At 39.7% G+C, this 107661-nt stretch overlaps 3 protein-coding genes and 1 pseudogene across 4 annotated transcripts; all 4 read left to right on the top strand.

Moving 5' to 3' along the window:
• Window positions 1-7645: 7645 nt before the first annotated feature.
• LOC146361640 (protein NLRC3-like) lies at window positions 7646-37170 on the top strand. Its single transcript, XM_084921426.1, has 9 exons — window positions 7646-8068; window positions 8153-8254; window positions 17239-17317; window positions 17482-17686; window positions 17818-19615; window positions 29580-29753; window positions 32839-33012; window positions 36008-36054; window positions 36229-37170. The coding sequence occupies exons 1-9, from the start codon at window positions 7980-7982 to the stop codon at window positions 36750-36752; spliced, it is 3192 nt and encodes a 1063-aa protein (XP_084777552.1). The 5' UTR covers window positions 7646-7979; the 3' UTR covers window positions 36753-37170.
• An 87-nt stretch (window positions 37171-37257) lies between these two features.
• On the top strand, window positions 37258-60148 carry LOC146361639 (NLR family CARD domain-containing protein 3-like). 2 transcript variants are annotated; one of them, XM_084921422.1, is made up of 10 exons: window positions 37258-39953; window positions 43537-43592; window positions 43716-44000; window positions 45840-47631; window positions 50191-50364; window positions 50649-50735; window positions 50887-51060; window positions 54374-54547; window positions 55624-55670; window positions 57856-60148. In XM_084921422.1, the coding sequence occupies exons 2-10, from the start codon at window positions 43541-43543 to the stop codon at window positions 58398-58400; spliced, it is 3330 nt and encodes a 1109-aa protein (XP_084777548.1). In that variant the 5' UTR covers window positions 37258-39953; window positions 43537-43540; the 3' UTR covers window positions 58401-60148. The 2 variants fall into 2 exon arrangements, with proteins under 2 accessions (XP_084777548.1, XP_084777547.1); XM_084921421.1 differs by lacking the exon at window positions 37258-39953 and having other exon boundaries at window positions 43327-43592.
• A 22318-nt stretch (window positions 60149-82466) lies between these two features.
• On the top strand, window positions 82467-84766 carry LOC146361638 (protein NLRC3-like). The gene is made up of 2 exons (XM_084921436.1): window positions 82467-82560; window positions 82965-84766. The coding sequence occupies exons 1-2, from the start codon at window positions 82482-82484 to the stop codon at window positions 84764-84766; spliced, it is 1881 nt and encodes a 626-aa protein (XP_084777562.1). The 5' UTR covers window positions 82467-82481.
• A 5447-nt stretch (window positions 84767-90213) lies between these two features.
• LOC146361637 (stonustoxin subunit beta-like) lies at window positions 90214-97834 on the top strand (annotated as a pseudogene).
• Window positions 97835-107661: the final 9827 nt, after the last annotated feature.

The raw sequence follows: 107661 nt of genomic DNA, 5'->3' as shown, positions 1-107661 counted from the left end.
TAGAAATAGGTTATAGAGATAAAAATTTATGGCTGGATTGGATAGCTGATACAGCCAAGTCTAAGACATGATAGAGTGTGTGGCCTTCGCTACAATGCGCACCACACTGTTCACTGTGCTTGTCCCTTTATTGTTCTGGGAGAACAGGCCGGGATTTGATTGCATGCTACAGCACCACATGAAGGAAGGGGTGGATCATGATTGCACTATATTGAATACACTCTTCCAAGTAGTTAAGAAGAGCATTACTCCCACTGTATTTTCTCTGAGGGCTGGAAATTACACCTGCCTAACCAGGGTAAGTGTCACCCCCATAGGTACTCCAGGTGATTCATGGTGTGATAAAGTGATAGATGTAACTGAATGGACAAATATGAGCACCGTTAATGTTGATCGGGAACTTAATATTACTATTGTAAGATTGGCATTCCCTATAGTGTTAGCAGGATCTCATACCACTGCAGAGACCCGTGTGGGTAGGATCCGTAGAACCACGTTGGAGGATTTTTATTTAACTAAAAACTCCCCAACTTACATAGATGCTATAGGGGTTCATAATGAGTATAAACTGGCCAACCAGGTCGTGGGAGGGTTTGAGTCCATCTTCTTATGGATTACCCCAAACAAGAATGTAGACAAGATAAATTATGTTCATTATAATGTTCAGCAACTGGCCAATTTGATACATGATGCAGTCACGGGCCTATAACCCTAACCCCTTGAAGGACTGGTTTAAAGCCATGGTAGTGTCTTTGCTAATGCCCATAGCCACATTTGCTGCTATACTTAGATGCTGTGGCTGTTGTTTCATCCTGTGCCGCCGCATCCTACTGAATAGATTAATCACAACCGCATTGACAGGAGAAGATGAACCTCCTAAAATTTCACTTGTAACACAGCCCTCGTTACAGGCAGAAAATATGGATAGTGATGATGAGAGTGAGGATGAAATTTAAAGTACGAAATTGTTTTGTTATATTTCTTTTCCTTCTTTTTCTGACATTGTAGAATGATGCACACTGTATAAAAGAGTTCAGGGTGGTGTCCCTCATCAGAAATCATTTTGGTGTTTGACCTGAATGTTTTCTCCACTGCAGTGTATTTAATAAATTCCATTTCAGAGACATGCTCACCAGGTGTTTGCAGTTTATTTAAAGAAAAAGAAGCAGTGTAACTAAGAAGACCGACAGAGACAGAGAGAAGAGCCAGGATGAAGATGAGGGAGAGGAGACGTGTCTTGATGGCGTCCCTTCTTGGCTCGGTACATTTCTTCTAGAGAAAAGGTTGCATTTGCCGTGTACAATACCATACGGTGTACCATATACTTTACTTGTATAACTACAGTTTCACTCTGCAATCAGTATTATAACTAGTTTTTCAAATTAATTAGAAATTAGGTGACAGACTAATAACTTTGCAAGCTAATGGTCAGAAAGACACATTATATCCACTTAATGTGGAATGCATGTCCTCTGTTCCTACAGAGTTTGGACTCTTGTGGAGACCTTCAAATCCTTCTGTCTGCGAAATGTGCTATGTGAATAAACTTTTACGTACTTACTAACGTTGCCATCAACATTGCTCTTTAAAGATGGTTTCCATGGTTTCTGTGTTCAAACTTGTCCACAGTAATAAAACTCTTTCATGAAGTGTTGAATTACACCTGTGGAGAGCTTTGATCAGCTGCCTCACAGCAGGTCAACACTCAGTGCTAAAAGTCTCGAGTCCCCCTCAGTTCTTACCATTTTGGTAGGAAAGTGTGAAATGAGTGCAGACATACATGTAAATACAGAGTATAAGACACAAAGCTTTATTCTGCAGCACAGTCTGAACTCTCTGAAGCAGCTTCCTATCAGCTCTTTAAGGATTTTCAAAAAACAAGTTCTCCAGGCAAAGACATTCCAACATTATGGAATAAAGATGAGTTCCACACATACTGACAGCTCTGCACTGACATGTTCAACACAAATAACATGATCCAGGTATGAAGCTGACTTTTGATCTCAAACCCATAAACAAACATCACTGATGTGTCAGTTATGGGGCTGATGACATCACTGCCCTGTCACTGTGCAGGGACTGTGATCATAAATGTGTGTTCATCATATTAATATCACCTCAGATGTGTTCTTGTAGAACAGCTTAATCCTTTTATTTTAGCTGGTGGCTCAAACAGAGCTGGGAGCTCATAAAAATATAAAATCAGAATTCAAAGAGCTTTTAATAACTCATAAAGGCTAAAGCAGCTGGATTGATGCTCACAGAAATCAAAAGCTTGAAATAAACATTATATGTTTTTTAAAGGTCACAAGAGGTCAAAGGTCCGACCTCCTGTGGGTCTAAGTGCGGCCTCATGTTGAAGGGGCCTGACCTGAGCCAGTGTTTGAGATGAACACATCTGCACTGCTATCAGTGTGCCTAACGGAAGCCGTTAGCATTTTTCAGTGTTTCAGTCATTTAAAAACACTTTCTGTTCCTGTGGTGGTTACAGTGACATCATGCAGTTTGTGGTTCGACCTCCAGAGGGCGACAGATCAGCACAGACAGAGAGCTCCATTCAAACTTCGCTGCTATCAGCAATAATTCTTGAAATATAATCATCAATGTTTGAGCAGTTATGATATCAGGGACAATCTAGACATGTGTGATAAGACTGAACATGTCAAATGACACACCTTAAAAATCATGTGATCCACTCTCAGTCTGCACTTTCATTCATGACTTCAACATGTTGAAATGAGCTTTGAAGAAACATCAGTTTAATGCTAAAATATTCTAATGCTGCCAGAAGAAGAAGAATAAAGTGATGACAGATGTTTATGTTTCAAACAGGAAAATCAGCAGAAATAAATCCCAACCTGCAAGAGATTTGGGAGTTTCCAAGGGCACCTGAATAGAGCACACAGTGTTTCGATGCTCCTGATTGTGAACGTGCCCTTCAGTGAAGGTGCCTCTCTGCGTGTTTCCTTCCTGCTTAAAGTTTTTTTTATTCAAAATATTTGTGAGTATTTGTGAATATAGTTTACAAAGAAAAAAGAAAGACGGAGAACACAAACTGTTTACAATGAATACAAAACAGAACTTCTCATGTTGGAACATTGTTTTCCTCTCTTATTATTTACCAAACAAGCAACGAGGAAAAAAAAAACAGAAAAAAAAAACAAAACAAAAAGAGACAAAAAAAAAAAATGAAAACAACCCCCCCCCAACAAAATAACAAAAGCCACAACCCGGAGGGATTATGATATTAACTAGCCCTTTCCATAAGAACCACACAGAAGTTAGCTACAACATCACTGAGCTTCACGTTCCCGTTAACACAGACGGACATCAGACCACTATGGAGAAGCAAATCCATTAGTCAGCTGGAACATCCTTAAGTTGAAGTTTAGAGAAGTTTTCCAGAAAGAGACCCCAAATTTTATCAAATGTATCCTTTTGGTTCTGGATGGAGCAGTGGATCTTTTCCAGACTGAGGCATGACATGAGATCAGCAAGCCACTGAACATGGGAGGGCGGGGCAGCAGCCTTCCACCTTATCAAAATGGCACGCCTAGCTAGGAGGGCTTCCTGCTTAAAGTTTACTTTCACTTCCTGAACTTCGTGTTTCTGACATCTCCATGTGAAGCTTCATGTGAAGGTAATGGAAGCAATCCTTAATGTTTTCCTGGCTAACAACAGCAGACTGTTAAACTTCTTCTTCCTTTTTGTTATTGTGTGCATTGGATTAAACATTTCTTTCTACTGTGCCTCTATCTATAGCCTGTATACAAAAGATTGCTGCAGACACCAGGTTCATAGTTTAGTTTGTATGTAAGTATTAAGTTGAGTGTTTTGTCTTCAGTTTATGCTGTTGTTTAGACATTGTTATTGTTTCTGGGTTTTAAGGAAAAAATACTTCACAGAGAGTCAGTTTAAATATTTTGAATGATGATCTGAAGAAAAATAACAGTGAAGACGTTTCAGTTCTCAGCACAGGGTGGAGTTTGTAGTTTAGCATGCATTTTAGATTGAGTTAGCAGCTCTGTAGGCTGACAGTTTTATTTCTGGATTTCTGGATTTTTGCTGATGGTTTCTGTTGTCTAAAAGCTGATACTGCTCACAGATAAATAAAATGTTTAGAGATACAGGGGCACATTCACCCCTCCTCCTGGGGGAGCCCCTGGATCTGGGAAAGTACAAGAATACAAAGAGAAGAAAATAAGTCTTTTCTGGAGCTCAGAAGGAATCTACTTCAGTTTTTTCTTTCAACTCAAGCAAAAGTTCCAGTAAAGTCAATATTTGAAAGATCAGAAATGAAAATATCTAAACTGCCATGTGTCAAATGGACAGAATTAAGACCTCTGAACAAAGCAGGAAGAAGAGAATGGCCTGAAGTTTCTCTGGTCTATAATTCACCTCATCCTGGTCTGTGTGACATAAACGCTAAACCGCTAACAGAAACATAGCTGTGATGATGAGACATGCTAGAGTTTGATGAAACCACTTCCTCTTCTAACACACTCAGCCGTGCAGAGACAGCTTTGCTCTCAGTTTGTGGGTCTGCAGGTTTAGATCTGATTCAGACTTCCTGTCCAACATGTTTAGACCTGAATAAAAGAAGTTACTTTCTACAACACACAATAAAGAAAAAGCTCCTATGAAACTGATTATTGAAAAATGTTCCTTCAATTTACACTTGGATGCTTAGTCAATAAAATTGTGGCATTATTATTATACTTTTATCATATCCCATACGCGCCACCATGGGTTTACAATGTGCAGCCTGGAAAATCCCTTCCCTTTGACTTTTAGGCACCATCTACTAGGTAGGTTCCAGGTTTAGCAGCACAATGCTATATTTGTATATGTTCACATATAGACACGTAACCTCCACCCACTCTGCCTCCGCCAATGCCCCTGGCCAAATAAGGGTTTGGTGGACAACACTCTGCGTACAGCCTGAGTTCACACAGCCTTACGCATACCCCCTTAGCACCTTAGCAGTATGTTGTACATCCCTCTCAAAGCAAGGGTCAGCAACATGGAACACTTGTCCCATGTCCATTAGCTGGCAGTGATGAAGGATGTGTCTTGGTCACCAGTCCCTCGACAGTCCTGCCCCTGCACTCCCGTTGAGTCGGGAGCAGCATCTGTAGTCACCCAGACCTGCGGAGAAAGAAGAGGGAAACAACAGTGGCCTGTGGCAGCTGGCCGAACTACAGCCTTGACGTGGAGCCATCTCCTCATGGTAAGGACTGGCCGACTCTCCACTGTCAGCGGTGGCTTTCACCATGATTGCCTGACATTGGCAAAGCAGTAACATGCTGCTGCAGGGAGGCTAAGGGATGCTACCTGGGCATCTCCTGTCAGCAGCAGCAGCCACAGCACTCACTCCTTTTCAGGCCAATGGCATGCCTCTGTTGCTACATGAAAAACCTCAAGGAAGTCCTGGTCATCATCTGCCTTGTCCGTTTGGTGGAGTATCACTGCTGGGCCATGGTGAGAGGCAGCGGCCAGGGCTTCTTGGGCTTTCATCTGGACCTTTGCTTTGTCATGCAACCAGTGAAGTTGATGCTCTGCCACCTGCTTTTGATGCATATTGTCCAATCCTTCAAGTATTTCCACTGACTTTGTCAGTCATAGGTCCTTCCAGTACCCGATGCACATGGTGTTGCAAGATGCAGAATGTTTATTTGCATGGTTTCCTTGCACTTTTTGTCTGCACAGCTTTCCACCTGCCTTATGCTGCTAAGCACACTACACACACTGCTCTCCTCTGGCCCAGGCAGCTGAAATAGGAAAGGCATAGTCGGTGGATAACTGCTGTGTCAGCCAGACTTTCCTGAACCCATTTCTACACTTCTCCCCTGTATGGGCTCAAATTGTGGTCATAAATATTTTGCACTTGTAAATCAAATGTGTAGTTTTGAACTGAGTTTTATAACCTTTTAAACCAAAATGTCTGAAATTTTTATGTTTGTGCTTCTATAGATGAGAATTTGTGTGTGTGTAAAAAAAAGATTTGTGTTCATAAAAAATATTTACACAAGTTATAAAAAATTTTTTAATGTCTTGTTACAGATACAAAGCAAAAAACTATGTGTAAAACTCTGCGCTCAAGTTCCCTGGCTGTGTGTGAGTTTCAACTTTTGACCCAATTTTTCTTCCTTTCAGCTGATTGGTCAATGTCATGTCAATCATAAATTTAACAATCCAATCAGAGAACAGATGGGTTTGGCTGTCGGAGGGGTGTTTTACTGAGCTGCAGGTCCTGGAAGGGTGCCAGCGTTTTCCTTCATCACCATGAAGAAAAACATTCTGTGCGTGTCTGAAAAATCCCAAATACGTTGCGGCCAGCGCAACATATTTGGGATACTTCGCTTTTACTTAGCGGTTAGTGCAGCGTATGCCGGGTCTGTTGTGAAAGGGTCTTTATTCTACACAGTGTGACTCACAGCAATTGTCACACAGGGAGAAGAGGGGCGGGGTGGTGGGGGATTCTCTGGCTGGCTGGAGCGGCATCTAATAACCAGCTCGCAAAATAAAACAAAATAAAAACAAACCAACAAACAAAAATTATTCTAACATATCTGACCTGTTTTTATTCAATACACATGTACTATTTTTTATTAAGAGAGTTGAAGTTTGTGTTTCAGTCATTCAGTCATGTAGTGACTGTAAGTACTTAGCTGCATGAAAGTTATTACACATGATGAAACAGATCATTTAAATCTCTGGAAGTTTAAAAGACAGCTTATAATGGTCATTAAGACTAAAGGTAGGTGTGTGTTCTTTAGACCTAAAAACAAGTTTAATATAATAGTCAGCTCTGGAGTTTACCTGCCTACATGGTGTTCACCTGTTTAACATCTGGCTGCTCACCAACATTGTCTCAAACATTGAAACAAAGAACACATTTATTTCTGAGGTAGCTGTCGTGGAGTCATCAGTTTATTTCTCAATTACTAAAATAACTCATTTATCGAGGATACTTTTTAAAATTAAACTTACACAACACTGATGATGCTTGTGTATTCTCTGTAACACCTGGCACTGATTATTTAAAAATTATTTTAATTTTCACAATAACCACTGAATGTCTCAGACTATCACCATTTAATGTGAGTGTGTTTACTGAATCATGATTGCGTTTGATGTCCAGTTATATTTGAGCAGATCGGTGTCAGAAACAAATTATTCAGGTACACACGTGCTAATATGATCAACCAGTTTTACTCAATTCAGTTTTATTTATGTAGTGTCAAATCACAAAAACAGATCCCTGATGTATATATATATATATATATATGTATGTATATATCTATATCTATCTATCTATCTATCTATCTATCTATCTATCTATATATATATATATATATATATATATATAATAAAGACCCTACAATAATACAAGCGAAACAAAGAAAATCCAACAATCATTTCACTGAATCAATTTATTTTCATCAGAACATTTATTTGTAGTGTTGCCTGCAGACATGCATTTACTATGATCTGGGAATTTGGAGGGTGAAATCATCTCTCTGTGACATTCTTGTAGTAAACTGATGAAATCTGTTTGTGACAGAGCTAACTGTCTGGCTGTGGACTCTCAGTTATGACAGAAAACAGTGTACAGTGAACATTTATACTGTGAAATTTACTTTTTTTTCCTAATAACATGTTACTGTCATAAATATATTTGTTTGATATATTCATTTATTTATTTTATAATTGATAACATAATGTTGATTAACTCTGATCGAAGAGGCCCCGACGGACTCGAGGGTCAACACTGCATGTTGCTGTTAGTATCCACTTATTGATATGTGACAGCAGATATTTCATATTATCTTGACTCAGATGGAGTGGATGTTAGTCCAACACATCAGACATGACCTCAGCAGCTCTCAGTTGATGTGCACATGAATGATTTGTGTTTCCTCTGCAGGTGAAGGTAGAAAGTGTGCGTGAGCTGATGTGGATGTGAATTCAGCAGCATGGATCAGTGTGAGGACAGAGAGGAGGGAGTCCCTCCCTCTAAAACCACTCTGTGTGGGGAACATGAGAACCAGACCAAAGCTCAGAGGTGAGATGATCATCTCTAACTGTCCATGACTCTTCTGCATGTCACAGCTCAGCACTCACATCACTGCACCATCATTATTCACAGGAACCAACCTGGACCTGAACCCAGCTGTGTGTCATTAAAGAGTGACCAGTCTAAAGCTGACATGATTGGTTTTAAAGTCCAGCCTCTGTCTGCTGCAGAGAGGTGAGCTGTTAGTAACATGAACTCTTTGATTTAACTGCTTGATGTTGTTGGATATAAACTGCAGTGCAAACACATCATTCCCTCAATCCCATTTAAACTGTCTCTTAAAAACAAGCCATTGGTTTTTAAACAACTGAAAATCCACTAATGTAGGGGAGAGCAGTGTGTCATGGCATTTGAGATGAATCATCATCAATTTGCAAATTCTTATCACATTTTAATGACCACTACATCACTGCTATTTTTGCTTTCCACAAAAGTTAACAGAACAAAATTTACATTTACAGTTTTCATGTATTCTGAAACTTGGTTTTTTTTGGACCTGGAATGTAAATGTAGGCCTACTTGTCTATAAATGCCTTTTACTTAACTTTGGTTGTTTAAATGTACTCTGGGCAATATGTAACACGACAGAAACAAAACATCAATCCTGTCACACTAGTATAAACCTAATACCAATTCCAGGGTTGGTATCAATATTATTTATATTTGGATTGATCCACCAACTTCTATCATGCTCATGTTTTCTTCCATCAGTCATGTTGTGCTTTATGTTGTGGGAAGTTAGAGGAGGTAACACCAACTTTGCTGCACAAATTTCACTTTCACTCATAAAACTCATAGCATCAAAAATAACTCAAACACTGGTTATTATTTTTAACTTAAAAAAAAACACTATTCTCCACTTTTATGAAAACCCATCACATAAAAATCAAAATGTAATCTGCTAAAATGTAGAAAACAAAGTTTCTTCTCTGACTTTGTGCCTGTTGGAGATCAGTTCATCTTCTGCTCACTGAACTGCTGTCAGAAAGAGTAATTTTTAGTTTTTCCAAGTAAATGTAAGCTTCAAGCATCCATCTGTCCACACAGGCTGTGCTGTTTGACTTGCTGAGTTGAGTTACCTGGTGGGTGCAGCAGAGACCGGCATCACTCTGACTCTCACTCGGTTTGTGTGCTGTCCCTGGTTTGGCCCTTGTTGTGATGATGAAGTCCACTGCAGATAAACAGGTCAAAGTTTGCCAAACTTTTAAGGTGGGCAGGAAACTGAGAAAGTTCTAGAGTAAGATGGCCGACGTTTCAAACAGCTGTCAAAGCCACCATGTGGTAGTCATGACGACCTCTGTAAAGCTGCTTTGTGTATGTGAACTTTAGACAAAAGTCATGTTCACTTGTTGACCCTTGTAACTCTGAGTGAGGCTAGCCAATAACTAATGTACCTCATGCTCACTGTTGTTGGTGTGAGTCTGTAACTGTGCAGCTCGGCAGCCTGCAGCCTGTAGGTTATGGGCTACTTGAAGGGTTCAGTTGTGCTGATTGCGTTTTGGTTTTTTGCCAGTTTTGAATTCTAGTTGGTGTTGTTTGCTGTAGTTGTTTTGAGCCCTACTGACCTATTGATACCATCTCTTGTTGGCGCAGTGTATTGTCTTGGTTTTTGGCTGGTATGTTTTTATGCCACTTGATTAAGGAGTCTTTGTTTTAAGTTGTTGTCCAGGTGATTGATTTGGACAGGTTTGTGAAAGATGCTGATACCAGTCAGGGCTCAAGAGTGCGACCAATTTGGTCGCAAGTGAGCCCAAATTTTTTAATGGTGTGACTAAAAAAAATCCTAGCTCACACCAATGTGACCAACTTTTTGAGTACAAATTTTTTTTTAAAAAAATCTGCAACTCTGAAAGTCTCCGTGTGGTCAACAACTGACACACATTATGCCCCTATTGTGGTCTAAACCAATCAGAGATAGTCAGAGGCTGGACCCCTTCATGTGTACGTTTGAAAGTGCAGGTGGATAGAGGGAGGTGAGTAGCTTGAATAAAGCGATATCAATTCACGAAAACCTGAATCAACTTTTAAATATAACTGTGTATTTTGCCAGAAATGCCAGAATCTCAGGTTAAAGCTCACAAAACTATTTGAACAACCACCAAACAGTAAATGAGAGCAGGTAAATGAATTCCACGTAAACACAGAGCGTGGACCCGACGCATCAGAATCAGCTTTCTCTTTCTCGGCCCGTACACGGACACGCCGTCAGGGCTGAAAGCCGACAGCTTGCTGATTCTGATGCGTCTGGTCCGCGCTTTTGTTTACGTCTTTTTTGCGCTAGATTCTGAGCTGCAGGTTTTGTCTCTCACCAACCAAAATTCACTGACCAGCAGCAAAAGAAGATCCAAACTATGCTTCACATTTGATAAATATTGTCATGAATTCCCTCTGACTTCTGCTGTTTTGCTTCCACCACGATAAAATCACAGTTCATGCACAGTTCTCTCTCTCTCTGTACTTCAAGAACAGTTTCCCATCTCAAATCTCTGTTTTCTGCATTATTCATTCGCTTATTACCCACCAGTCTACCGTTGTTTACAGCCCTGTTGGCTGCTCTTTTTTCTTTTTTTTGTTTTTACTTAAATGACCTTGGAAAAGAGAGGCTAATTTTTGTTGTTCAGTACTGAAGAAATTTAAACTTTTTAAAATTATGTAAAATTGGAGAATATGTTTAAGTTTATCTGCTATAAAAAGCATGCAGGCCAGGAAAATCTCCTTTTTCTGTGTTTTATCCTTAGTTACTTTGACACAAAGGCATCTGCTGTGATGCTCACACCTCTGATGAAGTCTCACATGTATCAGTACTGATAAATGACCAGAATTATAATATTTCTGACTATCTGAGGAAAAATTTAATCGAATCGGGACCTTGTGAATCGGAATTGAATGGATTATAGAAATCAGTGATGATACCCAGTCCTAGTGAATAGCCTAGGCCCGACAGAAGTGGGTGTAGCTGTGGGTAATAAGAAAAGAGGAAAAGAACTATTGATAAATTTTGTTAAGGCCTGATCCATCTGAAATTCATAGCCAGTGCTCTGACACGGAACCATCAATCTGTTTGCTGCTGCCTGCTGCAGCAGTAATTTATCTTATTTACAAATTAATAGTGTCTATATAGACAGCAACCCCCCCCCCAAAAAAAGTGCACATGTAAAACTGCGGTTTTAAGCGATGCGGTTGAAAAATTTGGGTGCGCCTAAGACAAAAAGTTAGGCGCACCAGTGCAACCGTGGCAAAAAGTTAGTCTAGAGCCCTGCCAGTATGGTGTTAGTTTTCAGACAAATTTAAGAAAAGAAGAACTGTGTGCTAAAGTCATGTCTGATTGAACAGGAAATACTGACTGAAGAGTTTGGCTTTGCCTGTTGATAAGATGACTCAAACACTGAAGGAGAAAAAAGAGGAACTGAAGAAAGTAAATGGAGCAGTGAAGGCAGCGCGGTGAGAAATCATATACAAATAGTGTTGTCTCTCTGCACAATAAAGCAACGCAACTAATTTATTGAACCAACTGAACATACATCCCAATCTGCAGAATCGTTCATGCATAATGCGGATCAAGGGCGTAGATTTGGTTTTGGCATTGGTGGGGCTGGATGATTCAACCACCGAACCCTGCCCTGTTTCTTTTTCCTTTTTGTCTTTGCTTCTTGATAAAAAAAAGGAGAAATATACTTTCCTACATATGCTATTCTACATGCTTTAAACCATTTAAAATTACAATTCATAGTTTTATATGTGAATTATATAATGTTAAATTACTATTAAACAAATGACTGACTAAGTATTTTAGGCTTCAGTTTACTTCAGCCATATTCCATATAAATCAGGTATCATACAAAAATAAAAATAGCTTCAAATACAGTCATGACAATAAAAGAATATGACTTTAAGGACTTAACAACATTAGTTCAGTCACAGTACACCAACATCTGTTATATTTTGGCACTAAGGGAACACTGAATGACCTGGTGAATTTTTGTCCATAGAACTACTCATCTAAGACTACCACAAAGTAAAAGATCTCTCAGAAAAATTATGCAACATTTTGGGCACACTATTGCCCCGATCAAATCAATGAGCTGGGATTTTTTATTCTAAACATGAACTACTGTTACAGCAACAGACATGGACTACTGATGTCCCACAACAACTCAGTGTCCAAACACATGCTTTCTCCTCTTGTTAATCTATAGCACCAAATCATCAGTCAGTCACCTGTGACCTTGCCTCTTCACCTCTGTCTACAACATGGCAGAGCTGCCTCTGTCACCTGATAAATAACAGTGAGACATTTGAAATGCATGCAGTCACACATGTGCTTCAAATGCAGTAATGAACCAACAAGTCATCATCCAATTTCACCTGTGATCTTGTATCACCATTACTCTCTGAGCTTTGTGTTGGTTCTTCTGTCACCTGACAAATAGGACATACATGACAATAAGAATAAAATGGGTAGCTGCTTCAGTGTTTCTGTCATTTAAAAAAAAAAAAAAAAGTGCAAACTGCACTACAAGGTGGAATATTTGCAAAATCATGACTACCTCATTATATTTTGTCTCAAAAATTAACCCTATGAAAATATCAGTACCATTAGGATGAAATTATTGTGTCACCAACATTTTAACGTTAGACATAATTTTAACAGCCTGTGTAAACTAATATCCTGGCTTGCTTGAGGCTGCCGTTTTCTCTGACAGTTTCAATCAAAATTAGAAATGCTACTCTGAGACTGAGATAACTAATAGTGCTGCCTGTTGTGCAGTTAGTTTCCAAAACACGTACAACTTTAGACTGATGTGGGCCAAAGCCTAGCATAGCCTGTAACGTTATTATGACGGACATATTATGAGTTAACTTGGCTTTAAGTGACTTACAGGTTTCTTTGAAAAATGCTTTCTTATATCCAGGTTCTTCCTTTTTGCTGCCATCCTCCTCTCCTCCTTGCTGTTCCTGGCAGCGCAGGCTTGCCAGGTGTTGTGCAAAAAATTGATTGCCGGCCAAAAACTGATTTCCAATGTTTCCGTGTATTTTTTACATGTAATATCTTTACGTATGTAAATAGACTTTGGTGAACAGCGTTTATAAAGGGGTTATATATAGAATTTAAAAATTATCTGTTCTTTCAAGTATCTTTACAACTCTGTGTTATTGTACTGACATTATAACCAATCCGGTCCTTATCCCCACTTAAAATAATTTTACAGAACTATTGTAATATTTGCTGCCATTTCTGCTGTCCTCTTGGCCAACTTACTCTTACAAAAGGCATTTTTAATATTAATGAGATTTTTTGTAATTGCATAAAAGTTATATAAAAGTCACTGCCAAAAACTGATTGCAGCTTCTACCTTGTTACACGAATGTTGTTTGTGGCTCCAGATGACTTTATGTCATCCATGAGGGATGCATTTGACATATGTTTCACATATTATAGCCCAAGAAGTTACTTATAGCAGTTTAAATACGAGCAATCAGTTTTTGGTAAATACCGGAAATCAGACAATCACTTTCTGGCACAACACTGGCCGCTGCTAAAACTAAACAGAGCTCCCTGAAAGGCCCAGCCAATCACATTGGCCATATTTGGCACATGAGGTAGGACTCCAGTAGAAAATGTAATTTAACTCTTTCTGCACCGCTAGGTGAATGAGACATTGACAGATCGTTTTTTTTTCTTCTTTCTATCGGGTTTGTTTTTATTAACATTAACATTAACATTAACAGAAATGTATCACTACGTTTAGATAAAGACAGAGTTGCTGACCCCACACAGCTGTAAACTAGTTTCCAGTTTCTAAAAGTTCCAATTTAGTGTGTCACCTATCGTCACAAAAACTTGACTTCTACAATTTCAAAGTCAGCTTAATCAGACATGTGTTATTATTATTATTATTATTATTATTATTATTAATAATACATTTTATTTAAAAGTGCCTTTCAAAACACCCAAGGACACTGTACAGCAAATAAAACAGGCATAAAAAAAACATGAAATATAAACAATAATGAGAGTAGCATATAGAAAGTTTAAGATCAGGGATAGGTTATAAGTAGTAGGCAATTTTAAACAGGTGGGTTTTGAGGTTGGACTTAAAAAGATGGGATGAAGTGATATTTCTTAGGTCTGTGGTTAAGGAATTTCAAAGTCGGGGTGCAGAGCAGCTAAAAGCCCTGCCCCCCATAGAAACAAGACAAGAGGAAGGAACAGAAAGAGAAAGGGAGGAGGATGATCTGAGGCACCAGGATGGGGTGGCGATCTGAACCAAGTCAGAAAGTAATGGTGGGGAGAGAGAATGAATAGCCTTAAATGTATGGGGTAGTATTTTAAAATTAATGTGAGATTTGACCGGGAGCCAGTGAAGCTGCTTCAGAATAGGGGTGATGGGTAGAGGGAGTCCTAGTAATAATACGGGCAGCAGAGTTCTGGACACGTTGAGGCTTATTGATGGATTTTTGTGTAAGGCCAAATAAGAGTGAGTTACAGTAGTCGATCTGAGAGGTAACGAGGTAATGATAGCAGTAGCATGTGGAGTGAGGAAGGGGCCGAGGCGATTGATGTTACAGAGGTGGAAATATGCTGAGCGAGTAACATTATTGATGGTATTGAAAACCATAAATTAAGTTCAGCTAAGCAGAGGGTGAGGGAGGGTGGAGGGAGAGTAGAGTCGGGTTTGGTGGATAGGTAAAGCTGGGTGTTGTCGGCATAACAGTGAAACTGAATATTATATTCATGGAAAATATGCCCAAGTGGGAGGAGGTAAATAATGAAACGGAGGGGACAGATCCCTGGGGCACCCAAGTAGACAGAGGAAAAGGCTGAGAGGTGAAGGATTTTAATCGAATGAACTGAGTGCAGTCAGACAGGTATTATTTGAACCAAGCTAGCCTGGTATGAGAAAAGCCAATAGAAGCCAATCTGCTGAGAAGGATGGAGTGAGAGATGGTGTCAAAGGCTGCACTCAGATCGAGGAGAATAAGGATGGAGAGGAGACCGGAGACAGCTGCCATAAGAAGGTCATTCGTTATTTTTATAAGAGCAGTTTTGGTGCTATGAGAGGGACGGAAACCAGACTGGAACTGTTCATAAAGGTTATTGTTGGTTAGGTGTAGAAGAACTTGTGAAGCAACTATGTTTTTCAAGAATTTTTTAGAGAAATTGTAGATTGGAGATAGGACGAAAGTTATTAAGGTTGTTGGGATCTAGACCTGTTTTTTTTTTTCCAGAATTGGGGTGATAGTGGCAACTTTGAAAGAATTCAATTCAATTCAATTTTATTTATACAGTGCCAAATCACAACAAGAGTCGCCTCAAGGCGCTTTATATTGCACAGTAGATTGTACAATGATAGAAACAGAGAAAAACCCAACAATCATATGACCCCCTATGAGCAAGCACTTTGGCGACAGTGGGAAGGAAAAACTCCCTTTTAACAGGAAGAAACCTCTGGCAGAACCAAGCTCAGGGAGGGGCGGCCATCTCCTGCGACCAGTTGGGGTGAGAGAAGTAAAACAGGATAAAGACACACTGTAAAAAAAAGTGCTGTTTTTACAGGAAAATGCTGGCAGCTGGGGTTACCAGGGACTTCCTGTAAAAAATACAGTAGATAGCTTTACATACAAAATATGTAAACTGATTTACAGTGAATGAAACTCACAACTGTTAAATCTACAAAAAAAAAGTTAATTTCACACAACAATTGTTGTATATTCATAGAATATTTATATATATATATATATATATATATATCTATATATATATATATATATATATATATATATATATATATATATATATTATAATAGTAGTTTTTTACATGTAATAATTACTTATTGTGGATCCATTAATTTTAAAATTAACAGGGAAATATCAAACAAAAAACTAATTTGAACTGGTAAAACAACTGTGAAACTGTGCATTTTAAAAGGAGCTGCTCTGTATATTATGGTAAATTTACCATTTACAATAGTCTGATCTAATTCACAGTGTGCGTTCTACTCTGATCTGATGAAACCTTTGTCAGTGGTAAGCTTTCATACAGGGACCTCTCCCTGGTTCTTTTGTGACCAAACACTGAGATTTCAACCTCTTAGATATGTATATGGTTGACTACCAGGAAGTGGGTGAGTAGGAGACAGTTATCAACTCTGTAGTCATGGCCAAAACATATCAGATGATTAAGTTTGGGAGCCAAAATTATCTTTTTTTAAACTAAGGTTGTTGAGCTGAAGGAGGAATTATTCATATATTAAACGGGTGATTGTTATATAGCAAATTGTTTGTTTTTCCAAAAGAGGATTTGTTAGCAACTGATTTTGGGTTTTAGTTAGAATAGAGAATAGAATAGAATAATCCTTTAATTGTCCCACAAGGGGAAATTTGGTTGTAACAGCAGCCAAAAAGACAAATATACAAACAAACAGTACACAGGACACGGAACAGAAACATACACAATTTTTCTTACATATTTACATTAAGGACAATGGTTACTATAAACAGAGAGTACTGTACAGTTATTAAATTAAATAAAAATAATTACAGGTAAGAGGCAAACCAGGTTGTAGTGCGAATTGGTTAATTAACTAACTTATTGCAGTTACAGCATTGATGTAAACATCTATGTTTGTTGGGAGCAGATCAGATTGTACAGTCTGACAGCTGCAGGGAGGAAGGACCTGCGGAAACGCTCCTTCATGCATCTAGGATGCAGCAGTCTGTCACTGAAGGAGCTCTGCAGTTCAGCAACATCTACACGCATGGGGTGGGAGACTCTGTCCATCAGAGATGTTATTTTGGCCAGAGTCCTTCTGTCTCCCACCACCTGCACTGGGTCCAGGGTGCATCCCAGAACAGAGCTGGCCTTCCTGATGAGTTTATCCAACCTCTTCCTCTCTTCCTCAACATACAACACTGAGGACTCAGTCAGGTCAGAGCTGCCGATACTGGCTGCCAGCTCGGAGCGGCGCCAGAAGCTGAAAAAAAAAAGTTGGAAGACTGAAATTACAACACTAAGCAGAGCTGTGGATTTTTAGTGCAGCTGAAGTAGTAGACATTTAGAAATATGGGGAGCTATCTAAATCATGGTCTTTGTCAACATTTCTATGGCTGAATAGTGACTCTGTACTTAATCTAATTTTTTGTGATTCCCCCACAGAGTGGACCAGGAGAGCTCAGAGGTTCCCAGTAGTCAGTCTGCCCAGCAGCATCAAACAGACCTGGACTCCATATTTATGGTCTGTACATCAACAACAACTACTTTTACATCTATTCTGTTCAGGGTCATCTCCATGCTGCTCTTTGTAGACAAGTGTCGGTAGTCAGTGTGTCCAACATGGATCTGATATTTGGCTCCATGATTTCAGTCTGATTGGGTCATTCATAAAGTATTCTGTTCCAGCTGCTGGAGGACAACATCATCATTTTCATAAAGAATGAGCTGAAGAAGATACAGAAGGTTCTGAGTCCAGATTACCCAACTGCTCATCATTCTCAGATGGAGGATGATGAGCGGAAGAGGAGCAGCAGTGAGGCATTTCTGAAGATCACACTAGACTTCTTGAGGAGAATGAAGCAGGTGGAGCTGGCTAACCGTCTGCTGAGCAGTAAGAAATAGATAAAAATTTAAGCTGCCTCATGAATGAGACATTTACCAGTGTCTCAAAGATGGAATAAAATGCATGCATGTGCACATAATAAATTCTAAATGTAGACTTTCATTCATTTGTTCCTTTAGGAATTCCCATGGGAGGTTTAGAACTAAATCTTAAGTCGTTCTTGAAGAAGAAGTTTCAGTGTGTCTCTGAGGGGATTGCTAAATCAGGAAAAACAACCCTTCTGAATCAGATCTACACAGAGCTCTACATCACAGAGGGAGGGACTGCAGAGGTCAATGATGAACATGAGGTCAGACAAATTGAGACAGCATCCAGGAAAATAGACAGTCTAGAAACAACAATCGGACAAGAAGACATCTTTAAAGCCTCACCTGGAAGAGATAAACCAATCAGAACAGTCCTGACAAAGGGAGTGGCTGGCATTGGGAAAACATTCTTAACACAGAAATACACCCTTGACTGGGCTGAAGACAAAGCCAACAAGGACATCCAGTTCATATTTCCATTCACTTTCAGAGAGCTGAATGTGCTGAAAGAGGAAAAGTTCAGCTTGGTAGAACTTGTTCATCACCTTTTTACTGAAACCAAAGAAGCAGGAATCTGCAGCTTTGAAGACTTCCAGGTTGTGTTCATCTTTGATGGTCTGGATGAGTGTCGACTTCCTCTGAACTTCCACAAAACTAAAATCCTGACTGACCCTCGAAAGTCCACCTCAGTGGATGTGCTGCTGATAAACCTCATCAGGGGGAAACTGCTTCCCTCTGCCCACCTCTGGATAACCACACGACCTGCAGCAGCCAATCAGATCCCTCATGACTGTGTTGACATAGTGACAGAGGTCCGAGGGTTCACTAACCCACAGAAGGAGGAGTACTTCAGGAAGAGATTCAGAGATAAGAAGGCCAGCATGATCATCTCCCACATCAAGACATCACGAAGCCTCCACATCATGTGCCACATCCCAGTCTTCTGCTGGATCACTGCTACAGTTCTGGAGGATGTGCTGAGAACCAGAGAGGGAGGACAGCTGCCCAAGACCTTGACTGAGATGTACATCCACTTCCTGGTGGTTCAGGCCAAAGTGAAGAAGGTCAAGTATGATGGAGGAACTGAGACAGATCCACACTGGACTCCAGAGAGCAGAAAGATGATTGAGTCTCTGGGAAAACTGGCTTTTGATCAGCTGCAGAAAGGAAACCTGATCTTCTATGAATCAGACCTGACAGAGTGTGGCATCAATATCAAAGCAGCCTCAGTGTACTCAGGAGTGTTCACACAGATCTTTAAAGAGGAGAGAGGACTGTACCAGGACAGGGTGTACTGCTTCATCCATCTGAGTGTTCAGGAGTTTCTGGCTGCTCTTCATGTCCATCTGACCTTCATCAACTCTGCAGTCAATCTGCTGGAAGAACAACAAACAATCACCAAGAAATCTAAATTATTGAATGAACCAAAACTCCATTATCTCCACCAGAGTGGTGTGGACAAGGCCTTACAGAGTCCAAATGGACACCTGGACTTGCTCCTCCGCTTCCTCCTGGGTCTTTCACTGCAGACCAATCAGACTCTTCTACAAGGGCTGCTGACAAAGACAGGAAGTAGCTCACAGACCAATAAGAAAACAGTCCAGTATATTAAGGAGAGGATCAGTGAGAATCTGTCTGCAGAGAAAAGCATCAATTTGTTCCACTGTTTGAATGAACTGAATGATCATTCTCTAGTGGAGGAGATCCAAAAGTGCATGAAATCAAGAAGTCTCTCGACAGATAAACTGTCCTCTGCTCAGTGGTCAGCTCTGGTCTTCATCTTACTGTCATCAGAAAAAGATCTGGATGTGTTTGACCTGAAGAAATACTCTACTTCAGAGGAGGCTCCTCAGAGGCTGCTGCCAGTGGTCAAAGCCTCCGACAAAGCCCTGTAAGTAAATATGTGATCATGCGTTTAGTCTTTAAGTATTTTTTTGAACAAAAGAATATTCAATTCAATTCAATTTTATTTTATTTATATAGCACGGAATCACAACAACAGTCGCCTCAAGGCACTTTATATTGTACAGTAGATCCTACAATAATACAGTGGCTTGCAAAAGTATTCGGCCCCCTTGAACTTTTCCACATTTTGTCACATTACAGCCACAAACATGAATCAATTTTATTGGAATTTGTATTGGTCTTTCATGTGGAATTCCAATAAAATTGATTCATGTTTTTGGCTGTAATGTGACAAAATGTGGGAAAGTTCAAGGGGGCCGAATACTTTTGCAAGCCACTGTACATACAGAGAAAAACTCAACAATCATATGACCCCCTATGAGCAAACACTTTGGCGACAGTGGGAAGGAAAAACTCCCTTTTAACAGGAAGAAACCTCTGGCAGAACCAGGCTCAGGGAGGGGCGGCCATCTGCTGTGACTGGTTGGGGTGAGAGAAGGAAAACAGGATAAAGACATGCTGTGGAAGAGAGACAGAGATTGAGAACAGGTACAATTCAATGCAGAGAGGTCTATTAACACATAATGAGTGAGAAAGGTGACTGGAAAGGAAAAACTCAGTGCATCATGGGAATCCCCGGCAGCCTACGTCTATTGCAGCATAACTAAGGGAGGATTAAGGGTCACCTGGTCCAGCCCTAACAATATGCTTTAGCAAAAAGCAAAGCTTTAAGCCTAATCTTAAAAGTGGAGATAGTGTCTGTGTCCCGAATCCGAACTGGAAGCTGGTTCCACAGAAGAGGGGCCTGAAAACTGCAGGCTGTCCCTCCCATTCAGCCCGTTCTCACTCCCGAGGTGTAACATGCCGACGTTTTGTCACGTCCCGCAGCGTTCCTTATGGTACGTGGCGGGTTATGGCTGAAATCCAGTGCAATGATGCTCCCGCGGTAATAGACGTTCCAGCCCTGTACTCCAGCCCTGAACCTAACCTTATCCCTAGCCCTAACCATAACCTTATTCTTGACCTTAACCAGGACTTTAATGATGTTAAATAGCGTGTTTGTAAGCGATTTGAAGAAAAAGAGCGAACATGTGTCGATTGAGTCCAGACAGTTCTCATATTTCCTAATTTTTCCGAGGTCGTCATTTAGGAACGTGGTGGGTAGCCGAAAACGTAATATGTTGACAATTCGTCACCTAGCGTAAAATGTTACGCATTGGGAGTGAGAACGTGTTGTCCCATTCTGCTTTTAAATACTCTAGGAACAACAAGTAAGCCTGCAGTTTGAGAGTGAAGTGCTCTAATAGGGTGATATGGTACTATAAGATGATTAAGATAAGATGGGGCCTGATTATTTAAGACCTTGTATGTGAGGAGCAGGATTTTGAATTAAATTCTGGATTGAACAGGGAGCCAATGAAGGGAAGCCAAAACAGGAGAAATATGCTTTCCCTTTCTAGTCCCTGTCAGTACTCTTGCTGCATTTTGCATTAATTGAAGGCTTATCATGGAGTTTTTTGGACATCCTGATAATAATGAATTACAGTAGTCCAGCCTGGAAGTAATAAATCCATGAACTAGTTTTTCAGCGTCACTCTGAGACAGGATATTTCTAATTTTAGAGATGTTGTGCAAATGCAAGAAAGCAGTCTTACATATTTGTTTAATATGTGCACTGAAGGACATATCTTGGTCAAAAATGACTCCAAGGTTCCTCACAGTGTTACTGGAGGCCAAGGTCATGACATCCAGAGTAAGAATCTGGTTAGATACCATATTTCTAAGATTTTCAGGGCCGTACAATAGTACAATAACCTCAGTTTTATCTGAATTAAGAAGCAGAAAGTTAGCGGCCATCCAGGTCTTTATGTCTTTAAGACATTCCTGCAGTTTAACTAATTGGTGTGTGTTATCTGGCTTCATAGATAGATAGAGCTGGGTGTCATCTGCATAGCTGTGAAAATGTATGCTATGTCTTCCAATGATACTGCCTAAGGGAAGCATGTATAGTGTAAACAGAATTGGTCCTAGCACTGAACCCTCTGGAACACCATAATTAACCTCAGTGTGTGAAGAGGACTCTCCATTTACATGCACAAATTGGAGTCTATTAGATAGATATGATACAAACCACTGCAGCACAGTACCTGTAACACCTACAGCATGTTCTAATCACTTTAATAGGATATTATGGTCAACAGGATCGAACGCTACACTGAGGTCTAGCAGGACAAGCACAGAGATGAGTCCACTGTCAGAGGCCATAAGAAGATCATTTGTAGCCTACACTAAAGCTGTTTCTGTGCTGTGATGAGCTCTGAATCCTGACTGAAACTCTTCAAATAAACCATTCCTCTGCAGATGATCTGTTAGCTGTTTGACAACTACTCTCAAGAATTTTTGAAATGAAAGGAAGGTTGGAGATTGGCCTATGATTAGCTAAGACTGCTGGGTCTAGAGATGGCTTTTTGAGTAAAGGTTTAACTACAGCCAGCTTGAAGGCCTGTGGTACATAGCCGATTATTAGAGATAGGTTGATCAGATTTAAGATTGAAGAATTAATTAATGGCAGGACTTCTTTGAGCAGTTTTGTAGGAATGGGGTCTAAAAGACACGTTGAAAGTTTGGAGAAAGCAATTATTGAAGTTAACTCAGAAAGATTAATAGGAGAAAAAGAGTCTAATTGAATATCAACGGTACTAAACGTAGCTGAAGATAATATTAAATCTGTGAGATAATTATGGGTAATTTTTTCTCTAATGATTAAAATTTTATTTGTGAAGAAGTTCAAGAATTCATTACTAGTTAATGTTAAAGGGATGGTTGGCTCAATAGAGCTCTGACTTTTTGTCAGCCTGGCTACAGTGCTGAAGAGAAACCTAGGGTTGCTCTTATTTTCTTCAATCAGTGACGAATAGTAAGACGTTCTAGCTTTACGGAGGGCTTTCTTATAAAGCAACAAACTGTTTCTCCAGGCTAAATTATGATCTTCTAAATTTGAGACATGCCATTTCCTCTCCAGCTTACGAGTTATCTGCTTTAGGCTACGTGTTTGAGAATTATACCACAGAGTCAGGTACTTCTCATTTGAGGCCTTTTGAGGCTACAGTATCCAGAGTCGTACGTATTAAGGAGGTAAAATTATTAACAAGATGATCGACCTCTGTTGGAGTAGCGTTCAGGTAGCTGCTCTGCTCTGTGTTGGTACAGGGCATTGACGACGATAGCAATGGGTGGATTAAATTCTTAAACTTAGTTACAGCGCTTTTAGAAAGACATCTACTGTGATAAAGTCTACTCTCCACTGCTCTGTAATCAATTATTATAAATGTAAATGTTATCAGGAAATAATCAGACAGGAGAGGGTTTTCAGGAAACACTGTTAAATGTTCAGTTTCTATGCCATAGAGTGTGATTAACGTGGTGGGTGGGTTCTTTTACATTTTGAGAGAAGCTAATTGAGTCTAATAACAGATTAAATGCCATGTTGAGGCTGTCATTTTAACACCTACATGTATAACTCTACATGGATGTTAAAATGAGCCACAATAATTATTTTATCTGAGCTGAGCACTAACTCAGATAAAAAGTCTGAGAAATCAGACAGAAACTCTGTGTGAGGATCAGGTGGACGATAGATGAAAGACTGGTTTCTGAGTTTCACAGCTGGGGTGGACAAGGCTAAGCATCAGGCTTTCAAATGAATTAAAAGTCTGTCTTGGTCTTTCGTTGATTAATAGGCTGGTGTGAAAAATTGCTGCCACACTGCCCCCTCGGCCTGTGCTTCAAGGTTTCTGGTAGTTAGAGTGACTCGGTTGTGTTGATTCATCTAAACTGACATAATCAAGAACATAATAATGTGGTAATCATTTCTAAGTTATTATTCCTCAATTACCCACGGCAGTTTCTGTGTAATAGACAAGAAACAGAGCTGCCAAATGCAAAAATTCCATTTTCTCTTTAATAACATATGAATAACCTATTAAGCTAACTTAAATAAATGTGAGGCAGCACGGTGGCATGGTGGTTAGCACTGTTGCCGCACAGCAAGAAGGTCCTGAGTTCAATTCCACCATCAGGCCGGGGTCTTTCAGTGTGGAGTTTGCATGTTCTCCTCGTGTTTGCGTGGGTTCCCTCCGGGTACTCCGGCTTCCTCCCACCGTCCAAAGACATGCAGCTTGTGGGGATAGGTTAATTGGATAATCCAAATTGCCACTAGGTGTGAATGTGCGAGTTATCTTTCCAGAATAATTCAGATGTCAACACTAAGTACCTCCAACATGGACAAAGGAGTCAGAAGAGACCCTGCAGGGATGCTTTGAGTCAACTGACTGGGATGTTCTTTGTGATTCTCATCAGGACAATATTGACAATCTGACAGGCTGTGTTACAGATTATATCAACTTCTGTGTGGACACTGTGGTTCCCAAAAAAACATTCTGTGCTTCCCCAACAATAAGCCCTGAGTTACCAAAGACATCAAAGCAACCCTGAACAAGAAAAAAAGAGCTTTCAGAAACGGTGACAGAAGGAGCTGAAAGCCAAGATTGCAGAGGGTAAAGTGTCCTACAGAAGGAAGCTGGAAAACAAACTGCAGGAAAACAACACAAGGGAGGTGTGGAATGGAATGCGGGCCATCACTGGCCTGAGACAAAAGAGAGGTGTTGGGATGGATGGGGACGTCGAAAGTGCTAACAACCTAAATCTGCACTTCAATCGGTTTGACTGCCCTGCGTCTCCTGTCTCCACACCCAGCTCTTCCCATCTCCTCCTTTCTCCTCCCCCCTCTCCTGCCCCCTCAGACTGTCTCACCCTGTCCCTCTCAGCAGATGACATCAAAAGAGAATTGGGCAGACTCCACTCCAGCAAAGTTGCTGGCCCTGACGGTGTCAGTCCCAGGGCCCTCAGGTGCTGTGCTTCCCAGCTGTCTGGAGTTCTACATCGGATCTTCAACATGAGTCTGGTAATGCAGAGAGTCCCATCACTCTGGAAGACGTCCTGCCTGGTTCCTGTCCCTAAAAAGATTAACCTGTCGACCCTTGGTGACTACAGGCCAGTGGCTCTGACCTCACATGTCATGAAGACGTTAGAGAGACTCATCCTGAAACATCTGCGTCTGCTGGTGGAGCCTTGGCTGGACCCCCTGCAGTTTGCTTATCAACCTCGTATCAGCGTGGAGAATGCCATCATCTACCTGCTGGACCAGGCTTATTCTCACCTGGACATTGTTGGGAGCACTGTGAGGGTCATGTTCTTTGACTTCTCTAGTGCTTTTAACACGATCAGACCATCACTGCTGGGGAATAAGCTCACGGAAATGCAGGTGGACGCCCCACTGGTAGGTTGGATTACGGACTATTTAACAAGTCGACCACAGCATGTCCGACTAAAGAGCTGCCGCTCAGATAACATCCTGAGCAGCACTGGGGTGCCGCAGGGGACTGTCCTATCACCCTTCTTCTTCACCCTCTACACATCTGACTTCAGGTACAAGTCTCAGTCATGTCATCTGCAGAAATTCTCGGATGACTCTGCCATTGTGGGCTGTATCAGGGATGAAGAGGAGGAGGAGTACAGGAGTGTGGTGGACAGCTTTGTCGAGTGGTGTGAGCTAAACCACCTACAACTTAACATCACAAAGACAAAAGAACTGATTATGGACTTTAGGAAGCAGGCTCCTCCTCCTAACCCTGTCACCATCAGAGGGGCTGATGTGGAGATCGTTGAGGACTACCGGTACCTGGGGGTACACTTGGACTGTAAACTGGACTGGACCAAGAACACCAATGCTATCTTCAAAAAAGGGCAGAGTCAGCCTTTCCTACTGAGGTGACTCAGGTCCTTCAATGTTGGTAGGAAAATGCTGACCATGTTCTATCACTCGGTGTTGGAGAGCATCGCTTTGCAGCAGTGTGCTGGGGAAGTGGGGTGAAGACAGCTGATGCCAACAGGTTGAACAAAATGATTAAAAAGGCTGGTTTCTTTCCTGGGTGTCAGACTTGAGAACCTGGAGGAGGTGTCTGAGAGGAGAATGCTAAAAAAGCTTCTTTCTATCATGGACAACCCCTGTCACCCCTTGCATGCCCCCATGATGGACCATCGGAACAAACACAGTAAAAGACTCATTGCCCCGAAATGCAGAACTGACCGCCACAGTAAATCCTTTGTACCGGTGGCAATAAGACTGTATAACTCTTCCTCACTCTGTAGGTGATTTTCCTGAGACTATTACCAATATTATTCTGTTCCCTTTCAGACTGTGCAATATTACCCAACAGTACCTTATTGAATATTTGTTTCATCCCCTCATCATACGCTGCTACTCCCTTCATTCTATTGCACAATACTATGTCACTTTCTAGAATCGCCTGCACTGATAGTTAAGTTATTTATTCTCCAGGATATAGTTAAATATATTACTTTGTTAGAGTTATTTGATACTATGTCTTGCACTATCCTACTGTATATTACTGTATACTACTATTCTTATTGTATATATTGTATATCTTATTCATCTGTTCCTCTGTCTCTCCTGCTGCTTTGAGCATGTACATGACAAAAGAATTTCCCTCGGGATAAATAAAGTTATTCTTATTCTTATGTCTCACCTCCAAGAAGCTCAGTCACAAACCTGTAGTAGACAGTTCAATAATGTAATTATTAATCTACACAATAACTGTCAACTATAGAGCTTGTTGAAGAAACAGTAACAGTAAGTTATAAAACAGTTTCATTTACCTGCATGGCTCAAGGACAGTTGCCAGCTTTTGGAGTTTTACCAGCTCTGATGGAGTTAAAATGACTACAGTCGTGGCCAAAAGTTTTGAGAATGACACAAATATTAGTTTTCACAAAGTTTGCTGCTAAACTGCTTTTAGATCTTTGTTTCAGTTGTTTCTGTGATGTACTGAAATATAATTACAAGCACTTCATACGTTTCAAAGGCTTTTATCAACAATTACATGATATTTATGCAAAGAGTCAGTATTTGCAGTGTTGGCCCTTCTTTTTCAGGACCTCTGCAATTCAACTGGGCATGCTCCCAATCAACTTCTGGGCCAAATCCTGACTGATAGCAACCCATTCTGTCATAATCACTTCTTAGAGTTTGTCAGAATTAGTGGGTTTTTGTTTGTCCACTCAGGATTGAGGATTGACCACAAGTTCTCAATGGGATTAAGATCTGGGGAGTTTCCAGACCATGGACCCAAAATTTCAATGTTTTGTTCCCCGAGCCACTTAGTTATCACTTTTGCCTTATGGCACGGTGCTCCATTGTGCTGGAAAATGCATTGTTCTTCACCAAACTGTTGTTGGATTGTTGGAAGAAGTTGCTGTTGGAGGGTGTCTTGGTAACATTCTTTATTCATGGCTGTGTTTTGGGGCAAAATTGTGAGTGAGCCCACTCCTTTGGATGAGAAGCAACCCCTCCTAAATCCTCTTTAGGACTTTCTTGGATGCCCTGAAGCCTTCTTAACAAGAATTGAACCTCTTTCCTTGAAGTTCTTGATAATCCTATAAATTGTTGATTTAGGTGCAATCTTAGTAGCCACAATATCCTTGCCTGTGAAGCCATTTTTATGCAACGCAATGATGGCTGCACACGTTTCTTTGCAGGTCACCATGGTTAACAATGGAAGAACAATGATTTCAAGCATCACCCTCCTTTTAACATGTTAGGTCTGCCATTCTAACCCAATCAGCCTGACATAATGATCTCCAGCCTTGTGCTCGTCAACATTCTCACCTGAGTTAACAAGACGATTACTGAAATGATCTCAGCAGGTCCTTGAATGACAGCAATGAAATGCTGTGGAAAAGTTTTTTTGGGATTAAGTTAATTTTCATGGCAAAGAAGGACTATGCAATTCATCTGATCACTCTTCATAACATTCTGGAGTATATGCAAATTGCTATTATAAAAACTTAAGCAGCAACTTTTCCAATTTCCAATATTTATGTAATTCTCAAAACTTTTGGCCAACAGTCTCTTGATTCTTTAGTAGACGAGAAACCATACCCAACGTTGAATTCCACCGTGTGGAAACATCCTGGCTCTTTCTGTTGCCCCAGTCTTGTTTGCTCCTAGTGTACTTCCTATATATTAGCAGGGCTGTCTGTAATACATCCAATTTTGTTTACTTTTCAGTGTCATAAAGCTTTTGACACGGCAGTTGGAAAGTTGGATCACATGACGCTAACTGTAGCACATTTTCTAACCCCCTATCTTCTACCACTGATAGTGGTCTACAGTCCAGAGCAATCCATTTTGCGAAAGAATTTGTAATTTTGTCCAATGTCGACTTACTAATTTTGGTCCTGAAGCCAGTCCTCAAGTTTGGGCTGCCAACACGTTTTGTTGGTACTCGGACTGCTAGTGCTAACAGCTCAGCAACATGTTTTGCATTAGATGGTACCATAAGGTTGAAGTGCTTCCGTGGTATGCAAACTCCTTTTTGCACAGTTTGCACAACACCACGCTTTTATCAAGGCTTCCGTCTGGTAGTCTTTTGAAATTAAATTAGCCTCCGATCAATGCACTTTCTTCAGATTCTTCCATTTTTGTAGCCGTATCAGTATAATCGGTATACTAAGAAATCATGCATTGCCAAAAGTTCCTCTTTGCTTGGAATGCTAAGTGCGATTAAATGCGTTAATTTTTTTAACGCCTTATTTTTTTTCAAATTAATTAATTAACCACTTCCTGTGGGCAAGCCTCCATTTCTAGGCTCCAGTATCTCACCTGCTCAAGTCTGCCCACCTGTGAATATTACTCTGTTGTCTTGTACCACAGCAAATTAAAACAATAGCCCAGGAAACATATGAATTTTAAAATAATTATTTATTTTGGACATTACCTAATAGGACTATCAAAATAAAAATAATATAAATCAAAATATGATTTTATACAAACTGAAATGCTAGTAGTATTTAAACAAAAGAAATAATGTGCAAATAGAAAAAACTTAAAATGGATTCTTTCCATAAGGTAAAAAAAAGCTTCAAGTTAAATCAAAAAGATTTTATTTTTAAGTTTCCAAAAGTTTACAGATGACTTAGTTTATGAATTCACAATTGCAATGGACATGCTCTAAAGTGAGGCTTGCTGTTGTTGCTTGCTGAAACTATTCTCTGTCATGATTATAGCTATTTGAAAGGTTCATGAGGCTCTTTCTTGGACAAACTAATTTATATGGCTTTGATTAATACAGAACAAAACAGAATTAGCAAAGATAATTACGAATCACAAATTTGGTTGCATATCATAGTCTTTTTAACTGAGGAGTGCTTTAATCTGGCAACTACCATAAAGACAGAGTGGTGGAGTACTGTATAAATGTTTGTCTTTCAAGAACATTCTCCTCTCTTCTACTTTGGTAGAGTCAACACTGGATTTTTGGTTACCTCCCTGTTTTTGCTCTGAAATGCACACTGTCACCTATGGGACCTTTTGTAGACCAGCAAGTGCCTTTATGAATCATACCCAATCAACAGGTGGACTCTATTCAACTTTTAGATATATTTGACAGATAACTGTATCAATGGAAACAGAATACACCTGAGCTCAATTTTTAGTTTCATGGTTGTAAATACTTATGTAAGTGTTATATGTATTTATTTGTTCCTTTGTTTGTTTGTTTGCTTGTTTATGGTTTTTATTTTAAATGCTTTTGCAAGAATATCACGCAAACTTCCAGGAGTTTTTATTTTTCTATTGCATTCTATTGGAAAGTGACCAATAGTGCCTTTTGACTATGCCAAAAGGAGTATTTAGACAGAGTGATTTAATTGTTTTTTCACAAAGGAAATTTTAAATATTTCAATTTTGCTCCAACTCAAATTTTAGTTGTTTTTTTTTTTAACCTTGAAGTGGGTATAGAAATTTCTTTTTTCTCTTCTTTTGTCTACGTCTACAGTAATTTACTCTTATCACAAATATTGCTTTTCAGACTGGATGGCTGTAATCTCTCAGGAAGAAGCTGTGCAGCACTGTCCTCTGTTCTCAACTTCCAGTCCTCTAGTCTCAGAGAGCTGGACCTAAGTAACAACGACCTGCAGGATTTAGGAGTGAAGCTTTTCTCTGAAGGACTGAAAGATCCAGATTGTAAACTGGAATCTCTCAGGTCAGGAATCTGGTATTTTTGCTGATCGTAACAAATTGAATTGTGTCAATACTTAAACAGCTAACCCTCACAGAATCACCAAATTACTTTTAACTTTTTCCTGTGGTGTTATGCTCTCCATTACTGTAGATTTTTTTTAATATTCAGATTTTCTGTTTATTTGTATGTTTTATATTTCATAATAACAAGTGACTTCATAAACATTTGATAGCTGACTAATAGTTGGCTGGGCTGAATTCAGGGCTAATTTGTATTTGAGATATATTAATTCCCTTTTATTGTTATGAATTGTAGATATAGAATACATAATTCAGAAGACTGCAGGAAATGAAAAAATGACCTAAAATTCCAATTCTTAAAACAAAATTGAAAATGGAAATAAATAAATATTTGTAGGTCTTGTGTAGAACAAAGAAAAACCAAAGAAAGTACACAGGCCAAAGGAAGGTAAGACTATTCTCACAGAAATGGGACATAATTTTGCCATACATATTTCTAAGGAATGTTTTTTTTAGCATTGCACAATGCATGACACTTTATTGACGTTATTATGCACAAAGGCTGTCATGTTGCCTTCCTCTCTGTCTCTTTTTCTCCCTCTTGCTCTGTCCGTTCCTACTTCTCTCATCTCTGTCATCCAGATAGGGGATGGAATAGGGGAGACAGAAACAATGAGGAAATCTCCTAGAGCCTCCTCCTCCGGTGTTAATAAACACAGTTTATTAAATAGAGTTATATGAACAACAAAAAAGCGCATCACAATACACAGAACAGCAAGAAAACATACAGCAAAGAATGCAAAGCAAACCCTGGGGTGTTGAGCCTTTAAGTACAAACAGCAGAGACACACAAAGACAGAAAAAACTGCTGGCGAGTGTACAAGTGGTATGAAGGTTCAATATAAATGTGCATAATGTTTGAGCTAAGTTGATGGGTCATATACAGTTTGAATATATAGGTTAAATGATTAACATGGGGATTCCAATATATATAAAATCTCCAGTGTAGGTTGATAGTGTATGTGACTATATTTGACTAGGTACACATGTCCAGTCTGTGTTGTAATCTGGATTGTATTCAGTGGTTGAGAGGAGGTAGCAGAAACACTCAGCAGGACAGTCAAAAACCCATGACCACACTGGTACTGGGAATTCCACAGTGCTTGTCCTGTAATAAACATACTCTTCATCAACCTTACAATGGCCGGTTAAACGGCTCTTATCACACAATATACCAGCATGTGCAGGATTTACAAGGGGATGTTCTGTCCTTACTGCTGCAATGAATAGGCCTGAACCCCCTCAACCAGATCATTAACTATTCTAGCTACAGATACGAACAATAGAATGGAGCAATCCTTAGCTAGGTGTGTTACATGGATGATATCAAGTTGTACGCCATGAAGTGAATGATACATTGATTCACTGATCCACACCACTAGGATGCACAGCATTGACATCTGAAAATCATTTGGACTGGAGATGTACTCTGACAGTAACAAAGAGAAGGGGGGTAGTCAGAACAGAGGGAATTTGACTATCAGAAAGCAGCAATGCAGACACTAAGGACAGTTTCTAGTACCTGGGAATCCCACAGGTAAATGAGTCTTCTAGGAAAGCCACAACCACCCAGATAATAAGACAAGTTCTGAGGAGTCAAGTACAAGAAGTACAAGATCTGGGCAATTAATACGTATGCCCTACCAGTGAGCAGATACACTACTGGGATAATGAAATGGCTAAAGGAGGAGCTAAACCAAGCAGAGGAAGATGGCCCTAGTAACTATATAAAGTTATAGCAATATCAGGAAGAAGGAATATAAGAAGCTTGAGAAATACCATGGGATGAGAGAGGAGCTCACAAAGATATGGAAGATGAAGGCAAAAAGTGGTTTCTGTAGTAATCGGAGCAGTCGGGGCAGGGACCTCCAAACTGGATGAGTGGCTCCTGAGGATCCCATTTACAGATGTTTAAAATAAGGTCCAGTGTTGGGGAGTAACGGAATACATGTACTGGTGTTGCGTATTTAAAATTTAAAAAATGAGTAACTGTATTCCGTTACAGTTACCGTTTAAAAAGGTGGTATTAAGAATACAGTTACTTTGTTGAAATAAATGGATTATGCGGCGGTATTTTCCTGTTTGATATGTTCGGCTATGCCCTCTCTATTTCTGGTAATTCCACGCCGGTGTAAACCCAAACAAAACACGCGTTAAGAGGCTCTAATGCCTGTGTATCAATCTCATGGCCCATGTCATCCCTGCTTGCTGCCCGCATAATGATGTGAAGAAATATTTGTAAAAATTATTATTCAAAAATTATTTAATATGAAGGCAATAGGCAGAGTGCTACAGGCATAGCCCTAAAGAATGTAGCCTCATGGGCAGTGTAGTCCGTGCTGCAGGGAGAATGGACTGCCATACCCGTGATGTGTCTGTGAGCGAGGGAGAGAGAAAAAGGAAAGTGGAAAAGTACGAGATGGAAGAATGTAAATATAATAATAGCAACCACTGCAGCCAAAAAGAGTGCCTGACGAGCCCAGTTGTAAGCTATTAAGACTCGACTGTACACTGTGTTCGTGTTTTCCTACGAAACAATAAGTTCCGTTGGAGCAGCCTTTCAACGCCTCTCTCTGTCTCTAGCAAAGTTCACCCAGACAAGACAATAAACACCGAACCCGTCGTATTAGCCAGAAGTCCCTTTTAAAGAAACAGCAGGACTGAAGTTCCAGAAGGTTGATTCTGTTAATCTGGATGTAGTGTTTTCAGTGGGAGAAGCATTTTAGTCTCAGCTGACTGCAGGCTTCATGTACTATAAGTAGTACATTTGCATACTGACAAAAACTAGCAAATACAATAGGCAAAGAAAAAAACAAACAAAAAAAATAAAACCTTATAGTACCTCATTATCATAATAAAAGTTGACACAACTTGTATTATGTGTTCTAAATTGTTGCTGCTATAAAGAAATCTAAAATTAACTAAATGCATGGCAATTAATCTTAAAAAAAAAAAAAAAGAAGCAAGGAGCAATAACACAGGACCAAAAAAAGTGTTCACATTTTTTGTTGTTGTTCTGTCTGCAGTCTATCAGGCTGTCTGATTACAGAGGAAGGCTGTACTTCTCTGGCCTCAGCTCTGAGCTCTAATCCCTCCCATCTGAGAGAGCTGGATCTGAGCTACAACCACCCAGGAGAATCAGGAATAAATCTCCTTTTGGCTGGACTGAAGGATCCATGCTGGAGACTGGACACACTCAGGTATGGAGAGAATGTCTGATAGAGAAGGAAGAATATACTTTCCTCAGGGAATGGTAGAGTAATCTGATTCTGAAATGTTTTCTCTGTTGTTCACTCAGTTCCTTTTTGTCATGTGTGTTACAAATTTTACAAAGTTTGTTCTTTGATCACAACAGAAACACTAGTCTAGTTTAATGATAATGAGATATTTATGTTGTGGAACTCCAGGAGTTTCTCCGGGAACAATAATAACTGTTTTTTGTTGCCATTTATTGACTTTTTGGATTATTTCAAATAAATAAAAAATAATGTGTAAATAATCACAAAATGCTTTATTTGCAAGCATATTTACATGTCCCTCATGACTGTTTGCACAGTTTAGCTGAATATCAAATATAAGAAATATATATAAATATATTCGAATTACTACGAAACATTTAGCATTAATGTGTTAATTTACATACCTACTTTAAATACTAATACATTTACTTCTAAAAGAATTACAGAAGTACAACTTATCTCTGAAATTCCAATATTTCCACACGATCTCCAATGCAATTCTATTTAAGCTATTGGTCCTCGGTCGGTAAACCAGTGTTTTGAGTTCTGGTGTTAGTCTGTATTATGGTTTTTGTTCTGATTGTCTAGTACTGCTGTTTTGGTTATTACTATCTGGTATTTCGGTTTTATTCTTGTTCAGAGTTTAGCTCTTAGGTTTTGATTCCGTGCTCATTCCTGTTCTGTGTCTTCCTTGTCACTCTTGTCTCTGTGGTCTCTCTTCTGTTTCTGTGCCTTGCTGTATGCCTGGTGTCTTAACCCTGGAGAAGATTAAGTCTGTTCAGTTTTATCTCCGTATGTTGTGTGCTTGGTGTCAAACCTGTCATGTCTATGTCTCTGTGTCAAGTCTGCTTTTGTCTTGTGCTTCCTGTTTTGCCCTCCCCCCGTCTCATCTGTGTAATTCGTGTCAGCCATGTCTCCCAGCTGCTTCCTCTTGGTACTGTTCACCTCTTGTATTTGGTGTCTGCGTCTTCCCCTGCTCATCGTTGCGTCATACCCTCATACTCGCCTGTGTGTTCTGTTCCAAGCTCTGTTTCTAGCCTTATCACTTTAGTTTTCTGTTTTGATTTATGCCAGTAATAAAGCTGAGTTCTTTGAGTTTACGTTTCATCTCCACAAGTCTGCATAAGGGTCCCTCTTTCCTGCCTGCCGCACACAGCACACAACATGTCAACTGTCCTATTTTAAGTTTTTTTTAAACCAGATGAAACTTGTCAGGATCAGTACTTGAACTCTGTTATTTGCATAAAGGATAGTGTGTGGTGGACCACCAGGTGGCTCCACTCACACCCAAGTTGAAGGGAAGTGCTGGGGTGGAGATTTTGGCGCTTACTGTATGTGAGGTTGTTCAGAGTCTGTTAATAAAGTTGGAGTGAGACACTGAAACCTCTCCGGTCATTATTGCATACCTCCACAAGTGTACAATTGTATAGGAAAAAATAAGCAATAATCTTTTCATGCCCTAATTGCAATGTGGCATTACTGTGTTAGCTAAAAATATAGAGTTACTGCTGTTATTAACCATCATCAATCATCAATTCTGTTGCATTTTTTACTGCAACAAGGTTGAATAACTGTAACATGGTTGAATCTTTGATGGTCTTTTTTGAGTTGGTCTTGCACTTAAGTATAAAATGTCTGAAATAATTTTTAAGCTTTTTTTTGCAACATATTTCCAGATGAGGGCATGACAGAATCAGCACAGGGGCAAAGAACACAAAAGGAAATGCAGACCCAGAGAAAAGGGAAAATATTAGTAGAAGTGAATGCGAGGGATGGAATAGACTGTGACTCAGGAAAAAAGAAAACAAAAGAGTAGCTGCAAAAAACCAGAAAGATCCAGGATCACTCCAAATCATCAGCAGCTTGATCAATGTATGGATTCAAGTTTAGTGTGAAAATGTTGGACTGTTCCTTTATCAGTGTCTAACAATAAGTGTATTCAATTCAATTTTCAATTCAGTTTTACTTATACAGTGCCAAATCACAGCAATAGTTGCCTCAAGGTGCTTTATATTGTAAGGTAGACCCTACAATAATCCCCCCGCCCCCCAAATAGTATACCCCCCCCCTCCCCAATGATAGGCACTTTGGCAATTAAGGGAAGGAAACACTCCATGCTGTGGAAGAGAGCGAGTGATTAATTGCGATGATTTAATGCAGAGAGGTCTACTAACAGGGAGCAATGTACTGTCCATGGCTGTATCCCAATTCAGGGTCTGCAGCCTTAAAGTACGCAGCCTTAACGGTCCACAAGGGCCGCGTACTCAAAGACCGCTAAGGCCGGAAGTGCGAGGCTTGCGAAATGGGACGGTCTAGCCTCCGTCGCGCTGCCCAGGTTGCCTAGCAACCATGATACTAACAGCTGGAAACGTTTCATACAGCATTGTTTGACAGAAATGAAGGAGAAAATCTTTTGTTCATTTGTTTGTTTGTTTCTACATGAGCTTTGATCATTCTCTGTAAGATTAAGGTCAGCTATTGAACGGCGTATATTTTAAAGTAAAGGCTTTAAAACCAAGTTAGTACAAACGTCACTAATGTCACATAACTTTGCCGACATGTGGCCAACAGTAATGTTTTAATGTTCTTCGTTATTAAACATTTGCACATAAATAAGTGACATAATATTCAGTACTTACTTGAAGTTTACTCTTCGGGCGCCCCTCATCCGCCGTTTTTTTTTCGGCAAAATTATCCACATCCACCGCCACGCTATGCATTCTGGGATATGTTGGGCCAGGAAGTCTACACCGCCACATCCTTAAAATTCAGGGAAATGAAGGACGCATTTGAGAGCCGCATTTTGAGCAGCCTTCGAATTGGGACAGCCTTCGTCGCGTCGCTGTGACTTAATCGGCCTTAAAATGCGGCCTGGCTGCAGACCCTGAATTGGGATACAGCCCATGTGTGCATGCTGAAAGAGACTGTGCTGGTCTGACCCTCTTCCTCCTTTCAGGGTGGAGCCTGCTGGAGTCCAATGGTTGACACCAGGGCTGAAGAAGTGTAAGTGTGTTTTTAATGTGAAATATGAAAACAAAGCAGTACACATTCAACCTCTTCAAAATGTCACATCACTCATTCACATCTCTGATGTCAGGACTCATGATCAAAGTGTCAATCAATGAACAGATGATGGATCAATAACTGAAGCTGGATTGTGTTTGTTCTCTCCATCAGATTCCTGTCAACTCACAATCGACACAAACACAGTAAATAGAAACCTCAAACTGTCTGACAACAACAGGAAGGTGAAACATGTGGAGGAGGTTCAGTCATATCCTGATCATGCAGACAGATTTGGTGTTTGGCCTCAGCTGCTGTGTAGTAATGAACTGACTGGTCGCTGTTACTGGGAGGTCGAGTGGAGAGGAAGAGTTGACATGTCAGTGAGTTACAGAAGAATCAGAAGGAAAGGAGACAGTTATGACTGTGTGTTTGGATACAATGATCAGTCCTGGAGTCTGAACTGCACTGATAATGGTCCTGATTCTGTCTGTCACGCTAACAGTCGAACATCCATCTCCTCCTCCTCTGTCTCTAACAGAGTAGCAGTGTATGTGGACTGTCCTGCTGGCACTCTGTCCTTCTACAGAGTCTCCTCTGACACTCTGATCCACCTCCACACCTTCAACAACACATTCACTGAACTTCTTTATCCTGCATTTTATTTCTTTCCTTGTGCCTCAGTGCGTCTGTGCTGAGTTGAGAGTAAAGAGTGTCCTCCTGTTAGAGAAACACTCTGACTTTATAGCTGATAGTTCAGTCTGTACATGTCTATTTCTTTCACTCAGAAACACATTTTCAGATTCATGGATTCAATGAGTTGATGACGTTTCTAAATGATTTCTTGTAAACTTCTTCCTCTTCATTCCTTTAAAGATGGAAGTATGATTATTCCAGGATCCACGTTTTTTTTTTCCACTCAAAGCTTCACAGTCAATATCAGTATGTTGTGTTTCTCTGAATCTCAGTTCACAACCAGCTCCTCCGCATTTTCAATAGGTCTGAGCTCATGAAAATGAATATAAATGTTTGATTTCTCTTTCTTAATGTGATTTTTCCATAATTCTTAAATAAGCGGACATCCAATAGTACTCAGTGTATAAAATATTCAAGACATTCAGCGTCTCTCATGTTTCTGTCATTTTATAAAATCAACTGCTTTTAAAAACGTATCCAATCAAAGAAACGTGGACTGTCACTAACATCTCCCTGAACTCTTCATCAGTGGTGATTTGTCACCCTCTCCTGCTGAGAAGATGAATTGCATGGTGTCAATTTAATTAACACACATGACACGAAGTGTTTTTAAATCTACCTTTTCTAATTGTTCGCAAATATTTATTCACTTGAATTCAATTTTATTTATATCGTGACAAATCAAAACAGCAGTCGCACCTACAATAATACATGCAGAGAAAAACCCAAAAATCATATGACCCCCTATGAGCAAGCACTTTGGCAAACATGGGAAGGAAAAACTGATTTTAACATGAAGAAACCTCTGGCAGAACCAGGCTCAGGGAGGGGCAATCATCTGCTGCGACCAGTTGGGGTGAGAGACGGAAGACAGGATAAATGACATGCAGTGGAAGAGAGACAGAGATTAATAACAAGTGTGGTTCAGTGCAGAGAGGTCTATTAACATATAGTGATTGAGAAAGGTGACAGAAGAAGAAAAACTCAATGCATCATGGGAATCCCCTGGCAGCCTACCTCTATTGCAGCATAACTAAGGGAGGATTCAGGGTCACCTGGTCCAGCCCTAACTATATGCTTTACCAAAAAGGAAAGTTTTAAGCATAATCTTAAAAGTAGAGATAGTGTCTGTGTACTGAATCCAAACTGGAAGCTGGTTCCACAGAAGAGGGGCCTGAAACCTGAAGGCTCTCCCTCCCATTCTACTTTTAAATACTCTAGCAACAACAAGTAGGCCTGCAGTCTGATAGTGAAGTGCTCTAATGGGGTGATATGGTACTATAAGGTCATTAAGATAAGATGGGGCCTGATTATTTAAGACCTTGTATGTAAGGAGTGGGATTTTGAATTCAATTCTGGATTTAACAAGGAGCCAATGAAGGGAAGCCAATACAGGAGAAATATGCTCTCTCCTTCTAGTCCCTGTCAGTACTCTTGCTGCAGCATTTTGGATTAACTGAAGGCTTTTCAGCGAGTTTTTTGGACATCCTGATAATAATGAATTACAATAGTCCAGCCTGGAAGTAATAAATGCATGAACTAGTTTTTTAGCGTCACTCTGAGACAGGATATTTCAAATGGAACAAAGCAGTCCTAAATATCTGTTTAATATGTGCATCGAAGGAGATATCCTGGTCAAAAATGACTCCAAGGTTCCTCACAGTGTTACTGGAGGCCAAGGTCATGACATCAAGAGTAAAAAAAATGTTAGATAGATATAGATATTTCTAAGATTTTCAGGGCCGAGTAAAATAACCCCAGCTTTATCTGAATTAAGAAGCAGAAAGTTAGCAGCCATCCAGGTCTTTATGTCTTTAAGAAATTCCTGCAGTTTAACTAATTGGTGTGTGTTATCTGGCCTCAGGGATAGATAGAGCTGGGTGTTATCTGCATAGCAGTGAAAATGTGTTATGTCTTTTGATGATAATGCCTAAAAGAAGTATGCATAATTTACATAGCTCTTAATTTACATAAACAAATTGGATTCTGATCGATAGATGTGATACAAACCACTGCAGCGCAGTACCTGTAATACCTACAACATGCTCTAATCGCTCTAATAGAATATTAAGGTCGACGGTATCGAATGCTGAACTGAGGTCTACCAGGACAGGCACACAGATGAGTCCACTGTCAGAGGCCATAAGAAGATCATTTGTAACCTTTACTAAAGCTATTTTTTGTGCTGTGATGGGCTCTTTCCGACAGAAAATAGAGCAAGTGCAATCATATAAATATCTTGGGACTATAATCAATGAAAAACTGAACTTTGATGAGAATTGCAAATCGGCCTGTAAAAAGGGTCACCAGCGCCTTTACTGCCTCAGGAAACTTGCTCATTTCCACATTGACTAAAAAATGTTAACTTTGTTTTATCGTTCTTTTATTGAGTCTGTTTTATCTTTTTGTTTGGTAGCATGATTTGGTCAGACCTCTGTCACAGAGAAAAACTCACTGAATCAGATAGTGAGATGGTCCAGTCATCTGATAGGTGAGTAACAGTCCTGTTTAGCCTCCCTGTACTCTACACAGATACAACAGATGGCTTAATCAATTCTTAAAAATGGTTACCATCCTGTACGGGGTGAATTTCAGCTTCTTTCCCCAGGAGGGAGGTTCCTATTTCCAAGATGTAGGACAAAGCGTTATAAAAACAGCTTTGTCCCTGTTGCTGTCACTGAACTAAATAAGATGTGTTTTTTATTTGATTCATATTGTTCAAGTACTATATATGTGTTTTTTGTGAGGTTTTAACTAGGAATGTGTGTTTGTGAAGGGATGCCAAATGCTATCATTTTTCTGCAAAGCAAATTAGCTATGGGTATAAACAAAGTAACCTTAACCTTAAGGTCAGCTAAAAACAACTTTCACTAACACACTGAGTGTTTCTTTGATCTGTAGTCAAACCAGTTTAAAGTGTCACTACAATAGAAACTACAATAGAAGCATAATTTTAATGCTTCGCTCAGTAACAGGACAGAAAGCCTCCAACAAACATTCTTACATGTTTCTAAATTGCAAAATTGAGAATTTCTGATATTGCTTATTCCCTGGTTCCCCACAAGCACCTCCCTTCCTGCTCTTCCTGTTTCGGTTCTCTTTGCTGATCTCCGTGTCAGACGACCGTCTTCAGCACAAACAGCACAGATCTGCCGGACTCACAGGTGGACCAACGAGGCAGAGTGGAATCAGACCAGCAGCAGGTTTGAATTCATCTTTTCTCTCAGACATTAGAGGCAGTTTGTTCTTTAAAAGTTTGACCTGCTTCTGTAACTTAAAGCACTGAAAGTTCCTTCAGCACATGTCTTCTCTGCTCTCCTTTATTGACCGTCGTTGTTCTTGCTTTCTAATGATGCACCATAACGTTTCGTAAAACCCATCTTGTCGTCTTTCAGAAACCGTTTGAAATGTCACTCTAGCCCAAATAGTCGAAGAGTTACATTAGTGCGAAGCGCACATTAAGCGCACCACTAAGCGGTGTTGACTTTTCTTTCTCCAGTCAGCTGTAGCTTGTGAACGCATTGTTCTACCGTAATACACCAAATATCCCCGTAAAACTCAGTCTCTCTTCTTTCAGTAACCATGTGAATTTTTTTCTCTAGCTCAAATGGTCGATGAGTTACGGTAGTGCGAAGCACACATGGTAAAATCTAGGCGGAGTTGAGTTTTCCTTCTTTGTTTAGACTTTTTTTTTTAAAATGAACTTTATTGAACACACAACGAGTGTACAACATACAAACAGATGAAGTATACAAAAGAACAGAACATTTCTGTGTTCAGACAGCTGTAGCTTGTGAACGCTTTGTGCTACCGTAATACGCAAAATATCCCCGTAAAGCGCAACTTCTCTTCTTTTCGAAACCTTTCTCTAGCATAAATGAAGAGTTGCAGTCGTTTAAAGACTGCTTGTGAAATGGGCCCGTCGGCTGGCCATTGGTCAATAAAGCGTTAAGTTCTTCTGCTTTATTTGAGTATTTCACCTTTTTTACTGAAGCACTCACTTCAACCCAGAGGTCTCCTCACACTTTCTCCTTATCGTCTTTTTAATGGACAGGGTGGTAAAAACTCTCTCATGATGTCATTTTATCTCTATGTGAATCCATATTTACTATGAAAGTCGTTTAACAACGTTATTATTTCTGAGGCCACTGAGAGAAAAGAGGAACGCACTGACTGTGAGCTCACCAACACACACATTTACACTTGGTTTGTCTTCACAGTAAAAAACACACTTCCTGCTCCTGATGTTCTGCAATAAAAATCTATTTAAGAATTAACACTGTGATTTTTGTTTTTAATTTGATTTTAATTCAACACACAGGAAATGCAATTTGTAGAAACAATGTAACGCAGTGTAACAGAGCAGAAGCACTAAAATAGACTGATGGATTATTCTAATATCAAGGACAGGTATGTTCAGTTCAGTTTTTCTTCTATGTAAACGGCAGCTACCTGTAGCTGTTAAGGTGGAACCTTTTCTGATATGCTACTTTAAAATCAGTGTGACAGCTCTGACCATCAGTTTGCTTGCCTGCTAATTTCAGAGGATTCGGCGTTTACAGTGCAATAAATCAAATACAAAAAACATCCTGTTAAAACTGTAACTGTAACAGTAACACGGTCATTATTTTTTATTGATTGGTTTATTGATTAGCATTCAAATATCCCAGTGAATACAAAATAAAGATTACCACAAAGCAAGAAAGCATGAGACAAGGCTAATCAAAAGGCATGAAGGCTGAAGCTTATGCTTTACACCAGCGGTCCCCAACCTTTTTTGCGCCACGGACCGGTTTATGCCTGACAATATTTTCACGGACCGGCCTTTAAGGTGTCGCAGATAAATACAACAAAATAAAACTAGTACCGGTACCGAAAAAAAGAAGATTTATTCATAACACACGTGAAAAGACCCAGGAAAACAGAGTTAATGATAAAAATGCTAACAAAATAACAAAACCGATAAAAACCCTGAAAACCATACATTTCACACCTGAGCCTCAACTGTCATGGCCCGGTACCAAACGACTCACGGACCGGTACCGGTCCGAGGGTTGGGGACCGCTGCTTTACACTAACCCTTTTAACAAAAGATCTTTTAGCATGCAGCTCATGTACATAGGGCTCGAAACAAAGACAAACAAAATACAAAGTGGTATCATCAGCAAACAATACACATTTTAACAGTTTGGAAACACTACATGTGTCATTTATATATGATATGGATAATTTAGGGCCCAGCACAGAGCCCTGAGAACACCGCAAGTTACCCTCAACTGATTAGATTTTACATTATTGATTTCGACATATTGATATCTGTCATCCAGGTAACTTTTCATCCACTTGTATGCTATGCCTCTGGAGCTGAGAAAGTACCAGAACACAAAAAGAAGAAAAGACATCTTTTCAGGAGGTCAGAAGGAACCCACCTCAGTTTTCATTCACTCAAGCAAAAGTTCCAGCAAAACAAATATTTGAAAGATTAGAAATTAAAACATCAAATCTATCACATAGATGACCTTTGACCTGTCACCTGAGCAGGAAGAAGAGAACAGCCTGAGGTTTCTCTGGTTTATACTGCACCTTATCCTAGTCTGTGTGACATCAGAACATAGCAACCGCTTAGACACCACACTTCCTTTTTTTTTTTTTACAGCTCTCTGAGCCACTAACAGTCACATGACTGTAACAACATGAAGTTGATGAACTTAATGAAACGAGAAACTAGTTCCTCTTCTAACACAGGCAGACGTGCAGAGACACCTTTGCTCTCGGCTCTGTAGGTTTGCACATCTGGTTTAGATGAGATTCTGCTTTCTGTCCAACATTTTTGGATGCAAATAAAAGTTCAGATTGTACTACAACACACAACACAGAAAAAAAGTAGTAACCAGGTAATAGTAATAATACCAAACATGTGTTTTCAAACAACTTCAGTAAAACATCCTGTTAAAACTGTAACTGTGTTTAACAGGAACAAGGTCATTGAAATCATCACTTGGTGCTGCTGTCTCTTGTGTCTGTACAGAGTTTGAACCAGAAGGCTGAACTCTTGTTCAGTCACATGATGTTTCTCTGTCTCTGCATCTGTTTCTCTGATTGCAGCTACATTTGAATGAACTGGAACGTCCAATTCTCCAACACGTTAACTCTGCTGATCCTTGGTGTTTAAATAACATTTCTTTCTTTGGCTCAGTCTGCTGTCACTTTGTTTTAGAGAGACAAAGAGATTTCAGATTAACTGGTGTTCCTGCTGCTCCAGCACTAAAGGACAGTGTATGTCACCGCGCTGATGCTTGTTCAGAATTGCAGCAAAGTTAATAAACTTTTGGCTAAATATTCTTAATTTTATTTATATATATGTATATATATATATGTATATATATGTGTGTGTGTGTACATATATATATATATATATATATATATATATATATATATATATATTACTGTAGGAGGATCACACTCCTATACCCAGTTTGGGTATAAAACTGAAGACTGACAGTATAAGTTAAGGATGAGGATAAGGATGCATTTGTGGTTTATAAGGTCAGATTTTTTTTATTATTACACTGAACTAATACCTGAAAAAGTAAAAACATCAACCTTTATTACCTTATTATCATGTGGTTACCACCACATTCACATGTCATTGATGTTTTATTTCAAACAGGTCAGTTTTGGATGTATGTGGCCGAGACACTAAAACCTTAATATCAATAAAATAATGTGACACATGACTGTGTTCACAGTTTCTTCTGTTAAACTCATCTTCTCATGTTTTCATAGAAAGATGATGAAAGAACCTGTAGAAGAACCACCAACTAAAGCAGCTTCTACAGCAGGTAGGAAATCAATGGTTGTCAGTCTAAGGGGCTTGGAAAAGAAAGCAGCTTTACTCAAAATGATCCCCTTGGCATCAGTGTTTGAGGGGGATACATGTTTATGTCTCTTCCTTCTTCTTGTAGAAGAGGAGCTTGCCAGGGTGCGGTCAGCTTTTGTTTGGAGGGTGTCAACAGAAATCCTTAAACAGCTCCTTGAGGCCCTTGTAAGTGATGGTGTCTTAAATGAATTGGAGAAAGAATCAATACTGGAAGGGAACCCAGTCAGAGCAGATAAGGCACGTTGCTTCATTGATACAGTGAGGAAGAAAGGGGACAAAGCCAGCAGGATAATGGTCAGACATCTTCAGACTATAGATCTCTCCCTTTTCTCTCAGCTGCGTTTATACTCTGATCCATCTGCTCAACAAGGTGAGTCCACTTTTCTCTGTAGTTTGTTGAGATGTGAAGTGTAAAACCTCAGAATTTAATATAACGAAAAGCAGAAAGCGGGAACTTCATTCCACAACATACATTTGGATTTATTAAAGGGCTGCTCACAATGGAAAAAAAAAAACCCTTTCCCAAACGGCCATGAAGGAGTGAAGATGTATTGGTAGCAGAATAAACCCTGCAATTACCTCTTAAATCCATGCCTGCAAGACCACTCTCACCACAATCATCACATGTACAAACTACAAACTACTGGAGAATAAAAAAAATCTCTTAGAGACATGCTGAAAACAATTCCCTGAAAAGTAATGAGGTGGAATAAGAAGTATGTTGTACTAACCAAGGGTTTTAAGTGTGTTGTACTTACAGAGTAGTAAACTAAAGTATTACACTTGAGAGAAATTATATCACATAAGCGTTTAACTTAAAATAGACTGCTCAGAGTTATTTTTTTAACATAGATTTTTCTTTATGTGAACAGTAATCTTATTTAGTTGTTAAAACCGTGAAAACTGATTGCCTTAAAAAAAAAAAAAAAACTAGTGTCACTTGTGTGACACTAGCTTCAGAAACCCATGAAGGAAAAATATTCCAGTCTTCTAAGAGTCACAGTATGCATAATCCCTTTTCGAGTTTACGGCAGGAATTTAATGTGAAATATTGAATTCCCCTCAGATGTTTATTTTAAACAGTGTAGGTAGCAGTTGAAAGACAGCATGAAAGTTCAGTGGTATTCTTAGTGACAAAATTTGGAGAAGTCCAGAGTTGAAAACCTGTTTAGTTTGTAAATGTTCCCATTGGTTACACAAGCCACAAAGCCAATTTTTTATTTTACATATGTAGGTTTAAAAACCTTTAGTGTGACTGCACAGAAATTCCATTTATTTAAATTATAACAGAACAGGAGCTTCTTTGGTTTGGTGATGATTTGTTGTATCTCAAGCTGAGCATCACTCAGTGAATGAAGCCAGATTTATTTTTCATGACATCAAGATTGAAGAAGCACAAATAACACAACAATCCAAACAAGAGGAAAAGTAATTTAAGTAACTCTTTGAGACCATTCGTTAAAATGTCAGTGGAAGTACACACTTGATCAAAAAGAAAGAGGAAAAGATTTGAAGAAAAAGGCACCTCTTCACCTTTGCCAAAGTGATATCTTTGCCCGTCCTTCATCACAGAAGTCTGTTTAAAACCAAACACAAAGATGGTAAATGTTGGTATGAGTGATCAGTCGTCACCATGCTCTTGCCCTGTGTACAATCACTAAAAGACACAGATTTGATAATATAATAAAATGACCTAAAACTTGTTAAAGGGAATGCTGGTAAATATATGATGGTTATGTGATGGCTAATATCCATCTGCTTATGTCCAAGAAGATAGACTAAATCATTCACTGTTGAATATAAACAACGTCAGCAGCTGTTTGGTTCTCTCCCACTTCCTCATCATGCTGTTAACAGGCAAAATACTACCTGCTGTCTCTCCTCCAGGCAGATACCCTGAAGTGAAAAAAAACTACAAGAAATATGAATAAACATTAGAATGTAAACAATGTCCAGCATCCAAGCTTTTTGGTTTAGCACTAATGTAACTGAAACAATTTTCTTTTCACTTTAATAGCAGGATGGTGCACTTATAATTAATAACGTGTAATTTGAGATCTAAGTACATTTGAAGAAAAAATATGTAAAAATGCAAAACAAAAAAAGAAGACTAAGAAATAAACAGACTGTTTTTTTTCTTGCTATTGATGCAAAAATTTCCCCGTTGTGGGATCAATAAAGTCTTATCTTATCTTAATGATTTATTTAGAGGCTCTTCAAAGTTGTCAGCCTCAGCTTAAATCTAAGTTGAAGAAGAAGTTCCAGTGTTTGTTTGAGGGGATCGCTAAAGCAGGAAACCCAACCCTTCTGAATAAGATCTACACAAAGCTCTACATCACAGAGGGAGTGACTGCAGAGATCAGTGATGAACATGAGGTCAGACAGATTGAAACCGCATCCAGGAAATCAGATAGACCAGAAACCAGAGTCAGACAAGAAGACATGTTTAAAGATTCACCTGGAAGAGATGAACCAATCAGAACAGTGCTGACAAATGGAGTGGCTGGCATTGGGAAAACAGTCTTAACACAGAAGTTCACTCTGGACTGGGCTGAAGACAAAGCCAACCAGGACATCCAGTTCATATTTCCATTCACTTTCAGAGAGCTGAATGTGCTGAAAGAGGAAAAGTTCAGCTTGGTGGAACTTGTTCATCACTTCTTTACTGAAACCAAAGAAGGAGGAATCAGCAGCATTGAAGACCTCCAGGTTGTGTTCATCTTTGATGGTCTGGATGAGTGTCGACTTCCTCTGGACTTCCACAAAACTACAATCCTGACTGACCCTAGAAAGTCCACCTCAGTGGATGTGCTGCTGATAAATCTCATCAGGGGGAAACTGCTTCCCTCTGCTCGCCTCTGGATAACCACACGACCTGCAGCAGCTAATCAAATCCCTCCTGACTGTGTTTCCATGGTAACAGAGGTCAGAGGATTCACTGACCCACAGAAGGAGGAGTACTTCAGGAAGAGATTCAGAGATGAGGAGCAGGCCAGCAGGATCATCTCCCACATCAAGACATCACGAAGTCTCCACATCATGTGCCACATCCCAGTCTTCTGCTGGATCACTGCTACAGTTCTGGAGGATGTGCTGAAAACCAGAAGGGGAGGACAGCTGCCCAAGACCCTGACTGAGATGTACATCCACTTCCTGGTGGTTCAAGCCAAAGTGAAGAAGGTCAAGTATGATGAAGGAGTTGAGACAGATCCACACTGGAGTCCAGAGAGCAGGAAGATGATTGATTCTCTGGGAAAACTGGCTTTTGATCAGCTGCAGAAAGGAAACCTGATCTTCTATGAATCAGACCTGACAGAGTGTGGCATTGATATCAGAGCAGCCTCAGTGTACTCAGGAGTGTTCACACAGATCTTTAAAGAGGAGAGTGGACTGTACCAGGACAAGGTGTTCTGCTTTATCCATCTGAGCGTTCAGGAGTTTCTGGCTGCACTTCATGTCCATCTGACCTTCATCAACTCTGGAATTAATGTGCTGGAAGAACAAACAACCTCCCAGAAGTCTGAAACGGGACAATCTACACTTAAGCACTTCCACCAGAGTGCTGTGGACAAGGCCTTACAGAGTCCAAATGGACACCTGGACTTGTTCCTCCGCTTCCTTCTGGGTCTTTCACTACAGAACAGTCAGACTCTCCTACGAGGAATGCTCACACAGACAGGAAGAAACTCACAGAGCAGTCAGGAAACAGTCCAGTACATCAAGAAGAAGCTCAGTGAGAATCTGTCTGCAGAGAAAAGCATCAATCTGTTCCACTGTCTGAATGAACTGAATGATCGTTCTCTAGTGGAGGAGATCCAACAGTGCCTGACATCAGGAAGTCTCTCCACGGAGAAACTTTCTCCTGCTCAGTGGTCAGCTCTGGTCTTCATTTTACTGTCATCAGAAAAAGATCTGGATGTGTTTGACCTGAAGAAATACTCTGCTTCAGAGGAGGCTCTTCTAAAACTCCTACCGGTGATCAAAGCCTCCAACAAAGCTCTGTAAGTAAAAATGTACACATCCTTTTATTTTTGAAATATTGATTCTACTTAACAAAAAAACAATCAAGTGAGCAATTTAAGAAATATAAACATCGTGATGGGTGCTGATCCATTAAAAAACCTTAAAAAATTTAAATGAATGATCATCTGCAAGCATATGATCCTTTTGAATTGTCAGAGCAGCAGAAATTATCAGCATTTCTGAGACATCTGTGGGTTTATCACTTATCAAAGTACCTTCCAGAACTGTTTTCTTTGTACCAAAAACTCATGGACCAGTCCGGTGTTCTGTTACTGTTTACTCTTCAGTTATCATTCATTTAATCTCTGGTGTTCTAAAGTAATTTCTCTGCATTAGTGCAATGCTCAGTTCAATATGGGAGTTAACTTTTTTCTATATTATTATTCTTTATTGCCCTGGTTTTCAAACTAGGGTACGCCTACCCTCGGGGGTATGGGAGAGGCTGTAGGTGATACGTGGGACGGGGTAATTACCAATTCAAAAAGTCTAAATTTGCACTAATACAGTTTAATGTGGCTATTACATACATGTGTATATACCACCTTCTGGTGTTTAGCAAAACAATTGCCCTGAGAAAATACATGGGTGCGACTTCCCCAATTGACTGACGCCTGACTGTTGAAGTTGCACTGTTGAAGAAATGGACAAATGGTTAACCAGAAAAAAATGCTCTGCCACCGAAACAGCGGCCACTACCACCAATCAGCTCATATCTGAAGATGCATTTGCCAGTGACCGCGCAGGTGATTGTTCAACAATGTGTTTGTCAGATTGGGATGCCAGCACAGATGTATCTGTGGTTACTAGCCAAGTATCTAGCATAGAAGGAGATAGTCATGTGGAAAGTAATGAAGGGTCTGATGTGGAGCCTCAAAGTGGGAGAAAGCATGTCACCTCTGACTGTAACACAAAGAAGCGCAAATATGATGACAATTATATTTCACTGATGTTCACATGTATAAATACTGGGGATTTTCCCAGCCATAATGTGATAATTGTGCAAGTATTGTTTCACAACTCAATGAAACCTTCAGTATTGCACAGACATTTAGAGACAAATCATCCCCATTTGAAAAATAAACCATGAGAATATTTTGAGCGACAGCTAAAATCACTTTCAACAAGTAAAAGCTGCATTCGAGTGCCAGATCCTATGAATAAAAACAGACCACAAGCATCTTATATGGTCAGTTTTAGAGTGGCTAAAAACAACAAACCCCACACTATTGTGGAGGACCGCATTCTCCCTGCTGCTTTAGATATGGTAGTGAGAATGTTGGGGGGAAAGGCAAAAAAGACAATACAGTCCATTCCATCATCAAACAATGCTGTCTCATCAATGCAACATCAGAAAATGTAAAGCTACTTCAGCACATACGCCACAGTGAATTTTATGCAATACAACTGAATGAGTCCACGGATGTGGCTCCTTGTATATTTGCACAACATTCATGAAGGAACCGTCAAGGAGAACATGCTGTTCTGTAAACCACTCGAAGAAAGGACAACTGCAGTAGATATTTTTCAAAAGCTGGACACATTTATGATCACACATGGACTCGTGTGGGACAGATGTGTTGGCATCTGCACTGATGGTGCACGGGCCATGACTGGGAGACAAAGAGGTGTGGTTTGTGTGTACAGGCAGTAGCGCCAGATGCTTCTTGGGTACACTGCAGCATCCAGAGAGGCTCTTGCTGCAAAGGGAATACCTGTCCGTCTGAAACATGTCTTGGACACCACTGTAAAAATTGTTAACTTTTTGAACTCCCACTTATTTGCTGCATTGTGCAGTGAGATGGGCAGCGAGCGTGAGACTGTATTACTCCACACAGAGGTTTGCTTGCTCTCAAGAGGGAAAGTGCTGCCCTCTGTCTTTGAGCTGAGGGAAGAACGTAAAGTTTTCTTCAGTAACCATCCCTTTGAGCTGTCTGAACATTTGCATGATGTAGAGTACCTTACGTGCCTGGCTCATCTGTGTGATATATTTTCCCGTCTGAACGAACTCACTCTCGGATTACAAGGCGTTTCTACAACCATATTCATTGTTTATGATAAAGTTGTGGCCATGATAAAGAAGTTAAACCTTTGGAAGAACTGCATGGTCAAAAACAACACAGAAGCACACATTATCAAACAGTGTAAAGCATGACTGTAACATGCACCTTCAGGAGCTGGCGGCGCAGTTATGCTGATACTTCTCATAGACGGGCGGGTTAAATGATTGGATACATCACCCATTCACCTCCGTGCCTACTTCGTCATCAGTGTCTGAGCAGGAGAGCCTAATTCAGATCACCACAGATGGATCTTCTAAAAGACCCTGCGCACTGAACAGCCTGTAAATTATTTATATGCAAATACAGAAGTGTAATTAGGATTTTAAGGAAATTTAAATAGTTTCCTTCATTTTATGACTTAAGAGATTTCTAGTTATCCATAACTTCTAGTGGACTCCAATATATTAGTTTTTATTGTCTAGGTTGAACAAATGCCATAAATATAATCTTTCTGTATTTTTTCTTATTTTTTTGTAGGCTGAGCATCTGTGAACTTTCAGAGAGAAGCTGTAGAGCTCTGTCCTCAGTTCTCACCTCCCAGTCCTCAAGCCTGAGAGAGCTGGACCTGAGTAACAATAGCATGGAGGATTCCGGAGTGAAGCTTCTGTCTGAAGCAGTGGAGAGTCCACATTGTAAACTGAGAACTCTGAGGTCAGATCAAGTATATTCATTTTTTTTCTTTTGGTCTTTTTTTTCAGCTGACAAAATTAAACAGTTAAAAATTTAGCCCATAAATGTCAGCTTTATCAATTGTTGTTTTTAAATTAGTTTTAAGTGAAACTGTCACATTTTTAACCTGTTTAACCTCAGATGATAAGGATTCTTTAAAACACATTGCAAGTAAATAGCGCTAAATGTAGTAGTAAGTAGCTCCTTACTGAACCCTGATTACAGTTTAACGAGTGTTGTTTCATTGTTCATGTTTTAATTTTCAGACTGAGTCTTTGTAACCTCTCATTGAGAAGCTCTGACAGTCTTTCTGCTGGACTGCAGAATCTGAACTGCAAGCTGACTAGTCTGAGGTCAGATCAAGAGATATTTTATTTCTCAAAATTAACCAATTAAAGTCCATCCATTTGTTGTTGCATCTTATGAGGTTTCCTGAAGTATTACTGAAAAAAAAAGTGATTAAATATATGAAACATATTATTTGTGTTCTTGATTAATTTTCAGACTCAGCGCCTGTAACCTCTCAGAGAGAAGCTATGAAGCTCTGTCCTCGTTTCTTAGCTCCCGGTCCTCTAGTCTGAGAGAGCTGGACCTGAGTAACAACAACGTGCACGATTCAGGCGTGAAGCTTCTGTCTGGCGCAGTGGAGACTCCACAATGTAGACTTAAAACTCTCAGGTCAGGATTCAAAAATGTTCATACACTGTCATTTAAAATCTATATTGTTGCACAAACAGCTAAGCTTAGCAATTGTTAAGTGACCGTTTATTTACCTTTGAGTGGATGATTCTACTCTGAAAAACAGTCATAACATTTTTTATAGTCACGTTTTGTTTTTGTTATCGTTTCTTTTTAGAAAATTACTTTATGAACTGATAAACTTACATATATATAGCCATTTTGTGTCTATGACATACCAATATCCTTTCATGCTGGTAGGACAAAAACTTCCAAATGACATGTTTAAGGTTCTTATGGGCATTAATGATATAGAATTTTGGGAAACATTATAGAAATGTCTTCATAGAAATAATCAGTATAGGAGGTTATTGGTGATATTTATTCACTGTTTAATTTTAATTTACACAACATAATGTTACATTTCTTAAAATTGAGATTTTTATTCTTTCTTAAAAACAGAAGTCTTTATTTCAGAGGAACTTCTGTCCACTAAACATAAAATCCCAATTTCTGACAGTATTCTGAAGGTTCTTGCAGTATTGATTGTTCATTACACAATTATTAGCAACATATTCCTAAATATTTGCTCAGATTTACTATTTTTGTCAAAAAAAAAAAAAAAAAAAAAGAGAATTTTGAGCCTGACTTCATCATAAGAGGAAGATAGGACAGCTGGGTGAACTTCAGTGACTCAAAAAAGCAGAGAGAGAGAGAGAATTATCTCAAAAAACACCCATGGTTTGAAGGAGAAAATAAATCCTGCCCAAATATCAGTTCTAAGTCATATTAATGCAGAAAGTATATTTTCTTTAGAAAGTAGGAAAAAACCTAAACATAATAAAGTTACTTAATTGTTATTCTAACCTTTCCCCTGCATTATGTGCAATGAAAAACTGATGGAATGTTTCATAAGACTGTAACCCATTTATTACAGGTGACCTATTTGTTAACAGTTCTCTCAAACTTTTTTTTCACTTTCTTTTTTCCCCACTAACACTTTTGGTGTAAATATTTCATAAAGGGGAGAAAACAGTGTAATAAAAACCTCAGACTGTCTAAGACATGGCATCCACAGAAGTAGAAGGAAAGTTTCTTCATCCTGTGTTAGCAACCTTGGAACTTAGGACATGTTTGTTCAGTTTTAAAAAAAGGTATTGGTCAACGTGAAATATACCCATGTGATTGCCTGTAATAGGACACTTTTTTGGGGGGGGATTATTATTTTCAATTAATTAAAAATAAGACTCATGGTAGGCATTACTGAAGCAGTTCCGACCATGGGTTTGACTTCCCAAAACACCAGACCAGCTCTTGCTCCTCCCACAAAACAGCTTTAAACCTGTGTGGTTACCACAATAAATGTAGTAGTCTTCCCCAAGTATATTTCATTTTATATACAATGCAGTACCTCTTCATTCTTCATATATCCATGCTGGACATTTTGATAGACTTGGTCTCAGATTTTTTGTAGTTTATTGCTCTTGTTTAAGGTCAGAAGTTCTTGTACATGTAGCAACCCACTCGTTATACTGAGTCTAACCCCGCTTGCCTCAGTTTCGACTTCCTAGTTGGGGTGTTGGGTTCTTTATAGCACAGATACCACAAATGGTTCTCGTATGGACAGGAATCAGGGATACTAACAGTAAACCCCTGCATAAACATTAAAGAAAGAATTGACCCCAGACCACTCTTTAGCACAGAAGCTGAACATTTACTGAACATAAGGGTAGGGCAGACAATGTACAAAAACACACTTTTTTTTTTAAACTCATATGATATTACAGTTTCATTCAGTAAATGAAATATACTCTTTGAATACCCTTTAAAATTATATTAAGTCTTAGTGGTTAACTCACTGATACCTTATCAGAAATACGCTATGTAAATATACTAAATGCACTATACTCACATATAGGCCCCCAGCACACTGACATTCACACTCATTACAGGCCAGTTTGTCAACTGGAAAACACAGACGGAAACACAGGCGGTGTCTAAGTACTCAAGTATGCAAGTCTGTACTCGTGTTCTTGCTAGTCTGTACTTTGTAAAATTAGACAGAAGTCCAGACTTCCTCAGAACGCAGCGCAATCATTCTACAATTGGAACGGCAGTGTAGCTGGTGATTTCTCAGCTCCAGAGTTTTACTGCCATCTCCCGTCAATTTAACTGTGATTAATATTTGGAATGGAAATTACACATGATACCTTTTTAAACTCTTTTTTTCTTTAAGAAAAAAAGAGTTTAAAAAGGTATTTTAAGCAGTTTGGCAAAATTCGCTATTGCATATGATTTGTTTTATAATGTCTAACAGGCTTTATACAGTTAAGTACAATCACGACATGACAGAAAGACAAGCTTAATCTCTCTATTAAGAAAAATAGTATACATGTATGCTTGAATAAAAACAAACAGGTGAGATGTTAGAACGCTTTTATTTTTATTTTTAGTAGACAGTCAAGCGACGTGCCGGGAGTCCGCTGTTCTCGCCAGCTCTAATGAGCCTTGACCTTCCAGTCAGCCATTGAGCTGGTGGGCTAACAGACCTCTCCAAAAATATCAGAGCACTTTTGCATATATGTGATGTCTTGATAAATCGAGCAGATATTATAGGTTTACACAGCTACATTCTCATCTGAAAATATCTTAATAGTTTATTTTGTGTCACAGAAACAATAATATTTAAAACTTTTTAGCTGCTCTTCTCTGCCATTGCTGTGTTTGAGTTTTGGACAAAAGTCCATAGGAATTATAAGTACTTACTGCGGAATTCCTATCCGGGCTACATCCAGTACATACACTGGATGTAGCCCAGTGGTGGGGCGGTGGTTTCTTTGTCGGTTGCAGTTGCCCCTGCAACTGAGATGACCGACCTTGCTGACCATACATACAATACACAAACTTCACGTTGGGGAGACAGGAATGTGTGTAACACAAAAGGGCAGATCAGGAGAAAAAAAGAATTTCTGCTCCAACTGATCCCCAAAGTAGTTGGCATGAGGAGAAGACAAAAAACTTCAGCACATAAAAAGCACAAATATCATCACATCATAACACCATAAAAACACAAGACAAGCAACATGGGGGAGTATGCCAATGTGCACAGCTGCATCTTGGACGCAGCTTTCTCGCTGATATTGTAGTGTGTTGCCTTACTCTGTTAACAACTTGAAGTGTCTATTGTTGTCCATTGGGAATTGTCTCTTATAAATAAAGTTAAATGAAATTGAATGGATGGACATTGAAAGATGTTATTGTATCTGACAAACAGAAAATCATAGCTCACAGATGGAGTGTTGTGTGTTTTCAGTCTGTCAGGCTGTTTGGTCACAGCAGACGGCTGTACTTTTCTGGCCTCAGCTCTGAGCTCCAACCCCTCCCATTTGAAAGAGCTGGACCTGAGCTACAATCATCCAGGGAACTCAGGAATAAAGCTGCTGTTGGCTGGACAGAAGAATCCACGCTGGAGACTTAAGACTCTCAGGTATGGGGAAGAGTGTCTGATCGAACAGGAAGAGAGTACTTGAACATATTTATTGTGGATTCAACTGTGAATGTAGAGAACAGTTAACATAAAACCTACGCTTAAGCTGAGAATGATTTTTGTTGAACAAAATGTGCTTTGCTGCTAATCATCCACAGCAGTTCACTGCTACATCCACACGTACCCGGGTATTTTTGAAAACGCAGATTTTTCTATGCGTTTGCACCTTTCGTCCACACATAAACGGCGTTTTTGGTCAGTGAAAACGGAGATTTTTAAAAACTCCGGCCAGGGTGGATATTTTTGAAATATTTCTCTGGACGAGAAAAACGGAGAAAACGCAGCGTCAAAGGTGTGCGCCTTTTTTGACGTCACAGTGTGCCCCACGTTATTGTTTCGGTGAAATGATTTTCTACAATACTGTTACTGTTAATTGTACTCTCTGCAGTGTTTAAATGCTTACATATACACACACAGTTACTGTCCCTCCACACATATGACTCGGTTCTGCTTCTATGCCCCATCCTTGTTTACTATTTCCCACCGAGGCTTCTAGACTTCTGATTGGCCAACATTTCTACACGGTTAGGAATATATCGCCACCTGTTGCTTTGGCATGTTCCTAGCAGCGTTTTCCTTCATTTCTGCATTTATGTGTGGACGGGATTATTTTTTAAAACGAAAACGGAAAATCTCCGTTTTCAAAAATACCCGTGTACGTGTGGACGTAGCCTTAGTATAGTGTTGTTAGCTACCATGCTGTTAAATCTTTGTATATATAAATAAAATATTCAAAGATCAGTGTTTGCTGCCTTCTTCACATATTTAGGTTTGTATTACCATAGTCAGAGATGCCGCTGTTGTTCATTTTATTATTTTTAACATTGTATGCTAGCCAACAACAGTCGCAATTAAATTTTTATTGTTATATTTTGATGGAATAGAATATATATTTGAAAATGAATGATTTTCTAATTCTCTGTTTGTCTTCATTAAGTTGTCAGCAATCAGACAATAACTCCGACTGGAAGTAATCTTAATGACAAATGATTTTTCCTCTCCCCTCCTCCTTCCAGGGTGGAGCCTGCTGGAGTCCGATGGTTAAAACCAGGTCTGAGGAAGTGTAAGTGCGTTTTTAATGTGATTTATTAAAACAAAGCAGTACACATCCAACCATCTTCTGTCAGGGTGCCCGGCTTGTTGACCCAGTGTTTTCAGTTAAGCTTTGTCACCATTGAGTTTTCCATCCCCGTTTCCTGTTTTACTGTCTTAGTTATCTTTCTGTGTGCATTATGTTCTGTTCCACTTCCTATGTATTGTTAGTTAGATTAAGTTCAGCTATGTACTCACCTGTTTCTTATCATCCTCATTATCCAGTGTATTTAATCCGTCAGTTCTCCTCAGTTCCCTGTCTTGTCACATGTGTGTGTTACCCAGTTCAGTTTAAGTCAGCTTATGTTCTCTCCATCCATTCCTTACAATATGCACCATCTACATCCCCAATCTGCCAGCGAGTCCTGCATTTAGGTCCCCTCTTCTCTCTCACCACACCACACCACGATGCTGACAGAATGACGAGATTCGTGCTGCGAAGACATGATATGAACCCAGTGGACCTCGAATTATACCAATGGCAGCAGGCAGCATTCTTCTTTCTGGAAAGAGAGCTGGGGGTTAATCTGTGGCTTATGCTCCAACATGAGCTTGTCTTTGAGGGGATTCATCTGGCTCTGGAGAGTCCTTGAAGGCACTGCAGTCCTCCACCTGCTGCCTCGCCTGCACGTGAGCCTTAGCCATGGGAAATAGGCGCCAGCCGCTGATCTCCGGCTGCTCGGTCCTCATGCGTCCACCTACTGCCTCATTCACTAGCACTCCCACCTTGTCGTGGCAAAGCGGCTCCGCCTCCCATCTCATCCTGATGGAGGTTACATCATTCAGCAGGTCTGTTGTTTCTGTCAAGAGGAGGCAAAGCTCCCGCTGCTGCCGCTGCTCTCGCAAGCAGCAATATCTGGTGGTGAGTGAGTCAGACATTTTTCTTCATTTTCACCATGAGCCAAAGACTCCTCCTCACCATAGACCAAATACCCTTTCTTCTACTAAAAAAGCCAGTGATTGGTTATTGTCAACCTATGGTGGATTGTCAAAAAAATGTAATTACCACCCTGCACCCATAAAAACTGTTTTTCCCTTTTAGGCTTCACAAAGGACATTCTTAAGTCCAGATCTGATCACTTCTCTCATCCTGTCTCCATGCCAAGACCTGTCTCCCAGCCCCAAGACCTGTCTCTCAGCCTGCTCCTGTTCGCAGTGCCGTTAGGGCCCAGCCAGTCCCTGTACCACTCCCCGGGCAGATAGCGCTCAGCATTTCCCCGCACCCTTACTAGTTCCTCGGGTAGGGGCAACTGACGTCCAGCCGTCACCCATTCCCATGCCTGCTCCCAGGGCAAGGACAGCTGAGACCCAGTCCACTCCAGCACCCATACCTGTTCCCCGGGCTTGGGTGACTGGTGTCCAGCCAGCTCCTGCACCTGTCCCTGCACCTAAGGTGAGGGAAGCCACTTAACCCATCCCTGCATCCATACTTGTTTCTCGAGTTGGGACGGCTAGGGTCTGGCCAATTCCTCCACCTGTTCCTGTGCCAAGTCTCCACCAGAGGTTTCCCACCTGCGGGTCCTCCTTTTTCTTCACTGGAGAGCTTTGCCAAATCACGCCACCAGCAACCTTCCCACCTGTTAGAGGTGTCCCATCACCTCTGCTGGTCCACAGTGGAGCATCGCGGGTGCTGCCGCTGGCCACACGACCACCCATCTTAACTGATTTGTCTTTGGCACTGGCCACACAGTCGCCCACTCGAACTGATTCATCTTACGTGCATGCGGTCATCCACCCAAATTGAGTCATCTTAGCAACTGGTCACGCCGCCGCCCACCGAAACTCATTTATTTTTAACTCATTATCCAGTATATTTAAGTCATCAGTTTTCCTCAGTTACTTGTCTTGTCCTCTAATCTGCATGTGTGTTTTCTGGTTCAGTTCAGTCCACCAGTCATTCAGTTTCAGTCAGTTTATGTTCTGTCCGTCCAGTCCTTGCAATAAACACCATCCACATCCTCAATCTGCCTGCAAGTCCTGCATCTGGGTCCTCTCTTCTCTCTCACCACACCACACCACACCACAACACTGACATCTTCAAACTGTCACATCACTGATTTACATCTCCGATGTCAGTAGTTATCATCAAAGTGTTAATCAATGAACAGATGATGGATCCATAACTGCAGTTGGATTGTGTTTGTTCTCTCCATCAGATTCCTGTCAACTCACAATCGACACAAACACAGTAAATAGAAACCTCAAACTGTCTGACAACAACAGGAAGGTGATACATAATATTATGGAGGTTCAGTCATATCCTGATCATCCAGACAGATTTGGTGTTTGGCCTCAGCTGCTATGTAGTAATGAACTGACTGGTCGCTGTTACTGGGAGGTCGAGTGGAAGGGAAACATTTCTATATCAGTGAGTTACAGAAGAATCGGAAGGAAAGGAAACAATGATGACTGTTGGTTTGGACTCAATGATCATTCCTGGAGTCTGCACTGCACTGATGGTGGTCCTCAGTTTGTCTGTCACAATTGCAGATCCACAACCATCCCCCCCTCCTCTTCCTACTCCTCCTCTGCCTCTAACAGAGTAGCAGTGTATGTGGACTGTCCTGCTGGCACTTTGTCCTTCTACAGAGTCTCGTCTGGCACTCTGATCCGCCTCCACACCTTCAACACCACATTCACTGAACCTGTTTATCCTGGATTTTTATTGTCTTTTCATGGTGCCTCAGTGTTTCTGTGCTGAGTTGAGTATAAAGAGTGTCCTCCTGTTAGAGAAATACTCTATGCATTTTAAGGTTAATGGATTAAATCAGTTGATGTTTTAAACGGTTCTAAATGATTCCTTGTAAACTTCTTCCTCTTCACTCCTTTAAAGATGGAAGCTACAATTATTCCAGGATCCATTCTTAGGAATATTTTAATGTGCCTGAATAGCACTGCATATGCTGTGTTTCACTTTAGTTTGAATGAAACATGAAAACTATCACAAAGGGCCCTGGAGTAGAATCTGGTGGATTTTGGTAATATACATTAGATTTGTTTTGATGCTATTTTTTTAAAGCTGTTTCATTGTTATGATTTCAGATCTGAATTTTATAAAATGCTGCATCAAAAACAAAGACAGATGTGTTGATGTCCACAAATGACAATTACCTCCAAAAGCACCTTTTAAACAACCTTCTGTATTTTGAATACATTGCTCAGTTTGAGCTGATGTTTGATATCATTCCTTTTTTCATGACTTTTTTGATCACTATCATATTTTACTGTTTCTATTTGAATTTTAGCTTAGAGCTTATTTTTATTGTATGCATATCTCTAATGCAGCCACAGCAAAACAGCTGCCAGATGTCACGGTCCTAGGTCTGGTGACCGAGTGCTTATGTTTTGATTATTTATTAATATTTAATCTTCTTTGATTTAATGTTTTTCATAGTTTATTCTTTTGTATTTCTAGCTTCCTAAGGCTACGTCTACACTAATCCGGATAAATTTCAAAACATTTTCGTCTAAAAACACTATGTGTCCACACTATTGTTTTTAATCATTTCCGAACAGTTGTTCGTCAACACTGAAACGCCTGAAACGCTTATGTTACTGTTTTGCGCATGCGTGAAACGTAAGATGATTCAACCTGCGTTATTTCTGTCTGCCGTTTATTTACTTTCCGGCTATTTAAAACATCGCAGCAAAATGTTGAGGAAAAGCACCGGGTTTTTTAAATGGACTGACAATGACATGGAGTTGTTGTTGTGAGTAACACAAAAGTACAAAGTTGCAAAACTGATTGAGAATTAAAGAATTTGAAGAAAAGCTATCTGAAGCATGTACAAACTGATATTAATCTTTAATAGGGCTGTTAAAATTGAGAGCAAGCAAAACAACTACTGTATAATGCCCTCTGCTATCTTAGTTTAATTAGTCACATGACTGCATCACATGACTAAAATGCGTCATTGTTTCCGAAAGCCAGTGGTTACGCTGTCCACACTGCGACAGCGTTTTCAAATGTATCCACTTTGGAGAAAGGTTTCAAAAAGCTCTGTTTTCCTTGGCCAAAAACACCATCTCAGTGTGGACGGAAGGCCAAAACAGAGAGAAAAAGAGTCTTTTTCAAACGAAAATGTATTAGTGTGGACATGACCTAAGTTATTTAGTATTTTGTGATTTCTAGTTCTTAGGTTTTGTTCCTGTGCCTTCCATGGTTTGTGTGTTATGTCTCTAGTGTAGGTTTAGTTCTTTCTCCATGTTTATTCCCAGTTCTGTATCTCAGTGTGAATTACACATATATATTTTATTGTAATAGTTCTGTTTCCTGTGTGATGGTATTCTGTTTGTATGCCATCGGAGTGCCATATGGCTGAGCGCACACGGTCTGGGTTCAAGTCTAACCCTCGGCCCTTTGCTGCATGCCTTCCCCTCGGTCTCTCCTCCACTTTCATGTCACTCTTCACTGCACATCTATTTGATAAAGGATGAAAAAATGTTGAAGGGCTTGGGTAACTGTTCATTTCATTATATTTTGAAAATGGGAAGTGGGCGCAGTAATTAATAGAAATGTGCGCACATTCATGGAAATGCAAAATATATGTCAATAACAGTTTGTACAACTCTGATGAGCCCTGGTATGACCACCTTTATTCTTCAACACAGCCTGAAATTTCTTAGGCAGGTTTCTTGTAATTTTTGTAAAGTAGTCTTTAGGAATAGTTCTCCAGGATTTGTGAATGACATTCTGCTCCACCGTGTTTTACAAATGGCTGTAGACATTCACTGTTGATCCTCTCTCTTGACTTCCACACATACTGATAGTGATTTATGTGTTTTCATCACTCCATCAGACCTGTTGCCACCTGTTGATTTTGACACCTATGTAATTCCTATGTAATTTGGCATACCCCGTATTTTTCTCCCCATTTCCCTTCCTTAGCAGTGGCTTCTTGACAGCCACTCTTCCACTGGGACCATCTGTGATTATTTTAAGTGAACAGTACAAGGATCAACTGAAAGTCCAGAGGTATATCTTAGGTCTTTGCTGAATTTATGTTGTATATTTATGTTTGAATGATTAAAAGGTCAGTGGTTAAACCAGAAAACAAACAAAAAACATTTTTCTAAAAATGGTCAATTACAGGGACTAGACTAAATATGAGTGAAAAAAGGTGGAATGTCCAAAGATAACTATTGCTTAAGAACACTTTTTAATTTTAATTTTTAAGAAGTCTGAACCCTAACCCTAGTTCTTGAGACATTTTATGATTCTACTTCATTTGCTCTCAACAACCTGACAGTTCGGACTCTGGACTGTACCAAGATACCTTCTGGATTCAGTCCAGCGTAACATGTGAGAGAAACATCAGCCTGACTGTGTGTATGACAGTAAGTAAGAAAACAATGGATATTTGATAACCAAATAACCATCACTGAAACTTGCTGAAGTAGGTGAAAAAAAAAACTATATAAAGAAATGATATCTGCTCAAACATTAAAGTGACACACTAATGAACAAATAGTTAGGATCAGATCAGATTCTGAATAATAAGTATTTGAAGCATTTGGCATGATGAGGATCAACCTCTTTGTTAATATTTTTATATCTCTCCTGTCGTATTGACTGTAGAAAAATAAACAGAAAAAAATGAAATCAAATTAGAGAAATAAACATTTCTGATGGTTTTACTTTTGGGAAAATAAAAAACTAAGGAAAAACTAAGAGTTAAATAATCGACATCAGTGCTGTTTTCAGTCACTTAATGGAAAATGAGAATGAGGAGATTGTGCCATCTACTGGTAAGAGTGAGTCAGCTGCTGAAGACTTAGTGTCAAAATAAGGAAATAAACAGCAAATTCATACAGAAACTTATAAACACCTGTTTGTATGTTGTGAAAAGTAAAAGGGAAGAAGACAGCATTATTAAATTGAGATTGCACCTTTAATTTGGTTTCTAAGCTCAGGAGACTTTGAGGTGCTCTCTGAAGGAGTGCAGCATTGATTTGGAAAGTGATGAGGACAAAAGTATTGTTCAGATCTTCCTTCAGAATTTAAGATAATTTAAGATAATTTTCATCTAAATGGGACAAAGTAACCATTCCCTGGGTCACTCTGAGGAACCACTGTCCATTTCTCTGGTGCATTAATGACAGACCTCTGTCATACTGTGACACTTCCTCCTTCATGTTTGACAGCTGATGTCACACACTGTGGAACCATCCTTTCGCCTACTTGACGGCCCACAAAGATCTTCCGTGATGAACCGAAAATTTCAAATTTGGATTTCTAAGTCCATAATACCTTATTCCAGTCGTCCAATGGTGGTGTGTCATGGCACAGGCAAGCCTCTTTGTCCTATTCTAATGTCTTAGCAATGGCTTTCTTGCTGCCACTTGTCCTGTCAAACCTACAGCTCGAAAATCTTCTCTTCACAGTTGAAACTGAGACTTGCTAATTACGACCAATATTAAACTGTGCTTGAAGCTGTTGTCCTGTCAGCCACCTTTTATGCAAGCTGTTAACTTTCGAAAATTGTCATCTGATTCAGTTGTGGCTTTGGCTCTGCCAGACCTCTTCCTGTCAGAGTTTGTCCCAGTTTCTGAGTGCCTTCTGATGGTGAAGGAAACTGTACTCACTGACACCTTTACGTTATTTTCAATATCTCTGTAGGTGTTATTTTTAAGTGTTATGATGGTCTGTCTGTCTTTGATTGTTAATTGCTACTTTCTACAGTCCAATACTGTTCAGCTGTTGCTCACGAGGGTATGGTACCACAGTGGGTTCCAACACTGCTTTCATACAGACAGAGGAGGTTGTATATAATGCAGAAAAGTTGGAACACCTGTAGGAATTAGTAGCACCTTTCAAGGCTTGATCAACCTCCTGTGTTATAGAACAGCTTTCAATTGTTAACCCATGTTGTTGTGTCTCAAAAGGCCTTTTTGTATAATTCTGAAATGTACATTATGTTTCAGTTTTGGGTAACCTTACCTTTTTTTAAACCTCTGGTATTTCAACACTTACCTTTGTACCATTTCAGGCTAGTCATTGGACTTGAACAACTTGAAATGCAACAAATAACTGGAAAAATTGGGGTATTCTTGAGAAACAAAAGTTTCTCAAAGGTTTAATTTTTGCTTCTGATGGTGGTGTTCTTAATGTCTTTTTTCTACAGATATCTGTTCTTTTTTAATTTTGTGTCCAGCAACATGTTTCAATTATTTGTCTCAGACCCAACAAAAGGCTGCATCGTCATTGGCTGACCTATCTAGGAAGCTTTGAATTGTGACAGTACCAGATCCATAATGGATATTTACATAATTTCATTTATCTGCACTCATTTATAACAAAGTCTGAATAAAGTTCAGGTGTTGATGCTGCTCATTGATTGGATGGTTGGTTTCATCTCTGCTGTCAGTCTTTACTGCACTGGTGAAGGTAGAAAGTGTGACTGGATTTATAGACTGGAAACAGAGAAACAGACTGCTTTGCAGTAAAAATGCTATTTTCTAAACAAATAATTAAATAAAAACATTTTAAAGAAAGTATGACTGTGTCAGAGCTGAACTGTGATCAGTGTGTTCAAACTAGTTGCTACAACATGGATGTCTGCATACGTCAGCATGTGAACTTTACTCTGCCTCACACAAACTGATCATTATATATCAAAACATGAATACACACACACACACACACACACACACACACACACACACACACACACAGTCCCTTTCACTGGTCCTGCTTCAGCATTCAAAGCGCTTTATACAACTTGCCTCATTCAACCATTCACTTTTTCTACATAAGTGCTCTAGCTAACAGTAGCATACATTCATACTCTAATAGATGAATCAGAGAGCAACTACAGGTTCGTATCTTACCCAAGGATATTTGGCTGATAACAAGGAGAATTTAGTTCCACACTGATGCAGGCACTGAGTGAATACATAATGTGAGGGTCTGTTCAGTTAAATATTTCTCTGCCTACAGATGATAATTAAGGGATCAAAGTGTCACGGTTTGATGCTTGAAAAGCTCCTGGACTGGTTCGACCCTGGTCGCTTTTACACAACACTGGATTGAACCAAGGGTTACAGGCAAATTCCCTTGTCTGCGGAGTTCAAGGAAAAAACAACCTTCTCCACTCCGTAGTTTGTACCAATTTGTCACACTTTCATTTGGCTTGCTCAGAGCCCCTGCCACTTTTCAGTGCCTAATGGAATGGGTGCTGCATATGCTGCCACCTACTTAAATGATGTCATCATCCACGTCAGGATGATGGAGGAGGAAGAGAGAGAGCAATATGTTAGCTGAAAAGCTGCTCAGACAGAGTGTGTCAAGTTCATAATCAATAAAGCGTATAGCAAAGTGCAACACCGTGTGTGTGGGTCCTCATTCGTGTCACACAGAAAATGATGGCACTGAAAATGTATTTACTTTAAATTAAATAAATCTGATCTGAATTATAATCTGTATAATTTAGGTATAATCTTTATAATCTGAATTAAAGTGTGAATCAAACCTGAATTGTCAGCCTTTATTTAGCTCTGTTAAATAACATGTTGTTACTGTTGATGCATCACAAAGATCAGGTGTAGTGCAAACTGAAACTATGCTGCATGCAGTTACTAGTTTTTCTAGTTTGCTGATGGGAAGTTCTGCGGAAGAACGTTTCTTGAGTGACAACATCCAACATAATAAAAAATACTATAAAAATACTTGAGACAATAACTGCGCGTGTCAAACACAGCAAAGTGAAACTCTGGTGAAATAAAAGAACTGTGACTGCCGCTGCCTTTTCTCCTTTAGTTGGCACCAGAGCAAAGAGGCGGACAGGACGTGTGAAATAAATTACATTTTAGAAACCTAAGTTTTATATTTTTCTATTACCTTTTTTCCCCCACTGCTCTGTCTGCTGTTGAAGGGTTTTCCTTCTCAGAGTAACACCTGGTGTCCATGTGTATTTGATTCCTCATCTTCAAACATGAGTCTTTAAACTCTGAAGAGTTTGACTGTTTTGCATTGACTGATCGTGACAGTTCTGAATCTGAAAGCTTAAAAGAGAAACACACAAAAATCTAAATTTCCTGCAGAGCTTGTAACTCCATCGCAGTAGTTAGTACAAACTAACCTGTTTATCCTGCACAGTTAGTCTACCTCTGTTTGTTTTGCAACATGCTTCACAATATGAAAAAACATAATGGTAAATGGCCTGTATTTGTATAGCGCTTTACTAGTCCCTAAGGACCCCAATGCGCTTTACGTGTTCAGTCATCCACCCATTCACACACTGGTGATGGCAGGGCTGGACTGGGACAAAAAATCGGCCCAGGCATTTTGACTAGAGACCGGCCCACCAAAAATGTGACGTCATTCAGGGGTAAAACCGCAAAGGATTCTGGGAACTTGTGGCAAGAGGTACTAGCGCATGCAGGCTTTCAATTGAACTCAGTTACACAGCGATAAAACAAAACACAAAAAATGTCAAGAAGCTGTTGTATTATTAACTGCAATAGCCGGTGTTGTGCCAAAAGGTGATTGTCTGCCAAAAACTGATTTCCGGTATTTGCCAAAAACTGATTGCTCGTATTTAAATTGCTATAAGTAACTTGTTGGGCTATAATATGTGAAACATATGTCAAATGCATCCCTCATGGATGACATAAAGTCATCTCTCCATCTCCCTCTCCTGCTCTTTTATTTCTCTCTCTTGCTCCATCTCTCTCTGCTGCTCTTCTATCTCCTCTGTCACAGACTTCTCCACTTTTGATGATAAATCAGCCTGGTGCAACATGTAAGGATTGGCACAATTTGTTAAGATTTTGAGGAGTTTGAGAAACTAACCTTAAGCATAAAATAAAATTTACTATCAGTAACTTCATAGCACCCGCCCAGCAGTATATAAACTCTGTCATGCTAGCTAGTACGCAGTACCAGTTATTCTAAGCGACTGTAAAAAGTCAGCACAACGAAAACAAACTACAACTAAACTTGGTTTATATCTGACACAGATAGACAGCAGGTCATAACTTCTTACCTGAAGTTCAGTTCCTCTGCCACTATGACCGGCGGCCGCCTCGGGTCTCTCCTCCTCTTGCCTCCCCTTTCCCTTATCCACCTGCTGGCCTCCACCACTTGCTGATGTTGCTAAATCTGTGGAAGCTATGCCATAGCTACCGCCAAACAATTCAGTTATTTTTACACATTTGGCAGCGTCTGCCTGAAGGGCTTGTTTCTTTTTGGCCCTAATTTTTTCTGCACCTCTTTTCCTTTTTTTGTTCTCCATTTTCTTTAGTTCGTCTATAAGATTGCTAAACAAGGGGGAGGGTGCATCCGACCTTCCCGGCTGTAATTGGTCCAGCCCAGAGTCGATCATGACCAATTGGCCAATCCAACACCTTTCATTATTTATACCCTTCCAAAAAAAAAACAAAAAAAAAAAAAACGATCGGCCCATAAAAACAAAAAATCGTCAGCGGCCCACCGGGCAAATGCCTGGTATGCCCGATGGCAAGCTACATTGTAGCCACAGCTACCCTGGGGCGCACTGACAGAGGCGAGGCTGCCGGACACTGGTGCCACCAAGCCCTCTGACCACCACCAGTAGGCAACGGGTGAAGCATCTTGCCCAAGGACACAACGATTGAGACTGCCCAAGCCGGGGCTCGAACCGGCAACCTTCTAATTACAAGGCAAACTCCCAACTCTTGAGCCACGATCACCATAATGTCACATGTACAAACCCAATATCTGATTTAAAAACATGAGGACTTCCATGTAAGCTTTACATGAGCAGTCCTTACCTTTGACTCTAACGTCTCTTCTTCCTTTCCTATCTTTGTTACCTTTCTCCATCTCTGAGTGAAGTTAGCTTTCTTTTCTCTCCCTGTGAAGTATAGCAGCTGGACCATTGGCTAGCAACACACTGTGTGAGAAACTTCACACATACAGTTGTGCAAAAAAAACCCTGCCCCACTTTTAATCCCTGGGTTTGGTGCCCGTCATCTCTTTTTATGGCACATTCTCTGCTAATTAATAAGTGAACAGGACTGCCTTTCATGTGTTCCTGGTACTCTCAAATTGGCTCGATGTTTGGAGAACCATAACCTTAACTGTGTTAAACCAAAAGTGAAAATATAAGAAGTAGAAAGTACAGATATTTGTTTAAAAATGTAGGAAGTAAAAGCAAAAAGTATTTGTACTTAGTTACTTCCCACGTGTGAGTAAATGTAACATCCATTGAAAGAGCATTTCTACAGTCAAGCACTAATCAGGTTCAGACGAATGAATGGAATTTCCCAAGCAGAGACAAACCATGCTGTGAAATCTGTTTTCCTAATATTTCTGCTCTGAAGTGTACTAATGTAATCAAAAACAAAACAAAAAGGGATTCCCAATAACAAAAGCGAAAAATCTTTTTATGTTCAGATTTATTTTTCTCAATCTCCACAGCAGCAGGTGGAGGAGGTGGTGCCCTCAAGCAGCAGATTCTGTTTGCTCCTTTGACTTTGGTTCTACAATCAGAAGGAAGTTGGTTTACAAAGAGGGAGGAGAATTCAAATGGCTTTCGGACAAAGGACAAACTATACTATAATAAACTGAGGATGGATGGATTATGCCAAACTTTTAATTTTGTTAAATGCTGAAGCTTAAAAAAATGGAGTCAGAAGTGAGTATAAGAGGTCAGTTTGTTTGTTTTTGAATGTCACAGCATATCTGACTGAAAAACTCAAGTCAAAGTTTGTTTCTTTAGCATATTTAAAATAACCTCAACTGACCAAAGTACTGCACAGTCTAAACAGAATATGCCTAATTAACTGTGATTAAAATGACAATAAATACTAGAGTTGTAGTCAAGATCGCCTAAACCAAGACCAAGACAATACCAAGACCGAGACCAAGACAGACCGAGTCAAGACCAAGACAAAGGTGAGATGAGACCAAGACCGAGACAAAAAAGTCTTTAAACTGCAGACAGATGCTGCTTCGTTTACAGGTGTCAGGCATATTTATGTGTTTTTGTGATACACTCGCACAGCCCTCCTCACCGCTGTCTGCTGTCTCACTCACTTACTGAGAGGACAGACGCACGTTCCACTTCACTGTCGCATCTCTCACCCTCTCTGTTTTTCACATAATGATATTATCCTATATCCTCGCATGTGATTGGCCACAATATGGAGGGATTGGAGCATAGCTGAGCCACTGTGTGAGAGCTGAGCAGCAAAAGGAAATTAAGTGAGGAGCCCGCTCTTGCTCAATGGGAGTCGACTCTTCTGATTCACTACAAAGCACTTTCTAAGCACGGCTCTTAGAGCTGAAGCTTTTGCGCATGACACATTATCGAACGTTACGTTGTGTGTCATGGATACTGTTGACTCCAAGTCTCCCGACCACTATATCGATCTGAGACAGCAAGACCGAGACAGCGAGACCAAGACAAGACCGAAGGATCCGGGACCAAGACAAGATCAAGACCAAAGTCCATCGAGACCAAGACAAGACCAAGAACACGTAAAAGTGGTCTTGGTCTCAAGAGTTCCAACTCTAATAAATACACACTAAAATATTGAATAAAATTACAAAACTAATAATCAAACACTAATGGAAGTAAAAAATGACTGTTTACGCAAAAAATCGCAATGATATCCTGCTAGAGCTGAACACCAGTGAGAACAAGCAAGTTTTTTAGAGTTTTTATATTACTGACAGATTAGACAGCTCTTATGTGAAATGTGAGGTTAAATCTTAGGAGCCACCACTGAAACGATTCTATCATCTCTACTTGTGAGCACAGATCTAAACATGTTGAAGTACAGTTGGTTTGTAGACATTAGGCCCTGAGGTCTATGAAGATAATCTAACAGGTAGGGTAAAAAAAAAAAAATTACATAACATACTGCATTACTAATAAGCAACAAGAAATAGGTAATACATTCCTTTTCTTAATTAACGGCACCAACAGTCCACATCAGCATGTGAACTTTTGTGAGCATGAGCATGTAAGTCTGAGCAATCAAACTTTTTGGGTCGAATACATGGAGGTGTCGCCTGCACACATATACACACACATGGTGTGTGGCCTCTTCATACATACAGTATACATGTTTACAGAAGCCAGAGCTCATCAAACACAGACAAACAGAAACGTTCTCAGTATCAGCGAGCAGATGAAAAAACAAGTCAGAGGTCAAAAGAACATTTTATTCTGGCAGACTGGTAGAACTTCTATCAGTTTATGTTTACATGGACAGATTTATGTTTTTAATGTTTTTCATGGAAATCATTCAGGACCCACGGACTATCAAAAGGTGTAGTTATTATTTATTTAGGGTAACTCCCAAAAGGTTGATCCTGTTCATCAGTCTTTGACTGAAGAAGTCCCTTGGATAAGTGATAAAATGCTACGTCCAGATGAACAGAATCAACCTCTTGGGATCTACTTACCTGGATGATTGAGCATGCATCAAAACATTTGGGGTAACATTTATAGAATGATTATGAACTTCATCTAAATATGTTCATAAATTTAAACCTAACAACTGCATTAAAAAAAAAAAAGCTTAGCAAGCTCAGATATTTAGGTTGATTAACATTTTTGCCCTGAGAGACAGGTCTCAGGAGGCCAGAAGGTCCCTGAATGTAACTGTGCAATAAATTCATCAACTGTTTGAAACCTGGTGAATTCCTTCTTTTCATTCTACACATGAGAAGTTGAGTCATTTTATTATTTGTTTGATTTAAGTTATCATTTGGGTTTTTGAGTCTTATATTTGGAGTCGAGTCTCCTTAATGATCTGGGATAAGAACAATAAATAATAGTGGAGTGGAGCTTGTTGTTTGTGTGTCTGTTTGAAGAAACTGTAAGTTTGCTTTGTTTCCTCCTTTAACAGTTTGTCCTTAGGAACTTTACTGTTTGTTTCTGCTCTGTAATGTGTGGATCACAATTTTGATAACAAGAGAAGTTATTTCCACACTGACACGAGCACTTTAGGCACAGGGCAGAAGTTACATGACGATGTTGTACAGCCTCATTGTTCAGGTGTGAGTGAGACTATTATAGAGGCCCACAGACTCTTTGGCCCCTTGGTCTGTGCTCAGTAGCCAGTTAATTAACTCTGTTCAAGGCCTGTTCTTTTAGAGCAGGAATACTCATGTAAAAGCTGCATAATAAGAAGCAAAAAATGAAAATTAATCCACACACATTATCTATACCAGAGTCATTATATGCCAGGTATTCAGTGAAGTCTGTTCACAGTGTGCTGGAAATGTTCAGGTGTAACGACCTAAACCACTGTAACAGGATCACACAGTCTCATCCAGAAGATCAGGTCTGAGTCTGTCTGAGACCTCACGGTCCTTCTGATCAGCAGACATGAGGACCTGCAGAACAGGTGTAACGACCTAAACCACTGTAACAGGATCACACAGTCTCATCCAGAAGATCAGGTCTGAGTCTGTCTGAGACCTCACGGTCCTTCTGATCAGCATACATGAGGACCTACAGAACAGGTAGCAGTCTGATAGTTTACATAAAGTAAATTTGATGAATAAACTGAATCAAAGTATAACTTAAAACTCCTGGTGCCTCTTAGCCTTTATACAGCTCTGTTAAATAACATGTTGTTCCTGTTGATGCGTCACAAAAATCAGGTGTGAAAGTGAAAGTATCCTGCATGCAGGTACTAGTTTTACTAGTTTGGTGATGGAAACATCCATGAAAGAATGTTTCCTTCGCAGAAAACCCCCAACATCATTAAAAACACCTATGATTCTCATGAATATGATGTAAAACATGCTGACTTTAATGGACAGTTTCTTCATGTGTGTGGGAATCATTTGATTATGTAATGTGAAGAACTTTGTTAGGCTGAATTATGATCTCATTTAAATCTGGGCTAATAATTCATAGAGGTAGGAATCACCAGACACTCCATGATACAATAATAATAACAATACTTAAATACTTCATTTCATATTATTACAATGTAATAACATTTTGCAGTTGAATATTGTGGTAAAATATACAGACTATCGGGTGTATTTGTTATACAACTATACTGTAACCCTAGCCATATACGATCAAAAGAAAAATGTGATTACAATGAAACAAACATGACTTACCATTTGTCATGTGTATGTGGAACTGATATTCCACCTCTTGACATGGTGGAATTATTCTACAATGTGAACAACATTGCATTCATTCACAGAGTAATGATGGTCAAAGCGAGGCTTCATGAAACACTGAAACATTTTTAGCATTTGTGCTGTGGTCTAGACATTGAAACAATCTGCACAACTCCAAACAAAGCTATTTATTATACCAGACTGTCAATCACTGTGATCATCACATGTTTTGGAGAGATCCTCACAAAAACAAGGAAAAAAAATATTGAGACTGTTAAAAACAACAAGCTTTGACTGTAATGATCAGCCTCAGGAAAAAATTCTTCCTCTGTCAAGATTTGTCTTGTTGTTTTGGTTTACATGCTGACATTGTTTTATGTGTGCATGTTGCTCACAATAAATCAATTTATGAAATAAAACATACAGAGGAAAGACTGATGTGTTTATTATAATAACCACACAGGTTTCCAGCTGTTTTGGGCTCAGCCATCTCTGTTTTTACTCACAGCCCTAAGAATTTAGTTGATTATTAAGTTTTGTAGGGCTGTGTCATCACATTTGTTTTACACACTGTCAATCAAAGCTTGAAGGTGGCACAGCATTGAGCTTTATTTTTAATTAATTTAACAAATATATATGTAAGTGAAAAAAGTAGTAGACATGTCTTCCTTCTTCATAAAAAGGTAACATTGATTATATTTTGATGGGTTAATTCTGACCAATTACAACAGTCCATTTCATGTATGTTAATCTGCACCCTACACTTTTATTCTTCCTCTGCTGAACAACCTCTGAACCATGGAGAAACTTTCCTGAACTTGCCACTGCTGTGAATTTTGTATCCTGTAACACTGGCATGATGTTTACTGTCGGCCTCTCTCAGTTAATGTTTGATTGGGTCAGAAAAGAATCACTTTGAGGCTAATAAAGATTTGAGTGGGCACATGAAACTGAGATTTAGGATTTTCTTAGTAATAAAAACCATGCAGCTGTATATTAATGACTAACCTGGTATTGTGGATGGATTATCTCAGTTGATCTCCTGACTGAAGTTTGTCCCTCACGTCAACTTTTATTAAGTGGAAAAAGTTAGCATTAATCCTCCAGCTTCACTGTGCTAATGTGTTTTTATTATGCTAACCATAGCTGTGTAGCTAGCCACCACGTAGCGCATCATTATATAAAAGCTAGTCCAACTTTAGTAACCATACAAATGTCATTACTGTTTTCTGTCTTCATTTATGTCAGAAGTGACAGCAGAGCTGTACGTTTTAATTTTTCAGAAATTCCTCAGTCAGATCTAGGGATGGAACAATCCGATATACAGTATCGGTATCAGTCCGATTCTGACCTAAATTACTGGATCAGATATCAGGGAGAATTAAAAATGTAATCCGATCCATTAAATATCACAAAAGCACCTCACAAAACTTGCCACATGGCGTAACTCAGGTAGTGACCTTAGCACATCGGACCAGTATACATCATGTGATAGAGCGGCTGTTGTCTGCAAGACTTCTCGGCGGTCTGGAGTTACTTCACACTGAAAGCATTTGGAGCCTCGATACATGCTGCCAAACCAGCATTTCATCTCCAAGATAGCTATCCCAGAGAAGTAAAGCCAGTGTGTAAGTTCATCTCTGTATGTTTGTAAAGCATACCTACGTTAAACTTAAGAACCGATATATGGAACTCGGACGTCTGTGGGTTGTCATTGCTAAGTCTCACCGTACAAGTTTTACTTTGAAAAAAACAAAAAACAAAAAACAGTGTTGCAGGCTAAACAGTTTTGTGGTTTAAAAAAAAATATGAAAACACTTTTTTTTTCTATAGAAATGACACAAAATTCAATCTCAGATTAAATGTGATAGAAACAGCTTATACTGACATGCATCTTGATTAAAGATGAGTATCATGAAGCCATGTTTGCATTTATTTGCACTGCTTTCCACTCTGGATGTCTATTTATGTTAAGCTTTAAGTATAAAAGGGTCCATTCTACAACTTGTTTTTAATTTTTTTTTCAGTTGTTGAATATAAAAATTATTTTGTGTTAATATTGCACTTCTTTTTTGTCAGAACCAAAGAGTTTTCCAAATCTGAATAAAATTACATTTTGAATTACTTTTTCAATATTACTGTAAATACTTAGATTTGAAGTTCTGCTAAAAGTTTAAATAAAAAGATCTGTATTTGCAGCTTATTCTTTCCATACAGGTATAATAGAATAATGTTTTGTGCTTTAAAACTTGAGTATGCACTACAAAATGCAGCAAGCCATTAAAAAACTGTTTTATTGATTATAAAATACACTATATCGGATTCATATTGGCAGATATCCAAATTTATGATATCAGTGTTGGACATAGAAAAGTGGTATCATGCCATGCCATCTATAGTCAGAACAAGGTATGTCATCTTTAGATGAAACTAGCGAGCTAATTCTAGCTTCAAACTCCGTTGAACTTCATAAATCCTGTTTTCATGGATGTCTGCATGTTAAACTTTATTGTTACATGTGGTAGGGCAGACACACTGATCATTTTATTACAAATGGAATAATTAAGACAGTTTGTAACGCTCAGTGACGCCGCAGTGTTTGTTTGACTTCTTGACCAGAAGCGGGGTTTGGACACGGAAACAGCTGATGATGTCAGACTTAACCCTCCTGTTATGTTGGTTTCCAGGAACACCAATTATATTCCTGGGTCAATTTGACCCGGGGCAAGTTTACTCATCCAAAGGTATCAGAAACACTGGCATTGATTATTTTACAATTTTCTTTTATAATTTTGATTTGTTTCGTTTTCTGCAGTGATGCAAATGACATGTGACATCTCTTCTGTTCTGGGTTAATCTGACCCACAACACAAGGCTAGACCCATGGCCATAAAGAATAGTCTTTATGGCCATGGGTTGCTTTCTCTGTCTGCTAATATGAGTAAATGGAACTCACCCTGCAGAATCTCTCATTCTCTCATTTATATGACAGAAATGATACCAATAAGATATTTACATATTATTTAAATATCTACATAATATTTATGTGAGGCTGCACTGTGTTTAGTTCTGTTGGTTTACAGCGAGAAGATCCTGAGTTCAATTCCACCATCAGGGGCTTTCTGTGTGGACTTTGCATGGGTTCTCTCTGGGTACTCTGGCTTCCTCCCACAGTCCAAAGACAGTTAGGGTTAGGTTAATTGGAAACACTAAACTGCCCATAGGTGTGAATGCGGGGGTAAATGTGAGTCCGAATGTTTGTCTGTGTCTATGTGTTAGCCCTGCGACAGACTGGCGACCTGTCCAGGGTGTACCCTACCTCTCACCCTAAGACAGCTGGGATAGGCTCAAAGGTTGCTTAGTTTATGTAAAAATATAGTTTGTTATGGTTTACGTGCTGAAATTGTTTTATATGTGTACGTGTTGTATATGAGTGTAGACTTGTATATAGTTAAACATGTATGGATCACGTAAGGTCGACTTCTGAATATTGATTTGTAATTAATGAAATTTGAAATAAGGGGGTAGGAACAGAAAAAGTGTAAACTTCATCCTACTCCTTTTCAAGCACACACATTGTGTAGACAGAGATATTCATGAAAACCTGATGGGTTTTTTAAAAGATTTTTCTTCTTTTCTCTTGTTATTTCAGTTAGATTTGTATGTTTGAAATAAAATTCTATCTATCTATCTATCTATCTATCTATCTATCTATCTATCTATCTATCTATCTATCTGTCTGTCTGTCTGTCTGTTTGTCTGTCTATCAGCTCCAATGCCCCTTGCAAGCATGAAAAGGATAAGCAGAAGCGAATGGATGGATGAATGGATGGATTTATGTGATTACACTTTTCATTTTTGTGCTAAAGTGATTGAATTGTTCTTCACAATCCAGAGCAACAATAATAATGAGAAAGGGTGTTGTTTTCTTTTCCAGATGCTTCAGGTAATAGTTCAAAAACATCAGTAAATATAAATCACTCTGGTTTATAAAAATGTAAACCCTGGCGCCTCGTGATATAGAAGCAGCAGGTACGGAACCTGTCCAAACTGGAGTAAGGTGTTTTTTTAGTAGTCATGTGACCACATGTTTCGAAACATCTGCGTTTCAGAAGCTCGACCAAGTGTCAAACTTCCATCCCTGGGATCCAACTATCATCAAACAGCGAACCAGTCATTTTCACATTTTATCAGCTGCTCTCACAGAAACACTGAACTGCACAAAACGGTGAGTACTGTAGACTGTCCTGTTAAATATGCTTCACACATGGAGTTACCTGTGTAGCTGAGTTATACTGGTAGGAGATAATAACCAGTGTTGGGAAGGTTACTTTTAAAATGTATTCCACTACAGTATACAGAATACATTACCCAAAATGTATTTTGTAGTGTATTCCATTAAGTTACTCAATGAGAGTAACTTATTCAGAATACTTTGGATTACTTAATATTTTGTCATGCTTTTTACATCTAGATAAATGCACTATTGCTGTGTGATTTATTACTGTTACTGAAGGCTACACGTCATACCAATATCAACTAGATTTTTAAATCTTAATATAAAATGAGTAACAGTAGGGTGCACATTAGGTAAAATAGTTTTCTCGTACACAAAACTATTTCTGTATCACCTGTTTTCTTTTTGTCTGTTAATAATCATGCGGTTAGCAGGTTGTTAATGCTATCCATCAAGTCTAAAAACAGCGTGTTAATATGCAGAGATCCCAAAGGCTGCTCCAAAAATGATCAGATTATATTTTAAATATTTGTTCAATTCAAATTTGTTCCAATCAGCTTAAATTATCTTTCTTTTCTTAAAGAAATCTACTACATCATGTAAAAAAAAAATTTATGTCATGTGTAATTTCCACTGCAAATATTAATCACAGTTAAATTAAGAGGGGATGGCAGTAAAAACTCCGGAGATCTGATGTCAATAGGAGACTGCCATTCTAATTGTAGAATGATCTCGCTGCGTTCTTGTGAAGTCTGGTCTTCCGTGTGAACTTACGAGGTCCAGACTAAATAAAACGCGAGTATGGACTCACGTACTTGAGTATTTGGAAATGGCCTAACAGTCTGCAGTTTATGAACTAACCTCAGCTAACGCCAGCTAACTATGTTAGCTCGTGGCTAGCTAATATACACTCTTAAAAATGCTGGGTTATTTTCATAACTCAACTGCTGGGTAAAAGCCGTGGGTTAGTAGGTTGGGTTATTGTGACCAAATATTGGTTCTGAAATCATGACTCAGGAGTTGGGTTGGTAATGTACCGGGTTCTTCAGTTCACTCCATAGCTTGACTAACTCTGTTAGGTCAAAATTTGCTTGGGGTATTTACTATTTAGAGATCACTGTATACAGAACAAAGAAAGTATGAGATTGGGTGTGGCATTTGTAGGAAAAAGGTAAAAAAAAGAAAAAAAGAAAAAGGAACGCAGTCTACCTAAACTGTTTAATTTAATTCAATTATTTAATTTAACCTAAGTGACCTCTGCGTTGATAACAATATCAGTGTTTTTCTTTTCTTTTGTTTAAAAATTACAGGATGTGTGTTTCAGCCCTTGCAGAACTCATAGGCCAGGATAGGTCTACACAATGTCAGGAAAAGGCTTCATTCTATCAGGAAGAAGAATTCAGCACCAAAGGAACCTTAAGAAAATGTTCATCTTGCCTGGTACTAGAAGATAGATTTGTTTCTGCTTTTTGCAGCAATCTAAGGTCTGTTGATGGGTGCTTCAAAGCATTTTTTGTTTTTGATGCAAGTTACCCAAAGTCATGCGCACAGGTTCGGGAATGCCTTCTCACTGTCATCTATCCCAAGAATAGATGAATCCCAGGGCATGAATCAAATATGGTCAAATGAATGAGGGCTCATTTAGCTATGATGGAAACGTAAAATGTTGCTCATAAAGGTGCATGAAATGATCTGAGAGGGAGATTCCCTCTTGCCACTTTTCCAAAGTGTCGATGTCTGTTAAGTACTGAGATAATCATCAACTCATCAGTTTTTTAAAGTTAAGAGTTTTTACATGTAATTTGTTCTAAAACCAGAGCTGGCTTTACATAGCACGTCTTTATGTGTATTAACATGTACATGTGCTGTAACCAAAGACTGATTTGAAGTAATGGATATAATACAATGAATTATATATTTTTTGTTACTTGCATTTTACTTTAATTGATATATGTTTTATGAATTTGCCATCTATGTTCTATGTATCATATGGCAATAAAAAGCTTTTTTGATAAAATCTGTTTTGAATCTAGTTTTCTCAATTTTATAATAAGTACAAATCTTAACCCAAACGTTAATGGTAATATAACCCATGTGATGGGTTCTGACTTTCGACTCAATTTTTGGGTAACCTCAACTTCAAACATTGGTCAATTTAACCCAATTTTTGGATAGTTATCCTAACTCAGTGTGCTGGGTCAAACCAGTAACCCAACCCTGTTAAGTTGCAGCAACCCAGCGTTGGCTCGGTCTATATTTGACCCAGCGTTGGGTTACTGAAGTTTTGCACATCCCATTCTTCTTATTAAGTGGTGTTGAAATTTCCAAGTAAGAAATGCATTCCTGCCCGTGCACTGCTGGCTCTGTTGTGCTGGCTATGGGTCATTGTGTAACTGATGCCTCCAACATTAACAGGACTCTTACATTAGAGCCTCTTATTGCATGTTTTGTTTGGGCTTCCGGCAATCAGAATCAGAGAAACTTTATTAATCCCAGATGGACATTGAGTTATTTAATTTAAAAAAAACAAAAAACAGGTCATACTCGAACCCAGACCGGCCGCTCTCAGTCATGCGATATATGATTACATGCTAATCCAAGTGAGCTAATCGTGCGCCTAACTGTGTTTAATCATCAAAATTGGAGAAGCCATAGAGAGGGGATAGCCTAACACAGTGGTTCCCAAATTTTTTTTGCTGGGTCCCCCTTTGTTTTACAAGAAAAATGTCCGCGCCCCCTTCGCGCGCGCATGTGCACACCCACGCACGAACACATCCTCCAACCACACACCCATATTTTGCTCCATTGCTGTTATTTCACACCTCAAACATTTAGTAAACAATTAAGCAAATACAAGTAATCTGCAATAAATTACAGGTAGTAAGAAAATAAACTACTAACTCTCTTACGCTACGTCCGCACCTACACAGGTATTTTTGAAAACTGTTTCGTCCACACGTAAACAGCGTTTGGAATCACCGAAAATGGAGATTTTTTAAAACTCCTTTTTTGCGTTCACGTGTGGACGAGGAATACAGAGTTCGTCACGCAATGTCAAAGGGATGTGCCTTTTTTCACATGGCTGTGTGCCATGATATTGTTTACATGAGATGAATTGCAGAATAGCAGATAGAGACAAAATACTGTTAATCTGACTATCGTCAGGTTTTACACGCTTACATATACACACGCAGTTACTGTCCCTCTATTTAGAAAGACAGAGGCGTCACGGTGTGATTATTTTACGTGTAGTTGTTTTTTTCCTGTGTAATAATATTCAATATTGCTATCAATACATTTTTCAAAAAATGTCTCTCTGTGCAAAATGGGTTCAAAAACATAAACAACTGTTGGATGCTGTTTGTCCGTGATTTGAACAGGGGGAACAAATTGCGGCAGGATCAGCCTAATATTATTTGTATCCCACTGTAACTTTACTGTATAAAGAGCTAACATCTCCAAATTTTCATTATAAGAAGTGTTTGTGAACTAAAAATTAAAAGAGTGACATATAAGAGTGACGTGTCCATCATGCTACCAGTGTCCAAGCATTCATTTTTCTTTTTCTTTCTTTTTTTTTTTTTTTAATTCATACCGCCCCCCCCAACACCTGCTATAGTTGATGTTATTCCAGGGATGGACATATGAAGGATTTTATTTACTTTTTTAACTGATCCCCAGTACTAACTGCAGGTAAAGTGAAGCTAACACAGCCTGTTTTGGTTTCCAGAGTTAAAGTACATTCATCAAATTAAAGTGTCTGTCATGAGTTGAAAAGATGTTATCTCAGAGTTTACTTTTAAAGTCAGAGTTTGTGAAGCATCATTCCTAGAATAGGGCCCTGGTCAAATATGACTCCAAGATTCTCCACAGATTAACTGGAAGCCATGGTAATGCCAACCAGAGTAAACATCTTGTTAGATATCATACTTCTAAGATTTTTAGGGTCGAGTACAAAAATCTGAGTTTTATCTGAATTTAGAACTAGTGATTGTGATTAAGTCAGACTGCAAACAGAGGGTGAAACAGGTTGTTTGCATGGTGAGCGGTGAGTTGATCTTGCAACTGTTCATTTAGCTAAACTTTAAACTCTGTGTGTGAAACACTCATTCTTTGTTTTAAAACTCAAAAATATGAATTCCAGAAAAATCCAGTCAGATGTAACAAATGAGTTTTAGTTTAACTGCCTAAAACTAATGTGTGAATGACTTTAACTATTTATTTCATTTCTTAAAATCCCAGTTTTTGAAAGGTAAAGACCGTACAATAACCCGAACAATCAAGCAGACCAAGGTCTTTGGTGACAATGGCAAGAAAAAACTGCCTTTTACCAGGAAGAAAATGTCGGGTTGCAAATTTTGATGTCGATATGATAACCTTATCCATACAATGCTGCAGAAAGACAGCAAACAGCAAAGAGATACAAGGTGACAGACATAAAAAGCTGGTCAGGGCATATCTGACCCTCCTTTCTTGTCCATAACCCATCATCCAGCTGCTGGATAACTTTCCACTCTTTGTCTTTTGCTTCGTCAGTTATAAGTTTTAACTATGGGTATTTTCCCAATTTTCCAGATGTCAATGTTACAACAGGGATTGATTAAATGTGTCACGGTTCTGGGTCAGTTTTGATCCACTATTTTGAGGTCTTATGTTTTGGTTTATTTTTTTTCATTATGGATTGTTTTTGGTTTCTCTGGTGCTTTGATTATTATGATAAATCTATGTTTTAGTTATTCTGGTGAGGGATTAGTTCTTAGGGTTGTGTCTCAGGTTTAGTGTAGGTTTAGTTCTGTGTCTAGTCTGCGTCTTTGTGTAGTGGTTTCTTGTTTCCTGTCTTATTGTGAAAGTCCGGGTCTTATGTGAGTGTATTCAGTTTTGCCTCCCTTGTCTTGTCTCGTCTCGTCAATTACTTCCAGCTGTGTATCTACCGTGTGTTTTCCCTGCTATCAACCATCATCTACCCTCATCTACTTTCCTTCATGTTCAGGTTTGCAGTTTTGTAGTTTAGTTTTTTCCCAGTATAGTTTAGCTTTTGTTCCATTCTTTCATTGTTCACCGTGTGCTTTATATTTTCAGTAAACCACCTTCACATATCAGCGAGTGTCTGCATTTGGATCCTCCTTTATTTTTCCCCACACGGCTCATCCCACTTGCCGTGACAAAATGTGTTTGTCAGACTTTTACTCCAATCAGTATGTCAGTGTACACATTGGTACACCTGGTGCAAGGCCAGGTGCACAGTAAAAACAGTAAAAACAATTAATCCTCCTGACAGCTTTGTCATGTTTGCTGCCAAAAATAGGCTAAAAAATTTGGTAATGAGGGTTTTTTGGACCATTTTGGATAGTAGGCTGTCAGAGAGAGAGTCACGGGTGCAACAACACCTTCACCCATGTGACCGTAGGTACTCAGGTGATATGTCAACAACTCTCAGAACCACCTCAGCTAGCTTTATGGGTGGCTTTTTAAAAAAATTGTTGGGATTGAGGGAATGCAGTTAAATCAGCCCTTAAAGAGTTCATGATACTAACAGCTCACCTCTCTGCAGCAGACGCCTGCTGGGCTTTAAAATTACTGAGATCCTTTAAGACCGGTTACCCTTTAGGACTCACAGTAGGGTTCACTTTCAGGTTGGTTTCTGTCAATAAAGGAGGAGCACAGTTTTAATTTAAATCAGTTAAAGGTCCATCTGAGTTGATTAATAAGTTGAAGATGATGATTAGGAAATAAACAGTTTTTGTAGTTTTAGTACATCACCACTGTAGATTAAAAATCACATAATCAATGTATGTTTCAAGCGCAGACTTTGTCTTTAATGGGAAGGGATTTATTAAAAAAGTTACCTTACCTTTCACTAATAGTCCTTGGATAAACTGAAATCATCTTATATGCAAAGAATATCTGTGGTGCTTTTCCATGTATCTGCTGACTTAATGAAGGCCCAGTTTAGATAACCACATATTTTAAGTGCTGTCTTAATCTTATCTTTATGCCAGTGGGTGGTGGGGGTCAAAGAGTAGCTACTGGTCTGTGTGTGTTGTTTTCTTTAACATTTGGGCTTCAATCCTCCAGAATGAGCACAGCACGGTACAGGAATAATAACCTGTTGTCTTTGGTGTCCTCCCCTGGTGAGCTTGATGTTTCCATCCAGTGTGTTGATGTGTTTGGTTAAAGCCTCTGCTTCTTCAGTTTTTAAATCATCTACATGTCTAAACCAGTTGCTATATGCTGTGTCTTTGAAAGAGCCTACAGCTTTAATTTCCTCTTCCTCCTGCAGGTTGGCTGCAGTAGGGGACGCCTCGTTACTTTTGCCTGTGGAAATGTTTGTTGTGTTTGTCGTGGTAAGGAAGAGGTCTAACAGGGTGCAAAGCTAAACAGGGGTGAAGCTGAGTCTTCTGTGTAAGGAGCTGTCTCTCTGTAGACGCTTTCTGATGGTGGCTACTGCCTCAGTTGTGAAATGTGAGCTGATAGTTTAAAATGTGGACCTTGCTGATGAAGTCCGTGGAGAGTGATGAGTAGTGTTTCCCATAAGCAGAATTTGTGGTTTATAAGGTCAGATTATTTTATCATTATACTGAACTTATAACTGAAAAAAGTCTAAACATAAACCGTTATTACCTTATTATCATGTCATTGATGTTTTATTCCAAACAGATCAGTGTTGGATGTATGTGGCCGAGACACTAAAACCTTAACATAAAGAAATTAATGTGATGTGATACATAACTGTGTTCACAGTTTCTTCTGGTAAAATCATCTTCTTGTGGTTTTATAGAAAGATCATGGAAGCACCTGTAGAACAACCACCAACCAAAGCATCAGCAGGTAGGAAATCTGTGGTTTGTCTGATGAGATGTATGGATGTACATGAGGTAGATTCCCTTTTTGTAACATTTTTTTTTTTTTTAGAAAAAAAAGATATTCTGACATTTGTTAGAAAAAAATGTCAGAACATTTAGACGTCATTATATATATGCTTGCCTTTAAAACAAACAGTTTCTATAAGTACATCAAAATCAAATGTTTCGAAACATGTCTTAATCTTTTTTGGCACATTTTTATAACATGAGAACTGCCAATCTAAGGAGCTTGGCAGAAAAAGCAACTGGACTTTTTTTTTTTTTTACTTTGAACCCACACACCCTAAAATTCAGTATTTGAATATGAGATGATGAAGTTTTAATTCAACAGATTTAGAGTATTTTTCACATGATTGAGATTGAGATGCATGTTTATGTCTCTTTATTCTTCCTGTAGAGGAGGAGCTTGCCAGCGTGCGGTCAGCCTTTGCTTGGAGGGTGTCAACAGAAATCCTCACACAGCTCCTTGAAGCTCTTGTAAATGACGGTGTTTTAAATGACCTGGAGAAAGAATCGATACTGGAGAGGAACCCAGCCAGAGCAGACAAGGCACGCTGCTCCATCGACTCAGTGAGGAAGAAAGGGGACAAAGCCTGCAGGATAATGATCAGACATCTTCAGAGTATAGATTTCTCTCTTTTTTCTCAGCTGCGTTTAAACTCTGATCCATCTGCTCAGCAAGGTGAGGTCATGTATCTCTATAAGAATGGTCACCACCAGTTTGTTGCGATGTAAAAGTGTGAAACTTCAGAATTCATTGTAGGAAAAGGGGGAGGAAAAGAAAGAAAAGCCATAGTCGTTTGACTTGAATGCTTCAGGAAAAAAAATGAAAACAAAATGCCATATTTATATAGAATAATGTAAAGCATTTATTTTTGTGTCCAGAAACGGTTTACATTATCTGTCTCCTTTCTAATTTACAGCAGGAATTATATTTGAATACTGAATGTCTGTCAGGTGCTTCTTTTAAATGGTGAACATAGCAGTAGGGATACATTATAACACTTGAACATTGTACTTTTTGGTAACAAAGTTTGTTCTTTTGTTTTTTTTCTGTTGTTTCTTTCTTTTCTTTTTAAAATTCAGATGTTCTTCAGGATTGTCAGCCTAAATTCAAGTCTAACCTGAATAGGAAGTTCCAGTGTGTGTTTGAGGGGATTGCTAAAGCAGGAAACCCAACCCTTCTGAATCAGATCTACACAGAGCTCTACATCACAGAGGGAGGGACTGCAGAGGTCAATGATGAACATGAGGTCAGACAGATTGAAACCGCATCCAGGAAACCAGACAGGCCAGAAACAACAATAAGAAAAGAAGACATCTTTAACGACTCACCTGGAAGAGATAAACCAATCAGAACCGTGCTGACAAAGGGAGTGGCTGGCATTGGGAAAACAGTCTTAACACAAAAGTTCACTCTTGACTGGGCTGAAGACAAAGCCAACCAGGACATCCAGTTCATATTTCCATTTACTTTCAGAGAGCTGAATGTGCTGAAGGAGGAAAAGTTCAGCTTGGTGGGACTTGTTCATCACTTCTTTACTGAAACTAAAGAAGCAGGAATCTGCAGCTTTGAAGACTTCCAGCTTGTGTTCATCTTTGATGGTCTGGATGAGTGTCGACTTCCTCTGAACTTCCACAAAACTACAATCCTAACTGACCCTCGAAAGTCCACCTCAGTGGATGTGCTGTTGATAAACCTCATCAGAGGGAATCTTCTTCCCTCTGCTCACCTCTGGATAACCACACGACCTGCAGCAGCCAATCAGATTCCCCCTGACTGTGTTGACATGGTGACAGAGGTCAGAGGATTTACTGACCCACAGAAGGAGGAGTACTTCAGGAAGAGATTCAAAGATGAGGAACAGGCCAACAGGATCATCTCCCACATCAAGACATCACGAAGCCTCCACATCATGTGTCACATCCCAGTCTTCTGCTGGATCACTGCTACAGTTCTGGAGGATGTGCTGAGAACCAGAGAGATAAGACAACTACCTAAGACCCCAACTGAGATGTACATCCACTTCCTGGTGGTTCAGGCCAAAGTGAAGAAGGTCAAGTATGATGGAGGAACTGAGACAGACCCACACTGGACTCCAGAGAGCAGAAAGATGATTGAGTCTCTGGGAAAACTGGCTTTCAATCAGTTGCAGAAAGAAAACTTGATCTTCTATGAATCAGACCTGACAGAGTGTGGCATCGATATCAGAGCAGCCTCAGTGTACTCAGGAGTGTTCACACAGATCTTTAAAGAAGAGAGAGGACTGTACCAGGACAAGGTGTTCTGCTTCATCCATCTGAGTGTTCAGGAGTTTCTGGCTGCTCTTCATGTCCATCTGACCTTCATCAACTCTGGAATCAATCTGCTGGAAGAACAACAGACATCATCCTGGTGGTCAAAAATTTTTAATGCACCAAAACTACAGCATGTCCACCAGAGTGCTGTGGACAAGGCCTTACAGAGTCCAAATGGACACCTGGACTTGTTCCTCCGCTTCCTCCTGGGTCTTTCACTGCAGACCAATCAGACTCTCCTAAGAGGTCTTCTAACACAGACAGGAAATAGCTCACAGACCAATCAGGAAACATTCCAGTACATAAAGGAGAAGCTCAGTGAGAATTTGTCTGCAGAGAAAAGCATCAATCTGTTCCACTGTCTGAATGAACTGAACGATCTTTCTCTAGTGGAGGAGATCCAACAGTACCTGACTTCAGGAAGTCTCTCCACTAGTAAACTGTCTCCTGCTCAGTGGTCAGCTCTGGTCTTCATCTTACTGTCATCAGAAAAAGATCTGGATGTGTTTGACCTGAAGAAATACTCTGCTTCAGAGGAGGCTCTTCTGAGGCTGCTGCCAGTGGTCAAAGCCTCCAACAAAGCTCTGTAAGTACAATTGTACTCATCCATTTAACAGCCAGTTGTGTCAGTAACTTATTTCTGACACATTTATTTGGCAAACAATAGCTTTTACTTGGGTGGCGTGTCGTGCATTAAACAAAGCATTTCCATTGTGACTTAGTTATAATCAAATTATTTGAATTACTCAGTGAATCATTGCAGCCATAGAATCATCCTTAGTTACACTTTATTAAACTTAGAATTCTGAGTGCTTCTTTGGATGTACTTAGCATTGCTTCTTCACTCACCTCTTTCCACTTTCTGTGTGTTCATGCACCACTGTTGAATGTAACTTACTAATAAAATCCCTACAAAATCTGTCTACTGCACTGTGCCTTGGTCTTACACATTGTGATTTTTGTTTGTTTTTTGTTTGTTTTTTTGGCCTGTGCTCTCCCCTCACTTCAAACTGGTTGAAGCAGATTGTCCAGCACCTCAGTTTATCCTCAATCTGAAACTAGCTGTTTTAGCTATTTAACCTTTAAACACACCTCCCCTTGTCATCCCTCCTATTGTTGCCATAAAATTTAATCTTGGTTTTAAAAATAAACAACCAAATTAAAAAAAACAACAACAAACAATCCAAGTCGAACTTCATGGCACCAAATTCTTAAGGTTTTGTCAGCCTTTGATGATAAACTGCACCACAATCTAAAACAGGCTTTCTCATCATTATTATTTTTTTCTCTTTTGAGCTTAATTAGGAGTTAAGCATTGATCTCAGTCTGTAGTTCAGCACCACTGAAAGAATAATAATTTCCTAACAGCTTATAAAACAAATGATGGCCATAGTTTTCCTCAGTGTGTTGCATACCTATTTTGTAGATTTATGCATCTATATTGTCTTCCTGTTCATCTTAGAAACCCACAGAACAGCTCTTTTTGTTGCAATTGGATCTAGAACACAATTCAAATCAGGCAACATCTCCTAACCTGGATGATTTTTAAAGTGGATTCTAGGAAGCAGAGTTAAAAATCGTCTTGAACTGCTTGTACGATGATAGCTGTCCTTTATGATAGCCTTGGTTGCCCCACATTGGTAGCCATGCAAGGTGGCTCTCTCCTTGGGCAAGAAGACCATCCAGTCTCACAGTTTTTTTTCCCCTTGTTGGCTGATGATGTTCATTTAGTTTATTTTTTAGCTGACTTATGGTCATTCTCATCATTGTCTTCAAATTACAGACTGCTATAGATATAGTTTTGCTGCTATAGATTACCCAGCTTAACAGGTGACCCATTGTTTTGAAAGTTGAGTCGTGACTCCAGTGCCTGGGACTGAGTCTGCTCAAGACCATTTCCTCTGTGTCATTCTCCTCATTTCCCCCTCCCTTCCTGTCTTCTCTATCCTATACAGTGAAGACAAAAGTGAATACCTCAAGTTCTGAAAACTCTTCCCTTTCATCATCTTCCAAATGATCTCTCTCATCTAAAATCACCAATATTCTCTGAGTAGAGAATCTTCTCTCACATCTTGAGCGATAAGGATCCATGTGGTTAAAGTTATTTATTTGGTGTGTGTGTGTGTGTGTGTGTGTGTGTGTGTGTGTGTGTGTGTGTGTGTGTGTGTGTGTCCGATTTGCATCTGGGATAGAGTGTGAAAAATTACATCGAGGCTAGAAGAAAAACTTGCACTTAGTTGCTTGTTTCATCATCCTTGACAACTCATTCACCAGGGGTCAGAAAATGCAGCAGAACAGCACAAAGTGTGTCTTACTGGATAGCTGCAATAACCACAATGTTACCTATCTTTGGTATTTCCTTACAGCATGAGCGTAATACTTACTGAACAGAGTCATCGTCTGTAATCTTTGCCTGCTATGAAAGTTCGTGCTGACCACTGCTATATTTCAGTATCAGGCTCTAAAATGTAAAAATGAATCTGAGAAGATCCAATCATGACTCAGAAATTATGTTTCTACTAGATTTTCAGTTTGTTTTTATTTCTTCTGAATTAGAAGGTGGAGGAGGTGGAGCTTACAAGGAGTAAGTGCTAATATAGAAGGACAGGTGTGTTTTAATGAAGCTATTTAATTAACCATTAATGGTATTGCATGCTGGTATTTCAAACATTTGTTTCATTTGAGTGATTTAATTTATTTATTTGTTTCTTTGTTTGATTTTTCAGACTGAGTCACTGTAACCTCTCAGAGAGAAGCTATGATGCTCTGTCTTCAGTTCTCAACTCCCAGTCCTCTTGTCTGAAAGAGCTGGACCTGAGTAACAATGACACACAGGATGCAGGAGTGAAGCTTTTGTCTGTTGCACTGCAGAATCCACATTGTACACTAGAAACTCTCAGGTCAGGATCCAAAAGTCCTCACTGCTGATCATTTAAAATCTGAATCACATTATTCTATAAACAACTGAACATTTTAGAATTGGCAAGTGAAATTTTACTTACCTTTGGATAGCTTAGTAGCTTTTTAATTACTGTTTGAAGATTTTTTACAGTCACATGTGTTGTTTAATTGGTAAAAGAGAAGTATTTTTTGGTTCATGTTTTCTGTGGCATGTTTTGTTTGACACACCAATGAGCAGGCCATTTGCTCCACAGCAGTCAATGTAGCCAACAAGATGCCTGCTCCTTTCAGTTGTTCTGCTCACTGTATCGCTTATTCCCAATTTATCCAGACAGCAATGATGTAGGTCCTGATGGTGCTGTTGATAGTGAGGACACCCAGGTGGTCAGAGATGGGTTGGAAGGCCAGAATAATATTCAAAGCCCGAGTATGCACGAAAGAGCTAACTTCTCATTTCTCACTTTCCAGAGTAGAAAAGAATCAGTGTCCCATCAATGGCAAGTATGTTAGAAATCAACATACTTGCCATAGTGCCAGGTCCACAAATACATCAAATACATCATTCAGATTTTGCTACAATCCAAATATTCAATTTGATGAGTTTGTGAGCACGTTGAGCTCTTTTTCCACATTGACTGGTTTGGATATTTATTGTGGCAACATTTTTTTTTCTGCATTTTTGGTCTAAAGTTTCAGTCTATGGCCAGTAATTCTCGTCATACCGACACTGTGGGGTTCCCAGTGCTGACACAGTGGCTCCTCCCGATGTGCAAGATTGATCAGATGACTTAGATGCAATATCCATGTCATTTCTTGCCTAGTTTCTCCAGTTTACTGGTTCTGGTCACCTAAGTGGGGTGGACCCATCCCTTGTTTCATGCATGGGATGAAAACCGTTTCCAAATTAAATGGTATGGTGTATACTGGGCATCAATTAAAATGCATATTCTATACTATTTAATAATCTCCATATCCATATTCCAGGAAACACATGATTGAATTTTCTTTCTTCCACCTGTGTAGAGAGATATTGGTTCATAGCTTGTTTGTTTGGTGGCTTGTTTTGTTTTTCATTTATATTAAATTATCTGTAATTTTAGAGCACATATTTTTAAAGTTTGATTTTTTAAAGTTACATTGTAATCAGATCCTGTGAGAATATGTCTTCATGTCTGCAGGATCTCCATCAATCAAAGCTTCAGTTTCATGTTTGGATTCATTTTTAGAGAGCTGTTTATTCGTATGTCCGACTTTGATTTATGCTATTTTCTTGTTCACATTTATCAGAAGGTCAGATTTAGAATTGCCAGCTGAAAAACAAAACAAAACAAAAATAAACTGGGCAACTATTGTTGTGTTTCAAGGGGAGAAGTATTTAATATGCCCCAGAAGTTGTTAAAATAAAACATTGCTCATGAAAAAAAAAAAAAAATCAAGACATCAATTAATAGAACAATATAAAGAGTGCTTAATAAATCCAAAATGTAAATATAATAAGGAAACATTTTCTGTATCTGTCCTTGCAGTGAAAGTGAAAGTGAAACAGATAAAGGGCTCTCCTGTCTGCCAAGATACTGGTCCAGGTTATTCATTTATCATCCATAGTCAGTCACCATGGTGTAGACTAGTCTGTAAGTGACTATGGCTAACGAGTAAATAGAGTTAAAAAAAAATTAAAACTAATGCATGTGATCACTCTTATTTTATTTTCCTGTTTGCTTTCAGACCGCAACACACACAAATATTGACACAACACTCACAAGCATCGACAGAGGCCTGCAACAATTTATTGCAACAATGGTTGTTTGGGTTTAGTGCAAACAAGCTGCATCAAATTATTGCATCCATTGTTGTGTCCTTGGGCAAGACACTTTACCCTACTGCCTACTGGTGTTGGCCAGAGGGGCCGATGGCGCGATATGGCAGCCTCCACCAGTGTGTGAATGTGAGAGTGAATGAATAATGGAATTGTAAAGCGCTTTGGGTGCCTTGAAAAGCGCTTTATAAATCCAATCCATTATCCATTATCATTATCATTCTAATGTCCGTTCGTCACCAGGTCTGTCAGTTTCCCATTGAAGAGCCGTGTGCTTCTCCAAGATCTTTTCCATATTGCGTTCAATAAGCACAGTCTGAGTGCTCACAGCTCTCCCCATCACTTTGATCATAGTGGCTAGCCTTGTAGGGTTTTGAATGGCCGTGACCACTTTCTTTAATCTTTGATAAGCCAGCTCTGATCAGCAAGAACCGTGTTATCATGGTTCTGAATAGGTGTAAATCTTCTATGTCCTTAATCAACAGTCCCGCCAGACACATGACGCACCACTGGTGCGTCCCATCCATCGTGTATCCAGCAGGAAACATCCCTCCAGGAATATTGGGTTCTCCCAAACACAGGCTTCTTGTTGAGAAAAGGGTGTCAATTGCATTGAGGGACCTGTTGATCAAATCCATATTCTTTAGGTTTTAGAGGACAAGACTGAGAGACTCTCTGAAGGTTAAAGTTAGACGAGACTAGACAAGGACATGAGAAGACAAGCAAGAAAGATAGGGAGAGGGAGAGGGTCGCATCTCTCTCACTCTCCCTATCTTTCTTGCTTGGCTTCTCAGCCAGATAGGGAGAGGGAGAGAGATGCGACCGCCTCCGCCAAGAGCCCAGAGTAACCAAATGTTAGTAAATAATATTACTAACATTTTGTAATCTCTGAACTGTTATTCCATGGCAAGTCACTAAATTAGAAATCCCAGGCCCTGCCCATAGTACTGCAATACCACTTTGATCTTGTTTGAATACTAGCTACATTAGTCGGGTGCTACAACAGCTACAATCAGTTGCATGATCTCTACTGAAATCTAACACTGGAAAAAAAAAATATTATTTGCTTGCTGAGGGTGTGATAGTTACTACTAGGAGAGTTTATTTTCAGGAGGGCAGATGTAATCAGAACGAGTGTGTAATTGGAACATCAACGCTGTTATTGCAGTGCCAAAACTTTACCTTAGTCCTAAAACTCTTCACTCAGTCCTCAGGCTGAGTGTTTAGAGATGAGCCCGCCCTACTGTTCCTCAATAACAGTGTTTTCATGAAACAGAGCAGAAATGAGCTAAGCTCCTTTTTCTCATCACTGCGTTCAACATGGTACAGAAACACAGTAACTGGGGTGACTCGTGATCTGCCGGTAAGTAACGTTCAGTGTTCTGCACATCGTACAGGTTGGTTGTTCCACACAGATTTCAGGTTTATATACTAGAACAGTTTGTGATAATGAAGTTCTACTTTGGATAAACCTCACACTACACCTGCATCCTTAAAAGGTTTTTTTCAGAATTCAAAACTGCTTTCATTAATCCAACCCTAAATTGAATACGCTTAAAAAAAATAAGAAATAATGGATGGACTTTACTTAGAAACATGCTTAACATGGGAATTGATGGGAAAACAAAAACCGTGGGAATTGTCTTTTATAAATAAAGCTAAATTAAATTGAATGGATAGAAATGTATAATAGATGTTATTGTATCTGAGAAACAGAAAATCATTGCTCAAAGATGGATTGTTGTTTTCTGTGTCTGCAGTCTGTCAGGTTGTCTGATCACAGAGGAAGGCTGTACTTACCTGGCTTCAGCTCTGAGCTCAAACCCTTCCCATCTGAGAGAGCTGGACCTCAGCTACAATCATCCAGGAGACTCAGGACTGAAGCTGCTGTTGGCTGGACTGAAGGATCCATGCTGGAGACTGGACACTCTGAGGTATGGCGAGAATGTTTGATAGAGAAGGAAGTTCTGAAGCCTCTGCAGCTCTATCAATTAACCAGAAACAAGTGACATATATCTCAGTATATTTAACAGTGCAAGATATTTTTCTTCCTTTGATACTGATTAGGATTAGATTATTCTCTGTATAGACAGGCCAAGGACATACTGTATTTATGCTAGATTAAAATAAACACTGGAACCAGGGTAAACTGTTAGCCTAGCTTCATCAAAAGTAAAAAAATCTTTATTTTACAATGAAAGCCATGGTAGAAGCTGTCAACTACAGGGAGATGTTTTCTGTACAGTTAAAGAAATGTGTGTTTGGTTGGTGAGAGACAAGCTGATTGGACGGTGTGTACGTGTCAGGATTGGTGGCTTTTTGAATTGCTAGTGGATGATATTGCTGCTGTTGGTTATTCTCAAATTAAGGATTTAGATTAAGGATTATAGACTTCAGACGAAGGAACGGTGGTAGTCGTACTGACTGATAGCCTGTATAGGTCCGGACCAGTACCCTGCCTGTTTCTGGAAGGTTCTCACAAACAAACCAGTCAGTGTTTGTGACTAGCTGGAACTAGATGTTAAAAGTTTATTTTGTGACCCAGAAAGATTAATAAGAGTAATTTTAAAGCTTAGTAGCGGCCGCCATTGCCGGAAACTGGAGTTTGGCTGGGCCGGGCTATGAATTCTGGGATGTGGTGGGCCACGAAGGACACACCCAACCCATCCTTCAAATTCGGGGAGAAGGAGGACGCATTTGTCGGCTGCATTCGGAGGAGTCTACGAATTTGGACAGCCTTCGGCGCATCGCTGTGACGTAATTGGTCTACAAATGCGGCCTCAGGAGGATGCAACCCATGAATTTGGACACGATTATAGTCTGTCACAGACAGAGAGAAGAGATTTAAACTAATCAGATGTATAATATTCAAATGACTCAGCTCCTTAATTGCCTTTGGCTGCACCTGTGTCAGATGAGCTGTTGAGTTACTAAGGTTACATGAGCTCGATTTGGGATTGGCACATGGTTCATGCAGATAATTACTGAAGTGCTGCTTGGAATATGTGAACATGAGGAGAAAGAGCTGTGTTTTTGTGTCGAGAGCTGTGTTTTTGTGTCGATACTAGTCAACAAATGTATTGATCTACAATAGTTTTTATACCAAAGTGAAGTGTATGTAGTTAAATCACTCAGAAGTCAGAGGGCATGTACAATAACCACAATGACACTAAGAGGAAAAAAATAACTGGCAGCAAAGGCAGGGAGGTGTACTTTCCAGCTAAACAGAAGAGGAACATAAAGATAATGAAGGTCACAGTTAGAATCAGTCATATTTCATTAAATACAGTGGTGTACTGACAGATCCAGGATCAGTCCAAATCATCAACAGTTTGATCCACGTATGGATTAAAATGTATTTGTGAAAATGTTGGACTGTTCCTTTATCAGTGTCTAACAGTATGTGTATGAGAGCAATGTAATGTCCATGTGTGCATGCTGAAAGAGACTGTGCTGGTCTGACCCGTGTCCTCCTTTCAGGGTGGAGCCTGCTGGAGTCCAATGGTTGACACCAGGGCTGAAGAAGTGTAAGTGTGTTTTTAATGTGAAATGTGAAAATAAAGCAGCACACATTCAACCTCTTCAAACTGTCACACCACTCATTCACATCTCTGATAACTGCAGCTGGATTGTGTTTGTTCTCTCCATCAGATTCCTGTCAACTCACAATCGACACAAACACAGTACACACAAACCTCAAACTGTCTGATAACAACAGTAAGGTGACACATGTGGAGGAAGTTCAATCATATCCTGATCATCCAGACAGATTTGATGGTTATCCTCAGCTGCTGTGTAGAAATGGCCTGACTGGTCGCTGTTACTGGGAGGTCGAGTGGAGCAAAAATATTTCTATATCAGTGAGCTACAGAAGAATCGGAAGGAAAGGATACAGTGATGAGCGTAGGTTTGGATTTAATGATCAGTCCTGGAGTCTGCTCTGCTTTGATGATGGTCCTAATTATGTCAGGCACAATAAGAGACAAACATTCATCTCCTCATCCTCATCCTCCTACTCCTCTGTCTCTAACAGAGTAGCAGTGTATGTGGACTGTCCTGCTGGCACTCTGTCCTTCTACAGAGTCTCCTCTGACACTCTGATCCACCTCCACACCTTCAAAACTACATTCACTGAAACTCTTTATCCTGGATTTTGGGTTGGTCCTGCTTCTTCAGTGTGTCTGTGCTGAGTTGAGTATAAAGAGTGTCCTCATGTTAAAGAAACACTCTGACTATTGAACAGATAGTTCAGTCTGTACATGTCTGTCTCTTTCACTCAGAAACACGTTTTCAGATTCATGGATTCAATCAGTTGATGTTTTAAACTGTTCTAAATGATTCCTTGTAAACTTCTTCCTCATCAGTCCTTTAAAGATGTAAGCTACGATTATTCAAGGATCCACATTTTGCTTCACATTTTCAAGCTTCACAGTGAATATTAGTATGTTGTGTCACTTTATTATTATCAAATAATAGTAAATAATGATTATATATATATATATATATATATATATATATATAGATAGAGAGAGAGAGAGAGAGAGATAGATATATAGATATAGATAGATAGATAGATAGATAGATAGATAGATAGATAGATAGATAGATAGATAGATAGATGATTGATTTGTACAGTCATTTATGGTATTCATTATACAGTAATACTTAAAGCTGTTGACTTGTGACTGTACAAAACAGATGTGATTTGAGTCAAAGTTCAAATGTTCCAGATGTTTTCAGTGTCTCTGATTTTCAATGTGAAAAAGGAAAAAATTAACAATTGGGAGCAAGCAAACGTTAACATGCTGATATTGTACCTAAGTAAAGCATTTGATCGGACTGCAGTGAATATGAACTTTGATTTTTAGTGAATTAGAATTAGAATATTTCAAATCAATCAAATGTATTTGAAATGTCAGATTTAAAGTCACATTCTTGAAATGTTTGTTGTATATGCTATAAAATTGCACTGTAAAATGTGTACTACAGGAAAACTCAGTGGAATGCATTAAGCTCTAACTGTACTTTAATAAGTTTCCACAGGGACTTCAGCCTTCAGCTGATCCAAAATGCTGCAGCAAGAGTACTGACAGGGACTAGAAAGAGAGAGCAGATTTCTCCTGCATTGGCTGAAATCCACAATTTATAATCCTGCTCCTCACATACAGTCTCAAGTAATCAGGCCCCATCTTATATTATTCATATTTTCTATGAAATACGTTTCAAATCTCATATGATCAAATCTCATGAACCCATGCTAGCACTTCTTCCTCCTCCTCTTCCTTACACACTAGAGAGTTTAGATGTACACCTTATGTCAAAATTTGATTGATGACCCCAGCCTTGACTGGCTAATCAATTCCAGATGTGTGACTAATCGCATCCGGTGGGAAAAAAGGAGGGGTGGCTCCTGGGGGGATCAGAGAGGGAGGGTTCCTGGGGCATGGAGAGTTCAGGGGGGTAACGCAGCAGATTTCTGATGAGTCAGTGCTGTATAGAGAGACAGAGCGGCAGTTAGTTTTTCACAGACAGACTCATAGTTTGAATTGTGTTTAAATGTTTCAATATTATGACAATGATCTTGATAATATGTTTTAATCATGATTTTATGCCTCTTTGGCAAGATAAGACTTATCATGACTGGAGAGAAAAGGGTTTACTTTTCTCTCCAGTCAATATACAAAGGATATGTATATTGATAATAATTTTTTTTTTATTTGGTCAACTAAAAGGGAAATATAATCTGCCACATTCAAACTTTTATAGATATCTGCAGGTCAGGCATTACATCCAATTCAAGTTTAAAGACTTTGCAACTCTACCATCGGAGCACGGGATCTATGAAATCCTCAAGAGCCGACCTGATTCCAGACATCTTATCACAAAAACTATACAATTATTTGGTGACTCTATTGTAGTGCATACCGTTGGGCTTAGGCAGGCTTGGGAGAAAGAATCGGGGATCAAGGTGCCTGAAGTGTCTGTCCAAAATCCACTCCTGCTCTATAAACAGCAGACACCAATTAATTCAATTTAAAATCCTCCACCGGTTACACTATTCTAAGGTCAGACTGCACAAAATTTACCCTTCTGTCTCCCCAATATGTGACAGGTGTAGACGGACAGAAGGTACGTTGTTCCATGCCTTTTGGTCTTGTCCCTCATTAACAGGCTTTTGGTTTAAAATATTTGACTGGTACTCCAAGGCATATATGAAACCTCTACAGCCCGAACCTGAACTTGTAATTTTTGGGTGTTCTCTGACGTCAGAGCTACTCCCAACTGCAGGAGCCACTGGAGCTAGGTTTGATTGTCGCCAAGAAATTAATACTGAGGGAATGGAAGTCCCCCACCCCTCCTTCCTTTCAGTTGTGGGTAACAGACATGATGTCCATAATACAAATGGAAAGGTTCAGCAAAGACTCAAAAGATTCTCTTCTGAAAGTTTGGAACCCCTTTTAGGAACACTTTGCAAAATCCAGATTGGGCTGAACTAGACTCAGATTTGTAAACTTTTATCAACTTCAGCTTTTTGTATTTTATTCTGTATTGTGAAGTACAATTTTGTTTGAATTAATTGTTTTTTTTCTGTAATGCATCTGAGCCAGTTTGTGTCTGTCTTTGTTTTGGGTTTGTTTTTGTTTTATTTTTTGAAAATTTCAAACAAAATTATCAAGATGATGTTAGGATGGAGGAGGACGGAGATGATATCCATAAAAAGCTGACTGATCTTAGAATAAATGCAGCTGAAGAAGCTGTCCCAGTGAGTAGAGGAACAGTACAGAAGACAATGGTACCGGATGCAGCAGTAAAGGACAGAAAGAGCATTCAGGCAGCTTAAAAGAAACACAATATAAAGAAGGCTCAGCAGTAATGAGGAAAGAGGAAAATTAAAAGAACATACTGGCAGGAATACTGCAGTAATTTAGGAAGAAGCACACCTATTGAGAATGTGTGGAGTACAGTTAAGAACATGAATGGAGTCAGGAAACAACTGCAGAATCCAGTATTAGTAGGTCAAGGAACAATAGGAAGTATGGATTCAAAAAAGCAGAGATCCTGGCTAAAAAAGTTAATCAAATCTTTTGTGGAAATAATTGAACTGATGAAGGTTGGTGTGAGAGAGAACAAAAACAAATCATGTTGAAATGTTAAATCAGGAAAATCCTGGAGAAGATGATAGATCTAATGTTAATTTTGTAAAGTGTGAATTCAAAGCAGCTCATAAATGCATAAAACGTACTTCCCCTAGAAGGATCAAGTGTGTTAAATCATGATGAAGCAGTTAGGGGATGAAGGACTGAATGTTCTGCTGCTCTTAGATTAGATTAGATGAAACTTTATTAATCCCTCGGGTGGGTTCCTCCAGGAAATTCAGTTTCCAGTAGCATAGCACCGACAGAAATGACATGTTACAGATACAATAAAGGGGGATGGGGATGAGAGTAAGGATATAAGCATAAATATACCATATATACAAATATGCACATATATAAATATAGAATATATAATATGGATTAATATAAAATGGAAATAAAATAAATACATGCTATGCTGCATGGGGATGCTGCACCCACTCAGAGGTCAGAGGTCATGCACAGTAATCACACTGACACCAAGAGAAGAAAAACAGCTGGCAGCAAAGGCAGGGAGGTGTCCTTTCCAGGAGAAGAGGAATATAAAGATGGGGGCGATCGTGGCTCAAGAGTTGGGAGTTCGCCTTGTAATCGGAAGGTTGCCGGTTCGAGCCCCGGCTTGGATACTTCACCCGTTGCCTACTGGTGGTGGTCAGAGGGCCCGGTGGTGCCAGTGTCCGGCAGCCTCGCCTCTGTCAGTGCGCCCCAGGGTGGCTGTGGCTACAATATAGCTTGCCATCACAAGTGTGTGAATGTGTGTGTGAATGGGTGGATGACTGGATGTGTAAAGCACTTTGGGGTCCTTAGGGACTAGTAAAGCGCTATACAAATACAGGCCATTTACCAATGAATCAGTCATATTTCATACTGATACTGATAGATCCAGATAATCAGCAGTTTGATCCACATATGGATTGAAGTGTAGTTGTAAAAATGTTGGACTGTTCCTTTATCAGTATCTAACAGTATGTGTATGAGACCGATGCAATGTCCATGTGTGCATGCTGAAAGAGACTGTGCTGGTCTGACCCGCGTCCTCCTTTCAGGGTGGAGCCTGCTGGAGTCCAATGGTTGACACCAGGGCTGAGGAAGTGTAAGTGTGTTTTTAATGTGATTCATGAAAACAAAGCAGCACACATTCAGCCATCTTCAAACTGTCACATCACTCATTCACATCTGTGATGTCAGGTGTCATCATCAAAGTGTCAATCAATGAACAGATGATGGATCAATAACTGCAGCTGGATTGTGTTTGTTCTCTCCATCAGATTCCTGTCAACTCACAATCGACACAAACACAGTACACAGAGAACTTAAACTGTCTGACAACAACAGGAAGGTGACACGTGTGATAGAGGAGCAGTCATATCCTGGTCATCCAGACAGATTTGATGTTCATCCTCAGCTGCTGTGTAGAAATGGTCTGACTGGTCGCTGTTATTGGGAGGTCGAGTGCAGAGGAGACATTTATATATCAGTGAGTTACAGTGGAATCAGAAGGAAAGGAGGGAGTAATGACTGTGTGTTTGGATGGAATGATCAATCATGGAATCTGATGATGGTCCTCGTTCTGTCTGGCACAATAACAAAGAAACATCCATCTCCTCCTCCTTCTCGTCCTCCTCTGTCCCTAACAGAGTAGCAGTGTATGTGGACTTTCCTGCTGGCACGCTGTCCTTTTACAGAGTCTCCTCTGACATTCTGATCCACCTCCACACCTTCAACACCACATTCACTGAACCTCTTTATCCTGGTTTTTATGTCTGGTCTGGTTCCTCAATGTGTCTGTGCTGAGTTGAGTGTAAAGAGTGTCCTCCTATTAGAGAAACTGTTTTGAGCAGGTAGTTTAATCTGTACATGTCTGCCTGAGGAATGTATCTCAAAAGTTACACTACCTGCTGGCTTTTATTAGATCAGATCTTCAATTATCCTCCTCATTTTCCTCCTTATCACTCACACTCTTTTTTATCTGCTGTTAATTAAGGTTAATTTGTTGACTTGAATTTCAGTCAAATTTGTATATTTAATTTTCACAGCAGCTTAATTGGTTTCAAGTCTGTCTAAACTCTTTTATTTGTCACATTACAGCAGAAAGTCTGAATAAAAAGCAGGAATTAAAGTTTGGAGTTGGAGCAATGTTTCATTTAATGAATAAGTCACATAGGATGTAACATGGTGTATGAATAAGTCACACAGTATAACATGGTGTATACTGTGAGTCGCGTGGCTTTGACCACACGATTTACAGTATACACCATGTTGCATATGGTTTGTGTGACTGAAGCCCACAGAAGTGTGTAACTATCATGCTATCCCTGTTCAGACATGGCAGCTCTAACAAGTGTGTCAGTCTCTGATGTACAGGTTATCATTGTCTGGCTTGTACCACATTATTCACACACCCCCTTTCTGAAGACTTTGTTGGGTGGATGTGGAGACATTTTGTGATTCAGAGTAACATATTTAACCCTTGCTGTCCAGCTACAGTTACAATACAATGCAATACAGTTTTATTTATATAGCACATTTAAAAACCCAAAGGCACACCAAAGTGCTTCACAGTAATATGGAGAGTCAACATAAGTCAATAACAGGGTACAAATCGGGCACTAGCACAGACAGGATAGAGGCACTAACAGACCAGAAGAGTTAGATAAATACAAAATCCGCTAAGAAGACAAAAACAGCAGTAAAATTAATAATAAAATAATACATTTAATAAAATTTAATAAAAGACTTAAAAGTTTAAAATTTAAAAGATTTAAAAGGGTATTAACTGGTCAGGAAAGCCAAATCAAATAGATATGCTTTCAATCTTGATTTAAAGGATTGGATAGAGTCCAAGGCTCGAATAGAAGCAGGGAGGCTATTCCAAAGGTTGGGTGCAGCTGAAGCAAAGGCACGATCGCCTCTGGTCTTCAGTCTAAACTTAGGTTGGGCCAGGAGTAATTGACCTGAAGATCTTAATGCACGACAAGGAGTGTACAAATTGAGGAGGTCAGTGAGGTAGCTGGGCGCAATGTTATTTAGGATTTTCAAAGTGAGTAGCAAGATTTTAAACTCAATGCGATATTTGATTGGTAACCAGTGTAGATCAACAAGAGCCGGAGTAATAGGGTCAAATTTTCTAGTTCCAGTAAGAAGGCGAGCCGCAGCATTCTGAATGAGTCGCAGCCTTCGAAGAGAGAAGGCTTGGAGACCACAGTAGAGAGAATTACAGTAATCTAACCTGGAGGTCACAAAAGCGTGGATACGTTTTTCCAGGTCCCTGTGTGGTATATAATGCTTAGCTTTAGAAATCTGGTGCAGTTGAAAAAAAAAAAACAGATTTAACTACAAATGATACTTGCTTATCAAGCTTAAAGGAGCTATCCAAATAGACACCCAGGTTACGCATAGAATCAGAGAGAGAGTTAGCAAGGGGCCCCAGCAGGTCAACAAGCTGGTCTCGAGGAATATGGCTGTCGAACACCATAACTTCAGTTAAAATGAGAGAATTATCTGACAGCCAATCTTTAACCTCTCTCAGGCAATCGTACGGGAGTTCAATGATGCTGACAAATCATCAGTCAGTTGACAATAAATTTGAATGTCATCAGCGTAAAAGTGATAAGAAATATTGTATTTTTCAAATATGGAGCCCAAGGGTAGCATATACAAAGAGAATAATAAAGGGCCCAATACAGACCCCTGGGGCACACCACAACAGAGAGGGGCAACAGAGGAAGAGTATCCTCCCATCACAACAGAGAAGGATCTGTGAGGTAGGAATTAAACCAGTTAAGGGCAGAACCCTTGATGCCTACAACATGCTATAGCCTCCTCAAGAGTATATTATGATCAACCATGTCAAAGGCGGGAAGACAGATCCAATAAAACTAAAACGGCAGGGCGACCAGAGTCAGCAAATACAAGAAGATCATTATAGACTCTTAGCAGGGCCGTTTCAGTGCTATGGTGTTGTCAGGGTTTCTGGGTTGTTGACCCAGTATTTTCAGTTCACGTTCACTGTTTATCTACTGCCTGTTCCACTTCCTGTTTTATTGTGTTAGCCTTGGTCTGTGTGCATTATGTTCAGTCCTCTTCCCATTTATCATTAGTTCATTATGTTCTAAAGGTGAGCTGTTCACTCACCTGTCTCCAATCGTTGTCATTGTTAGTCATGTATTTAAGCCCTCTCTTCCCTTCAGCCCTTGTCGTGTCATTGATGTTATGTTGTCGTTTCCGCCTGCGTTCAGTCAGCTAGCCATTCAGTCTTTCAGTCAGTCAGTCCTTCATTCATTCATTCATTCATTCATTCATTCAGCCAGTCAGTCAGTCGTCCAGCCAGCCAGCCCTTTCCTACTCCTGTTCTGTTTGTTCACTCCGTCGACAATAAAGACCAACCTTCACCTACCTACCTGTGAGTCCAGCATTTGGGTCCTCCTCCTCTCATCCACGACACTACTCCTGACAGGTGTGGCTTAAGGCCCGACTGGTATTTGTCAGTAATATTATTTGCAACTAAGTAAGCCTGTATTTCGAGATTGGCCTATAATTGGCAGGGTCTTTCTGATCGAAATTAGTTTTTTTAAGAACAGGGTGCACTACCGCATGTTTAAAAGCAGTCGGGACACAGCCCACTAACAATGATAAATTCATTAAAAATAAGATGCAAGGCCCAATTTCCTCAAAACCTTCCTTGATAATTTGGGATGGAAGGATATCATGCGCAGAATTTGAGTTTCTCAGTTGTTCAATTATTCCCTTAAGAGTGGGGAGTGATAACAGCTCAAAGTGAGAAAAGGTGGACATGCATCCTAAAACCGGAACAGGGTTCAGCACAATGAGAGTGTGAAGCCTTCAGTAATAAAACTTTTCCACTAAAATGATTAAGAAATTGCTCACAGAGAGCCTGAGAGGCCGAGCTCGAAGAGTCCGGACAGGGATTTATCACTGAATTAAAAATTTTGAATAACATTTGGGGGTTGTGGCTATTAGTCTCAATAATATCTGATAGGAAAGCTGCTTTAGCTGCCTTTACGGAGTTCTGGTATAGAAAGCGGCTCCTACAAAGAATGTCACAGGATATCTGAAGCCTGTCTTTTTTCCACCTCCTTTCAGATTGACGGCAGACACGACGTAAGGCTCGTATAGTGTCATTTAGTCATGGTTGATAAGAAGTTCTGGGACGTTTCATCTTTATAGGGGCCACAGTATCTAAGATGGAACAACAGGTGGATAGCATAGCGTTGGCAAAATCATCAACCAAGGGAGGTGTGTAACAGTTAATATCAGTGAAATCTGGATCAAAAAAGGCAAAGTTTAGAAAGGCCGTAATGAAGTTAGCCACAGTCTCAGAGTTAATGATACGTACAGGGCGATGACAGCCTTTAGAATTTAAATCAATTGCACATAGCTCAACATCAAACATGACCAAAAAATGGTCAGAAATACCAGCATTATCAATGTCCATAGTACAAATATCCAAAGCATATGAGAGGACCAAATCCAAAGTATGGCCTTTACGATGAGTTGGTTCCCTGACCCACTGTGTAAGGTTAAAAGAGTCAATTAGGGCAAGAAAATCCTTGGCTAGGGGGTCATCAGCACAACAAATATGTATGTTAAAATCTCCAGTAATAAGAGCTTGGTCATAACTTAATAAAAATGAACCTAAGAAGTCAGCAAATTCACAAATAAAAGACCTATTATATTTAGGTGGTCGATAAATCATAGCACATAGAATCGTTGGGGGTGCAGCAAGCTCCAATAGTTGAACCTCAAAACTAGAATAGGTAGGAGAGGGCAGTTGCCGAACTTTAAGTTTGTTTTTAACAACAACAACAACAACAAACTTTATTTATAGAGTACATTTAAAAACCAGCGGTATACCAAAGTGCTTAACATAAGAGACGGAGAAGTAACACGAGTATTATAACGCTTTAGCAAAGTATCAAATATACTCACAGGTCAATGCCACTAATACACAGGGGTAATATAAAATGCATATCAAAATAAAAACATAATAAAAGCACAAGCCATAAAAAAATATGTATAAGAAAAAATAGAGTAAGTCTGAAAGTCAGGTGCGAGCATTAACAAGCAGGAAAGGCGAGATTAAACAAATAGGTTTTTAACCGTGATTTAAAAGATTGGATGGAATCAGATGCCCGGATCACAATCGGAAGGTTATTCCACAACTCTGGTGCAGCCAGGGCAAACGCCCGGTCACCTCTAGACTTCAGCCGAGATCTAGGCTGCACCAAGAGTAACTGAGTAGATGATCTTAATGCTCTGGCAGGAACATACGATTTAAGGAGTTCCTTAAGGTAGCTCGGTGCTGTGTTGTTGGTAATTTTAAACGTGAGCAGCAGTATTTTAAATTGGATGCGGTAAAAACAGAGGCCATGCCTCCACCTCTTCCCGAGGGTCTCAGTGAACTGAAGAACACACAGTCCAGAGATAGTAGCTCTGAAAAGGAAGAGGACTCACCAGGACGAATCCAAGTTTCAGTCAATAACAGAGCATCAAGCCGAGAGGTGAGGAAGAGGTCATTTAAGATGAAGGTTTTATTCACCAGCGATCTTGTGTTTAATAAAGCCATCCGAGAGATCGGCATCTTATCTCTGCTGGAAGCACGTCTTAGCTGACTTAAATACCTGTGCCGTACACCATCACTGGGGGACCCAATCCAAACACGAACAGGCAGAGAAACCAGACAGGCTTGTTTACTGACCGGACAGATCCAACGATGGTTGAGCAGCCTGAAGGATGATGGATCCCGAGCGGATGGAAGTCGTATAATCCCCGCGGTGGTGAGGGAATTAGCTGCAGCTGATATTTTAAGGTAAGCCTTAAAGCGAACCCGAAACCCACTCCATTTGCCCCGCTTCCTATAGCGCTTCCTATAGAGCAGAGAGGGGAACCGTATGAACCAGTGGAAGAGATGATACGTGGAAAGTTAGCGTCTCCCAAATTCCAGCCTTGCTCCAACCCAGCATTGGGGGGGAAAACGAAGATTTAACACAGTATCCCGGTCATAAGTGATTAATGCATAACCATCTGGGGGGCATAGTGCCAGACATAGCTGGACTTGCCATCGGGCATACCAGGCATTTGCCCGGTGAGCCGATGGTAATTTTTCGTTTTAAATGGGCTGATGTTTTTTTTGTTGTTGTCTTTTTTTCCCGTAACGGTGTAACTGTGAAAGGTGGCGGATTGGACAGATGCTGGCAGATGTGTAAAAATAACTCAATTGTTTGGTAGTGGCTATGGTGGAGCTTTCACAGATTCAGTAAAATTGGCAAGTGGTGGAGGGCAGCAGGTGGATAAGGGAAAGGGGAGGGGGAGGAGGAGAGACCCGAGGCGGCCGCCGGTCCGACTGTCAGGTGAACTGAGCTTCAGGTAAGAAGTTATGACCTGCAGTCTGTCTGGGTCAGATATAAGCCAAGTTTAGGTGTAGTTTATTTTCGTTGTGCTAACTTTTTATAGTCAGTTACAATAACTCGTACTGTGTACTAGCTAGCAAGACGGAGTTTCTATACAGCTGGGCGGGTGCTATGATGTGACTGGTGAACTTTATTTTATTCATAAGGTTAGTTAGTAGAGTTGCAAACCGTCTGGTAAAAAACAGAATCCTCTATTCAGAGTTAATATTATGCATTTCGTATTGAGCTGAAAATTAACGCGATTTGTCCCGTACTTCAGCTACAATAAAAAAAAGACAAAGAGCTGGAGTTATTCTGCGTCTTTACGCTTTCAGCTGCCTCTTCTTGTCTCTCTCCTCCCTCTCCTGCTGCTACTTCAATCACGAAACTGATCAATGATCAGCTGATCAGCGTTTCTGCCGCAAGTCCCGTCTCTCTTGGTTGTTTATCTCCCACTTTGCACCAGAAGGAGGAAACTAGCGGAGGTCGCGTTGAACAGCAGAAGCGCCTTTAAACTTGATGAGCTGTTGTTAGAATTTATTTAATATTACTTTCTAGGATCAGCTGATGTTTGTTGGAGCCACAGACGTAAAAGCTGCTGGTCATCGGTTTGGTTATCTGGTGAGAGGGAAACATGAAGATGAAACCAGGAGATGTCCTTACTTCATCAGAGCTGAACAGGTGATGGAGAAACAGGTTTACCTTTTCGGTGACATGAATGGGTTGAAGGATAGTTATGAACTGTTTCTGAGAGATCACTTACACCAGGATCTTTTTCTATGTAGCTGACAGCTGGTAACTGTGCAGGGGCGGGTCTAGGTAGAGCATTAACAAGAAAAGGAGAGCACAAAGAAATACTTTTCTTTCTTATTCTCATTTAAAATGTCTCGCTTTTAACAAATAATTATCCGAATCTTACAACCAAAGTTTTCATCTGATGTCAAATGTATAGAAATCCATTACTGTACATAGTAATTTTTTTCAGGGTCCCAACATAATTTCTTCAGATGAAAGTACTGTACATGATGCCAGTATTTTCCCACATTTTCTAGATTCTGTACACCAGTACTTTGTGTAAAATGCCATCAAAAAGTCATCCATCTATCCACTTCCGCTTATCCTTTTCAGGGTCGCTGGAGCCTATCCCAGCTGTCATAGGGCGAGAGGCAGGGTACACCCTGGACAGGTCGCCAGTCTGTCGCAGGGCCAACACACAGGGACAGACAACCATTCGCACTCTCACACCTAGTGACAATTTGGATTATCCAATTAACCTACCCCACAAGCTGCATGTCTTTGGACGGTGGGAGGAAGCCGGAGTACCCGGAGGGAACCCACGCAAACACGGGGAGAACATGCAAACTCCACACAGAAAGACCCCAGCCTGATGTTGGAATTGAACTCAGGACCTTCTTGCTGTGCGGCAACAGTGCTAACCACCGTGCCACCGTGCTGTCAATTAAGTTTTATTCTTTCGCACCTGTCTTTCTATCTCCTTTCACTTTTTAAAGGTTGCCATGTTAGAAAAAATATTTTGCCCTGCCATGCTGTTTATAAATGTGGTAAATAAATAGTTTATGAAAATATCACTAAATCTGTCATTTATTATTTTTAATATTCAGTAATGGTCATGTCTCACCTCTAGTCTTCTCTGTCTTAATTTCAGGTTTCCACCATATGTTGTAGATAGTTCAGGAGGTTAACTCAACCAAGCAGTCTTTGGGTTTCGGCTAAGTACTGTTTAGAATACCAGAATAGGGAGGATGGTGTAGGTTTAAGTTTATTAGATGGATACATATGTACCAACAAGACAGTGTACATCACTGTCACAACACTGTCATTCAAAGGCTTTATGGTTTTTCCTATAATATCTGGTGGGCCGGTCTCTAGTCAAAATGCCCGGGCTGATATTTTGTACCAGTCCAGCCCTGGTGCCAGAAAGATAACAAAAAATAAACAAATATCAAGGAAAAGAGATCGACAACAGAGATGAGGACGGCCTGCCGTACACACTGGCGTCATCTTTGAACTAGAGATGGACCGATCAGATATTAAGCTTATCAGAGGGCAGTAAAGACCGCCAAAAACTCCTATTTTTCACAACTTATTGCTGTTAATTCACATAACCCTCGTGTTCTGTATAATACCATTAATTCTGTACTGAATGCAGAGAATCGTGTTCTTTTGCAATCTTCTGAGGTTATGTGTAATAGGTTTCTTAATTTGTTTGTGGATAAGGTTGCCAGTTTGAGACCCTCCACTTTATCTTCTGTTGGCCCGGATGTGCATGTTCCCTGTTTAAATTTGCTTATTGCTTTCCAACCAATTGTTTTACCTGAACTAGAGAAGCTTGTGTTAACTGCTAAACCGTGTGGTTCTCCGAATGATGTCGTTCATCCCCATTTTCTGAAAGAGGTGTTTCCTACCAGTGGCGGTCCTAGCCTGTTTGGCGCCCTGGGCGAACACTCCCTCTGGCGCCCCCGCCCCCTCTTAAACATATTAAGGATTGTACATTAACATAAAACTGTTGTACACACACACATATGAAGAGAGAGCGAGTATGCATTGTATGCAAACGGCTACCAAACAGCCATCATAATTCATCATACAATGAGAACAGGACAAATCAACAACTGACAATGACTAATTAATATTAAAATCTGCAACATAATGTATTGTTTGGAGTTTAGTCTGTTACTGTTGCTATTTTTACAATTTCTTCTTGGAGCAACTGTAACGCACATAATTTCCTTAGGGATTAATAAAGTATTCTGATTCTGATTGTTTCAGGATGACCTGCCATTATCCAATGACACATCTGCTGACCTGTATCTTTTGCTCGTTTCTCCTCCTCTTTTTTTCTCCTTTTTTAAACTGAGCACCTGATGGCTTTCAACTTTTCTTGTCCATCTTCCATTGGTTTTAATTTTGCACTCCAGTATGAACACAAATCCCCCATATCGAGGATCACCACAACATAATCTAACACACCTACACCTTAGTTCACAGATTCACTTTGTCTAGGGTGCATTTCTGAGATTTCACACAACCCAGGGTTCAAATCATGAATACATAATGGGCTTGGATTTACAACATTATAAATGAAATGTGCTCTATTTGGAAGCAGCAGGGCCCCCTCCCCTTTCGACGGGTTGTGTGTGAGACATTAAATCATCAAACTGTAAATTATAAATTTTAAATTGTTATTGATCCCTTTACTCCTGGTCCTAAAGTGTATATTTATTTTCTTACTCTTCTTATATTTATTGTTTGTTTACTTGCACTGCTGTAACTGGAGCCTCGTCGTCTCGTCTCTATATACTGGACTGTATGTAGCGGAGATGACAATAAAGTTTACTTTGACTTCAGCAGCGAGCAGGCGCACCGAGGGCTCTCGCGCTCACTTTTCGCGTATAGAATTTCGAAAAAACATCGGTGCAAATTATAAGTCTGTATCATAATGTCTGGTGTTTTCGTGTTTGTTGGTTTGTTTTTATTTTGTTTTATTTTGTGAGTTGGTTATTAGATGTTGCTCCAGCCGGTCAGAGAATCCCCCGCCCTCTCCTCCCTGTGCTGCAAGCAGCAGGCGCACCTCGCAAACGGAGGGCGCCCTTACTCCCAGCAAATGGGCGATAGTAAACCAATCGGTGCCTATGCCATTCCCAATATGCGCTGGCATGACGTCGGGGCAGCATGAGTACGAGCATTTTTTAAAAAAAATTTTTTTGCCGATGCCCGTGATGCCGCCCCCCAACACGATGCCGCCCCGGGCAACCGCCCGTGTCGCCCGTATCTAAAACCGCTACTGTTTCCTACTGTTGGACCACATATTTTGAACATAATCAATACCAGCCTTTTGTCAGGTCAAGTACCAAGTAAGTTTAAGCATGCAGTTATTCATCCCTTACTTAAGAAGCCAGGCTCAGATATTTCAGTAATGTCAAATTTTAGACCCATCTCTAAACTTCCTTTTCTGAGTAAGATCTTGGAAAAGGTTGTTCACACTCAGCTGATGGATTATCTAAACAACTCTCAAATGTTTGAAGTTTTTCAGTCTGGCTTTAGGCCGTTTCATAGCACAGAGACAGCTCTCATAAAGGTTATGAACGATATCCTGGTAGCGACAGACTGTGGTAAACACGTAGTGCTTATACTACTAGATATGACTGCTGCATTTGACACAGTGGATCACGACCTGCTGATCTCTCGATTACAGCATTGTG

Source organism: Perissodus microlepis, chromosome 23, assembly GCF_051167445.1.
Source record: "Perissodus microlepis isolate ML-2025 ecotype Zambia chromosome 23, ASM5116744v1, whole genome shotgun sequence".
Taxonomy (NCBI): Eukaryota; Metazoa; Chordata; class Actinopteri; order Cichliformes; family Cichlidae; genus Perissodus; species Perissodus microlepis.
The sequence above is the reverse complement of the archived record's forward strand: the minus strand, read 5'-3'. Positions and strand labels throughout refer to the sequence as shown.

Bases quoted from the DNA above. Each gene is read 5' to 3' on its own strand.
- LOC146361639 (XM_084921421.1), top strand. From the start codon at position 43,484: ATGACTGTGTTCACAGTTTCTTCTGTTAAACTCATCTTCTCATGTTTT. The intron at 47,632-50,190 runs GTAAGTAAAAAT...ATTTTTTTGTAG, and splicing joins AAAGCCTCCAACAAAGCTCT to GCTGAGCATCTGTGAACTTT. The intron at 55,671-57,855 runs GTAAGTGCGTTT...TCTCTCCATCAG, and splicing joins AAAACCAGGTCTGAGGAAGT to ATTCCTGTCAACTCACAATC.
- LOC146361638 (XM_084921436.1), top strand. From the start codon at position 82,482: ATGATCAGACATCTTCAGAGTATAGATTTCTCTCTTTTTTCTCAGCTG. The intron at 82,561-82,964 runs GTGAGGTCATGT...TTTAAAATTCAG, and splicing joins TGATCCATCTGCTCAGCAAG to ATGTTCTTCAGGATTGTCAG.
- LOC146361640 (XM_084921426.1), top strand. From the start codon at position 7,980: ATGGATCAGTGTGAGGACAGAGAGGAGGGAGTCCCTCCCTCTAAAACC. The intron at 19,616-29,579 runs GTAAGTAAATAT...ATTGCTTTTCAG, and splicing joins AAAGCCTCCGACAAAGCCCT to ACTGGATGGCTGTAATCTCT. The intron at 36,055-36,228 runs GTAAGTGTGTTT...TCTCTCCATCAG, and splicing joins GACACCAGGGCTGAAGAAGT to ATTCCTGTCAACTCACAATC.